Consider the following 144,179-nt stretch of genomic DNA (forward strand, 5'->3'; position numbering starts at 1 on the left):
ATTGTCCTTTTGGAGCATCAAAACATGCTTACCCACTACCTTCAAAATAAAACAAAAGATAATCGAAAAATATTAAGAAAAAAATAGGATACTTAAAAGTTGCTTTCCTTGCATATATAAAAAAAAAGCCATAGGAAATATACTAATTTTAGAGAGTTCAATTTATTAGTCAAATATAATATCAGCATTTTATTCTGCCGCTGAACCCTCTCGCTCCTGTAAAGATGCACGTGCAGGCGCAAAAAACGCCCCTAGCAACAAATCCTTACATCCTAGCAACCACAAACGCCTACAGAGCAGTACAATGCAAAACGGTAAAATTAGCCCAACAACAAAAATATTTAGTCCATCTTAAACTGCCAACAACTAACAGAACAACATGCAACTTTGAAATAATAACTTAACTATGAAAAATGTATGCTAAAGCACATTGAGAACTGTAAGAAACGTCAACATGGCAGCTTACTTACATGGAAAAACACCGTCCTCTCAAACGGTGAGTGAAGGCTCGACTGAGCGTGAAGTGAAACGTTTTCCATGAGGTTTAACAACAGAGACGAGTCCTGCAGAGAGCCGTGACAACAGCCAGATGGAAGTGAGAGGAGATGAGAAAGCTTTCTGCTCTCCGCTAACATCTCCTGATCCTTCTCGCCTTTACGTCTGACGTCACTCAGAACGCCGGGCTCCATAGCAGTATTCTGTTAATTTACTAATTTTGTTGCGTGCGGTTAAAACACTAATTTTTTTTTTTTACTTGTTAGCACTGTAATGAAGCCTGCACCACAGTCTGGCAAAATATAAATAAATAAACTTAAATAAATTAAATTGATGCGTTTTCTTTCTCCTTTTTCCCTTACGAACGCCACTTGCCGTTATGAGTGTCAAGAAGAAGAAAAAAGTCATCATTAGTTCATCACAATTCATGTAGAGTACACAGCAAGCAAAGAGCAAAGGTGTGAATGAGTCAGATGAGCTAAAGCGAATCATGTGGTGGCAGCATCATGTTGTGGGGACATAAACCAAGGACAGGGAAGCTAGTGTTGTTCTGAGGTTGGATGGGGTTAAACACATGGAAGTGAATACAAATAGTTGCCAATATGTTTACAATTTTTAATTTGTAAAATTAAAAATTATATAAACCTAACCTGGCTAAAATAATTGAGTAATTTATTTGTATTAGTCTGAGAGTAGAAAAGACCATCATTAATCCAAAATAACCAAATAGACCAGTGCATCAAAAGTAATGCTTTGGCTAGTGTTTCAGTGTCATTTTAATTTAAGCTGATGAATGTCAGTGGATGTGGAGCTGCGAATCAAAAAGAGAGCAGAAAGAATAAAATGCCAAAAATAACCATACTGAAGTATTTTCAGCTTTCTTCATATTTGAAATCATTTAACACCTAAAATTTAAAAAAAGCTATTGTATGGTTTTACAATGGAATAGTTGGATGCACTGTTTGCCTTGCAGCAAGAAGGTCTTTGGTTTGAATCATGGTTCATTCTGCATGGAGTTTGCATGTTCTCCTCACGCATAAAACATTTGGTCAATTAAACTTTTACTTCATTTATTCAGTTTTTTTTTTCCCTTTTCCTCATGTATGTGTGTGATCAAGATTCACTGGTAAAGCTTTACGTTTAATTCATTTTACATTAATCTGTGCTGCTTTATGCAGTAGACTCTGAAGAACGGATTCTGTTGGTGTCAGCCGTCTCACCGGACATTTATCACACTGAAGATATGTTAGTAGATCATGTACCATATAGTTTAAGCAAATTAAGCCCTGATATTATTATCTCTGTGGCTACAAGGCTTGAGCATTTCACTGTAAAATGAAAACATTTGCATGACCTTTGATGATACAGTGGTATATAACTGCTTTGCCTTGCAGAAATCTCTCATGTAGTACTACTACTGATAATATAACAGGACGGTGGTTAGAAGATTTGCAAACAGTATGTTGAATTCAATGCATCAGTGTAGAGCTGTGTCTTTGTGTTGCATGTAAAGATAAAATGATAAAAGTACAATTCACAGTAGCTTTGAATCAAGTGCATGTTATTAACATTTTGTCTGACGTACGAGTTTGCTAATGATCAACGACATATTATCTTCAAACAATGCATACCTATGTCTGATTCACACTGAGGCTAATGTTTCTTTGATGTACTTGTATATAAAAAAAAAAGCATAATTCATGTTTTAGTCATGAGAGATTTATGACTCAAGTCAAGAACTGGAGTTGACAAATGCTGATGTTGGATAAAGGTGAGACCACTAGACTATTGTCAACTAGAACACAAATAGAGACAAAATGTAAAATATCCTGAACTTAGATGTTCATTACCTCACATAAAAATAATATGCACTGAGATGTGTTCCCATTTGAGTCAGAGAGTAGTGTGCCCTGGAATTTGTTTCACTTCTTCAATGAGTATATCATTCATCATCACGGAAACATGTTCATGCACCTGTGATGCCTGTTGGGCAGACATCTCATTCCTAACATACTGCAAAGCTCAGAGTGACTCTTCAGTACCTCGTAGGCATTGTAACTGTTTGCAGCTGTTGGGTGGAAAGAGATTCCTCCTGGACAGATGAATTCCCTCTGACATCCTGTTTTTGTTGTCACAGCCTTCTCACAGAGGGTCTTGTTAGCTACAGTTCATGTATGTGTGTGTTTGAGATAGGCATACAAAAAAATAACTCAACAAGTAAAGATCACAGAAGGCCAGAAAAGCATCCCACTCTTTTCCTGCCATTGTTTCATCCCACTGACCCTCAAGAGGTTCCTTTTTTGCTACGCCTCCTGAAAATCTATATGGCAGGCCAGTGTAGCATATAATCACACAACTATGGCATCCCTGATTACCATTTTAGATAGCAAAAATGAAGTTGTTCCCAAAATATATTAGTTATTTCCAGTCAGAATTCCAGGCACTCCTGCTTCATTGTTTTAAGTTAAATTCAAAACAATTTCAGATACCCTGAATACTATTTCCTGTACTCAACATCAATATTTCAGGCACCTAACATGTTATTATTCTTGGTACAAATGACGTCTAGTGGCATAGTAGGCTTTCACTTCAGAAAACAAGAATCAATGTTGCTTGACTTTAAATGCCAATGGAAACATCTGAAAAATATGTTCATTTTGAATATCTAACTTATGATTTGTAGACATACAAAATTGAAATTTCTTCTGGTAAATTTGACAAATCTGGTGTTGATAGATTAAAAATATCCTTGATATCTGAAGCAAGAAGCTCAGTTTACAAGAATGAGAAGAAAATCCTCACTTGTAGTAAGACTTACATTCGGGATATCTGAACCAAAACATGCTAATGCACTTTCATGTTCTCCAGAAAACTAAATGGTTCATTCAGAACAGAAAGAACTGAGTGATATATTTATGTTGCCCCTTCACCAAACTTGTGAAGGGGCATGACCACTCATCCCAACCTCCATTTATTTCATCTCACTAAAGGAACTATTTATCTCACATGCACTTGTGACAGCTACATTTCAGTTTATTTCTCTTATGAAATATTATAAAAATACTCAAATTTCACACATAATGCAATTTAGTTGGGCATTATTTCTTTGCTCAGACAAGCCTTTTTTTAATGTTTTTTTACTAATATATTATAACTTAGCTTGCCATGGCTCTCAGCTTGCATTCCCTCCTACGATAACTGTGTGTTGCCATGGAAGTGGAGAACATGCCTGCAGATGATCTCATCCCCTGCAGGGAGACACTTCTGTAAGATGTAATAGATGGCACAATGTGGGATTGAAACCATTAAGAAAACAACAAGGAGAGATTAAGTGTGTCTCTTGGTTAACCACTTGGTTGGTAATATGTAGCTTTATTGTTGCAGCTCACTGGTTTACATCTGTGTATGCGCTGGAATGTTCTGACATGTGTCATCATAAAACAAAGATGGCAGCTGACTGAAAACCTACCACAAATATTCCATTCAACCTGTGCTCATAGTCAGGCTCTTTAACAGCCAAGTTTTAAAACTCAATAAATCACTGATATGTCACTATCAGGAAAATAGTGGGTCATTTGCGGTGCTGCGAAATTGCTAATGTTCAATTACGTGTGCTTTAAGTTGGATTTTTAAATTCCATAAAGTCCTCAGTTTTACACCAGTCAATCCAGGAAATGGTCCAGACATCTGTCATCTTGCTCACTCTGTCTCATGTGATTATAGCACGTGAATCCTTGTTTTCTTATTTGCTCAGGGACCACAAAAGGGCTCCTGCTGCTTTGTGGTAAAGTTTAGTTGAATTAGGTACAGTTCATAAAAACTCATTAAGTTATCCTTGAGTTTGCATCAGATCATTTATTTGAGGTAATTCTTGCAAATGTTTATGGTTGGGAAATATTTTTTTGAACGCTGTAACAACCTGACAACAGGTAATAAAAGCTACTTTTTGTTCAGAAACATGAATTATTCATCACTGCCTCACTGTAAATTGCAGGGCAGAAATAAATGCATCCAGGCAAAAATCTCTAACAGCTTTCACTTTGGATTCTTTTGAAGCTGAAAGTTTACAAGCAAGAGGTTTACCAGGAGAAGGGTGCTTACATAAATATGCACACAATGGATGCTATTCAAGTTGCGCAAACAATCCTTGCTATATTTAACTAAATCTTTTTTTTTTTTCATTCAGAGTAATATCCTGCAATGGGATTAAACCCTGATTTGAACAGGGCACAAAGTGCACTGGTGGCATGTGAACTCAGCAGCTCGGGGTGTGTTGACATTTGAAAGGGGAATTATATGATTTCACAGTGATGTAGAAAAGAATACATCAGTGTCCAATAGAATTTAGAATGTTTCTATGAACTCATGAAGTCTCATTAGTACACAGAGTTCCTTTCTAAAGCCTTATTTTCTTTTTATTTTAATGTGAAATCTTTAAGATAATACATACGAGGGGGAGAACACCTAAAACCATGTATTTTAAGACATGGTAAGGTTAAACAGAAAATGTTTTTGAAAGATGATTTATTGGCATTTTTTTGAAAATAGAAAATACACCAACTCTTCTCCTTCATTTAGCTGCTCCTAAAATTACGAAGATTTGAATTTGATAAACAGTTTTTATGCTCTAATGTTTTCAACTCCCCAGCTGTGAATGCAATTCATATTAAACATGGCTCATGCTAAAGTAAAGGCTAAATGTAAAAGTTTTTAGCATTTAGCTACAGTCTGCTGTATATTCTAATTTCTAGGTTCTTTCTTTTGTCCAGCAGGTTACTCAAGCTACTGCTCAGTTGTTGTTAGGCAAAAACTGGGAGACACACTTTAATAATCAGTACAACTTTACAATTTTTGGTACTGTGTTGTAACGTCACACTTGCGCCCTCTTCTGTCTCAGTGTGTATCGTGCAGTTGATGTCTAAACCTTGGTTTGTAGTTTTTATGAAAAAAAGAATAAAGACAGGGCTTCAAATGTTAGAATCGACAGATCAGACAGAAAAAACACAATAGCATTATCTGCATCGTACATTTAAATGACATGAACAGACGACCTGGGTCGAGTTCAACAAAGCAAACAAACAAAATGTAAAATTTTCTGTGTGTAATTTCACCATAACTCCAGCAGAGAGAGTCATGCCCTCACTTTGTGCTGGTTACACTGCATAGAAAGATGGGTTAAAACACACACGCACACACACATATACATAATATACATATATGTATATATACATATACGTATATACGTGTACATGTATGTATACATAAAAAATTATACATATACATGTATATACACACACACACACATATATATATATAAAATCCAGTTGGATGAACTCATAGAGATCATTTTCCACTTTATGAAGACAACTTTTTTCTGTAAAATAATTTCTCCCGCTCAGCAGCGGGGGAGGTTCTCAAAGCTTTATTGAAGAAGTTGCACTGGAACAACCCAAACTCCATCTAAAGTTTGATATTATTCCCAAAGATAATTCAGTGCACAAACTTTTGAAAGTGTATTGCTACGTTTTTGAACACTGACGTAAAAAGGCGAGAATCGTAGTAGTCTGCAAATACTTTTGATATTAATGATCAAAATCTGTTCATAGTGATATATTTTAAGTCGCTGTATTATCTGCACAGGAAGCACAGCAAAAATGGAAGGCTGGTTTTAGGAAGAAAAAAAAAAATCACAGCATAATATGGTTTACAGTAAAACATTTCGAAGGAGAATAAAAACTAAAATATTCTCCAGAGATGCAATGTTGTTCCTCGCAGCGTGACTCGCGGTACATGGATAATCACTGCCTCTGTGACACGATGAAGAGGCACTGAAACGCTCTTTAAGTGGCAGAATCTGAATGAGGCACACACTGAATACATACAGCCTGCAGGTAGTGAAGAAGAGCAATTCTCCAGCTCTGCTGCTCATTTGAAGTTTAAGCTTTTATACTGTTACACAGTCTTATGTCTACCTGCATGTCTATCTTTGTATGCCAGCAAAATACTGACATTTCTACAGAAAATACTCACAGTATAGTGTCATACTGAGATCTCTGTGCTCAGGAAAATATACAGAATGTCTTTAATAAAATTATTTTTGACAGCTAAATGAGTCGAGGTATTAAAGTCACTTACTGTGCAGCCTTATAGGAAATAAATTCATTAAGTTTTTTGACATTAATTGATAAATTGCTAAAGTTTTAATTCAGAGATGTGCAGTTCATAGAGTAAATTGCATGTATATGTAAATAATTATAAAATCAAGTCCAAAACAGCAGCAGCATAAAGCAAATGCTTGTTTAATCCTGTACACTTTCATTAACATTTGCTCACAACCACATAGAAATACAGATATATGTATTTAAGCCAATTTGTGTACCAATATACACAATGCATAAACCTCTCTATTCAGATATTTAAATACTTAAACTCATTGTAGATGTAAACTCGAGAGGACAGTTAATTGAAGTTTATCCACCTGCCTGTAAAGTCAATATTGTGTTTTTGTCATGCAGTTTGAACTGGGTCATATTTGAGCATGGCTTTATTTGTAGGCTCAATATTATTATTTTATTTCATAAACAGAAATGTTTCAAGTTTATATGGAGAGAAGGGTTTTTAGAAGGTATCTCTCCCTGGAGAAGTTTCAAATTTCCATCTCTATGAACAAATAATATTTGAACATTTACAGGGAGGATATTTTTTGTTACTTTGATGATTATGATTATTGCTGCAGATTATTCTGTGAATTTTACTGGATAATTTGAATCTCAGTTTATTCTTTTGTCATTCAGGCTATTTTTGTTTTTTGCTGGGGAAGGGGGCATTTTTGTACTTTATTTGTTGCAGGTTTCTTTTTAATTTATTACTGTTTAGGTCTCTTTTAAAAAATAATATTTTGATTTTGATGAAACTTTTGCCTGGATAAATGATAAATATAACCACAAGAGAAATCAACTATTCTCCAGGCACACTCAGTTTGGCACATTCACAGTTAAGTGTTGAAGCCTCTCTACTAAAAATAAAACAAAAAAACTCTTCTGCCTGCAGAAAATAGTCCCCCCATTGGAGCTAAATGACAAAGTGTGCCATTTGCAGCTGTCAAATTTGCATCTTTACTGCTCAGACACTAATGTGCTCTTAAAGTATATAAAGCAGAAAAGTGCTTTCTCACATAAAACAGAAGCTGTTATGTTTATTATGATTAAATTAGTTGTTTATTTTGATTGTTGTGAAGAACTGGGCTCAAAAATCTTGTTGGTACAACCTGCATTTTTGGTTGTAATGAATTATGATGTGCAACATTTTAGCTATATTTTCAAATTAAAATCTGTTTTTTTTTATGTTTGGTTACATAATCTGGCTGACTGATGAGAAAACATATACATGTTTGTATATCATGTTTGTACATGCTTTTATATTCGACACAAACCCATAAGAATAAGGTTGGTAAAACATGGAGGTGATTGCTGGTCATCAGTTACACCTGATCCAATCAAGCTCACACAGCCCATATCTGAGGAGGTTGCCTAGTTTGTGTTTTTCATTATGAAAATGAATTTTGTTATTTGTCTTTTCTTTTCTTGTCTTTTCCTCTTTTTTTCCTTTTCTAGCTTTATAAATAAGTTCAAAATACAAAGTCACGGTTTCCAGCCGTATGACTTCCTTTTGGTGGATGGTGCAGAAAAACAGCAAAGGTATAGTGCCAACATTTTCATAATGCATAATCAAATGTAAATATACACATATATGCATTCAGAATTTCTGCACATAATAAAATAAAAATATCATTCATAGCTTTTTGAATGAAGCTATGAATGATATTATAATATAGCCTGAATTTAAAAAAAAGTAAAATTTTTGCCTTGAGGGTCAAATACACTGTTAAAAATTGCAACAAAAAAAACAACAACAACAACAAAAACACCCTGAAAACAAACAAACAAACAAACAAACAAACAAAAACTTAGGTTTCTCCCAGGCTGTGTAGTTTTGGTTCCTCAGCCTCTTATCAGTGAAGATCAAGCAGCTCTTCCCATGTAGTGGGGGATCAACCTCAATCTTTCCTTGCTGTCGTAAAGTCTTAGTTACAAATCCCATAAGAAATGCAGATTGGATCCAGCTAAACTACAGCATCCTTTTGTCTTTGACATTTGCAGCAGTAGACTAGACAGTGATGGATGAGGATGGGATGGACTCAATGATGGCTGCTGAAAAGTGCACAATAATTTAATTTTTCAGGTTGAATTTTCAGCAGTTTCAGAAAATACATTCCCTGCTGTTTTTTTTTAATTATTATTATTATTATTTTGGCAAAGTTACTGAAGTCCAAAGATGAAGTCCTGAATGATCCCAGTATTCAGCAGTCTCCATTGAGGAGTTTCTGACAAAGGTAGAACCATAAGGATCTGAGTTCTTCTTAAAATTATTAGTTCCTTTCACTTGTTGACCACATAAAGCTCCAGATTGTGCCATCTTACATGTGTAGACAGATTTATTCCCACCTGACAAGAGCTTTAGGTGAAACATCAGTGAAATTCAGGCATTTAAATAACTTGAAGTGCAGGTGCTAGTACACAGAAAGGGTCTCAAAGTCCAGTCCCCAGGAGCTGGCGTCTTGCAGCTACTGAACGTGTCTGTGCCGCAACATAACTGAATCGAGTAATTAAAGCACCTGCAGGAAACCATTGAACTGGGCTGAAGAGGAAGTGATTTAGTCATCTGATTCTGGTGTGTTGGACCAGGATCACATTTAAAAGTTACAGGACACAGACCCTTGGGGTCTGGATTTTGAGACCTGGCTTAAGTGTTAAGTAACCAAGATTGAGAAAAATGAGTGAGTGGTTTTAAATTACATTTATGTTGAATCTAACATAAATATTCTCTCAGAAAAACTTTGTGACTCCATGCACAGAGTGGGAATTAGATGGGGCTCTATCTATAAATAGAGAAAGATGTGAAGAATGGGGAGCTGAAAAAACAGAATCTGAACAAAAATAAACACACAGAACGCAGAAAAGAAGAGACCCCCTAAGTAGAATGTAACTTAACAAAACAATGACTTAAACTATTAAATCTACACAAACGGCAAAGAAACTCAAAAACAATTTTGATTCTCGACCTAATGCTAATAAAATACTTCAATACAGTTGTCTATAAAACTGCATGTGGGAAGACAGACTGAATATTTATTCCTAGATCAAAATATTTATTAAAGAAGAAAAGAAGTTGAGGTCTCTCAACAAAGGGAGCTTTTAGTGCTGCGCAGTGAAAACAGAAAAGCGGCCATTTGTTCACTGGGTATGTAAGACATGCCGTATGATGACGCCTTAACATTTTAAATCACCAACATATTTCACTAAACCAGGGCCAATGCCCATTTGGGAAAAAGGGAAATTATTAATGCATGTCAGTACTGTAGTTTATGGCCCATCCATCCATCACGCTGCTCACTAATAAAAAAACCTATAAAAATTGTTGGCATCAGAATGTTTAGCAGTGCAATGCATAAATACCATTGCTTAGTCAAATTAATTTATATTATAGCATTAAAAATAAAACATTAGGTTGAGGAAAGTGTTTTACAGTTGAGTCAAATGAAAGGTGATGTAAACACTGCCTAATACTAGATAGATAGTTTAAACAAGTTTACCTCCCAACCATTTACTACTGCAAAAATTGACTTCAAACATACATGTGCTGAGATGAAACTACTCCACTGGAACTGCAGTCAATCTATAATAAATGTCTGTGTACGTTTACATACACAGATGTGTATCATAGGATTAAAGTTAAAGTTATCACAGAATTAAAGTTCATTAATTAAAGTTAATCTCTTCTAAAAAGCACCTGAAACAGAAGTTCTGCAGCATTGTGGAAACTTTTTATCTCAAGTGTCGAATATGTTCCCGATCATTTAATAACTTTGTGGTGATTTTGACCAAGCACATGAGCAGGAGCAGAATCAACCATCCTTAAGATTTAGGGAGATATTATTATTTCTTAAAAATAGTTACTTTCTTTCTGGGAAGATAGAAACGAGTCGGATCATTGGAGTGAAATGATCAGTTAATCACAGGATATTGATAAAAAATAATGGGGAGAAACAACACTAGGAAGGTAACTAGTTTGAAAAATGAGCACATTATGTTATTTATACCCATTATTCCCACTTTTCTCCAATTATCCTGTGGTGTTTGAGCAAAACAAAGCAAAGCTATATGACTTCTGTTTAGGATTTAATAAATAAAAAAAATCTCAAATAAATATCTTCTACTTCAAATTTTTATGCTGACATAAACTAAATATTTCCTGCTTCTGGACAGAAGTGGGCCAAGTGCAAACCCATGAAATATGTAGGAAATAAAGTCTTGAATCTGCAGACCACTTCCAACTGCTCTGGGACCTTGGGAATTGGGTTTAGGAGGAAATGGTGAACACATATGAACAATCATGTTACTCCATCAATGGTTACAGCTGACCTACCTACACCTTAACTCACACAGTGAGGGATGGGAGAACTTTGTTGTTAATTTTTTGTTTGCTGAATAAAATGCTCATTTTTAATTTTCTGAGCCTGAGATTCATAAATATCTGACATTGTGCAGTTGTCCTTCAAAGTCTTTTCAGGACCTTCATTTAGTCCTCAGACAGACACTTATAACATATTCGCCTCAACGGAGCTGCATGAAGTCACTAAATGATTAATAATCAGGAGAGAAAGGAAGGAAGAGGCCAGTTATGCCGCCTCACAGAGTATAAAAATTTTATTCTTTGTAGATCAAAGATCATTCTTTCCAATGAAAACTTCATCTTAGCAGAAGGCATGTCTGGACTGTTAAGCCTTGGAGTATTACCAGATGGACTTACTGTAAGAAATTTACAGCCAAAATTAAAGTAAATTAAACTACGCCATCTGAAGTTTTAGCAGCATATCTGTGATTTTCTCTGCTTACTTTGTAAGGTATCAATGAAATAAGTACATTTACTATCCCCCCAAAAAACATTATCTTTAAATAAAAAACACAGCTGAGCCATATATGATTTTATACGTGATCTATAGACTGATGAGTGTTTGATGTGTTACCATTAATACAATGTAAATGGTGGAAATTCTGTTTAAAATAAAATACTTATAAAGAAAAATGGATATATAAGTAAAAGGACAGCTCTAAAAGTGGGAGAACATTTCCCAGTACTACAAATTGCCCTATTTTCCTTTACAACAACCAGTTTGATGCATTTAATTGCTGTAATTGGTTTCATGGTAAACCGTCTTTAAGAAAAATAAAATGAAATCAACAACAGAATTGCAAACTTTATACTGGCACATCAAACTGACAGCAGTTTGATTTCCCAACAATCACAACAGCTGCATCCTGCTATCTGTGGCATGCCAGGGAGGAGTTAACCAGAGGGTTCTCCAGCCAGTAGTTACTTATTAAAATGTTTTGCAACACTCTTGGCTTCAAGCTAACGTTGTTTTCTTCTCATATCTTCCATTTCAACTTAAAGTCAGAACATATCAATTAATAGTTGGAAAAACACCTTGAACACCCCAATGAGGCCATTCCAACATCCTCCAGTCCCCAAATTTATCTTTATTAAACTATATGATGCTACTCTGCTTCCTATCTTGATAGATATACAACTGTTCTTAATAGCACACGGTTTGAGTAGCTATATTTGATGAAATTCCATAATCCACACATTTCTAACTGTCTGAGGTTCTGTAATGTGTCTGTTTTCTGTTTTTTTTTTTGTTTTTTTGTTTTTTTTTGTTGTAAAATTGCTGTCAAATTTAGCATTAAAACAGATCATCATCATTTCAGGTTTTTTAAACTTTACATGCAGTCTGATCACTTTAAGTGCAAAAGAGATGAAATCACCCATGTATTTTTTTACAGTCATCTGTGGTGAGAGATAGAGTATCTCCTGCAGTCAAAGTAATATTTTATGGTTTTCTATGGTGCATTTTACAAGGCACAAATAAAAAAAAAAAACCCTCAAATTCAAGATTTGTAAGAAAGAAGGCACAGTCACATTTTTCAGGCTTTGCTTATTAAATATCTGTGAATTTCACAAACTCCCCCTGACTTTGACTTTCAGAGTAAACACACACACACACCTCTCTCCAGACACTGCTGTGAAAGCAGTGGTCAGTCAGCTACATTCAATTTGTAGTAGGAACTTGGGAAATTTGACTTCTGACTCAAACAAGTCAACTGGAACACCTTCCCTGTAGTCAAACTACTCACTTGGAAAGTCTGAGAATTTTCCAAACGCCAACTTTAAGACCTAGTGTGTCTGCTCTTCACATCAACAACAGAACGCTGTGGTGGAAAGCTGTTTATTTCACGACACACACTTGTAAGAGTGCGTCTAAAATCAGTGCTACATGTTTAGAGCGCCTGCAGCTCTAAACTGTATGATTGAAAAGTGGTGTTTGCATGTAGAAGTAGCTTAAAAATGGTGCTTGTAAGAAGGTAAGACGAACAATGGGCAAATTAGATGTCACCATGTTGGAATCCCGACTTCTCTGCCTAAGTTAACTGGAATGTTGCTCTGGGATTCAACTTCTGAGATAAATGGGATGCAGCATTAAACACATCAATAGTTTTGTTTCCAATCCCAAAACTCAGAAAAAACACGATGAAAATGTAATCACTCTGACGGTAACTATTTTTTAAAAATTTCATCCTGTCAGTATAAATGGGTTTTTGTAATTATCATTGTTTTAATTTCAAACCTAAACACATAGAAGTAATTAGAAAAATAAAACGACTGTGTGAGTTTTTTTTTTTTCCTTTCTGGGTCTCCCGGAGGGGTGTGTGGCCCCGCTAGGTGCGCTCCTGCCTGTCTCTGGAGCTGCAGCCGCTCCTCAGTCTCCTCCTCCCTCTCAACCCCGCCCCCTAGGAGTGACTTGAAACGAGGAGAGGCAGCGACCCTGCAGACACGCACACACACACACACACACACTCTCTGAGCTTCTTTTTTTTTTTTTTTTTTTTTTTTTTTTGCCAGCAATGCCGTGTCTTCTCTAACGGGACAAGTTTAACCCTGTTGGATACCGCCGTCCTTTCGGCCCGTCCAATGTGAACATCTTCACCCGGACTGAGGTGAGTGCAGAAATTCAAACATGCTGCCAGTTTTGTTTTTTTGTTTTTTTTGTTTTTTTTCAAGGGGGTGAGCTCCGGACCGGTTATAACTGAGGGAAGAAGCTGTGGGTTTTTCCCCCCTTTCTCTCTAGAGGAAGGTAGGTTGGAAGAGGGAGGCATGTCCGGCTTGTTGGAAACAGTTTCGGACAGCTCACTTTGTCGCCCTTCGTGGGTAAACAAACGGTTTATCAACCTGTAGTTAAGCCGGAGAAAAGCGCCGCTTCCGCTGCCTGTTACATTCAGCGGCACGGTCTGAGATTAGCAGAGCGGCTCTTACATCTCCTCCTTCATACGGCCACTACGCCACTGTACTGTTACACATGGCTCTGTCTGCAACAACTACAGTATTTCCCTGATGCTGTGGGGCTCTGGATTGCTGGGACGGGTAAACGCTGTTTGAAATGTTCGGAGCTGCGCAGATAGTTCACTTTTTAAGATGCTGGCCGCTCATCAACTGGATGTTTGTTTTGTTTGGTTTTAAACTTCAACTCTTCCGCGGAGGAGCAGTCGGGACAAACGCTTGTAGTTGAATGTAATTGCTAGTGTTATCTTTTTACTACTTTAAGCTATGTTATTTATTTTTTTTGTTTCAAACTTTATTATGTGGAATAAAAAGCTGGCCGTTAAAAGCTACTGTAAATTCAAAATAGTATGAGAAGCACCAATCATATCGAGCAATCCTCCCTTTGGCCGACTCTGATTGGTGATCAGCTGGTCAAATGCTAAAATAATAGTAGTAAAAATGTCCAAATTCTTACTCTTTATATTCTGTGTATAAATAAGCCAGCGTCTTGCAATCTCATACTTTTTTCAAGTTTAATACACAGCTGAGAAAGATTATTTAGGGCTGCAGGGTGTTTAATGTGACGATGAAATTGGTTGCATTTAGCCCACATTTCCCTCATTTTGCTCTTTTGTTTCTATCATCACTGTATTGCCACTAAGCATCAAGATCTTGGTTTGTTAGAATCTGGATTTGTTGTTGTTTTAATCGTTGCTTTTGAAAGTCGGAGAGCTTTCAAACTGCTGAAACATATTTAAGGCACGCAAACTAAGGATGAACCGATTTGAAAATGCTAACTATGTGTACATGGCACATCCAAACTCTCCTTTGTGATTGTGATATTGATATTTGATAATCTATACAGTTCTACTTCAATGCTTAAATGGAAGTAATCCTGTAATCTTCTTATTTTCTGATGGACTCAAACTACATTTTCTAAGTAGCTGCTGTACAATTTGCTTATTGTTTTGCATTCAGTTTTTTTTTTCTTAAACAGAATAATTAGAGCCAAGCATTTACTGAATCACAGCTATCATTGCAGTGTGAGTGTGTGGAATATCACAATGGACACAGACAACTAGTTTGATCCATGTTTTTGGTACTCTATTATATCTCATGTGCTGTGCATTGAACCACTGCTTTGCCAATAACATATTTGGCCATCTGGATGGATAGTTCTTGTCTTTTGTGTCTATCCTAATCTACATCTTAGTGACTGAAATGCTTCAGCTACGGCTACAAATACTGACATAAATTGAGTGAAGAGTTTAAGTCTGTCAATATCTATCAACATGACCTTCAGTGTCTTTTTACCTTATTTCTAATGGTTAGTTGTGTCTAACGTTTCTGCTCTTGCGACACATGGTTGAACATCGTAGGGTTTAGCGTTTTGATTTCCTTGAAATAAAGATTCAGCAGAAACGTTTCCGAAGAAAACAGCATCTACGTACACATCAAATAAAAAAGGCACTCACACTGTGCATCATCACAAAGAGCTAACTTCCTCTGTAGAAGATAAGTGTCTACATCTGACTGGTTTGTGTGACAGACCCTTTTTGGCTGCGTTTTATCGCTGCATGTCTTTAAATGAAAGACATTTGCATCAGGTTGTTTCTAAAAACAAGACGTTAGACAAACAAGCTTGAAAACCAACGTGTAAAGAACGGAAAGTGTTCTTTTTTACGGTGTGATGGTGTACCCTCAGGACTCTGGTAAGTAGTTTTACCACTCTACAAAGCAGCAACCCTAAGCATGCCTCTTAACGGTCCAACCTGACAGAGCTATGACATGCAGGTTATGTCATGAAAACCTCAGACATCCAACTTCAGTGCTGTAGGAGCTATTTAAACTTAATGTAGGCTCAATAAAAAACGGTTTAAATGCAGTGAGAAACTACAGGCAGCCATTTCAGCAAAATCACTATAGGACTGATTTCAGATTTAGGAGCAGTGGTTAAAGCTAAATGAATGGATGATTTAATGTCTGTAACATTGCCCTTTTTATTTCACATTTTAGTTGACCATAAAGCCGAACAATGCCCTATAAAATGTTCCTACTTCCATTTGTTGCTATGCAAAGTCATTTTTTCTGTTACTTAAAGGACAGCCATTAAAAAAGGGAGCATTTAATCTAGAAATTTATTTTGACCTCTTTCAAAAATCTTTATTTTTAAGTTGAACTTTCTGTGTGATCTCAATATAGGAAGACATTCTTTAGTTTTTTTTAGCGATTGCATCCAATCTGTGGAGGTTTTCACTGATCAAAACATTTTTTTTTTCTTTTAGAAATTATACATATAAATGTTAGACTTTTTTTATTTATTTGCCTTAAATCAAAGATACTTGCAGCAGTGCTGGAATGGTTGCTTTTGAAGTTTATTTGATGTTGTTGCATGCAAACTTAAATCCAGTTGGTCTTTGAATAACAGAAGTTGTGCAACTGTGGGTGGGAAGTAGATTGCTCTACTTATCCTGTCATCGTGAAAACATTGCTGTAGAACAGCATTTCTAGGGCTAAGTGAAATTTCCTTATCCAGCTTACCCCCTTACCAGTTGGAAAACTGAATCAAAGCAGGAAATTTGTTTGAAATAATTAATCTGATATTTAATTGTTTATACCTTTTAAATCATTGGTTGCCTGTTCCTGCTGAATGAAAATTGTTAAGATTTTCAGAACTTGCAACATAATTCTTTGAGTACTGCAAGTTCTTCTGATTGTCTTTTAAGTAGTGAACTTCTGTATCTTGCTCTGTTCTCTGTTCACTCTCCAGCATCCATGGAACATCCTGAGCTTACTGTTCCCCTTGATGTAGATTTAGTTAAGACAGGTGGCAGGCCTTCCTGGCTTTGGTGGCCTTTTAAATCTTTGATGCATTAAGCCGTTCTCATTGCTCCCCCTGTAATTTCTCTTAGCATCTGCACCAGCTGTTGGTTCTTGTTGGAGAAAGAGGCGTGCAGTCTGCCAGCATATTTGCTGAGCGAGTGTGTTGCACCAATGATTGGCATTGATGCATGCAAACATACCTGAAATGTCCCACAGACTCGCATCACAATGCATGAAGACTTATGGTTTACGGCTGCATTAATCTTTTTCTGCTGTCAGAAATGTGCTTCGTGTTTTCACGCTCAAGGGTTTCAGTTTATTTGCTGTATGGTCTGTTTTCAGTGCACCTATGACTTTGATATATGAGGGTCTAATTGCAAAGGCAACAAAATAAACCATTTGTCATTTTAGCTTGAACACTGCATATGTCTGAAATGCAAGCTAATGTTGAAGCAGATCTTGTCCTGCGTAAAAATAAAGTTGGGAAATTGGTTTAAATTTTATTGTATTCATTAATTAATTAATCATAAGAATGAAATTTTATCTAACCATTACTAATTATTAGAAACTGTGTTTTCTATAATTAAACTTTAATTATTCAAACAATTCCTTTAAAACTATCAGTTCTCCTGCTGGTCCACACAGAAGCTGTTTCATCCTTTCACCCAAACAACATAATATGTCTTCGGCAAATAGGGACACTTAGAGCAGTAGGTACTCTACATGAATCTCTTATGCAAAAAATAAAAAGTTTTGGGGCCAGAACAAAACCTTGTGGGACACCACAGGAAACCTTTAGTAGATCAATCACCTTTATTTTTCTAAACATGTTCATATCTGTTATTAAAGTAATTGTTTGTGAATAATGTGAAAATGTTTGTTAAATCATTTTGTTTTTTATAAATTTGCATGCCTATTCAGGTATTTTTGTATTAAAAGAAAAATCAACAGATAATTATTTTGACCACTATGCAGGCCCTGACTTTAAGCTAAAATAGAGCAGCATAATTCCTCAGGCATTTAGATTTGGTAAGAGTGCATACGGTTTTTAACTCGGGGACCGTTTTTAAAGATCCTCCTGTGGTTTTGAGGGGTTGTGGCAACATTCACAAAATGAATGCATGCTTGTGCATGAAAACTGAAATTGATATTGTGCTGGTGGTGACTTTCTTTCTCCAAGTCATTTAATCCCTGATTCAGTCTTTCCGAAATGGATTCAAACTAGCTATCTATTATTTTTCACACTTTTTCAAAACTTAACATTAAAATAGAATCTTAATATCTTTTTGTAGCACCGTTTAGACCGAGTCTCTCCTCCAGACTGCTGTGATATTTAAAGCTGTAAATCATTAGTCTTTCTAAACTATTTTGTAATGACAGAATTAGATTCCTCTGAGTGTCTGAGTGAGCAGCCTCTGATCTCTGAGGAGCCCCACTGCTCTCCTTCACTACTCCCTCTTCACTGATAAGCTGCCTTCGTAATATATTCTCTGTAGTTTTGTAGCCGTAGTGATGTTAAATTATTCCAACATGGTGATTTGGCTGTACTTATAAAATATTGAAACAGAAGTATCCCTGGAGACACAGCAAAAGACATTGGCCTGTCTTTGAACACTTTGAATGCGACTGGATGTTTAACAGGCTGGTTAAAGAAGTGAAAATAAGTGCACAAACATTTGTTTGTTCCTTTGTAGGAATTGCAAAATCTTTTCCTTGACCTCCTGCTGCTAAATAAGTCTTTTGTAAGCAGGGCCTGCAACCAATATGTTTGCTCGCCATTGAAAAGAGATTATAGTAGATCAGCAATCTGATTAGAGACAGCGATGAGGCACAGACTTGCTAATCTGGGGTGTTAGTACAGAGACAGGAAAATCTCAGGACAGTTACTAAGGCCTAAGAGGATCCAAAAATGCACATCTTGGTAATTTCTGATATGGTTAATTTGTCTTTAACTTTGATGGTTTATTCAAACCATCAAAGTTATTGTTTGATTTCTTTAATTTGTGTATGTCTGCAATGTTTTCATGTAGCAGTCTTTGTGCTTGCCAGATCTTTAATCAGTAATATTTCTAACTTTTCATTGCAAAACATCTTAATCTGCCAAAATTGGAGGACATTTCATACTGACTGTCTTTTTCAGCAGACCTGAAAGATTCTCTGCTGGATTTACTTCTAGAGTCAGACTAAGCCTTCATCAAACTATAATTTTCTTCTGTAGAAGCTATTTCATTGTTGATTTGGATTTATGCTTCGTCTCACTGGGCTGCTGAGAAAATAAAATCCCTCCACCTGAAGAGTTTTTGGTGGGAAATTGGCAGGAAGTCATTGCTTCTCTGTGGATTTGGGATTGTTATGATGATGGAGTGTTGTACAAACAGACACACCTTTTAGAGTTGTTCAAGTTCAGTTGCATCTCACAATTCTCCCTAAAGCTTTTGGGAGAATCTCTAATTCTGATTTAAAAGAATATATATATGTTTGTTGTCACATGCATGGCTTAATCTGAATTTAGGATCTTTTCCAGCTTCTTCAGTGCTGCTGTTGGCTTCTTGGGAGTCTGTCTGACAACTTTCTGTTTTGTTTTTTAACCAAATCTGAGAAATTACTAATTTTACCAAGTAATCCCTTCTTATCTGAAAACCGGATATTTACATACTTCATATAAAAAGGGACATTTTTGTTTTTACTTTTGACTAACCTCCTTGTATTTTAAGTCAGTTGTTTTTACCAAACAATGATGGCGGATCGGTGATCCCAAGCAGATTGATGCTCAAAAGGTGAAGAACTTGTTCTAGACCTTCTGTCTTGCTCTTCTCGACTTCACCAAGCACCTTGGATGGTGCAATCTATGGATATTCACCTTACATCTAGGTTCACAGGGTAGTAAAGTTGCCTCTATCAAACAGCATCAAATATAACAGTAATAGAGCTGTTAGCTTTCCTACAGCAAAGTTACCCATACAGTGAGTCTCTAAAAACGGCCCTAAATTTGCCTCGAGTGATTTTTGATGCTCTGCTGCTCTCCCTGAGCTGCTCAGCTGAGAAAAGTGTCTGACACTTGTCTCTAATTGGTGGTTCACTTGGATTTCCAGCTTCACATCCCTGTCCAGGGTAGATTGAATTATATTCAGTCTCTTGTCACCATCTGCCTAATATTCTATAAAGCAAAGGTTCACTTCATGAGCCCATTGCTTACTGTTGCTTTTTCTTTTCTAAATATGCAGACTTGGAAAGTCTTAAGAGTTGCAGCTTAGAGTGCAGGAAATCTGTAAAATCCCAACCTCAGCATACTTAACATGAAACTGTTTTTCTTACAAGAGTATGCATCAGCTCTATGTCAACCTCCATTTTTGCATACTCACATCCGTGCAAAACTTGGTGGGTCTCCAATTATGGCAAAAATGAAACTTTGATTCATGCATAATCATTGTCCTCAGTGCATCAAAGGGTTTCATGCTGACCTGGCGCTGTGTGTACAGCTCACTGTGTGTGTCTGCTGCAGAGAGTGGGCCACCAGTGGGAGTCAGCGAAGCGAGGTAGTGAAGAGGAAGTGACTTCATGGAGATTGTGGCTTGCAGTCTTTGTTCAGGAAGGTGTTTGACCGTGGGGGGATTGAAAAAAGTTTTTTCCTCACATTGTGTAGAGGACAGACAGTCTGGCTTAGCTTGGTGTTACTACATTTATTATAAATACAGAAGAAAACTTTCTCAAGCATTGTATTCAAGCTGCTTTTAGTATAATTTCTGTTTAAATCCATGTGCATTAAGGCTCTCTTCTCCTGATGAGCAGACTGCCTCTTATCTAGATGAACACAGCTGTTGAGCTTCAAAGGCAAAATTCATCCAGGACTGAGTGTGTTGTGTGTCTCTGTGTGCGCTTTTTGATAGAGATGGGCCCTTTAATGTTAGCTTTTCTCTGTCTTGCCTCACTGTCTGCACCATGCACGCATTGGTATAACACTGACCGCATGCTTCATTGCCTGGTTGTGCCTGGCTGTGCCGAGGCCGCTGTTGCAATGTGTGTGTGTCTGTAAGGTTTTTTTTTGTGGTTTGTGCTCTTGTGATGCTGCTTTTTTGTACACCGTGTACTCCATGTTTGAGCTAAGAAGCTCCTGCGTGTTTGCCATTTGCCCCATTTTTAAGCTTCACTCAATGCTTGCTTTCCCCTTGCACACACCCCTCACAGATGCACACTGTTAACCATGAAAGCTCTGTTGTGCTGCTGAGTCCTGGTCTTTGACAGCTTCCCAAATCTTGTTTTAGGTCTAGGAACCTTTCAAATTTTTATGATTGGGAACACATTCGTGTGTACGTTTCCTGTTGAAAGCAATCATGTTTTATAGGGTATCAGTGTTTACATCTATACACACTCTTCCTGCATCCGTGGAGGTTTTTGCTTTGATCTGAAAAAAAGAAAAAAAAAATGTGCAGGCAGACCATAAATACGGTTATTTTTTCAGTACTTTGGTTTAGTCCCACACAAATTTGGTCCACTTTATTTTTGTCCTGTTTAAAGGACCTCTGTAAAATGCATGTCAACATTTTTAAACAAGATTGACGGCATTGGACTCCTTAAAGGAAACCATTCTTGACATTGTAGCCCCTCTTAAGAAACAATATAAAGCTAGCTTATCGAGGTGTTTTAAACAAAATGTGCCTGACCATAATTTTTATTTTAATACAGATACGCTTTTACAGTCATGCCGGATAACATCACCTCTCCTCCTCATACATCACTAATAACTTCTAATAGTAGGATCATGACTGTTTATTATATTGCAGTTCATAAAGGGAAAGGAAAGGAAACTGCTAAAGTTGGTATCAGCAGGTCAAAGCTTTACAAGACTAGAAATCTGCTGCAGATTTCTAGTTTTGTTGATTGTTTCTACTTTTACTCAGTTTTAATCAGATTGTTGCATCCTTTGACTGGATGCAACTATCTGAATACTGAACCTTTTTCAGTATTCAGATTTTTTTTTCTGTGGAACGTAACTCCAAGTTATTCATAAAGAAAATTGCAAATTTGCTGACTGTTTTGTAGACAATATCTAAAGTTTTATTTTTTTAACTGCAGGCTAAATGAACACTATTAATTTCCGTTGGTGCTCATTGGCTGTACCCTGAAGAGCAGACTGTAGGTGTTACCTGCTGTGGTAGTGCTAACATTTTAAGGTATATTTGGTGTTTGAACTAATAAAATAGATAGTTCTAAATGTTTTTAGAGGAGGTCAGAAGTACTTGTAGATTTTTCAGTTGTAAAGGAAATGTTTTCTTGGCTGCATTAGAGGAACAGAAAATGCATCACAAATAGATCAAGCTGGAAATTGTTTGCTGACTTTTAATGATGGGTAACTTCAGGCGGGTAACGTTTCTAACTTTCAAAAGTTAGAAATTTATTCGTGGCAGGAGAGCAATTTTACTTAAATGTTTTCGCTGGATTCTTTATGTCGTCAGTCATTTTTGCACTTCCTGTTGGGAGATTACCACCTATGCAGATTATACATCAACATACTTGAGGCTTTCTCCTTCTTTAATGTGGCTTTACTCCTCTTTGCACCATCATTTTTCTTTGGACAGACTTTTATAAATGAGAGGTTAACCATGGGAAATTAAGTTTTATTTCCTAAAAAAAAACATTCTGCAAGTGAAATCACTTGGTGTTCAGATCCAAAATGGGGCTTTTGTTTCAGACCAAACATGCTACTTGTGGTTGCTGCAGTCTCGGATGGCAGCAGCCTCCTACAACACACACTGCAAACAATGCTCAATGGTGGGCCGAGGCAACACAAAGAGCCAAAATACGTTGACCCTGACTTCCAAGCTCCACCAATCCTAATCTGATACACAAATATCTGATCTCCCATCCCAGAGGAGTTCAATAGCCTGCTGTCAACATCATCATCATGGTAGCACCCCTCGTGACTGCTACTTTCCTTCTTTCTCTACGATGGATTGTAGAATTATAAAGTCGATCAGATATTATTTCAGCAAAAGCATCCATACTGAGTAGAGCAAAATTGCAATATCAAGATCGTAACTCTTTGAACTCAGTCAGATTATGCTCATTCAGGAGAATCATGCTGCTCAGATGGGAATAACAGACTGCAAATCCACAGTATAATCTCATGCATTGCTTCGACCTTTGCCTCTTTGAAAGTAACAAATGCATCTTTGTTTTTCTGAGAACTGAAATGAGAAATTGGCACGCTCAGCTCCTACTCTTGCTCTGTTCATGCCTGCAGACACCGGGATGGTGGAGGAATGAGTGTGCAGACTTCTTGGTTTCGCAGTGGATTAGAAGTGACACTTACTGCAGGCTGGCTGTGTTTAAGCCTCGTTTATTCTGACTGGGTCTTAGCTGAGGACTCAAACCATCATTAGGCAGTGAAATGACTCAACGTTGGGAGAGCTCTCCAAATACGTCGAGTAGTGCAATGGCTACAAAAAGATGAGCAGTAACCATTCAGAGGAAAATAGGAAACATGGAAGGAGATAAAACCTTTTGTTTTCCTCAAGTGACTCAATTGGCTGATTCTGAGGGAGAGCGTGGACCCTCTGGGCCAAGGCGTGTTGTGGTCAAACCCTTTGAAAAAATAAACAGATACGTCTAACATAAACATGACTCTGGTTGGTCTGAAGCAGATTGACAAATGGCTCCACCCAGGACAGGAACAGCGCAGCAGGCCTTGCCACATGCTCTTCTGCCGCTGTCCAGAGACGCCACACTGGTCCAGTTTTTTCCTGCTCACACGTTAAACTGTCCAATTAAAGGGACAGAAGATCAGTGGGATGTCTTCCTGAGAAAGGTTCAACTGTGGAAGCGCTGGATGTCATTTTAAAGGCTTTAAACCTTTGTCTTTTCCTTTGTAAACCCCCTCAGAAATGCATGCTGTTCTACTGATGCAACAGAAAGCAATAGACATGTGGGGGCAGATGAAATAAAAAGTGTACATTTTTTTTTTTTTTTAAAGTAGCACAAGAATAAAAGGAACGACAGCAAAGCAAAGAAGAAAGACGACGATAAGCAAATGGAGCCCACATATACCAAAGTAGCATGAGACGAATAATTAACCGGTTTTTGGTCAACGCCAAGCCATGAATCTTTGTCAAAACATGACGGCTGCAGAGAGGAAGTAAATTATATTTCCTTAGAGTTAGCCTAATGGACTCTAAAGCAGGAATGCAGAGAGCTGGATTCAGATCTGAAGACTTAAGCTGCTAATTCAGTGTGTCATTTGTGTTTGAGCACAGCTGTTTACATAGAGCATGAGACACAGCTGACAGACGCACTGATCAGGCTTTTCTTGGCTTATATCGATTTTGACTGATTCAGTTCTTTAAGGATTATGACACATAAATATGAAAGAAATGTGTGCTCAAGATGGATGAGTTGCATAGTTATCTCCATTTATGAAACAAAGCAAGGGCCTCAGCCTGATTTTATTAAACTGAAAAAAAAAAAAAAAAGTACATGGTGCTGTTTATCAGACAAATGTTTTGACGTTATTGATTTTGATTAATTTAATGGAAAAAAAAAATCAATGTTCTTCATAATATGTTTGTGGAATATATTATATTAAAAGATGTACAATTCAGAAAGTTTATAAAGTTCCTATTTGATTACTGGACATCTTTAAAGTTTTTTAAGCGAATAATAATGAAGGCTTGTTTTAGAGGGGCATATCTGTTAGTTGCTGGTGAAGGAAGTCAAAGGAAAACACAGCTGATCAAATGACTGGTGTTATCACACTTCTTTATAAGAAGGAAATAAAATAATTTTACTCACTATGTAGTGATAAAGGGCAGTGATAAGACAATAAAACGGGATACTATTTTATAGCTACTTGTGCTGTCAAAAGAGTTTAGAAAGAGGCTAACTTTTGTCAGCAGACCATGTTCACACTTTATTTCTTACCGTTTATGCATTTTTTTCTTGTTTGCGTTGTGTTAACTTGCTGTTTTTAGTTGCAAATCCTACTTGATTAATTACAGGTTGAATAAAATGAAAATGAAAGTATTTTTTTTATTGGACATGAGTTCAGAGATGAAAACAACTCTAATACTTTTAAGACTGAGCATGGGTGCATTATGTGTAGGAGCAATAAATGGTTATTAGCTAGGAATAACTGCATTTGAAGTTTATTTTCGTTGACATGTAGAATTAGAATTCCTGTTATTGTCATTGTGTATAAATAAAGTGCAACAAAATTTAAAAAATAGCAACTCTCGAGGAAACAGAACAAGTGGGATGTTATAGATAGATAGATAGATAGATAAAGACCATGTCTTAGATTAATTTAATGTGTTCAGTGCAACAAACATAGCGTTTCTTTTGGGTAGAAATGCTACATGTTTAAAAAAGAAAAAAACTGATTTAAATATCACATTTCTGTTCTTCAGAGAGAATATTGGTGTTTTGAACTCACTGCAAGTCTTAAAAACTTAAGTTTTAAAAACGTTCCCTGATATTTTCTTAGTCCCCTGGGTTTGAATATTCAAAGTGGTGCACATTTTCAGGGGAAAACCACATTACATTCCTATCTCAGATGAAGAAAATATATATATGTTTTTATTTCATGACTTATTTAAGCCATGAAATAAGTAATGGCTTATTTCATGACCATGAGAAGGCCATGAAATAAACCTTTCTGTGGCTTCTTTGAAAAGGCTTATTTTCAAATAAGCCATGAATTGAAAGCAAATTAATATTTGCTGCTAAAGTCCAGCAAATGTTACATTTAAAAGTAAAAAGTCTTTTTTTGCTCTGTGTCTGCTATAAACTGCATTTGTTAACCACAATTATTACACTTCATTTCAGAAAGATATGAGTTATGAAAACTCTTGTAGTACTGGCCTTGTCCGTTGTCATTGTAGTTTTGACATATTTCATTTGTCACCGAGAACTTCTTCAATTCATTAGGAAAAAGGTTAAGGAATGTGAATTAAAACAGTGGGTTAATTTAATATTGGCCACTAAAAGCCCTAAAACGTATGCAGAAAAAAATAGACTATTAGTGGTCTGCTGACTGGCACCAGTTAGCTGTTGCATTACGCATTCCTAGTTGTGGTTTGCACTAATCTAATGACATTACTTTCAAAACTGCAACAATATTGTTCCTTCAGGATGATTCATTATTGCTCAAAGTACAGAAAAGGGAACAATGATAGTTAAAAATAGTCAAATAATTGCTTGTTGGTTTAATGGTCTGCATTAGCATATTGTCATCTTACAGGAATATTTCTACATTATGTTCATTCACATTTCAAAATGACGAATTTCCACCACAATTATGGATGTTTGCAGAATTTAAATTATATTCAAAAGTCATAATCAGATTACCTTTACTGTTTGACAGCAGAAATACCGCGTGCTTTCCATTGAGTTTATGCTCGCCTCTCATTTCTACAGCGGAAACTAAACAACTCCACTACCCCACACTGGTAAACAGAAATGTTTGTATTTCCTCAGATACATTAATCAAATGCATTTATGCTTCTGCATGCATTGTTGGCAAACTGTATGTGGCTTCTGGCCATTTCTTTTGTTTGGAAAAGACTTCAAGCAGAGTAGAAAAAAAAAAAAGCTGGATAATGCCGTGTTCAAAAGGATATTTGCAGATGGGTTATCAAAGCTTGTTAGAGCTTGTTTAAATTCTGCCTAAGACTAATCCTGGTATTACTTCCTATTTTAAATCACATCTTTGTTTTGTTTGACACATTATTCAAAAAGAAAATGTTTGTAGTTCTGGATGAGAATAGACTCTACAAGTCACTGAACTTCCTATCATTCTCTTGGTTTTTGCTAGAAATATGTTTCTTTGGAGCAACATTTCTACCACTTGATAAACAAATTTTGCAAATATGTAAACCAGAATTCAGAGGAAAAACGAAACATTTCAGATAAAAAGTGAACCGTTTCTACATCAATCTGATCTCAGCATCATAAATTCAGTTTGAGGTTACGGGAGACTGTAAAGCTCAAAGATCATCGATAAATGACACACAAGCTGAGCGACAATGTGACCAGCGGGATTTGAACACTCCATTGACCTGCTATATATTGATTAAGCCATTAAAACCTGATCAACCAGCTTGCATGTATACTATTATTGAACATAATTATACAACTTGGATGTAATCATATTTGTAATGGGTATGCGTAAGATTTTCAAAGGATCCTTTCCCTTTTGTAATTTTAGCCTGATAACCTTATCATTATAATCTCTTATAAACTATATTTGTACATACATGTGGGAAAAACAAATCTAAATTTTATATTCTGTTCTTTGATACAAAATGCTCAAAAATGAATTGATATGCCAGGAAAAAAAAGTCCAATGACTTTTAATTTTAACCCTTTCATGCATAGTGGTTACTACAGCAGACAGCTATCTAAAAGCCATTTTCTTGTGCTTCTTGTGAATTTTTATGTTATAAATGCATAAAAAATTGGACACTAATTCATCATAAAATACACAATCAACTACTGGCCATCAGTTGCAAATGGAAGACATTAGTTCTGTTAAATCCAATATGACCGACAGACAAAAAAGCATTCCGACTGACCCGGTCCCTCCTTCTACTGTAGACTACTCTTGCAGGTTAAAAAAATATTGTGACATCAGATAACCCTTAAGAACAATACTACTGATGTATTTTTCAAATAACAATTTTGTATTTGGAGAAAATTACAATTTATCACCTAAAAAAATACCTTCTTTTTATGCCTTAAGAAAATAATAAAAAATAAATAAATGGAAAAAAATTCTGACACAAAAGATCATAATTCATGCATGAAAGGGTTGAAGATTACCTTGTTACACTCTTTAAAACAAGATTACAATAAAAATCTGTTTGAGGAAAAACTAATGACACCTTAATTCTTTAAAAGCTTGTTTTATCCCCATTTGGGTGAAATAAATTCACTGAGGTGCCGACATCCGTCAAAGGAATTTTGCCCTCCTCAAAACCTTCAGCTGTGAGATGTTTAAAGTGTTTCTTGCATGTTTTACTTGCTTTAAGTCGCCCCACAGCAGCTTAATGAGATCAAGATCTGGGCTTTGACTCTGCCCTGGAGTTTCCATTTCTGAATTATCAGCCAGTCTGTGGTGGATTTACTGGTGTGTTTTGGGTCATGTAATGTTTTTACTGATTTTGCCACATTTTCCTCACACACCCACTGATACTCAGCAAAATCAGTGATGGGGATGTATCCAATCACTAGTAATTTGAATTTACATTGCAAAAGAAAAAAAAATTATGTTGTTGATTTTGATTGCTGCAACTTTACATTTGTTGTTGTAACGCACACACTTCAGTTAGATTACCCTCTTCCAAATGCTTTCAATGCATTTATTTGCTTGAAGCCATCTTATTTCCAGCTTGACTAGATGGATGTGGCAGATCAAATCAGTTTGATGGAAGAATTTAGAAATGTAGCACTCTAGTGCTTTATTAACGCCCAACAGCAGACTGAGAGCAGTTTCTTGCGCATCGCCCACTGCAGTGGCAGCCACCTGACATTATGGGGCGTTCAGAGTTTAGCAGATTTTATTGGCCGCTTTTATCATTCAGCCACCTAAACATTTATGTTCCTCCATCATGCAGCAGATGGGCCATTACTGGAGGCATATGATAATTTGAGCTGTTATTTCAGTGCCTCTTTAGAGCGTTTCTGGAGGCCTGTTTGAGTTAATGGCTGGTGACACCTGTGCTTGTCCTGAAGAGAGAGCTGTTAAACCCTCACAGGCACAAAATGCAGAGCTGTCTTGGTTTGTTTGGTATTTTCTCAATAGGTTGGAATCTACGTTGCTTTTATATTTAGTTACAAACAAACCAAGCTAAATATGGATGGATTCTTTAAGGTGCTGTCAATCTTGCCATGATTCTGAATGGAAAAAGTTGTGTCACATGTGTCTAAATGTGAAGACTATTTGGATCACAAAGTCCTTTTATATATTTAAAGCATGTGTTCTGCTTGCGATGTGCCTCCATATCGTAAAGCATGCATATCTATTGAGAAGAAAATTCGCAGTGTCCCACTGAGCCACGGCAGGGTGCGTTACTACTGCCATGATGTTGCATATCAATTTATATTTTCTCACATTTAAAGGACATATTTCAGAACTTTTGCAACTTTTATTTGCAGTTGTGCTATCCAAAACAATTAGAAAGTAGCAAACACCTGCAAATGTACAGAGCTCATCATACTAACTACTTTTCATTCCAATGATCATAAAAATGGTTGTAAAAGGCTTAATAGAGAAATGTTGCGACGACATGCTGATGGCAAAGGAAGAGCAGGAGCTTCTTATAGAAACAGAGGCCCAATTTCAAGCCGTCTAGCCAAAGTAAAATTTCAAAGCTATATTTGACCATGACAGCATTTTTATAACAGCGGAAAGCAACATAACTACTTGATTGTTCTATAAAATGGCACTGTGTGACTGGAAAATCCATTACAATGCCACCTTAAAAGCATGAATTTCAAAGCCACGTAGAATAATGTCAAAGACTGATGATGTGTTTTAAATACCGAACTCGGGCAACAAAGCACTTTATCCAACAACGGCAGTGATAGTAAAGACTTGACCTCAAACTTGAGTTCATGAAGTGAGGATTTATGCTGTTTGTGTTTGCAAACATGGAGAAATCCCCTCTGCATTAGTGTAAGTTTGGATCTGCAAGGTTTAAAATTTAGCTTACTTATGTTGGTCAGTAGGCCTTGTCGGATGAGTCCTGGTAGAGAACGACACATTCGAGATTACAGCCTTAGTAACTTCAAGCATGTGGTAAACAGCTTATGTCAGCTTGTGTACTTTTTAAGTTAATATGACAGAGTTGAGCTTCTTCCCTCATATTTTTAAAGCTGAAATACTTATGGGCTTTAACGCGTAATCATTTGATCGCTTTAGCTCTCCTTGGCAGCTGGTCAGTAATGGCATCCCATTGGTGACAGAGCACCTTGCTTTTCTCGATACGCAGCGTGCAGGCAGCCTACGCCCTGAATCGCTACAACAAGGGAGATGATGACCCAGAATCAAGTTGACCTGAGCGCTTTAAATCAAGACTCCACCAGAGGAAATAAATTCTCGCCCCACCAGGACGCCCAGCGCCAAGTAGGACAAGTAATCCAGACAGAATAAAAACGTCCTCTTAGAGGACGCTTACAGAGAGAGGGATAAAGAAGTTAAAGCAAAGAAAGGATGAACGAAAGGAGGCTTGGCAGCTCCAGGAGTACTTTTGATATTCTGATGTGTTTTTAAATTTCGCAGGATTGCGGTCAGTATGAGGGAAGGCACAACAATTCAAATTGTGCTGATAAAGATTTTTATTTAGTATGTTTAGGACAAAAATGACATTTCTGTCATAATTTAAACATGACAAAAATGTCAAAAAATTAGACTAAACTGGGGGCTTTTGCACACACAAACACACAACCACGAACTTATTTTAAATTGAGTATTGTATTTCTGATCACAAGTTTATTTATTTATATTTCTTTTTTCTCAGTATTACTATTATTATTATTACTTTGTATACTTTAAGAGTTTACTTGAGTTAGAGTTGAGTTTAGTATTTTCTGCTTGTTTGGTCTTCCTGTGGGCGGAGCCTGTGGCTTTAAAACCAGGACTCTGCGCCACAGGGAGTCGGTGTGTGATTGGACTCCTGAGAAGTCACCCTGAAGGTGTTGGACTCTTGCACTGACGGTTCTGCTGTTTGTTTTTAACCTGTTGTCTTGGATGTCATTTGTATATATTCTGCACCTCTCCTCTTTGTTCACCTGAAGAAAAGCATAATAAATTTCACTGAAGTGATCTCCGGCCTTGGCCAGGCATTTTTGTTTGTTCAAGTCATAATAGAACCTCGACACAGAAACCTGCAACTAATCAACTCTCTCTTTTGCCCGCTGTGTTGTGAATTTACACGGTTCTTAACTTCTGCTACCAATAGCAGCACTTTATTTATTTATTTATTTTTTTAAGTATCAAACTATTTTCTTGAAGAAAACAAAAAAACAAAATCAGATTCATCAACTCACCCAACTTTAGGCAGTACCTAAAACATCATGCATATACTAAGACAAAGATTTTGAAACGGTTACTATGACTACCATCACATCCTAATTATACAGATCAAATCAAACTTCAACTTTTGGGCACAACAGCAAAAGATGCAGTATGTTTTTCTGAAACCAATACTAAAACATGGAGGTGGTTGCATCATAATGTGTGACCACTGTTCTCTAGATGCTGAGGTCAAATTTTGAGCAGTTCAGATTATTAGTCTTTTTTGACTCTGATGGATTTAAGATTAAGAGGGAATCAGTTTTCTGATATTTGTGAGTTCAATCATTCATCCAAACCAATCATACCGACTGAAATCTAAACGGACCTTTTGACGTTTAACCACCAGCTTCATGCAGCCGGCTTGTTAGGGGGATGCAGTGCAATGCAGCGTCGCTTGTTTGAGCATTTTCTGTAAGAGTTTGTGGCTGAATCAGCTCTGCTTAGCTTTTCTGCCACGTGTTCACACAGCAGCTACATTGTCCCGATTCTCTCCTTTGCGACTGGTTGAGATGATTTTAATCGGTATTTTGTTTTTGTGAAAGAGGAAAAATCTGTTGCTGCTGTTGCTTGGGAAAGGATTTTGTGTATGGTGTGCATGGAATACATATCGACTAATGACAAACCCACTCGGTGACACTGTTTTGTAAACCACAAACACAGGACCAGTGATGCAGAAATGGTACCTACCTTTGTGCTGAAGGTGTGATTTTTGTGCAGCTGTTTTGCTCTCTGAACACAGACTTGCTTTGTGTCAGCTTGACTTCAGAGGCTTCAGCTTGACACGTCTGGGGGTCGTGTTTCGGCTAATGAACGCAGCGGTCAGAAAGGTCAAAATCTGAGTCTTAACAGCTAGAACCAAGTCCTTCCTGTTCTAATGACCACGCGTTGCGTCTCCAGATATTTGTGCAAGCTTTTTCAGCACCAGCTGGAAGATTCAAGATAATTGGTTGTATGTGATAATGAGGCAGCAGGGTGCAACTTAAGTTATTAAAAAGATAAGGTCACGAAAGTTTAAAGGATGGTGACGCACTTTAATAATAAAAAGTTACACTTATTGTCCATTATTTTAACAATGTACTTACCAGCTTAAATGGAAGATTATGAGAAGGTCATAATATGTCAACCTGTGGCAGCTTTTAATCAAGCGGCTTTGTTTTTATGATTTTGTTGAGGAAAGAGCATGCTCTTCAGAGTTCTTTATTTAATATCCAAAACTTCATGTAACACCGCATTTTAACTTCATAACATTTTACAACTTTACAGTCATTCTTTCAATACATTACATCAGGAACTTTTTTGCGATGGATTCAAAAAAAGGTGTGCATAATTGCGAATTGGAAGAAAAGCAATACCTAATGTGATGCATTGAAAATGTGAAAAAAGTGCTATGCATTCAGCCCCTTGTAATCCAATGCCACTAATTGCCTTCAGAAATCACCTAGTAGAAAACAGAGTCTACCTGTGTGAAATTTGATCTCCATATAACAGTGTGGCACAACTGCAAACCAATGAACGCTTCTTTCCACCTACATATACAGGCCAAGCAAAGTTAGCATTAATTAGAGAAGCAGAGGAGTTGCAGAGATCAACAGCACAGTTGGGAGGATCTGTACATAGAAAAAACGTTGGGAATATAAAACCAAAATGATCTCCATCTCCACACTCATTTATGGTATTGATGGCATCATGATGATTTCAAGGGGAGCATGGACCTTTGTTTTTCTGTGACATTTTAAAATGTTTATGGGTAAGAATAATTGAATAAGTCTAAATACAAGCAGACCAAATTATGTCTTATGTCTGCATAGTTCAACTTATAAAAAAAAAAAAAGAAATCATCAGGCAGTTGACTGAATTACTCAGTCAGAACTAATAACAATTTACTGCTACTGATAAAGCATATTCTGTGTACTTTGGACAAATTAGTTTGTGTGGAAATGTCATGATGTTATGAAATGACTGCACAGTTATATAAAAAAGCTTTAACTATCTTAAAGCTTTAGAGAAAATTTTAAATAAACAACACTGCACCCTCTTTTATTGTGAGATCCTACAGCTTTCCTCTCTCAGCATTTTAGGTGTGAGATGATAAACAAAGAGGATGGATACTTAAATTCTGCAAAGGCCCAGTCTGCAGACTGCATTATTCTTTCGATTAATACGGATTACTTCCCTGTAAAAGGTTAGCCCTTTTGTGTTGATTGCAAATTCTCAATTTCCACGAGCCGTTAGGAAAATGCTGCATGTCTGTGATTGTATGGTGCTGGATTTATCAGCAAAATACTGTTATCTGCCGCAGAAATGACTGCACAGTCTCGATTTCTGCATATTTTGTTATGTTTGGTGCATGTTGCTGTGTTTTAGGGCTCATGAATGAAAGCAGACATAGCTTTCTGAAAGTATTTGTGGTCCAACTAGGTTCAGCCAAGCTATGTGATTTTTTTTCTGAGAGTCTATCCTGCTCATTCTTAAAATGAAATTGGATAGTGCTCTTTCCATGCTAATGGCTTCATGAAATAACCTCATTGTTTTTTCCCCCAGAGCTGCTGTAAAGAGTTGATATAACGCCTCAATTTCACATTGAGTCCTTACACCAATCCAATTTTGCATTTCTTATTTTTTAGTGTGACTGAGAGGAAAATTGTCTTCCATAATACAGTCCAGACAAAAGTCCATGCGTTTGTTTTAAGAGAGCCAGCAGGAAGTTGCATATCTGTAGAGTGAAGGATTGTGTGCATCATTTGTGTGACAGCTGTAACTCTCTCAGTGAGTGGTCTTGGTGGGATTTACAATCAGCTTGTGGCATTAGTGCAGTGAATAAATGAACTAATACGACCTGTAGCCATTAGTGCTGACCTGGAACAAGGGGCCCAGAGATTCAGGGGGCACACGCATCATGAGAAGACGTCAGTTTGTCTCTGCTTCCTGTAATTTTGCTGAGTCTGCAAACAGACACACTGCAGTTACATTTTGTAATGACATACAAGAGTTTGTACAACTATCATGAATAGACAGGCATGTAGATAAAACAGACAGAAACATGCTCTGTTGGACACACAAAGCCGTTGTCTGCAACAGTGGAGGCTTCTGTTTCTGCACACGGAGCGTCCTGACACAGCACACGCCTCTTCACCGCTAAATGTCACACATTGTTACTAACATTAATATTGATGCAGAGAGCAGCTGGTGTTTGTGTGTGTGTGTGTGTTTTTAAAAAAAAAAAAAAACATTATTTTGTTGTTTTTTATATTTTGTTGTGTAAACTTTACAGAACTTGACAGCCATTTCTGTGCTTTTTTTTAAAATTCAAAATGGAATCCTTTAAGATATTTTCAAATTTTCTCATCATGGAAATTATTGATATTGGATTATTAAAAAACATATCTTTGTTTTTTTGCAGTTTACTCTTTCTGTTTAATCAGAGTTTATTCAAGCTGCTCAGAGAGTCAAATAAACAAAGATATCAGAGTTCATGTGTAGAACACAGGCTATCCAAAGTTTAAATAGTATTTTAAAAAATAAGATAAAACAGTAAATTCTCAAAAAAAAAGTAAGGTATTTAAAAACGACAATGGTTTGGGGCAAAGCTGATATCAGCGCTTGGCAGCCTCATGGAAATAATTTCACCATGTTTGGTTTTAAATCTGAACATGTGGACTGGTCTCTGTAGACCTGAGAGGGCAAAAATACCTCTGATATTTTAGACTTGGTTAATTCAGACAAAAAGAAAAAACAACTATATTTGAACTAAAAACAAATAAAGTAAACGAGTAAGAATTTGAGTGATGTGTGGTATTTTTATTTTTTTTTTATAGTCATGCATCACTTTGACCGAGATGTGAATTTCCAGTCCACCATGCAAGAAATAAAAACATTGCAGAGCTTTTTTGATTAGTCAGTTTTTTCCACTTTGCTTTATAGATGCCTTTGCAATAACAGCTTTGGGCATGAATATTCTGCCCTATGAACCTCAGAAAACGCATTATTAAGACTGTAAAATTGCTTACAATATCTTCATTCTATTTTCACTCATAAAAACATGCTGGATGAATGCTTGGTTCTCTCTGGGTTCAGCCTGCAGACTAATTTATCCGTGACCTCACTTAATAAAGAGCAAGTATCAAATTTGGTTGTAAATACAACATAAAATGATTACTGCTATGGCTATTACTACTACTGATCATAACAGTGATTTTGATAATTACATTTACAGTTTGCTTGTCTGTTAGTGAACCAACTTACCTATGTTTTGCATATTTATTATTTATTATTTTATTTACACATTTTCATAAAACCTTGATCACCAATTGTCAATACTGTTACATATCTAGTAGCAAGCCTGCAGTTGGCTGCTTTATGGTAAGTTATGAAACAACACTTAATTATGATGCTCCCTCAGTTTCCAGGTCACGATGGTGATTTTATGGAAATATTTCTAAACAACTCAGTTTGTGTCTCTTTTAACTTAGTGAAAAGTGTACTATCCTTCTTTCAGCCAGCTGATCAGCAGTGCACAATAACAAGCAGGGGGAGAGGCAATGCTAGAGAAATATAGCATTTATCTGGCATTCGAAAACTTTAAACGGTAAGAACTGTATGATGGAAAATACTGCTATATCTTTTTAAAACCTTTCATTGAAGTCAGAAACCAACGTGACACTGTAGTAGTCATCCTAATCTCAGTTTCAGTTGTAATCTGTCAAGCTAATCCTCCATGTTATTGCTTGAGAAATGCCATATTTATCCATTTGACTGTCTTTTTTTCCCCTAACCTACTACAGACAGAGTAACATTAGCTCATCTGCTTGTACAACCACAAGATGTAGAGCAGAACATCCTGAGAACATAACACAGACACATGCTGCCTTCTGTTCTCAGCTTTCTTCATGAGCAGCTGCTGATTGACGGGGTCACAGCCTCCATGAGGGGAGTCGTTTTAGTTTGGCAGCAGCATGTTTCTGCAGTTTGCATTAACCAAAAGGTCAGCTTTTCCACTCCATGGCTCTTTATCACAGTCAGAAGAAAGTTCAGTAAGAAAACATTATAAAATGATGTCATACATTCTTAATGGGATAGAAGTGACTGAATGGAGAGTCTGTAAAGATATGGGTTCCATTTGAAGTAATTTGAAAGTTATTTTGAAAAGATATGTTCTTATAATTTGATAAATATGCGGTAAGATGACCTTTTACCTTTTACTCTGTTGCTCTCTCCATTGTTCTCTAACGCTGATGGTGTTTTTGGAGTCAGGAAGCAATTTCCCCTTTCAGAGAAATGTCTTTAGAAAGCGTTTCTTTTTTCAGATGTTAAGGAGGATGTTTATGTGAAAATTAATATACTTTTTGACCACAGCTCACACAGAACATCTTGAAAAGTGTTTCTGAATGCAGCTGCCTTCAGAAACACTTCAGAAACACTAAAAGTACATGATGCTGCATTCAAGATGCATCTGATGCATTCAAGATGCATCCGATTTGAAATGTCTTGCTTATTTGTGTTTTCCCGGTTAGACATTTTAATCCAAACCCCTACAATTGTGGTGCTTTTCAACATGTTATTACCATTGTCTCTTCATGAACTGACAAGATTACTCAGGCATTTTTCTAAAGAAAATGCCAACTTGGAAAAAATGTATTTCAACGATTATGCCTAACATGCCCAAATATTCTCATACAACAATAATATTTTGTTTTTGTTAATTTTTATGTTTTACTATAATTTTCTTTTAGCTCACAGTCCATGGTAGAGTCAGTCATAGTTGTTGTGGCTTCAGGTTCATCCTGAGAAACAAAGTTTGACCCCAAAGGTTTTATCATAAAGATGCACACCTGAAACCAAAATAAAAGATGAGAAACTGAAAAGCATCCATTTTCAGTCATTATTTCAGCACTGCCTACTTGTATTGGTACCCCAAAGTAGGAGATTCATTGAACACTTCAAAAATGTAGAAAAATCCAACAGTTGATCAATTAAATGCTAATTGTTTTATAAGAAATAACTAGTTGCCACACTTACTGGCATGTACCAATTTCCATAAATGAAAGAAAGCTGAAGTTTTCTAATTTATATTTTACTTATTAGAGATCCTTGGATCTTTTAGCTATTAATTACCTTCTGTCTCCTCTGTTATACGCATGACATTGCTCTCAGGGCCGTTTCTCTTTAGGAAATTGTAGTAAATGTGGAATTTGCTGATCTTCACAGGATGACTACAAGAAAATTGCTACTTGCTTTAAATTGCACACATGTACGGTGAAAGCAATAATTAAAGAGCTAAAAACAACTGTAACTGTAACGATTAACACTGGATGAAGACACATTTATCTTTCCAACACACAGACAGCGTTGCAGTTTTTCATGCTTGCTGTTAGAGAAACGCAGTAAATAGTAACTTGCTGGGGTCACCAAATCTCTAAGGAGTATTTCATTTGTGTGCTATGGACTTACTATCCTTGATTCCTGCTCCCAAACTAAAATTGCACCGTGATATGTTTTCTTTTTTTGTGCATCCCCAGCCAATACTAATGAAACTTGATCAGTATTAACTATAAACATACCGAGCACTTTTAAAAGCAGCTTCTGCAGATTATAAATCAAAAGGTTTTATTAAAACAAGATTTAGAACAAGCTCTTTTCAATCCTGGATACTTTGAATAGATTTAATGACCTCATCGGGTTTATTTTTCTGTTCTCAAGACTAATAGGATCACTAAAACAGCACAGAGTGGACCGAATTTTAGCCGGGCAGTTAGTGTTCGTAAGAGGTTTACAGGAAATCCTGTGGTGCTTTAATGCTCATCAGTGTTTTGACACACTCAAGGCCATTATCTATGTTTCTATAGTTTATTACCGTCCGTGTGAAATCATATTTATGTAGATGGAAAGTCTGGATCAATTTGACTTTAGCTGATGTGTGAAAATATAAAATATGTAAAAGTAAAGACGCCCTCATGCACTTACTGTTTTAAGTTTCAATATCATAGTCTTAGTCTAACGGACAAGCAATGGCTGGCCGTCATTTAAGTGAAAACTCATTCTGTATAATTGTCAGTGAGATAAAAATGGATCATAATGCTTCATGAGCCTCTGTAATCTGCTGTGTTTTCTTCAGTTTCATCAATCAGCAAATTTAGCTACAATAAAAAGCTCTATAAGTGGAAGAAAACACCGGCTTGGAAATGTTGCATTCACTGTGTGTTTAGGGGCCTGTCTCTGTTTCACAATAGACTTTCTTTTACAGTTTTAATCTTGGAGAAACAGGCAGACTTAAACGGCAGGTCAATTATAGCTGAGACAAAAATATACAGCAACCTCCACAATTAGTGGTCCCCTGGTGAAAGGTCTTCAAAGAAATTCATCTTTTACTGCAAGAGCATGATTTCTCCCTGAAAACTTCTGGAAAAAAAACCAAAAACACCCCCAAAAAAACTTTAATTTGAGTAAATTAATTCAGTGGGAAAGAAAAAAAAACAAAAGAAAAAAAAAACTTTCTATTTATAGAATAACCGGTGCCACAATTGTTGGTGCTGTTAATACATTTGCAAATAAGACAGTGCTCAGTCTTATTATTTTATTTTATAAGGTTAAGGCATATGGAGGAAGGCATGTTTGATCATTCCTCTTTCCACAGTCTCTTAATTGTCCAGCATCCTGCTTCCTCTCACATGCTCTCTTCTTCTCAGATCACCTCTCATGTGAGGATATAGATGAGGAGACGGAGACGGCCATGAAAGATGGCTGATTTTATCTATGATGAATCACATTTGTGTTGTTCTTCACTATCCTCTTGAAAGACTTGATGGTGACAGAACACACCAGATTTTGATTTTTAAATATCCAGGGATTTTCTCCACATTTCCATATGTTCATATTTTGCTTTATGCTGGACTCCAGTCTTCAAGAGCATGCAGTGCTTGTTTAAGACGCTTCAGCACAGCTGCAGTAACGCTTGATTACCTACTCAGTGTGTTATCATGCTACCATGCTGGTAATGAGCCATTTCTTTGATTGTGTTGCAGAGTATTCACTCAAACACTCAGCCTTACACCTGTCCTGAAGTACCTACTGTATGCTGTTCCAGTTAATGTAGAAAACTTGACATGCTTATGGAGATGGAAGGACAGAATAGGCTGCTAAACAACAGGTTGGCACGTTGATGGAGTCTAATGGTTGCTATGGAGAACTTGTGACGCCAAGACACTGTATTTCTCCAAAGGTGAGCTTTGGATAAGACTTTGTCTTCCTGCCTACACTCTCCCATAAGCTAACTTGTACCCTGACATGAATGGCATGTTCTCCTGGCTTTCCCATTTTGAGCAGTGTCTAACAAAAATAGGCCTTTGTGTCATATTTATACACCAGGAACCCAGGAAGTGAAAAACACACTCTGTGAGTGTTCTCTGATCTACTAAGATGCATATTAAAAAATTTCAGTGATTTTATGGTACTTTGTTAAAAAAGTATATCCTATTGTGTAATTTATTTTCTTCATTGAGCTTAAATTATAGGTAGGAGTTTTCTTACTTTTACTTTTGGGATATTATGCCACTTAAATAGACGCTACTTTTATGGGTGCCAATAAATGTCAATGACACAATAAATGGGAAAGAAAATGGGAAAAGATGTAGAGGAGCTTTTCACTTTTACTATGTTAACATTCATTATTGTCCGTAGCGATGTTTGCATTCTGGTTGACCTTGTGATCACAGCAAAGCTTTGTGTCCTGCAGCTGCCAATTTATGAAGCCAGATTAAACAAAACAGCCATTAAAAATGCCCAGCAACTGTTTTTCTGAGGTTTCTTTGAGCAGGAACTGTTTACTGATAGCAGCAGCTTTGTGCCCATGGTCTGGCCTGCTTTTTTTTGGAGGATAATCAGCATTGCATTTAGGTTTGGGCTTTTACGTAATAATATGAAACGCAAAGTGAGTGCATGGGAACGTTCATGGCTGCAGCCAGGGAGCTGATTGAGGTCAATCTGTGATTTGCTGCCTTTGCCGCGGGTAACGGCTGTGCTGTCGCTGCAGGGCTTACAGTTACCTACAGCTCCCCTGTTTTACATAACATCAAAAAGCTCGTCTTTGCCTCTTGCCATGACATCATGTCAGGTTTTTCATTGTCTCGCGTCTTTTTTGAAGCACTTTTAAAGAGCCAGTGGCGAGATAAACTGCTTCTGAATTTACAAATTATTTCCTGAATTCTTGTTTTACCTGCAGGGGAAACAAAGCTGCGCTGTCTAAATTTAACTCCTCACCTGGTTTTAATCTAACGGAAACAAAGCAGCATATCAGCATGTGGGCCCATCAGTCGAGTCATCAAATGGAAATTTCTTTTTACTCCCCATGGCGCAGCATGCGATCACACTGCTGTTTACTTCAGCTCTTTGTCTGCCGCTGTGTGGTTACACAATGTTTAGTTTGCCAGATGGAAGGAGGTTAATGTTGAAAAAAAAAAAGAAATCTGTTGTTCTTGGAAAACTTTGTTAGTCGTCCTACACTCTTAGGTTTCAAATGTGTGGGTAGTCTTCAGATAGTTCATCAGGTTTTTAAAGCTTGGAAGCAACGGTAGCAAATAAACCTGGAACACAAAATTGGGTCCGGTTTAATATTGCAAAAGTATATTAGATATTTTTTAGGTAGAAGGTGTTGGTTCACTGCTTTCCTATTTTTTTTTGCTTACCATCAGACTTTATTACATTTAATCATCGTTTTGGAATTGTAGTGTTGTGCATATTGATAGTTCAATAATGATTAATTTGAATTTTACTTTACTTTAATTTTAAATCTGTTCTACAACGTTCGTTGGCTTGAATTCTTATTTTTTTTTATTGACTGAAGTTGTATTAAAACCATGATTAGGTGACGGTAGGTGTTTGACATATTGATCATCCTTGATCTACTGAGTAGTTCTGCTATTTTGTTCTGTTTATGTAGAAATTAAAAAGGAACCAAACATTTGTTGTGATATCAGCAAATGATATTTGTTATTTAGTCCTCACAACAATCCAGTGCGGTGAAATATTGGATATATACTGTATTTTCCGGACTATAAGCCGCTACTTTTTTCCTACGCTTTGAACCATGCGGCTTATACTCCAGTGCGGCTTATATGTGGATTTTTCTTCAACCACCAGGGGGCTCTTTAGCAGGAAGTAAATCATTGGAAGTCAAGAAATAAAAGAAGAAATTGCCCATTAAAACGGAATTAGGTTTTAATAGGGAATTGAAATTTGAAAATATTGTTGATCAGTTAAATAGCATTGAGGGGAAAAAGAAGATTTTTTTGTTTTTTAAATAATTCTGGTATCTTTATGAGAATTTGAGGTATAGATATTAGGATCCAATAGATGGCAGTAGTGCAACAATAATGGAAATAATGGATGCAAGCTGCCGTTGAAATCTAAAGAAGCAGAAGAAGAAGAAGGAGAAGAAGAAAACACCCATTTTCATTTAGCACATGCTAGTAGCAGACAGTAAGGAGATTTTTATCTTCAAACTCATACGCCCTCATAATCAGTTCAGCTAAATCTAAACTTGGCAGCTTTTTCTTTTTCAACCGTAATAAATGTGATATTCAATTCACCTGTTATGACTCAAATTTTGGGTGTCCGCCCCCCTCTGCTGCTGCTGCATCGTTGTGGAAAACCTGGCGCGGCAGAGATATCTGCGGCTTATAGCCAGGTGCGGCTTATAGTCCCGAAAATACGTATATTATGATATGAAATAAAAAGAAAAGAAAAAAAGTGAATAATTCTTTGGCAAAGTGAAGCAATATCACAAAAACAGAAACAGCAAAATGTAACATTCAAGGAACCTTTGTCTTTCCTGCTAAACACCTTTATCATGTTGCCAACCACATAAACCAGACAAAGGAGCAGGCAGATCGTTTCTTCAGTGTTTCCTCTACTTAGCATAAAGTTCAGCACAGAAATGCTAACTAAGAGCATCTTCTTGAATTTGGTCTGAACACTTTGATCTCTTGAAATTTTAGCACATGATTTTTTATTTAAGCATTTCCTTCATTAAAGTCAACTTCTTTGAATAAATGATGACCGCATGTCAATTTTCATTCCTGTAGGAAGTTGATACTTGTTTGTTAGCTACCAATGATGGGGAAAAAAAACAAAAAAAACATTTTGATTCCAACGATGACAACTGATTTTGAATATCAGCATCGGATTATTGCCCAAGCTATTCGTCTGTGTGGGTCTGTTTGTGTCTTTCATTCTTTTTTTTTGTGGCTCTGGCTTCACTTTCACTTGTGTGTTTGTGTGTGAGTAACATCATTACCTCTGCTCTGATTCCCTCTGATTCGATCAGCAGTCGCTCCTGGTTTTTGAATTCCCAGCATTGATGGTTTTGACCATCAAAGACAGTTATAGCAAACACTGACCGCCTCCTTGTTCGTCACTCATCCTGCCTGAAGTTAACTCACTTTGTCTGCAGCGGTGAAAATTTTAACCTCTTCAAATAAAATAAAATAAATCATCTTATGTGACGTATTTTTATCGACGTCAGCAGGTTTGAGTCACAGAAATTTATTTGTCTGCATTTTCTGCATTATTCATAAATCACAATAATGCATTGGCACTCACTCAGAGACTTTTCTTTTTACTGTTAGGCAAGCTCATTTAAAGTCAGTGGGGTTTTAAAATGCTCCCAGCATAGACCATTGAAGAATATCTGTCTTTTTGAGCCCTACATTTTCTAATTTACATCAAAGATTTAGAACTTCACCTCAAAGCAATTTGTTCTTTGTTCTTGAACAATATAAGAGAAACATTTTCTCTGCTGTGTGCTTCTCATTAAGCATGGAATATGCTCCAGGTGAATTCAGGTGCAGAGCATGTATGTGACCTTTTCTCGGCACCAAACATCATCTTCCAAACAGTCTATTTCACTCAGCATGGTGCTTTTCCTCTTTAGCGCTAATGGAGCATTAAGATAGGCTCAAGAGTCTGTTTTTATGCTGCAGAATGGATGAGGGCACAAAAAGGAAAATAACTATTTATGAATTCAGGTAATGTCTTGAAAGAGTGTGCAATGCTCTCAAAATCAGTGCAGGGTCTTCATAGGATTTAATAATACTAGAGCGAGAAGATGATGTTAAAGGGAAGAACAATGCAGAGAAGTAAATAAAAGCATTTTAGGATGTCGTTGCTTGACTTTTGGCAGTTTTTATTCTTTCATCTCCTTTAATTAATTTCCCAATTTCTTTTTTTAAAAGTTTATAGAGATTTCAAGTGGTTTTTTTTCATTTACACATACATTTTCATATTGTTTATGCAAGATAAAGTGCTAAAGTCACAGGCTCTTTCACAAAAAAATCCATTCTCACATCTGTTCCTGCACATTGCTAAGCAGCTGACTGAAAGAAGGCTCCTACACTTTCCTAACTTACAAGAATGTTGGCTTGTTTTCCAGCTGCAGAAAACAAAGATCTTTGAAAAAAAAAGAACACAAGATCTCAGTTTTATTAAACTAATACTGTTTTACTATGGCAAAACAACAGCGTAATATCAATGCCCTCAAAATACTGGCTAATATGTAATTTTTTTTTTTTTCATTGCCAAACACGTTCAAATTGAAGTTCCTTTAATTTGATTAAAATATTCTCTACAAGTGATTTAAACATAACCAGTAAGTTGAAATGACTGTTAGTTGCACAAGTCCAGTCAGAATCCAAGCTATTTAAACAGTAAGTTTATTTTTTTTATCAGCTTTTGCATCTCATGCATAACAAACAACAAAGTAGTTCAATTAACCAGGAAAAAAATACTGTAACTACTTAAACCAGATGTAATTATTTTTTTTTATTTCTTGTAGAAATAAAAATTGTCCAGATGGTTGTTTATCTGCATTTGCAGTTTGTGTACTCGATGGTATTTCTGCTCAAAGCTTACGTTTCAAATTGAAGCAGAAATAATTTGAGACCCTGCTGCTAATCCTCATGTGTTTGGCCTTCAAGTTGTGACCCAGGTCCTTATGAATCATTTGCAATGTCAAATACATTTGTTGCATAAAAGCTTTTGTGTCTCTCTGAGTTATTTGAACATTAAGCTATGTTAGAAAAAATCAAGGACATTCTCACATCTTGACCCTGAAAACAACTTTAAGTTTTAGTTTAATTTGTGGAAGTTTTGAGTGTTTTTACCGTAGATTCAGTTTAGAAAAGAAACCTGACATAGACTTTGTGCGCCGTTACCCCCACAACTGAAAATTATGCTGTAGGAAGTGATTGTTCAGCGTGTTTCCTGTCCATGTTTTTAGCAGTTAGGTATGAGGTCTAGAGGAAACATGAGTCTGACGGCAGACTGGAGGCAGTTATTGGTGGCTTTGTGAAACATTTTGTCTCTGAATACTGGAGAACTGGGTGGTTTTCATTACTGAGTGGCTGCAGACTTGAGGAAATGTTCATCAGCTTTTCTACAATAGTGATTTCGGCATTTGTGATCGGTAAGGGGCGTTTTGTTTAGTCTTATGGCTTCATATTTCAGATGTTTACTTTCCTCCATGTAGTTTGATTGAGCTCTCTCCAGCCTCCCTTGAAACTCTCACTTGCCAGAAACACTTTAGTGGACTTACTGTCAAAGAGGATGGAAAACTATTATTCTGAATTAGAAAAATAAACAATCTCCTCTGTGGCTCTTCTGCTCCTCGGCGTAGCACTCTAACCCCCCCGGTTATAATTTTTTCTCTGTGTTGTGCTTTCAGCTCTAGGGAAGCGGTTAACCATGATGAAGAATAGCTGACAGATCCGTAAAAGCTCGCAAAGTGAACAAAAATTTGTAGTAGCCATCAGTGATCAGTTTAGTAATAAAGATGAAGAATTTTTCTTTTTTGTTGTGAAAGGGATATTTTTTCCCCCCTGAAACCATATTTCTTTCTTTTTCATCTATAGTTTTGCAGGTAGACTTTCAATAAGTGAGAAAACAATTTAACATTTATTTACAATTAACAATCTGAAAAGTGTGGTGTACATTTGTATATAGCATCAGTCCAACACCCCTTATCACAACCAGTGCGACCAGTCGCTTTCATGCCAAGACGTTGGGACAATCTGTTAAAATTTCACAGCCGTGAGTCTTGGGCTCCACATATCTAAGTTCAAAGGAAATTACCTCATTGAAAGAAAATAAAGATGTGATTTTCCTCATCATATAACACATGACTAACAGAAAACTGACTGGACAAATCCTTGAACACGCCCTGCCTGTGGTGAAATAGAGCAGGTCCAAATTTCAGCAAGAAAATCAAAAAAAGGCATAGAGCCAGAGATACAATGATTTAGATAGATATGTATTCATGGCCCAGTTAAAATATGTTGCATTTCCTGAAAATGTATGCACACAGACCCACTCCGTCTGAACTTGAGGGTCTAGAAATGCAAAGCTACTGGGGGCATACCGTGGAGGACCTCCTGCTGAAATTTAAGTGAAAGAGGTTAAACTCAAAGGGGCTGAAAAGCTAATGCATGCCACACTTTCCAGACTATTACTGGGGGAAAAAAAATAAAACCATCTGTTGCTTTTGTTTTGGTTTGTAATTCTGTATTATTTTGAGTTGGCCTATCACTTGAAACTCCTGTAAAATCCAACGAAGTTTGTGGTTGTGACATGACAAACTTTGAAAAAGTTCAAGCAGCTTGAATACTCTTACAAGATGGCGTATCTCAGTTATTTATGAACATTCTCTGGGTGACATCTAACAACATTTTTTCTCTCTCTGTCTGCTCTCTCAGGTCGTTTACTGGTGATGAAAGGAGGATGATGAGGATAAAGGGAGGAGGCCATAGCCGAAGGTGTAGACCTCGCTAGAATCCTACCTTCCCAGCAACTCCCCCCCCTCTACCATCACTATCCTCATCATCCGCTGCTGCCGCTGCTATCCATCCCACCCGGCGGCATGGCCAACCACCTGGAGCTGATCCAGGAGCTGCAGCAGCTGGACAAGGTGCCCAGTCTGGAGAGGCTGCGGGCGGCTCAGAAGCGCCGTACCCAGCAGCTGAAGAGGTGGGCCGTGTACGAGAAGGAGATGCAGAACAAGAAGAGGAAGGCTGACAAGAAGAGTCGTAATTTGAACAGCCTTCAGCAGTCAGAGTCCAAGAGACGGGTGTCCTTCGCTGCTAGCGTGGCTCTTCTGGAGGCTTCAGCCAGGAACGATCCCGATGAAGGTAACTGATGTTGTAAATTACAGAAATTAATAGACATTATAATGCATTTTTTTTAATGAAGAACTATAGCTTACATCATTTATAATTTTTTATTCTTCTACTGTAAGTGGGTCTTTAATCATTTATATTATATGAGAGTTTTAAACTGTGTGAGTTTTAAAATATCATCTGGTTTAGTCATCAGACAAATCACTGGAACTTCTATTTTTTTTATTTTTACAAACAGAATAAAAATACGGAAATGTGCAAAATTCAGGCCAGTCTTCACCAATGTAATGCTCATGGATATTAAAGAAGAGCTGATTTAACTAATTAGAAATTACAATTAAATTATAATTAGAGAAATATATTGATGAAGCAGTTCCCTTTACTACACTGCAGGATCTGAAGAGAATCTGAGAATTTTGTCTGCTCATTATTTACAGAATATAAAGGTGTTGTAGCATGTCTGCAGTACATGCTATAACATTTAAATATCTTCATTTTTAAACCTCTCACTGTTGCTCAAAATAATTAACTTTAGGATTTTCTTCTTTCTGCAATGACAGCCAAAGATTTAAGAGTGTTAGTTCTTATGGAAATGTTCTTGTATGATTCATTCACTGATTGGAAAATAAAAAAAAAAAATCACGTTTTTGTTACCTGGTTATCGATCTGAAAATCACCCAGTTCCAGTCAACAGCAGGTCTGTCAGTGCCTCTTGTGTTAAAATGCCCCGTCATGTTTTGTTCCTGAACTGAGCACCTTGTTCATCTCAGAGGTATCAAAATGTCAGGAAAACAATTAGCTCAGCTTGCACGCTGAAAACGCTTCTGGAAATTTGTTCTGCCACAAGTCCGCTTTATCATTGTGAGAATAATGGAGTTGTCACACTGAGATGAAACTCTGCCAGTCTTTTAATTAAAAAATCCCCCTCTGTTTGGAGATAATAATTGTTTTCCTCCAGTAGAGACTGTCCCACGATGCCTTGGCAGCCAGTCTGTGATGCCTAAATGATAACATGCTGCTATCTTTCATATATGACATCTAATTTAATGTCATTTTAACCTGAAAGTGGTTTGATCTCTTTTAATCACAACAAAACCAGCCTGCAGTGGCACTATTATCCTTTCTGTTTGCAAACTGTCTCAACAGATTTAAAAGCCACCGCGAGGCTCCGTTATTTACGTAATAATTATAATAACAGGACAGACGGCATTTACTTGTAGAAACACGCACATCAGCCTAGGAATGTGAAATGCTGTTTGTGGTAGAGACCCTGTTGTTGTTTGTTACTGGAGTTGTGGTGTCGGATTGATTTTTGGAAATGGTTTAGGGAACATTTAAAGAGTGTTGTCGGGCTGCTCTGCTGGGTGCAATTCACACAAAGTCACTTTAGGGCTTTTAGCCTATCAGCTCCAACTTTCCTCTGAGTCTTCAGTTTGGCCTGGAAAAAGCACAGAAGGGTCATTAATAATCTATGTCCACTTCCAAGTAGGGAAACATTTAGATGTAGGCGCAGCTTTTTAGGGATTATCGCCACATGGAAAACCAAAGGAAGATGATTTCAAAGCATTTAGCTCATCAGAGAGCTTTAAAAGGCACTCTTTCATGACAGGACAGACTAACACGCCCTTTAAAGTTGCTACATTATTTTTTACAAATTTTTTAAAAAGACATAGGAAGGTCATATTTTATCATAGTTTAACTTTGGTCCAACATACAGCACTGGCCAAATGAATAGAAATAGTTTTGTGTTGAGAAACGTGTTGTGGTAGCCGTTGCAGCTAAATGAACATAAATAAACACACATTGTGTGTTTTGAATCATTTTGTGTTCATCGGTCACTGAGTTTTACTTGTTTTACAGTCGATGTAAACAGATTACTGAGAAAATCTTTTGCAGACTTATAACCTTATGGAAGTGAAAATGCTGCTGGGAGAAAGCTTTTCTCTAAAAACAATTTAGAGAGAAGCATAATTTAGGTTTTGTGAAGTCGAGCCTGAATAGATGAGGTGCTAAGATAAAAACCAAACACCTCGTACTGTCGAGCACAGGGAGGAGGGAGGGAATGAAAGTTGCACATGAAATAGAACAATGGTCACACTCAGCAGTAAATCTACAACCAAATGTCAAAAAAACTAAACAAATCAAAGTGTTGCAATGGCCTAGTCAAAGTCCAGACTATAACCTGATGAAATGCTGTGCTCGGAACCTTAAGAGCTGTGCAAAACAGCCCTAGGGTGAACTTTCTTTTTAGCACTGTTTCATAATAGCTTTTAAGGGTTTTCATGTGAATTTGGGCAGGGCATCTATCCAAATCCTGTACAGGGATCTTATTATTTTTCACTTTGTGTAATATTTTTCTCAGTCTTAAAGCTTTGCTCACTATTCTTACTTCTAAGCTTTGTTGCCATTTTTCATGAACTGCAGTTTCATCTGCCTCAAACAACTTCGAGTTAACCTCTTTATTAGTGGTTTCAAACTTCTCATGAAACCTTAAACTGGAAGTGAATATTGTACAAGCAGTATATCCTGCATATTTAAACAAAGCTACTCTTCGACGTCGTGCACGTGACTCTTCATTTTCACACTCGACACACATCGAGAGTAGATGTCTTGGCTCTGTTTTTTGCACGTTTGACACACAGAAGCTTTTGTCAGTTCTCCTTCCTGCTGGCAGTGCCTGGGCACAAAAACGTCTGCTACCGCTGCTGTTTAATGAGGGTGACCATGAAAGAGGCATGGAGATAAAAAGCAGAAGGGAGACAGGCAGGATGTAGTGTTGCCCACACAGCTCCAGTGGCAGCTGGCTGGTTCGGGAGCCTGATAATCTTCCCTCTCATTCCCTCTGGTCCCCAAATGCTCGATCAGGCGTCGTGTCTCCACACGCTGTGCTGCTCCCGCAGTCTGTGCATGGCGGGCCGACCAGTTTAACAGAAATGCTTCACAACAGAAACGACGTTTCATTTGTTCATGATTTCAGTTAGGGTTATGTAAAGAAAGGAAAACAAAATAGTAGTTAAAGGGATTACTGTGGGAATGTGTTCAGACATTTTTTTTTTTAAGTAAAAAAAAAGCCATTGTGTGTTGGTGGTGTAGAAGGTGGAGCATGTGCCCCATATATAGGTACTACAGTCCTTGACTCAGCTGCCCTCTGTTTCTCTCTCTCTCTTCAAAATGTCAATAGCTCCAAAAGGCCACTGGTGCCAAAAAAAACATCTTTAAAGTGCTTTTTTTCATGTTATAATGTTATTCCCTCATACCTGGAGTGTTGCTTTGATTCTTTTGTGGATGTTTGCAAAATCCTTGAATCTCCATGGCAACCATTCAGGGGTGCTTATCCAAAGTTTCTCCTCAGAGCTGCAGTTTCCAAGCTAAGCTTCTGCCTCACAGATCATCCCTGCCCTTCGCCCTCTGCTCTCAGCTCCTCCAGACTAGCAGCAGCAGCAGCAATTAACAAACACCTGGTTGATCTGCGTTTCTGCTGAGTTTATCATACAAACTTCCTCTCAGTTCAGCGCTCCTAAGAATGGTTGTAAACAGCATAATGGAGGAGCAGTGTTGTGATGAAGCGCTGAATGTGGAGTGTCAGAAAGAGCTGGAGCTTCTTAAAGAGACAGAAGCTCAATTTCAAGGCCTTCAATTGCAAGGTCAAGTTTCTTTAAGGCTATGTTTGATATAAACAGCATTTTTAAAACAACTTAAGGTAACTTGATTATGCTGTGTCATTGTGTGTTTGGAAATTATATAACACTCACCCATTTAAAAGAAAATCAAACTTTTTGGAAAGTTTGTGTTCAAAGAGTGACTTATAAGCAGAGAAAAGATACTTATGAAGGATGGAAATCAAAAAGACACAATTCCAGTTTTTGTAAAGAGATCAAGAAGTAAAAGAAAAAGAAAAAAGCAAGAAAGAAGCTAATAAATATTTAAACATTCATTTCTGCACGGTTAAAATGTCATTAAAAGTACAACACGTCTCCAAATAAAAAGTTTTAAAAGCCCACGTGCTGCAGCAGATGGCATCTTCAGGGTGTTTTAGTCAAATGTAAACAAAACAGAGAGGTTGAGACACCGACCTGGGGCTGACTGTACTGAGGCTATAATGAGATGAGACGCAGAAGGAGACTCACATTTAATCTGTGATTTGGAGGAGTAGACGGGTTGCTTCCTGTAATTCTCCACTTCCTGCCTTTGCTCTTAGTGTTGACATAATGCTGGTTTTTGGTATGCATTCTTCATAATTGAATCACTTGCTGTTTGTTGTGAACTTCTGAGTTGCACAGCATTAAAACAGCTAAAAGTGTTAAAAACTGAATCTGTGTAGTGGTGCGTATTTAATGGATGTGTGTGTTTCTCTCTGTGTGTGTGTGTGTGTGTGTGTGTGTGTTTGTTTTTCCTGTCATTAGTACTTCCGCTCTGGGAGCTCTGGGAGTAAACTCTCCAGCCAGAGAGGAGACATATATTTCAAACAATATGTACACAAACTCAAGTTCGTGTGTTTGTTTGCAACCGGACCATAAAACAAAGCAATAACTACATCATGCATATTCCTTATTTCAGGCTCAAAGTACCACTACCAGGTGTTTGTGTTATTCTTCAAATTCCTGTTTTCGGCAACATTTTTATCCGCCTTTCAGAGACATTTGGATGAGTTAGGAGAAGAACCATAGTGTCTGTGTGATATTTTCCATTCAGGTGAGATTGGAGAGTAAATCAGGTGAGACACCACATGCCACTGCTGTCCGTGTTTTCTTGACAGCAGGTCTTATGAATTGATATTACCGCGCCAAGCGCACTGAGATTCTGTAAGATTAGGTCAGCAGAGGGTGGAAGGAGCTCAAAGTAATCATTCTCAACATGTTTAATCCTATTGAATAGAAGGTTTTTGAATTTATTTTGCTGGAATCGTACTTGATCGGGACTAATTACAATGACAGAATCAGCTGAGTTGCTTTGGCCTCAGAAAATGTGTGTTATTAATTTCCCTGAACATATTCTTTCTAAATTACATTAAAACCATGCTCTGCTCTGTCCAAAAAAACAAAAAACAAAACAAAACATATCTGTAGGTACGTGATTTTAAAGTGGTCAGGCCAATACTGTGACTGTGAGCTTTATGTTCAGTTTGCTTAAACGGTGCAAACTGAATTTAATAACCCAATCTCACAGATTTCTTTAAATAGCTGATGAGACGACAGATTTGGCTACTGCTGCTCTGCAACGTGTTGGTTTAGGCTGAGTCCTTGTTGAAAGAGCTGCATGTTGTCCAAACTACTCAGGTTTCCATCAGAAAATGCTCCGAGGGGTTCATATGTTCATTTCTTTTAGATTGCGTCTCCAGCTCAGGCAAAAATATAGACTACTTTCTGAGGAGTAGGTGTCAGATATTTTTCTTTATTCTATGGCTAAACTTTCAGACTTTTTTAGACTTGCCTCACACTATGAAGTAGCATTCATATTTATTGGTGGGACTGCACTATATCAGAAAATTGGTTGATGGCGTCTATCTTTCCTAAACTCTGTGACCTTGTTGTATTTTGGCCAATGCCATTTGTGTCCAATGTGAGCATCTTCTGCTGTGAGAAATGCAAGTTTGCAACGCTTGGAATATATTAGCCAACCATTATTGCACTCTAGAGAGTTCTTTGTGCGTTTATTACTGCACACTCATAATGTGACATCCTGAGAAACAAATTAATCAACAAACCTGCCTCAAGCTGGTGACATAACAAAATGTCATTATCCCCTAGATTTCCTTTAAAGTTTTGGTCGCCATCTTCCCTGCTTCTTTAACAGAAACGCTGTAGAAATATATGCAAATATAGTCTAGTGCAGATATTTGTTTTAGAAATGCAAATTAAAGGTTGATATCACATTTTTCCCTTAATTTGCTCTGAGCTATGTTAACTATATTATTTATCTTTTACTAAAGATAGATTTTTCAGTTGTTAGATGTAATAAGTTAGTGTATTATCTGTGCTACAAGACATTTTGCTACAAAGTAAAATAACCGACTATCTTGATGAGTAGTTCCATATTTTCCCCAGGGAATGTCATACCACAATTATTCAAATAAATTTCATTTGACCCAGAATTTTGTTTCTGGTGGAAGATTGAACAGATGTCTCTCAGTAGAGTGTAAAAAGATTTTACAAACATTTTACAACAACCTTTATTAGCATTGGAGCTATCTAACCCTATTTATGGCCAGTTTTTTTCGTCTACAGGTAATTTGATCATTTATCTTTGGTGATTAACTCCAAGTTGAGGGAGAAAGCCTCCTTGCCGTCGCCCTAATCCCAACATGTCAATATTATTTGCAGTCAGGAGAAAAAAGTTGGTGAAATTATAAGAGGAATCTAGACATAAATCCGTCAGAGATGTAAATATTTTTGGTCTGTTGTTGCTAGTTAAGAGTAACACAGCAGAGAAGAGGAAGAAAATAGCTTGATGGAGGTGCAGCAGGGATGTCAGAGACCATTTCTCTGTCCCCCGGCCTCCTCAACCCTGCGCCCCCTCACAGCGTCGAGGGCTGATGGCTGTGAAATTACTGTGAATCACCCCGGCCTCTCTCTGTGTGGCTGTCAGGCCATTGAGTCTGATGGGATTTCTCCGCCGTCCCACTGAAGAGCAGCGGGGTCAGGGTGGACAGTCAGCAACAAAGACGCAGTATCGACTGAGCTAATGCCCTCGCTTTAAAAGCAGGTTGCTATTTCAGCAGCTTGTGTGATGAAGTTCACATGGTCACTACGCCTTTAAGAAGAAAACAAACATTTATTCAGCTGCCGTTCATCATCATCAGGTTTGGATGCAGCTGACTCTTTGTGGTGATTAGCGGAGGTTTAGTGGGTGGTGAAAGTAGAGATGGTGAACAGCACTTTCACTTCCTGCTTCCCAAAGTGTCCATTAGCAGAGCAGGGTCTTACAATGCTTCTGTAATTTCTGTGAATCTTCATGGCTGATTATTGCAAAGAACTAAACATTTATGACTTGTTTTCCTGTAGACCAACCATCACAAACATTTGTGTGAGGCAGGAAAAATATGGAGATAATGTTTGCTCAGAAGAAACATTTCTAATCTTTATAATCCTTCGTGGGCGACAGCTTTAAGTGAGCATTAATTCTGCTACTGTAAAGCTGCAAAGAACTCTTGGACACACCTTCTTCTATTCAAATGAGGACAGCAAAGCTTTAATTTAGTCCTTCTGTTGTGGTTTAATCCCTGAGATGAAAACTGAAGACCAAACGCGTTAAATTCTTAAATGACAAAACAGAAAAATTCCAGATAAAATATATCTAAATGTCTAAAAAACAATAATTTTAACATTTTCACATTTTGTCATATGACGACTACAAACTTTAATGTATTGTTTTTCTGATTTCAGGCAACATCCACCTTTGTGTGTTTCAATGTCGGTATAAATAAAGCTGTTCTCCGAAGGCCTCAGAGCTTTGCTGCAGAACGTCAGAAAACAAACAGAATCATGAAGATTAATGAACGAAGCAGGTCTGCCAGGGATAAAGTTGTGGAGAAGACTGAAGCAGGATGAGGTTAGAAAACAATAACCCAGGTGTTGAACATCACAGAGTCCCATCTTCCCGGCTGAGGATAGATTATGGCACAGCTGTGTACTTACCCAGACATCGGCATCCATCTAAACTAGCAGACCAGGAAAGTAGAGTTTTAATTGACGAATCAACCCAAACTCTGGAGGAGCTCAGGAGATCTACAGCTCTGGAGAGAGAATGTGTTGTCACATCGATTATTCGTCATTCTTTCCACAAATCTGTGCTTAACGGAAGAACTAGAAGATGATTGTTGAAAGAAAGCCGAAGAAAGTCGTGTTTAACATTTCCAACAAGCCTTGCAGAAATCTGCAGAGATGCTGAAATAGATTAAATTAGGTGAAAGTTGAATGTTTCTACATGCAAAGTTGACCTCTGAACGCACCGTCCCAACTGTGAAACATGGTGGTGGTCGTATCATGATGCAGGGAAGACAGCATAGCAGTAAACAAGAATGCAGAGCTCCAGATGAAAGGTTTAGATCATAGCTTAATTTGTGTGTAAGAATGGCCTAGTCCAAGTACAGATCAATGTCCCGTTTAGAATCTGTGAAAATATTTTAAAAATGATCTTCATGCTTTCCCTTCAGTCTCACAAAGATTCTCAGAAAGAATAATATTCTGTGAAGAATATTATAAGGCAGTATAGATGTCCAAAACTGTGAAGCATAAATGACACTTGCAGCTGTATTTACAAGTTTATCTGCAGTGTTTGTAGCTGCAATGCTATGAATAAGCAAGGCAAGCAGAATTAGTAGACCAGTGAAGAACCTTTTTAAGGAGTGACTGTTTGGACATTTGAAGTATCCTCATTGTTATGTGACTCCACACATCTTCCAGACGTGCCTCTCGTTGAACTCTTTGTTTTGCAGCTCTGTCCTCTTCCCACCCTTCTCTCCATTTAACCACCCACTCTCAAGGACAACACCCTGCAGTCTAATTACCACTTATGCCCCCCACTGAAACTTCATAACTTCTAACTTTGCAGCCCGAGAAGCCGCCCTTAAAATCCACATTCCAGTTTTAGACGTGTGGCTTTTCACTTTTGGTTTTTCTCTGTATTTTTTTTTCCTGCCATATCATCACCATAAAAATACAACCGTAGATACGAAAAAAAAAATAAAAAAAAAAAATGAAAAAATACTCCACAAGTGTGTATCACCTCCCACAGGGAAAGTACTCGTGTGGTTCACTCTAATTTTTTTTTCTTATTTGCGTGCAAATTAGGTCTCAGAGGAGCTTTTGTCTTCTTCTTCTGTCTTATTAGAGTGGTCAGGGCTTCTCCTCAGAGGCCTAAAATAGGCTTAGCTGCTCCCAGGCATATGGCAGCAGCAGAATGGCATCAAAAAGTCTTGCAAAAGTGAAAGACGAGAAGGAGTGCACAGAGCACGGGGGAAATTCATCACCAAAACACAGACCATCTCGTCTTATGTTTATACTCCTCTGCTGATTTTAACGTCAGCTTTCAGATTCATGTTAAAACATGTCGCACAGTGGTTTATCTTCGCTTCTCATTTCAAATACCAGTGGAAAAATGTCACAAACATCCTTCACCGAGGCAGTAACAAAACGGAATGAAAATCTGAGAAATTTAATTGGATCTTTTTCATAAACTCTGCACAGTTGGTGACCTTTTCTGTGTGAGAGAGAAGTGTGGTTTAAAAACTCCTGTCCGTACTGCTCAGATGAAAACTCCCTTATTCTTTGGAATCCCATTGAAATCCTCATAAATATTACCCTTCTTTTCCGATTCGTACCCTATTTCTGTATCCGTGGTTTGAAAGTTGGTCTCAGCGTCTTTATGTAATGTTTGGGTATCATATTTAAAGATATAACATAACATTAACCCTGATTTAATACCAGGTGGTGGCATTGAGGTTATGTATCATGCTGTAAATCGCATATCTAGTTTTATTTTTTATTGGTGTATGCGGTACATCTCATCTTTTTGTCCATTATTTGCTTTTATATGAAGCACTGATGCGAAATGCTTAGTTGTCACTTTGGGGAAAAATTGTTTTAGACCATCCTAGTAGTTGACTTAAAAAAAAAATAAAAAATAAAAAAATAAAAGTTGCATAAGTCTTTTTTTTTTAAAAAAAAGAGGCATATCTCACCAGTTAGATAAACTTCACAATTCCTATGTTAAATGATTGCTAGAGCTTTTACAGAAAACTGTTCATCCTTTTTGAAATGCATTTTTATTACGACTTGCTCTGCTGCTACCTGCTGCCAGAACGCAGCTCTTCAGGCTGATAAAGGACACGCAAGCAGAAGCTTTTGTTCCTTTCGAAGAACACCTTGCTCAGAAATGTCCTGAAAGGAGAAGTTCATTTGCATCAGCTTGGCTTTAACTTGTGCAGAAACATCCCATACATTATAATAGAGTTTATAACACCCTGATAAAAATGGATTATATGCCTCACTGACGCTGTTCAGTTTCAAAACAACTTATTTTGGCTTAGACTTGTTGCATATATTGATTTTAAAATGCAACTACGCAACACCGAATAGCAAAGATACATTTTTTTGTTTCTGTTGCCAGATAGATGCATTTGCAGCTTCCTGTCACTTCCAGTTCTCATTTCAAAGGTAGATTCAGACTCCTCTTCTATTCTTCTGCTCTTGTTAGTGGATTTATTAAGTAAATGATCTGTAAAAGTAATGAGACGAATCACAGAGAAGTATCCCGTGTTGTCTACCTGTAATAAAGTCTCTTAGTGTGTTGCTGGAACGATGTCTTTATTGTGTCACGATGAAAGAGAAATGAGCTCCAAAACATGAAACGGAGCTGCTCACAGGTCTGGCATTGAAAGATAAACGGGTCTCTGCCATGATGATGTAGGTCGCTGTGTTGCAACATCAATGTGTCTGATCTGTTTGATTATAGTGATAATGATGGAGTGAGTCAAAAAAGGAGAAGTTAAGTTCAGATACGTCACTCACGGATATAAAAGGATAAACTTTTGAATCACATTTATCAGCCTATAAAGATGCTCAGATTCTGTCATCCATCCCCTCCTTTTCAGTGCCTTTAAACCCTGTAAACTCTGGATCTGATGTAAAGCTCTCTGATCCGGTTGGTAATACACAGGCTCATTTTACACATCTATAAATCTACAGCATTGTCTAGAAGTCTGGAGATACGCCTCACTTATTACATTCTTTTTATTGTCTTCCTGGGATGAACAGGAATTGGAAAGGATGGTAAAATACATAATGTTGGTCTTTTCAAGTTGCAAAACTGTTTAAATCAGGCATATTCTACACTCTTTGCTTGCAGAATCATTTTTAACGTAAATTACATAATTGATTAATATAATCATTTACTTCTCGCTGTTGTGAAGGAGTTTTGACTTCCTCTCATTTACAACATTGCTTCTATGTGTCGAGGTTTGCAGGCATCTGTCGTAAGTTCTCAGCTAAACATTTATTTATGCTTTGCAAATCGAAGTTTGCCTTGAAGTTTAATTTAAAAGTTTTTACTTGTAGAGTTTGCTGTTAGTTCAGGCCACACTGGTTAATCCTTGAGGGTTTATTTTTCTTCTATTCTTGAGTAATTCATAGGTCAAAGATAAGTCTGTTAACAATCTAAAAGCCTTTTTACTCAAAACAATGCTCAGGTGCAAGGACTCAACTGAAAAGCAGCGAACAAGGAGGAAGCCTCGACATAAAACATAACACAACTAGATTTGAACAAATGGCTGAAAAGAATCATCTCAATCAGCCTCCATGGAAGAATAATTTCATCACGGATCTGAGTTTTTTCAATGTACTTTAACTTACCTGGATCAGTAAACTTAAATTTGACTTGTTTGTTGAAGCACAAACACATCAGACTTTATTTGACCCATCTTGGATAGCAGCGACTTTCTAAACCCTGTGGAGTGAGATTTTCCTTTAGTATGAATTAACTGCTGATCCACAGCATGAGGTTGTTTGCTCACATGTCTAACTAAGCTGGCCCTTACAGCCGCTGTGTAAGCTGGGTCATGTGTTGTAAGACAAATGACAACAAGGCTGAGCAGTGATCTGTGGGGATCTGAGCTGCAAATGCTCCTTAGCTTTGTTAGAAATGCACTGATCAGGCTCTTTCCTGCCAATGCTGATTTCCAGGTTTCTTTTGAGTTCTGGAGCTGCTGATTTCTGCTTCGACCAATTGCATGTTTTAAGCAATACAACGTGTGAATGTGAAAACAAAAGTGCTACAGGTTTTTGCATGAATGTACAAGTCATTTTCCTTAATTTGGCACTTACTAAACTTCAGAATCAACTATCAGAGTGATGGCTGTTGGCTGATGGACTTAAAGACATAATTCTCACTGTTCTTAGTGTTTTAAGCCTTTTATGAAGAAGGAAAAATAAATTCTGATAGTTCAGAGGAAATTCACTGATTCTTTATTAACAATTAACTTTTCTGTTACCTGATAATTGCTATTAATTAGTTTGAGGAAAGTATAAAATGCTCTTTACCCTGGTATAGATTTCTTAATTTGTTTTTCTTGTCAGACTTCAAAGTTTCAGATGATCAAATACATTTTATCAAACATAATCTGAATTTAAACTAAAAGTAGCTTTATTAACTTAGCTCTGGGTGAACAGTAACTACCCTTTAAACCTAATTATTTCATAACTTACTAGAGCTAGTGCATAGCTCCTTTTTGTGGCCAAGCACTCCTGAGAAGGCTCTCCACTGTTCCATGTTTTCTCAATTTGTGTATAATGACTTCCATTATCCACAAATAACGGCAGCCATCTTAGAGACGGCTTTGTGGCCCTTTTAAGATTGATTGATGCTAGTTGTGTTTTTCTTGTTGGTACTTTATTTTTTGTATGTCTGGCGATGACGTGTTGCTTTTTGAGATCATTTAGCAAACTTCATGTTGTTTCTGTTTAAGTGATTTCTATTCTGTGGAGTCGGTCATTGTTGTGGAATTGGTATAAAATAGTTGGTTAATCACCATTAAGTCAGGATTTAATAAAGCACTTGCTTTTTTTCTGTTTTTAAATAATTTAAAAACTGCTTTTTATGTTTACTCGGGTTATTATTGTTTGACATAAAAATGTATTTTGATTAGTCAAAGCATTTAATTGAAACCTGTAAAGAGTCTTTATTTAATCATGGCACTATAAGTTGTAAGATGGTTGCAGGTTGAGCTGAACCTGCTGGTGAACACACTGACCAAACCGATGTCGGTTTAACTCACAAATGATTTAATTTGGATGAGCTCTTGTGGGTTTTTTTTTTTTCCACACATAATTATTCACATAAAGCCAAATGAAGACTCCTTCTCCGATGCTTTTACACCCTTTCTTCCCTCTTTATCATCGTCCTTATCATCACTATTGATTTGATGTTACATTCCTGGAGCTTGATTACTTAAGTGGGATTTTGCATTTCATGCTCTCGAGTAGGGCTGCAACAATGACAGATAACCTTGTGTGGGTTGTCAAATTCTCCCTTGATTAGGGGGTTTGATCGTTCCCTCCTGTCATGAGTAGTGTTATAAAGCTGCTGCTTCTCTCCTCCTTTTTCGACCTGTCCTTTCCTTCCTCCCAATCCTGTGTGATTAAGAGAGCTTTCTTGTCAGCCTTTGGCTCAGCAGAACTCAACTTTTTCTCGTTTTGCTGTTCTCCTTTGCCCCTCAGCCTCAGAGATTTCTGTTCACTCTCATGAGACCCAGCCCCTCCAGGGTTAATCGCTTCACCCGGCACAGCCCGGCACTGCTGTCTCCTCCCAGCCGATGCTTTTTCTTCAGAGAAATGACTCATTATAGTTGTAATTTGGACTCGACAGTCCTGTGGAAAAGTAAAAACGTAACAGTGGAAGCAGCATGATTGATTGCTGGGTAGTATGTCCAGTGCTGCTAGGAGGTTAGATGTTTGGGAGATGGCGTCAGTGGCTGGCTGAGTCAATTAGCAGAACCGGATGCGCTAGAGCGAAGAATTATCAGAATGTTGGCTTATTTAGTTTCATATCTGAACACGTGTTCTCATTATATCAAAGCAACAAAGAGTTATTTGTTTAGCGTGAGCATGCCACTGACGGTTCCTTCTCCACTGGGCCTTTGCCTTCACTGCAATTTAATTTGCATGTCTTATTTTCATCCAATCCTTCTTTTCAATCTGCTCACTTCAGCGTCTTTTTTTATCGTTGGCATAATTATTACTCCATTGTTTACTTGCTACTTCGGTGAGCCATTTCCTCACAAGTGGTGCCTTGCACAGGGGCTTTCTGAGTTCTCCATCACCTTGTCTCTTTCACATCGGTTATCTCTCCTGGGAAAACCCTGACTCTTGAGTTAACTCCTATTTCCATGGTAACTGAGGCAGACACGGAGAGGTCTCGGTGGCTCCGAGCAACTCAGCTGTCACAAACTGTGCAACATGACTTCTTATTTAGTTCAGTAAAAGGTCCGACAGAACCACGGTTAATTTTTTTTTTTTCCTGAAAAACCCCACTTTCATAAATTAAAATCAGAAACGCCTGAGAAACTCTCCATCACTTTTAAAGATTTATTTAAACCTAAACTTCATGGCTGCCATGAGTCATTTTACAGTGTGTGAAAAAACCCCTAAATAAACATATCTTACTATCTTATCACATTTTGACTGAGGTCAGGTCAGTTTTAACATACTTAATGTAACAGAAGATAAAGAGATTCTTGTTTTAATGCCACTCAACTTCCAAAGAATCCTGATTTATTGATAATGAGTAGGAAGAAGAAACATTAGAAGAGGAAAACATTAGTTGAAATGGGGCCACATTAAGCAAGTGGTGGATAAATCTACCAGCAGGGCTCCATCTTATCAGTGACTGTGATTGAAGCCCTCCTGCCTGGTGCTGGCCTGCCGACGGCATGTCGGCGTGCGTCGTGGATTGATCCCCTGCTGCCAATCTCCCAAATGCTTGTTCAGCACCCTGCTGCTCTCCCCCTGTTTTTAAAGCACCCGTAACATCTTCCAAAGTCTGTCCACCTGCTCTTAGTGATTGAACAGCCCTTAGCTATAAATCCCGCCGAACCATTCAGGATTATCCAATAAGGATTAGACTGTGACAGACTAGAAAGGGACTGCTGCAAATTTCAAAATGATAAAACTCTAAAAAGTTAGTTTTTTTTCTTTAAGTATTAAAACCTTAGCAGCTTTTGCAAGGATGTTATTCACTAAGGCCCTGAAACAAAATGTAAAACTATGAACCACAGAGTAAGAGAGTATATTAGGTAAGAAACTCAGATGCTGAAACACACACACACACACACACTCACACACACACACTTCCTGCCACCTTTACTTGGTAATTCAAACCCACAAATCTAAGCAGTGCAAAGACAACAGTGGCTAAGTTGTGATGAACAGCTGGTTACACCCCGAGGAGCCGTCAATCAATGCAAACAACAATCCCCAAAAATAAACGGCCTCCCAAAAGCCCCTAACCCTTCAGTGGCACGTTTGCCCCTACAAGTGTTTAAGTGCATTTGTCATTTCAAAAGCGGCTAATCTCTTCAAGTGGCCAAACGCTGCCCGAAATATAATTCTTGATTAAGAAGGCATCAAAAATTAAGATCTTGTACCTCCTCATTTTAGAGTGAACTAAATGAGACGTTACCACAAACCAGTCATGGTTGTTGGCACTGCGTGTTGTGATATGATGACCACAGGTGTTACCCCTTCACTCAAGTTCAGCAAGGTGATGTCAGGATTATGCAACACTGGTGTGCAACACGTGAAAATAATTGAGCAGAAAGTAAATATTTCTTGTTTAAGGACACAAAGTTAATATTTTAAAGTGAGCATCGCAAATCCAGCTAGACCATCTCAAAAGTTGCCCTTATAAAAAAAATAGCATACAATAAAACAACCCTGCAAAATGAAATCACTTAATAAAGCAAACTCATGGCACAACTGCAAACTACTGCTCATATGCAACATGCTTTTTCTCGTAATACTTTCTTGCATATAGAAAATAGAAATTTTGGAATCTTCACTGACCTAAGCAGGAAACATTTAAACTGATTTAATGACAAAATAAAGGTAATGTGTCTTTTTATGCAGTGTATGCAAATACTGGCTTTCAACCATATGCCAGCCTAAATACCTTAAGTTGTAAGAAACAATACACTCTTACCTTTATGAGTAAATGTCATTTTCTGCATTACAAAGTTAAAATTTGCTCAAAGTTTATCAGTTTACATCTGTCCTTCCCTCCTTCGTAGATCTCCATTTAATGATGCCGGGGAAGCTGTGCTCAGTTCCAGTTCATGTAAAAGACACAGTTGTTAAGTTTAAAGTTCTTTAATACATTAATTCCACTCATCCGAGGCACTACTTTCTGATCATCACCTCCCAGATGCAGATTTTGTCCATTGATTAAAAAAACAAACAAGAAAAATAAGTTGACAGATTAAGTAGAACCAAAAATATTACAAACAAATGTAATTATTAGTACAAATAATTACAACTAAGATTGTAGTAATTTAGGTTTATCTGTGGATGTACGGTGTTATTGGAGCGTCAAATTATTTCACGTTTGTGTTTTTCCAGAGATAATTTGCACACAGTAACCTAATAAAATCCTACTGTATTGCATTGCTGCTTCTTAAATTATTTAGTTTCTCTTTCCCATGCATCCATCCAACTACATATGTTAGGACTACAATTAAAGCCTCCTGATGGCTTATCATGTGGGTGATAATTATAACGCCTGCTAATTATACCAACTATCTTCCTCTGCTTTCGTCCTACTAAAACCAATGTCATTTAGCTCCAACTCGGTGCATGTACGTGCAGCGCGGCCTACTTTCTGCACAGCTGATGGGAATGCAGAGAGGGCCACCTTGCCTGAAGAGAAGCTACGCTGCACGGACATTGTTTAGGGCTATTTGTTTGTTCCAAGAATAACATGTCTCTTTTGTGGGAACTGATCATTGTGTGCAGTGGATCAGCCTTTTCCTGTTTGCAGTAAATTGCAGTAAAATTGTTTGAACCGGTTTATTATGCTGCCAAAAGCACATTAGGCGAGCTTCTTGGCTAAAAAAAAAACTACCAGGAATAAAAAGAAAAAATACATTTAAAATGTGAACGGCATAATTGGGGCAATTTTTTTTTCTTTGATGTGTTTTTCAAATGTAAATGAGTCTGAAAATAAGCCAAAGGAGCACCAAGTTGTCTTAGAAAGGCTATTTTAACTTGAAAGCAGACATCCAGCTGAAAATGGCAACTTTTTAATAGACTGAACGATACAATAGGAAAAAAAGTTTCAAACTGTGGAAGCTCCAGCTACAGAGTCTCGCTTCTTAAAGTAAATAAACCCGGACATCAGATTCCTGCAGAAGATGAAGAGCTGCTGCAGCTCCTTTCATGCAGGTGGAAGGCTCTGACCCTCGAGAACAAAATGTTGGACTCTGAAGCTGAAGCAGGAAAAGCACAATTTTTAACCACCTGGTTAGGACCAAAGAGAAAGAGAGAGAGTGTAAAATAAACCTGCAGGACATCAGCTCCGCATCAGTTCAGGGTCACAGTGGGAGAAAAATTCTTCTTATATTTTTATATTAGGAGAAATTAATGAATACAGCAATTTATCTGTTGTGTCATCAAGAAGGAAAACAATGTTTTTGATAATTAATTATCACTGCCCCAGGCTTGAATACTGAAGGAAATTTTAAAACCTTTAAGAAATAAATTAAAAATCTCAGATTTACCAACACTGTAGGATGGACTAATAAAAAATGTTTCATAATCAAACAAATGTCAAATTTTATAAAAAGATAACTTTAGTAAATTGGAAATTTTCAGATAGAAAGAAAAAAAGCTCTCCAAACCAACATTTTTTTCCAAAATCTCTTGCTCTTTTTTTTTTCTTGTTTTTTTTTTTTACACAAATATTCAGATAAATTGTAAACATAGAGTTAGGAATTTAGAATTAAATTAATTAAATGATAGATGAAAGTGGAATGATGCAAAATAGCTAAAATTATGCCACCTGTTAACAACACTGTCTCTTAGCAACATGTGCGCACAATCTCTGGTGGCTTTCTTCATTATTTGGTCCGTTACCGTCTCCTTGTGGTAACAGCTACCTATTTCAAACCTTGGAGAAATCGTTTTTTTCACCAAGCTATCCCAAGTTTAGCATCTAAAGTTACAAAACACAATAAGAGTTAATGGAAATGGCCAAAATAATCCATTTATTAACACTTCTAAAACTCTTATGACCAGTGGTGCTGATTGTTTCCTAAGATATTACCAGTCAACAGTTTGTGTTTTAACTTAGATTGTGAGGAGAAATACTGTACAGCATATTATCTGTTTTTGCTGCTGATAGCAACTAGCCACCAGAACAATTAGCAATTCGTATTTCAACTTCCAAATTGAAGGCAGCGTTAATGCATTTACTGCCTCCCATTGTGGTTGCTGGCGATGCATTACAGGCAGCTCCAAAACAGGATGGTCGAGTTGAATTAGTGGAATGAATTTCTCATGAAAACCATGTGAAGACTTAGAGATAATTGCCTGTTTTAGATATTATGTAATGGATTTATAGAGGCCAGGAAAACAAAAGTGAAATCAAATTATTTCATTAGGAAATCCAAAGTAGAAGATCATGCCTTCTTTTGGGATACACTGTTCCTGTACCTTCAATACTCTGTTACCAGGGATCAGTGAGTGTAAAGCTTTCAAGAGAATCTATTTCAGTCAGGGTTCTTAGCCAAATACAGGAGATACGATCCCTGCTATTATCTTCACTGAACACTCAAATCTTTTACTGTAGAGTAGAGAAAAGATTCAGCTTCAGTTAATCTAGAAAAAAAAAAATCTTTTTGAGACCACTCTCCAGTTATCTGCCAAACCTTACACTTACAGATGTGATTGACTGGTGACCCATCCATTTATTGAAGAATGTTTCCAGACTTTTTTTCATTTCTTTTTGGTTTTCTTCACAATATCTTCTGTCTTCCTCTGTTGCTCAGAATCATCTCACTGATTTTCCTTTTTTTTTTTTTTACATCCTGTTTTCTCTTGGCATTCATACTTAGTTGAATTTTATACATTTACTGATTTAAAAAAAATATTTTTATCAATTTATTATTTGCAAACCTTCATGACCGTTGCTTGATCTCAGAGCCTACAGGACAGTTTGTTAATAAGGTCTTATCAGTAATCAGCACTCTGAGAAGTTATGACCCGATTAATGCGAGGGTTCATCTCCAGCACACAGCTGAACGCGCAAACAGATGTCGCTGTAGAAGCTCAGTAAGATAACAGGAAGGAAAGGGAGGGCTTCTTTTCCTGCGTCATTATTTGTTGATGTACCTTTTATCTTTTGGGAAGCATCTCATCCAGATCCACCTCCTCCCCTGATAAGAGCATACAGGACCTGCCCAGGAAGGCGTGCACAACATTTCTGCAGTGTTGTGCTTCTGGATTGTAGGGTGGAAGATAGTCGCCATGGTGAACCATGGTCGCTATGGATTGCATTTTGATGATTTCTTTTTTATTTATTCTTGGTTTTTTTTTTTTTGTTGTTCCATCCCTCTGGGTGTTGGATCAGATAGGAATCATGTTCCTGCTGCATGCTGCCAACTCGGTTTTTCTCTTCCAGTACATCAGAATCCATCAGAGAAGCAAAGTTATATGAAAAGTTTAACTTTTTGCATTCGTGCTACAGAGCTTGTTTAAAGTCTGGAATTTAATTCCATCATGTTCCAGGACCGGAAAACAAGGAGAAATGAAAATAAGAGCATGGAAAGCATGTTCTATTTTTAGACTTTATTCCCTGTGTTATTGTCTAAGTATTGCACCTTTCCTTTCATTCTTCCTTTGTTGCATCATTTCATTTTTTGCCCTTCCCTCCTTCATAGTTTCTTCATTTGTGCCCTTCCTGTCCTTCCTTAATTTTTTCCTTCCTTTTTCCTTTCTTCCCTGTTGATTTCCATGCCCTTCCTCTCTTCTTTGCTTTCTTCCTGTCTCACTCTTCCTTATCCCTTTACTTTTATTCATCTTTGAGTGTTTTCCTCCTTTTTTGACCTCATATTCTGCTGTCCTACCTTGATTCCTTGTTTGTGTATTTCCACCCCTCTTTTTTCCACCTCTCTTACCTTGTGTTCTTATTTCTTTACATTTTTGTGTCTCCATAATGTCTTTTCTTCCTTAAGTTCTTTTTACTTCACTTTCTCCATTCTTTCTGTCCTTTCTTCTTGTCGTACCTCTCATCCATCTATTCATTCTTCTTTCTGTGTGTGTCCTTACATCCTTTTCTGGTTTTTTCTGACACACCCTGACCTCTACAGCCAAACCTGAAATAGGTTTATTGTGAAAGAGTGTAAAGGACCATCTTATCTGGAAAAGTAGAACATTTTCTTACTGTGTTTCATGTTAGCTTGAAAAGGTAACATGAAACCTTTCAAGCTAACATGAAAGGTTAGCTTGAGAGCTACTTGAAAATAATCCAATGTCAGATGTTTTTCTTTTCTCAGTAGTAGGAGAACATAATATAGCAAAAAAACAAAAAAAAAACCCAATGTTATTTAAAAAGATTTAAACATAATTTTCAATTATGGAAGTCTTGTCTACAAAGCAGCCAATACTTGGAGCACCAAGCATCTCACTCCAGCTGACGTCTCAGTCATTTTAGCTCACAACTGTCACTGTTGCTCTGCAGAGTATTTCAGTGGATTGGCGACATGCTGGAGTAAGAGAAAAAAGGTGTTTGAAATGTAAACTTATATTAGCCAACTGTCTGACTTCAGCAGTGTGGTTCTGCTGGTGTAAACTGTTTCCGTTCACACATTTATAGGACGTCGATGACGGCGCTGTACAAGGTTTTCCCCATGGACTGGGTTACTTGCTTTATGTTGCTACTCTGCTGCAGTTCAGTAAAACTTCTAATTGTAATTGTAGAGATTTGGTTTGTGCAGCCAACCTGCTGCAGAAACTAATTAAAGATTTTGTTTGTTGTTGCTTACATGTCGATGTTTCAGTGGTCGATCAGTTAGGGATTGTGTTGGAGGAGTTTTATGCATGTGTATAACATCCACCTCTCAGAGGTCATCTGTCTAGATATTATCAACTAATTTTAATGTCATTGTGAAGTTCAGTCATCTCTGTCGCATCTAATCTGATTATAGGTGAAGGAAAAACATTGATCAACGCATTATAATTCAATGTTCTGCTGTGTAACCTTGAGTTCTGGCTTTTATGATTGCAATTTTGATGTTGTTTTCAGCTACACATTGCTGCAGACTAAACATCCATTTCTCAGTATTATTATATTTGTTCTTAAATAGCAAAAAATAATACAATAATTGCTCATCCTCATTTCTGTAAAATACCAAATGTTTGACATCATCTTAATAAACCAAGTTAGAGCTAAAAATATCTTCAGTAATATAGCACAACTCTTAAAGTGGATTATATATTGTTCCTTTATTTAATAAGCTCATTAGAAGGGTTTTTACAGAAATCATTTTTGTTTGTCAGGAGGGTAAAAGGATGCATTGGCAGACAAGCTAAAAATAAATTTAATCATATGTTTGCTTTGCCTCACAGCTAAAAAAATGAGGCCCAACATAAAATATTCATTAAAGGACAGAAACCAGGAAAAATCATGAATATTAAGAGAAAAGAGAACAATAAGAAAATATATTTGTAAAACTCAGTATTTTTCCTGAGGCTGTTTTGCTCATCACTGCGGTGGTCTCCTCCTCACATCGTCTCCCCTCTGCTACCCGCCTCTCCCCTCACAACCAGCACCAAAAGATGCTTATTACGACACAACTCAGGCACATTTCATCTTAGCTGCTGCACCAATGGTCATACTTTCACTGACAATGCAATTCAGCAGTATTGCATTTATTTCAGTATTGGCACAAAGAAACCAATCATGTTCACTGTGAAGACACCGCTTTTATCTTGCAGAAAAAAAATATTACGCCGCCAGTTTAAATCACTGGGTTGAAGTTTACCACTCACTTCTCTGGCCATAGGTGCGTAAAATCCAGGCCCTGGAGATTTTAGACTGCTTCTGCTAACATTTGCTCTCAGGAGCTCAGTGAATCTCAGCATGGTACTGTAATAGGACTCCATTTTTGAAAAAGGTCCAGTTAGACAATGCAATTAAACGATGCATAGTAAACTGTTGGTGAGATTATAACCAAGTGGAAGCATTTTGGAAAGACAGCAACTCAACAACATAAATTAACATGTAAAATAAGTGAGATCTGTTCAAAGTGTGTAGAAGTTTGCAACTTTCCATAGCTGCAGGTGTCCAAATTTAGTGTTGCCTTCAGATTAGCTCAGGAAAATGCCTACCGTACTTTGTCAAGTACAATGCAAATAATCATGTGCAGTGGTGAAAAGCACTCTGCCAGTAGACTTAAGGACCATGTAGACATGTTCTCTGTCTGGTGACCCGGTGGAGGAGTTTGGGTTTTGCAGCTGCAAGGAAAAGAACATTTGTCTGGGTACATTTTGTAAAGTGTAAAGCTCAATGCATCAGGAGTTGGTTTCACTCCAGTTTAAGTGAAAGGAACACTTACTGTTACTGCATACCAACGTATGTATGTGAAATAGGCCATTTCTTCCAACATCAGTGTCTGACCTCACAAATGATCTTTAGATAGAACGGTCAATAATGGTCATAAACACACTCCGACACGTAGTAGAGCAGAAGCTAAAACCCTATGAAGAAAAAGTGGGAAATTCCTACGAGTGAAAGCATGCAAGCAAAATCATTTAGGAATAAAGTATAATATATTGTAAAATGTACATGTTGAAGGCACAGACATAGAATACTGAATACTGACATATTAAAACACAAACTTATTCAAAATGAGAAGAAACACAAGTGATACACTGTGATAATCACATGCTGTGACAAATCTGCATATAGACATACATTTCCATTTCTGTGCAATTTTTTTATATCCACAAAAAGCACAACTTTACAGCTGAATTAAAATTAGAAAAAAATTTTTTAGTTTTTTGGCCGTTTTGTTTTTTTTTTTTCCATAAAATTGTTGTTGTCTTCTTTATTTGTAATATCACAGTTTCTCAACTCTGCTTCCCCACTCTGTTGTGGGGAAGCAGAGTCTATTTTGTTATGCATTGCTAAACATAAAAAACCCCCCTGAAATTCTGTAAAAAATATTTATAACATACATGTCACTGCAGTGTGGGAGAAAACGGGATGCAGAACGAAAACACGCAAATTCCACACACCAGCTGGGATTTAAGCCTTCTTCTTCCTGCAACATTGACTTCTCAATGTGCAAAACATTAAGCAATGAAGAATCTGGTATTAGTCGGAAAATTGGCTCTGAATTAATTTGTGTACTGGTAATGTTAAACTGGAAGATTTACTTCTTTGTAGAGCAAGTCTCCACCTTAATCCAGTCTCTGATCAGCTAAACTGTGTATGAACATGAAATGCTTCAAGAGAGGAACAAAGAAACTTTTGATGTGCTCCTGAAATCCTCCTGTGACGGTTTTGGATTCGATACACAGACTGTAACTCATGAGCACAGTAAATAATAAATTTGTACAGACACAGTTTCCTTTTGCCTCGGTAAATTGCCAAAACAAACAACTTTTAATGGAAGATGCTGCCTCGCAGAGTGCTCAGCATCCATCAGAAGTTAAGGATTTTGCTCAAGGGCATGTCAGCATGTGGATAGCAGGAGAACTGCATTGAACTGTGATATTTGCCAAAAAAAAAAAAGTAACAAGGATTTATGCTAAAGTAAATACATGATCAGCTTGTTAACAATATAGAAAAAGAGAGTTTATTATTTATTATGGTTTCTCCAGCTGTGCTGGTAAATTAGAATCATCAATACATTTCTAACACTACGTTTCTTTTGCATTTTTGCCTCAGGGTTTTTTCAGCATCTAAAAGAAGTGTTGTCTTTGTGTTTCATCTCAACTTTTTATCTCGTCAGTAGTTTCATAAATAAAACTACGTGTGGCCAACGTGCATCTCTTTACGTAACAACATGTGGTATTATCTACACAAATTTTTATGCAAGCATTAACAAATTAAATCTCATTTAATCTCTCATTAGCAGCGGTCCGTAGGTGAGAGCATGGCCAGATGTTTGACCAGTCTCCCATTCAACACAAGTGCAAATATTTAATAACCACACATGCACACACTCACAATAAGTAATTTCAACAAGCAAGATAACCTCACATGCATCTCACCCATTTTGTCATGTGTGTCGAAGAGGCTTCACATGCATGTTAGGTTAGCCTAAAATAAATTTAAATGCAGTCTTATTCTCTCTGAGGGGAGGTAATCAAGGCCTTTAAGGAAAACAAACTTGATGGCAATAGATCTCTGGGGATGTGGAGATGTCAGCCGCAGAGGCGATGTTGGCAGCTCCCCTGAGATTTGTACTTACAAAAACAGCACTGCAGAGATGATGTGTGACACTTACCCGATGCTGCCAGACCGATCGCTCACTCCAGAACCTTGAGCCCATTTCTGTAATAGTTCGCTGTCTCCTCCTTGACGCTCAAGAGAGTGCATGTAGCCACCAATAGCCGCTGCAGCAGCAGCTCATTTTGTTTGGTTCGGCCTCATATTTTAAAGACGGCTGATTGCTGCTGAGCTGCTGTGCGAGTCATAGTGGAAATATACTGGAGATGTTCTAACAAAATGGAGGAAAAAAATGCAGTAAGAGAGCTTTAACAGTAAAGTGTGAAAAAAGCCTAATCAAGGTCTAGCAGACGCAGGATTCAGCCTCTGAAAGCCTCTGGTTGATAACAGCTGCTCATTTTGTCCTTCAGCTTTACTGCATGAGAATCAAGTCCTCAGTCATATTTAACAGTGTGTAGTTTTTTGTCCATACTATTATTAATTTAAACCTATTAAAGAGACTTAATATGGGCTTTTTCAAAGTTAATCTTAATGAAAGGTCCTTGGAGAGGACCTGAAGGAGAGGAAAAGGAAGATTGTTTCTATTGTGAGCTTAAATAACACATTTTCAAACTTATGGAGTTTTTTTTTCTTCATTGTTACTGATTATAGAAAGCCTAATTCATGTTTTTTTTTATTTCCCCTTTATTTGTCTGTAAGTTGATTGAAAATCGATTGAAATCTGCCAAAAGACTACATGCATCTCATACCGTATCATAGCACAAAAGAGCAATGATATAAAAGGAAAACAGTTTTACACCATACAACTCAAAAGCCAAATTTCACAGTCAATATAGCAATGCATTAACCATAAGTGGCTTAAAGCAAGTGCAATGTTCCTGGGTTATTGTTTGTATTCTGAAATAATTTTTGAAACGACAAGAGTAATGAAAGAGCTGAGCTCGCTTACAGCCGAATATTGAAGAGAAGAGGAACCAAGGAATCATCAGAAATCAGGGAATCTATGAAAGTGTTGGAAAATAAACCTCAACTAATTTTACGGAGTACTGAGTATTGACGGTATGAAAAATGCTCCCTGTGAGAATTTTTCAAGTGAAAAGAACCCAGTGAATTTGTCAAATTTACAATAACAAGAAAGAGAAAGTGAGTCCTAGTTTTTCTGTATAAATCATCTGGTCTCATCAGGGTGTTTTAAAGTGTTTTGAAGTGTTTAATTGTCATCTAGTCTTCCATTATCCAACACGATGGTGCCTATCGCCAGCAGCAACGAGCAAGAGGCAGAGTCCGTGGACAGGTCGACAATCCATCGCAGGGCAATACGATGGTTTTGTTTAATTTACAAAAACAAGAAAAGGAGAAAATATCCAAGTAAAAACATACAAGTATGGAATATTGCTCGTATTGTGAAAATAAAGAAATATCATTGATTCTATTCTTGTAATAATAAACTTAAAACTTAACACCTGTATGCAGTGTTGGTTTTTAAGGAAGCTGGTTTATTTGCACAGAACTTTTTTGCCAACATGATCTTGTTAATCAGGCTTTCTGTGCTGGTTATCAGCCAGAAATCCAAGTAAAATTTGAAAACAGTGTTATGCTTAGGGGGGCATTCACACCAGGAAAGTCCTTCAATCCGCTTGCTTGGTCCGGAGTGAAACGAGACCAACTCAAAAGTGGGTCTTGGTTCCTTCATTAGGGGTCAAAAAATGTATATTCGTATTATGATTACTTTTCTAAGAACTTAATTTGCTATTATTGTGGGGATTTTTGCCAGAATGAATGTCAGAGCTCAAATTAATTTGTTGTTTTACGTGTTTCTGTGCTTTTTGATCTTTTAATCTCTGCAAAAAGTGTTCTACATAAATACAGAGAAGGAAGTTGGAAATTTTACTGTCATCTGTTGGTTTCACTGATTAACCTTCATCCAGCAACTATAAACTCTCCAATCAGTACTGTTTTCTCTACCCAGGGTTTCTCCTCTGAGTCATTTCAGATTGAATCAGTGGTTTTCTGCAGGAAACACAAATCAGTCCCGTCTTCATACGTTAATCTGACATGAAAATATATTTCAGTTCAACTCGAAAGGCAACCAAAACGACAATGTGCTTATGGTGACCGTGAAAATAACACCATCTTGAGTATTTTTGTTGTTTCCTGTGTTACTTTGCTCATATCCTTTATGTGACTTGGTTCAAACAGTTTTTATATGTGTTTTTATTTGAGTGTGTGCGTAATGGAAACAGATGAGACTCTTTATCCATCATGTGTGCAGATTGACACGCTGTGTATTTTTTTTAATTAGGACCCAGTTTGACGATTTTATCTGTCGGATTGGGAGCCCAACAGACACTCTGATCCTTTGCATCATCGGACTACCTCACCAGTCCTCCCCTTTTCCTCAACCTTTCATTTATACTTCTGAGCTTAGATTGGAAACATCTTGACAGGGGGTATAACTTAGGTGATGCACAATAATAGATGATACAGATTTATTGACAATGCTACAGGTAATAATAGGTTAAGTGGAGGCCTGTCACAAGCTTTCTGAGTATTTATTTCTGTTTCTTTGTCTTTTTTTTTTCCATCAGTTCGCTACCTACTGAGGAACAATGTGAGTCCAGATCTCTGTAACGAAGACGGTCTCACTGCTCTGCATCAGGTAAGATCAGCTGTGTCCATCTGTTCCACCCCTTTTTTCTCCTTTTGAAACTGATTTTGGAGTCTTGATGCGTATAAAAAAACACATAAAACACAGCATAGGCACAGATTTATATTTGTAGTTACTTAAAATGTTTTGTTGGTGCTCCTCTTTCGCCCTAAAGAGCCCTGAATTCACACTGTTTAAACCAGTGGTTCCCAAACTTTTTCTCCTGGGCCCCCCCAGTGGTTTCCAAACATTTTCTGGGACCCCCCAAACTAACTTGACATTAAAGTAAAAGGGAAGGTTTCATGTAGAAAGAAGTGTTCAGGGTTTCTGTTCCTGAAAAGTAATTTTTAATTCTGAAGAAATGATTTCATTATTGGGAAAATTTGTTCATTTTGATGTAGAAAATTGATCAATGACATCATGCCTATTTTTCAGGCTAACTAAAATCATTAATGGTATTATAACCAGAGCTTCCTTCTCTTCCGAATTAATGCTTCAGTCAGGAAACAAACATTTATGTTTCCATCTGAAAACTGAAAAATGGCGCCTGTCTGGGAGAAGCTATTACACAGTATCCGACCCAATTCCTCAAAATCCAGCAGCCGGAAACAAAACACTTTATTTCCTGTGAAGCTGCTGGATGTGCATGAAGATGCTTCTATTACCGTTCTGGGGAACCGTTCTGTTTGTTCCACTTAGGCTAAAATGTCAAATACCGGCGAGGCTTGAAGCATAAGATCTAAATGCTAGATGGATTTAGCTTAATTTTTAATAGAGTGTCTGACTTTCACAGGAATGGTTCTTTATCTTAAAGATCTCTGAAGGAGAAATGTTGATTGCTTTCTATCCCGTCTCCATCCCTCCCTTCTCATTTGGTTCCATCCTTTTCGCTCTGCCTGAGCTGGCACAGTCATATCTCTTTTCCCCTCTGGCTGTGCAAAGCCTAATATTCACACTCCAGCCGGGAGTGAACAGCAGAAGAGAAAATTGAAGTCCATCAGTCACCACTGGTGAGGCTGCTGTTTTAAACGCGGCCAAGAGATCGGACTGACCTTTCAGCTTCCAATGTTCCTGATTATACGCTGTTTGGATGGGCTTGACTCCACACCGGGTTCAAGATTTGACCCTTTTAAAACGTAAATTTCACAGTCACTGCCACACATATATTGTCCAGAGAGCACCAAATGCAAAGGACATTTGGATTCACTTCCTGAAGTTTCAGGACATATCCATAAAGAAAACCTTTCACACTCTGCTTGTGTGAACAGTTTTGGGTCCCCAGAACATGAGGAATAATGTGATCACCAAAAGGTGACATAAATGACGAAAGGTGCAGGATATGTTTCTTTAGATGGTTTGTCATATCTATCCAGGCCTTCTCTCACCTCTCTGATATGAGACATTAATAAAAAACATGGCTTCCAGGGTCACAGCATGTGCCACAACACACACACAGTATACAATTCAAGCAATCAGAAATAAAAACTCCTCAGCATTTTTCCAAAGCCACATGAATGCCTCTCTAGTCAAAATAATGTGATGGATTATTTGTGTCGTGGTTATTTTAAAGGCCACCAGCAAAGCAGGATTAATGCTGCTGGAAATCATCCACGATGCACATTCGAGACTAAGCCCCAAAATTAGTATTCATGTCCCGGTTTACTGTTCCTTTTTACCCTAACTCCATGTTTAAAAAGGGTCTATTGTGTGATTTGAGTTTAAAAAGTCAACAACGGTTTGAAATTTCAATGCCGCACAAAATTACCACGAGAAATAACAAAATGCAGTTTTAAAATGTTGATTTAATTTGTAACAGAAGGAAACAATCCAAATCCACCTGGTTCTTTGTGAAAGAGTAATAGACCGTTAAACTTAATAGGCCAAACTGAGAAGCAGCAACACCTGCAAAGTCTTTGAGATAATTTGTTCTTTTCCGTTTTGGCCCACATGTTCTTTGCAGAATTATTTTAACTAATTGCAGGTTTCATCCATGCTGGAGTGTTTTGTGCATGACATGTCTGTTTAGGGTCATGCAAAAGCATCTCATGTCCAGACTTAAATAAATCGCTGATTTGCTTTTATTTTTCAAAATATAACTGTCTGTGGGCTTTTGACAAAGATATGAAACAAGTTCAGTGAAACAGTTTGGTTATAAGAAAACGGTCCAACTAAGTTGAGTTTAATGCAGTTCTGTTCAGTGCTGGATTCATTTGTGACGTTCCACTTTTTAAATCAGAAGGATAATCTGAGTAAACATGAACATTTAATCCAGTAGCAGTTTTCTTTTGTCAGTTCCTGCTCCTAAATTCACCTGCCTCATGTTGTCCTATATTTTAGCGACCCAGCTGTTATGCGGCTGTAATCTCTTGTATTTTGCTGCGTGCGTGCGTGTGTGCGTGCGTGTGTGTGTGTGTGACCCCGGTGTGGCTGCGTGTGCACGGTGACCCAGAACATCACTGTTGGAGCCATGCTTGAAAGCATTCATTTCTGCAATTTTAGTGCTGAAATATTCATGCAGACATGACAGACTCCACAGGCCGTAATGGATCATCTGCAGAGTTTGATCATGTTGAGCTGTGAAGTTTTCCCTCTGTTTTCCTGTGTGGTTTTGGTCTTTTCATCGGTAATTCTGCTCTGTGTTACTCCGGCGTTTGAGGACTCAGACCCACAAGCTTTGCAGCGTCATCTTCTGAAGTCTTGACTTGCGATCCCTCTCATATAAAATGGTAGAGCAAATTATTGCATGACTGTAATGAATAGGAAATTATGGGTTTCATCTTTATTTTACAATTGAAAATATGAAGTGTAACAAGCACTTTCATATTTAAGTACATAACTGTGATCTTGAAGGCAGCCTTGAGTTTGACACATGTAATGTAAAAGGGGATCAGAGTTTAGGCTGCTGAAGAGCAATGCACTTCACACTTTTCAGACTTTATTTTCTTTAAACTTTTAAAACCTTCTACCTATTTTTTCCATTTACTTTTGCACTTTTGCACCACATTGTATTGGTGTGTAGCATAAAATCCCACAAAATACGGCAAAATTTATGTTCATATTTAAATTGTTCACATAGAAAGAGTGTGAATCACTAAAGACGCCGTAAATCTGTGCCTTCATTCTTCAGAGAGGCGTTTTTTTTCTTACAGACAGACAAACAACATTGCAGGGTTGGCTCAAATTGCCCTCGAGTTCAGGTAAACTCTTCCTCTGGTGTTTCAGCTGCTTGTCACTGTTCAATTTAACAATCTGGCCTTCTTATGTCTTCTCTGCCAGCAGCCGAACCTTAGATTCCCATCACTCTTAGTGATTTGTACTCGCTTATTAAGCTCTGGTAAAATTTAAAGTCCATTTAAGCTCATTTCAGTCTGGGCTGTAAGCTTTCTCACCTGGCCCTGTGCCTCTTAAAGCATCACTATTTCAGCTTTAGTGCGGTCTTTGTTGCTTTCAGCCATCTCGGCGTTGGCCTCAAACCAATTTTAGTCATTTAAAACTCCAAATGTCAGCCTTGTTTCCTCGTCAGCCTGCTCCTCGCCGTCCTCTCTGCCCACTGATGACACCCGCCACGACTGCTGCTGCTGTTTTCCAGCCACACTGGGATAATCTGAGCTTTTGTTTGGACCACTCTTCCATCCCTTTGTCAGTACTTTACATGAATTGCAGATTATTTCCTTCCCTTTTTCTTGCAAGTTTGTAGATTGGAGTCCTTTTTTATTCTTGAAGAAAAACTAAGCAATAATCCTAGCATTTAGCAAGCAGGTGGGCCGGGGTTTTCGGGTTTTTTCAGAAAGAGATTAACCTAGATTTTTAACTGGCGAGTGGGTTGCAAATTTCTAGGTTGTTTTTGATAATATCTTTCATGCAAAAGCTGTAGGCTGGACTCTGAGGGTGTTGAAATCCTTCGGTTTTTTTTTTGCGGTTCTTGTTGAAAGTCTTGTTCTTCTCTTTTTGTGATGCTTTCCAGGTTGTATTATGTTTTAGCGTTGAGAATACTACATGACCACAGTGTGATTGTGTTTGCTTGTTATGAATTTGCGAAATTGCCAGTTAAACAGCATCAGACGACCACACTAAAATGCTGAAATAAGGAAATGCGTGACTCATTCTCTTCTGCTTTGAACCTGGTTTTTCTTTCCGCCGTGAGCGCAGGAAGCAGTCGACATATTTAAACCGCCAGTTCTGCTTCTGAATGCACACAAATGTGGTCTTCCTGCTCTTTTTTTTTATTTTTATCATGCCAATCTCAGAATATTCAGTAAATAATGTCATGTAGCTCTGAGTAGAAGTCTGGATTTCCATTGCTGATAAAAGTTGAGTGACAAAGCTCAGCATTTCAAAATGGCATGAAATTACAACATTTGCTGTAGAAGAATGATGAGCTGTTTTTTTTTCAGTTTTCCAGTTGTTTTTGTTTTTTTCTTACATGAAGATTTAAAAAAAAAAAAAGCTAACAAAAAAAAACCACTGCAGAGGAAACTAATTTCAGACATTTGTATCTATGATTTTCTTTTTTCGATCTATAACCAGAGATCACTATGAGGTTAAGAATGTGGAGATCTTGCATGTAAAGTTTATGTTGAAATTTGCATTCTCAACACAGACTTCAAATGAAGCTGTGTCATGGTTCCTCTCAGACAGTTTAGCGCCTCAGACTTTTGTTTTGATATGACTTTTTTGCAGTTTCAGGGGTTAAAATAGAAACTCTTAAGTTGTTATTTACATCGACACCCGAGGAAATGTGTTGCTTAGAGGAAACATGTCAGTCAGTCGTTTGTCATGTCTCTTTTCTCTCAGTCACTTCATTCCTTTGCTTGTGTTGGACGTGTTCGTCACCCACCACATCTTCAAATTATAAATGTTCTGTGCGAGTAGCTTTGAACGAGCATGGCACCGTTTCTGCTGAGTGTTGTTTCAGGTGGACACAGTTTCATATGAGCGTAGGACAGCAGAGGTCACAGGTGCAGCAAAAGTTGCCCTGAAAAGAGGTGATTTTTTTTTGTTTTAGAGCAGAAGGAAATGGTCTGAGCCAAACATTCCTCTTGAATCTTTTACATCTGACTCATAATACAAGCTTGTTCTATGCATTCCCCCTGGCGATGTTCATGTGTCTATCCGTGTCTGCAATTTTTAAAATATTTTTGTTCCTCTTTTGTGTTTTATTTTTCTTTTTTCTACTGTTACCACTTCTCAGACATGACAAGCCTCTGGAGATTGCACCACAGCTCATCTTCTGTGTAAAAACCTTGTAAAACGAAGCATCCACTCTCTGCACCAAAGGAGTTTTATGATGAGCATATGAAATGCTGCTGCTGTTCATTCCAGAGGCTGCAGAACAACTGAGGGCAATGCACATGTTAAATAGATTAATGATCATATTAGTTTTACTGTCTGCTCCTTTCAACACCTGTCTTTAAGGGAAGAAAAAACAAACTATTACACTTCTTCATCTTGATAAAATTATGAATTCGTCTTTAGTTTATAGCCAGGACTTAAATTCAAATTCAAAAATAGTTTATTAATCCCAAAGAGAAATTAAATGTTGTAACTCATTAATATAGATATTTTCTATCTCTGAAAATCTTCACACTAAAATTCAATGTATTTTGTTGTGATTTTATGTGATAGGACATCACAACTTAAACAACATGAAGGGTTATTCTTTGCTGTTTTATAAGAGAAAAGATGAGTCAGTTCTTTGTAGATCTACCTTTTGCTGCTACCTGCAACTCAAAACAAGGCCTTCTTCACCTATTAGATTAAAAAAGAAAGTTATGCATTTATTAAATAAAATGTCTCTGCCACATTTTACGCAACGTTCATAGATGTAAAAAACCAAAATAATCAAAAAGAAAGTAGTCTGTCACCATTTACTTTAATGCAGCTACGTTTTCCCATTCATGGATATGTTTGTATTATGAGGAGTTGTCAGTATTTTGTTTTTACCCACTAACATTTTTTCTCTTTTTTTTTTTCCATTCTCAGTTCCATCTCAATCTTCACTGACATCTTTCATGGTTTATATCAGGATTGTCAGCCGTTTCTCTTAGCATTTTGTTGTGACGAATGTCTTACTTCATCTTAGCACAGAGCGTAGGGAGATCACATCAGTCGCGTCGACTGAAGATGTTACGATGATGACAACAGAGACCTCTAGAAAGCTTTTTATTTTGAACCTTTGAGTGTTCATATCATGCCTGGCTCTGGCCCTTCTGTGACACAGTAATCTCATCCTTCACTGCTGCTTTTTGCAGCCTCTTATTTTCTTGTTTTCCTGCCTCAGTCTTTGCTCGGTGGCTTGACTGGGCCACACTCGCATCAACTGGCTCCGATGTAGAAGAAAACAACAGTTTGCCTGGCAGTTTTCATGGAAACATCTCCTCCCAGCCTCTCACTCACACCCAGCTTAACAAGGCTTCCTCCCCCTCCATGCCTTTGTCTGTCTGTTTCTGTGGATGGGTGTGAGTTCTGGGTGCTTTTCCAGTTTTGTCTGGGATCCAGGAAGCAGCCCACACAATGGCTGATGTGTAGGAATAGTGTCTCCAGCTTGGCTTAATGTGTTCCCAGTTTTCCACCCAGCAATATGCCACTAAAGGTCTTGTGAAGAAACGCTGCCTGACTGTTGTTTTAGTCGGTCTTCGTCTGTGCCACACAGATGTGAAAGTTTTTCTCAGATAAGCACAGCAGTTTTCACGTCAAGTTAAGACGTGACTCAATAAAAACAGCAGCTTCAAACATATTTTCTCCTTCCCGCTGTTCTTCAGCCTCTCAATATTGATATAAAATATCCAAGAGGAAATAATGTGATGATAAATGTTGAAAAATAATGCAACTTTCCATTACCCTAAATTTTATTCTGACATGCTAAATCCTTAAATAACTGTTCTTGCATTAATCAGCGATCTGACAGGAATATCTACTCCTCCTTTTTCCCCACACAGTGTTGCATAGACAACTATGAAGAGATGGTGAAGCTACTGTTGGACCGTGGAGCAAACGTCAACGCTCAGGACAACGAACTGTGGACGCCGCTGCACGCTGCTGCGACCTGTGGCCACGCAGGACTTGTCAAAATACTCATCGCACAGTGAGTCATGTAGAAACCTCAGTTCAATGGATGTTATGTCAGAGGGAAAAAAAAAGCACAACTCCGCTGATGTCCAGAAATGTTTCCTCCAGATCCTTTAAGTTGGACCCTTACTGTTGTAGTTTGAATTAATTGTGTTGAAAAAGCTGAATAAGTGGAAATGCATTTAAGTTTGAACAGCTTACACAAACTCTCTGATGACATGAAAACCCCAATCTGTGGTTGAGCTAGATATGGTTGCAAACGTAAATTGTCATAAAGAAGTAAATGTAGGACTTAAGGCCTTAACTAATAATTAGAGAAACCAGCCAAAGATCAAAACGGGCCAATTTTCCCTTGATTGGCTATGACCATTATTTGGCAGATCAGTAGCTTAAAAAAAAAAAAAATATATATATATATATATATTCCAAATTCATTAAATGTATCAAAATAAAAAGTCCACAATTTTCAGTCCATAAACATCAGCACAATCATAAATTGTAATGAGCAGGGAAAAGCCTAATCGCTGCATCTCAATCTTGTGGGTGATTAAGATGATCAGATGTTAGAAAATTTCAAATGTTTTTCCAATACACAGCTAATAATTTTAAGAGTATATAAAGGAAAACAACTTGTTCAGTTAAAGGGTCTAAAAATAACGTTTTGCAATTTTTTTGACGTGAATAAAATGTCCTCTACTCCAGATATTGAGTCTTTAATAATATGTAATGTGAATATTACTTGAAATGAGTTAAAGCATCAACACCTTTAAACAAATATTATAAATGTTTAATAACTCCTATGGTTGAAGATGATCATCATACTTAAAGGGTTAAAGAAAATCTTTTCCTTACATGCATTGAGCTCAGCTGTTTTCATGCATGAGTGCCAGATATATCTTGCTGAATGTGCAAAGTGATTTAACTGGGCTATCTCTGCAGTCGGAGGGCTTCTCCAGCACAGCCTACAAAGGGTACATACTGGAGAAGCCCCTCAACCACCAGTAAAATACAGGGAAGGTGCCTGATTTGAGCTCAAATGCAGAAGAAAAATCGCACAACAACGATGCTTTTGGAATCTATGTAGGAATCCTGACTTTCGAATGAGCCAGGTGTGTGAGCCACAATAGCAACAAGGAACTAAGATACACATGACGGAGCAGCAACAAGATATTGAGGTATACGGAGGTGAATACTTACTAGATATAGTGATAAAATAATGTAGGTAGCTTCAGGGATTTACACATTAGGTTTCTGCTCGGGATGCGCAGTTATTGCATCAGTTATAATTGCTTTGAAATAAAAAAATTGTTGTAATAAGAATGAATCATCTTCTGATTCTAACAAAAAAACTCAATAACCTCCAAAACTGACCGTAGGAATCGGATTATTATTATTTTTCTGTATTGGTTTAATGTAGCTGTAAGTAATTGCTGTTTGGCAGTTGAGCTACATTACTGTTTGATAATAGGTGAGTTTTATTTTAGATCAGATTTTGTGAAGCTTTTTTTTTTTTTTTTAAATCATTACTTTTATTGTGTTTGCAATAAATTCAATAACAACATCTTGGGTTAGTGTCACCTATTACTAGTTTTATGTCTTCAAGTGGAAGAGAAAATCCAAAGAGATTTTTAATCAGTTTGAATCTGAACTTGCAGAAGCAATAATTGCTGTAAAGGAAGTGCTGGGATTCACAAGGCCCACGAAGAAAATATCAGCACTGGTACATTTTTAGGCTTGTGTGTTTTTAGGTTTATATGCAGCTGTGGGTAACAAAAAAGCAATTTTTTGGAGCCTGAATTGATTTCCCGTGACTTCCTTGTAGGAAAAAGGACAATTTTCTGTCTAAAAAAATTACACTGGCTTCACTGTGGAGCCAGTGTATGGTAGATGCATTACCAACATGGATGGTAATGCATCTAGCAGTGGAGGAAATTGCAATCCCACTTTAATAACGTGATGAAAAATAGGATATTCATGAAAAAGGAGACCAACACACAAAATAAAAGGATCAATTTGTGGCAGAAGTGTGTGATTTGTATTTAAAAAAAACAAAACAAAAGAGGACACACTTGCCATATATATCGATGAGTTCTGTCCTGTCCTTGGACATGATGTCATAGAAGAACAGTCACTGATTGACTTGCCGTCCATCTTTATTATGAAAATGCTTTTAATAATCCAGTAGCGCTGACACAAGCTCCTGTCTTCGTCAGCTAAATTAACCGTGAATGGCTGGGATAGTGTGACTCACACGTTGACATTTTTAATCAGGACTTAATGAGATGGCTTTTATTAGGCTTTAATTACAGCTTAATGAAGATATAACATCAAGATATGCACAGGCACAAAAAGTAACATCAGAGAAATGAGAGTAAACTAATCACACCCACATTGTTTCTGTTTATGAAGACGGAAAGCTGTAATAAAGCTTATATATGACTACTGAGCAAATATCTGTTTTATCATTGTATGTATGTATGTATGTATTTATATTATTGATGTTATTTAATATAATTTTTGTCATCAAATTATTTCTTTTCTTACTTTTTAGGTCAGTGTGACGATGAGCTTTCAGCATTTTTTAACTCACCTGTGGAGAACATTTATCACAGCTGAAGCTTTCATTAATATATTAAACCGTTTTTAGTGTTTAATCCACACAGTATCTTTTGCAAATGAATATTATATATTGGTTTAAATATTCATCTGCTCATTTCCTACAGTGGTGCAGATCTTCTGGCAGTCAACTCAGACGGAAACATGCCCTATGACCTGTGTGAGGACGACCCGACGCTGGACATCATAGAGACGGCCATGGCCAACAGAGGTAGGGCGTGGAAATGAAAAAAAAAAGATGGAGAATCTGAAACAGAGACTCATTTTTGAGTCTGGCTAGAATTAGTGGTTTGAATAGACTGCACAGGATTATGTAATCGAGTAAAATACTATAATTTTAATGTTTAGGATGATCTTACTAATTATTTTTTTTTAACTGCAATAATTCATCAACTAATCCTCTTATTGCTGAAGTAATATTAAATACTGAGATGATGTCTTCTATTTTCTTTGGTTTGTGTAATTTCTACTCTAAGCAGTTTTAAGTTCAAAGAAAATAGAAAGACAGAAGGAAAGAAAATGACATTAAAATTATGAAAAAGATTAAAAAAATTAAATAGCTTTGCTGTAAGGTCATTCCAACAGAAGGAAGGAATAAGCTTAAAAATACTGGATAAAAAGTCTCTCATACCATCACTGCAGATTTTTAATTAAGTATAGTTATTTGTCTTTGGGGAATAGGATTAAAAACCTAGATTTTTTACTAAATAACTTAAACCTTAGTACTAAACAACTTCAAGGCTTTTTATAAGAAGAATAATAATTCATAGTCTTGTTATCCCTGAAACAATGGCTGGAAACAAATTAACTAATATTGAGTAATTTGCAGAAACACATAAATAGAAATGGAGAGATACAAGAATTAAAGAACAGTCAAAAGATATAGGGATTAAATTAAGAAAGGACAAAACGAATTTGAAAACGTTGCATATTAAAAATTCTAAAATACTGGTAAAGCTAAATTATTGATGTCCTTTCACATTCACAGCATGTGAGTGGATCATGCTTCTAAATAAAGTGTCAAGTATCTCATTATGCAATGGATCAACTTTTATTGATGTAAAAATGTGAAAACATCTGCATGAAGATCAAATCCCCAAAACTGTTTCTCTTCATAGTGGCTCTATTTAAAGCGTTCACACCGTCCGTGTATCAATATGAGTTGATTCATTTTAATATCCCCTGTGTGTAATTACCATATGCCTCCAATAGTGTGCCATGAAGAAAGTGTGTGTGCTTGTATTTATCACAGAGCTACAATCTGAAGGGAGCCGTTAATCCCAAAGATGGAGTCTGCAGAAAACACCCAGTAGGAGATGTTGAAATAGCCTTAATGATTTTAAACAAGTTTAAATATCTCTGATGGAAAATATTTTTCTGTAACTTTCAGAAGACTTCAAAACAGTACTCAAATGGAAAATGTTTAGACTGTTGATGTTATCTCCAACATCCGCCTTGTTTTTATTATACTTTGAAGTTTAATTACTTCCTTTAATTTTGTTTTTCCTTTTTTCCCATCAGTTACTTACCCTTTATTCATGTTTGTATATGTTTATATATATATATATATATATATATATATATAGATATAGATGTATCCAATTTATACAGGACGCAGTCAGCATGTGTTGCAGCTTGAAGTAATTTTTACACTCCTCCTGCTCTGGGCTGCACAGGTACATATTGCAGAGAAAACCAGCAGCAGAGTTGAGACCACACTCAGTTTTTAAGAGTCTCGCTCAGATTTAGGACCAGCTCTCTGGGTAAACTCCTAATATATTCACTGCTCACGTGTTCTGTCTCTCTCTCTCTCTCTCTCGATGGGATGCAGATTAGGAGGCTGTATATTCATGCTGCGGCACAGTAAACAGCTGCAGCCGGCGCAGTTTGTCTGTGATATTAGTGAGAGAGAGCTCTAGGAGAGCAGTGCTGACAAAACAGACTGCAGATCAGCAAGAATGAAGGAGTGGGGGCGTGTGATGTGTTTCAAATATGTGCTTTGGCGAGATATGGCTGTATTTAGCTTGGAGTAAAATCCACATAAGGGCTTGTCAATGTTTTAGTTTATTCTTGGGTAAATAGTGACATTTACAGACTGCCATGTGTGACTACAGCTGGTAAAGGAAGAAAATCTTGTTGGCAGTGATTTTTTTTTTTTGCATTTAAGACTGGATGCATGTTATTTGGCTGCTGAAATATAATCCACTGGAAGAGCAGATTAGCATTTTTGTAGATATATTAGCAATCTGGCTGAGTTTCGCAAGTTTAATGAGCAAAAATAAGCCCATTGGGTTGCTTGCTGGACTTGACCAGAACGAGGAGCATCTGCTGGAGGAACGGAGATTGCAGGAAGTTCCTGCCACCCGCCAGGAAATAGTTGGCCTTTAAAGTCCAGTAAACACTGAATTATTTTTTTTTCCAATACTTGCAAATGTGGAGTTTGTGTAAACAGGATATGGCGTTGTGTTGTATTTACTGCAGTAATAGGGCGTGAGGGAAAAGTGTTTCCTCTTCCAAAGAGGATCTCTGAATGTCTTTGTCTTTCTCCACAAACTGACTTGAAGATATTTGGATATTTGACCTTTACAAGCATTGTTGTAACAGAGGAATCTTAGTGCTTGAAGGGCAATACATTTTGAGATTGTCTGTCAGGAATTCTTATTTTTCTATTGCTGAAATGCAATTGAAACTAAATATTTACGTAAACTACATCTAAAGACACATAACCTTTTTCTTACCAACATTAAATCAGATTAAGCATTTCCTGTTTTGCATTAGCTAGGATTATATTAATTCCCACGATACCACAATGTCTGGTGGTTAATAAATGAAGCAGGTTGTCAGAAATGCAGGAGCGTCACAGGGGACTGTACTCTCATCATTCCTTTTCACGCTGTATATGTCAGACGTCCGGTACAAAACAGATTCCTGTGATCTGTAGAAATACTCAGATGACTCTGCATTCATCAGGTCTGTCAGAAATTATCAAGAAGCTGACTACAGAGAGTTGGTGGAGCGCTCTGTGGCATGGTGTGGGAACAATCACCTTATTTTAAATGTGAACAAAACAAAGGAGATGACTGTAGATTTCAGGAACATGAGTATGTCGAGCTCCATTTCCATCATGGAAAGTTGGTGGAGGAGTATAAATACTTTGGTGTTCACTTGGAAAACGGACCGGAGTGGATATGCAACAAGTTGTCTTAGAGATGGAGCAGACTTTACTTCTTGGTAAGCTTAGATCTTTCCATGTCTGCAGCCAGATGCTGCATGTCTTCTATAAGTCTGTTGTGGAGAGTGTAATATCTTCTGCTATCATCTGTTAGAGCAGCAGCAGTAGAACCAGGGACTTAAAAATGCTCAGCAGCTTGGTAAAGAAGGCTGGTTCTGTTCTGGGGACGACTGAGGAACCTTTGGAGGTGGTGATGTAAAGAAAGAATATCCTTTATATATGACTTGGGCGAGATGTTTTGGATATTGTGTTTCTTTTCTGGAATTTTGTCCTGTTCCTCCAGAGAGAACTGGTCTGACTGAGTTTTACTGACTGTTTTGCTGCCATCCCTGCAGCAAAATGCTCACACATTATAATGTTCTTGGGTTGTAAGAATCTCCCTCTTCCCTCCAAATGTGATGATGGTTATTATAGCTAAACACTTCAATTTTACTTTCATCAAGCCAGGTGAACTTGTAGCCAAACCTGCGAGGTCCTTCTCCCTAAGTGCATTTGAATACTATAATCTGGCTTTCATACTGTACTTGCATAAAGCACATATGTATAGCAGTAATTAAAAAAATTAAATCAACTTAGACTGCCACAAACAGAGACCCAAATTTATTTATTCACACACACAATGATTAGAACTGTAAGAAATGTGGCAGGAATCACATCTCCAAAGCGGACTGCTAAAATCTGAAGGGAAATATGTTGGTTTGCTCTGAAAAGAGGTGGAAAGGACCATCTTAGTTGACATTGCAAAGTGATGAAAGCTTAACGTTTTATGTGCTTCTACACTGAAATTTAAATGAAATCAATGAAGGCCACCAAGGACATAAACTTTGAGACTGAATGTCAGTTACTTCTACGGATGAAAAGCAAGCTACCTTGAACTTCTTTATACTGTATACTGCCTCCAGGAAATGAGATTTTCATGTAATCCTCAAGCTTTTTAAAGATTTTTCAGTTTTTCTTTGAACCTCGGCTCCTTTTTTTGCTCATTTTCTAACACCAGTGTCTTTTATGTGATATACAGTCATACTAAAAAGAGATGTCATCCCTCTGTCAGTTCTGTGCTTTTAATGTATAAATTATCGGATCTTCTCTAGGCTTTGATATTATTAAAATCCAAAACCAAGTGTGCAGAACTGCACATCTCAGACTTCACCAAAACATAATTAAAAATTTTTGGGGAAAACCCCTGGATACACTCAAAATAAATAGAGTGTACTTTCTTTTTTACCATGACTGCGTATGTGTAGGTTTGTGGGAAGTTGTTTAGCTTGTTTGCATGCTTGTAAAGGATGCAAAGGTGCCCTTCAGCATTCAAGTAAATGAATCACTGGGCTGGTTGGTGGTAAACATCACTGTGTGGAGGCAGGAGGATGCTGGAGCATCATAAATCTTCTTCATATTCCCTCAGATAATTAAAGGTCAAGAAAAACTCTGTTATGATAAGCTCTGTCTTGCAAACAAGAGCAAGGTTAATAGCTTTGGTTTTCTGTTAACCGTATAAATGGGGCACATGATGCCACCTTGTGTTGGCTAGATCCTGGTTTGGAGCCAGTGATGGAAGCACAAACAAACTGGGGGTCTGAAGAGGGTGAACACACACTCGAAAATGAGCTTCTCAGCGTACAAAAGGATCAGTGGAGCTGCAGAATGCAGATAGCGGTACAGTAGGTGAGAAGAATGATTATTACACTGATCAAAGGGAGTCCAGCTCTGCTAATTGCTCTTGTAATGTTCTCTGCACAGCGGTGGGGAATAAGACTTCTATCTCCAGAGACACTGCGGGGACAGGCAAACACACACAGCCTGTCCCCAACACACAGAGCGCTTAATATGCAGCATCGACTGATCCGACTCTGCCTTGATCCTCCCCCTGTAGAGAAGAGATGATCTGCAATGAGTCGCAGTGATAATGAGGCAATCTCTCTACCTGTTTGCGAGGAAGACATAGTCCTTTTGACCGGCCACAACACAAACAACTTGAGTGGTTTGGTTCTTCCTCAATTAAATTTTATCTGGCATCAACAAGTCAAATTTTTATCAAATATACAAAAAATGTGTAGCTGTAAAGACATGTATCTTATGTTTGAGACACAATATGGGCTGACAATAGTTACTGGATCTCTTACGGGGTTTTCCACCAAAGTGCTTGACCACATAACTGTCCACCCAACTGTCTATATCGTTTATCCTTGCAGGGTTGCGGGTTGTGCCTACGTCCAACAGTCATTGGGCGAGAGGCATTCAGGATAGGTCACCAGTCCATCACAGAGCAATAAAGAGCCACAACCATGCACACACACACTGATCCCCAAGTGTGTCAACTTAGAGAGACCAGTTGCTCTAATAGTCATGTTTTTTGGACTGTGGGAGGAAGCCAGAGTACAAGGACAGAACCCATGCATGCACATGGAGAACATGCAGACTCTATGCAAAACGATCCCAGTCCAAGATTAAAACCCAGGACCTTCTGGCTGCAAGGTAGCAGTGCTATCAGATCGTATTTTTCAAGTGTTGTGAGTCTCATAGCAGTAATTTTTCACTCCTGGCACTGGTCTGCTTGCACATATGTATACATTATATTTAATGTACTGTCACACTGTTTTCTTATCTTACCCTGTAAGGTTGTGTTACTTTTATCTAAGCTCGAAGATATGGATCAAATTCAGCCAAATCAAATCTATGTAATGTGTGCATGATTTAAAGTTGGCCGTCATTTTGCATAGTCCATCTTTGTCTCAGTGAAGGATTTAACATTTACATTGTGCTACAGCACAAGGATAGAGAGAGTTACTTATTGTCTGACACCTTTTTTTTTTTTTGTTTGTTTGTTTTTTTGTCCAAATGTATTGATTGCTTCACCATCTGGTGTATAAGAACCCTGCTGAATTAATTAGAAAACGGTCGGACTGCTGACAGTTAAAGCACTCAGCATGATGAGGTGAGCGAATCTTCTTCGGTGCCAACAGAGTATTGATATATTGGTATATAAGTTTAGGTGATTCCACTGTGATATTTGTGCATCATTTAGGTAAACTGGGAAGAAGTGGTACCAATGTGAATGAAATATACATATATTGAATCTTTAACAAGATAATTAACCAAAATATTATAATTTTTCAATAAAAAGCCTGATTGTATACAACTATAGTCAGATTGTCAGTGCAGAGTTTTTGTTTTTTGCAGACTGTGTATGTAGTGAAAACTGTTGGACCAAAATCAAAGGCAAAATCCAAATATTTTCTCCCATCATGTAGATGTATTTACAACAATCTCATTCCATGAGGAACAAAAAACCAGATTTCTTTTATAAGCCGCTGTGTTTTCATTATTCGTCCTTGAATTTAGTTTCCTCTTTTATTACTTGAGTGAAAAGATTTCTCTTTTCTTCAAGCTGTGGCTCATAAAGGCCAAATCACTCAACAGGTATGCAGAATTTGTGACATTACTAAAGAGAAAGATTTCAATTCAAGTACAAGTGAAAATACAAAAGAAGAAAAATGTGAGGGAACATGAAACCAACAAAAAGCACTGATTTATATGCTTCTCTCGCTGAGACTCCGATTGTGAATTCAGTCAAGCTTTCCTCACAATCACTCACTGAGTCTTATGCGGGTTCCTGCTGCAGCCAAGAGTGTGAAATAAACTGGAGGGTTATCTTTAAATCCGTTCGGTAGGAAGTTGGATCCTCAGATGAGTGGATGGGCTTCTGCAAGTCCGTGTCATGGAAAAGGTCATAGAGCTGAGACCTTGACAGTAAACTATGCATGGTCAGGTGACACCTGTTGGCTTCTGCTTTTTATTTCTGGAGCGAATGCTATTTTTGGCAGGTTTGTCTTCCATACACTTCCCCAATGAAAGGCAATAATGCACCCATGTCTTAAAGTAAAATCTTGTTTGAATATTCAAACTAAAAGCCTTTTTTTTTCATATTATCCTCTCTTTGTAAACAGTTTACTCATTTATGCCATCATCCCTGCACCACATTAAAAAGTAGAGCGTGTTGCTGTCTCTTTAAATCAGTTTAATTTGGCCTGGAGCAATTTCTTATGCTTGCAGGAACAATCCTGTGTTAATTTAAAAACATGTTACTGCCAATCATAGCTGCTGTGCTTGGAGGGTAACATTTTCCTGGTTTTATTAAGCATGCTTCTGTTTGCAATTTGCACAGGCATCACTCAGGAGATGATCAATGAGACACGGGCGTCCACAGAGAGGAAGATGATGGGAGACATCCAGGAGATGATGAGAGTAGGAGACGAGGTCAACCAACAGGACTCTCAGGGAGCCACGCTGGTAAGAAGTTGCTCCAAGGCATAACTAGTTGGCTGTGAGGGTTTCTCTTTGAAATGGATCTTTCTAGGAAAAGAAGAGTGAGATGGGATAATAGTAACTGACATCATCAACCCATAAATATGTTTCCTAATATTGTGCAGCTATACCTCTGTTAAAGCAGACATTTTGTCCTAAGCTTTTGTTCAGACTATTTTTTCTTTACATTTACTTTGTACTTTAATGCTTTTGCTGTTAGATCAGTTAATTTGTGTGAAACCAAATATGCTGTTACACATCCAAGTTCCCTAACACTGATAGTCCAATAAGCACCAAGCAAAAAACTAAAATAAGCAAAGCAAAGACTGTCTGAAGTGCAACCAAAACAGATCTGTAAATCTGTTGTTTTGAAGAAACTGTGAATCATTTGGTTGCGGACGCAAATTGAGTTCTCCACACAGGACTTCAACAGAGAGACGATTAGAAAAATACGTATAAATATTCTGTGAATTTCTTCTTTACGTGTTAACCTTTTCAAGATTATATTCTCAACAGCGTTGCCTCAGGAGGCTGTAAAACCTTCCGAGCTAATCAGGCATTAGAGGCTCATTAAAACCTTCTTAAGGCGAATCAGCTGAGATTTGAAATCCTCTACAGATACACTGGTTATCTGGTGGTGAACATCAGCAATATAAAGAAGCTTGAAGCAATAATTGGTGCATTAAAAAGCTATGCATGTCAATAATCAATGTAAGACCATTTCAATTCAGCATAAAACAAATTAATGTTAATGTAATATAAAACTGGTCATTTTTGCTCACATTCTTGTTATGTGCATTAATAACTTACAGATTCTTTGGAACAGAGTTTGACAGTACTCGTTCTGCTAGCTCAGCCATTTACAGAAAGTGTGCTCTGACATAAAGACTGAAAAAGCTTTATTTACTCATTAAATCAGTTTTTCAGTATTAAGAGGTGCACTGAATTAACTGCTTCCCCAACATAGCAGATCAGTGCAGTGATGCACTGAAAAGGGCATGAAAAGAATCATCTACGTTTAATTTCCTAAGAGGGATGTAATGTCAGGGACCTAAATAAAGTCTTCATTACGTATCAGGGATTTAGCTGCGATGTGGAAACATGGTGACGGATCACTGGGTGGAAATAGCGAAGTAAGGTAGTATCCCGAAATAACCTTGTTAAGCTTTTTATACTTACTACAGATTGTCTGTTGGACCTCCTCATCCCTTTGCCTTGCATCCTATTAATCTTTTTTGAGCATGATGAAGCAAAATGGAGCATACCTTATTAAAATCACTGGCAGGAAAGACGGGGGGAAAAAACGGAAAGTGGTTACGATGTTATGTAACGGTAATCTTTTGCTCTTCAGTGAAATACATTTTGTGTTGATTGTTTTTAAGCAGTAGTGATGTTCATGTCTTGTGGTCTGACATGGCTAAAACAAGGATGAACTTCCACAAAGACATGGATGTTCCGGTGTGGCGCGGAGGACTTTGACTGGTCCGCCCAGAGTCCTAATCTCAACTCGACAGAGGACCTTTTGGATGAATTAGTGCAGAGACTGCAAGTCATACCTTCTCATCCAACATCAGTGTCTGACTTCACAAATGCTCTTAAAGAAAATTGTCCAAAAATTCCTATATAGACACTCAAAACCTTTTGGAAAGATTAGAATAGCTGCAGAGGAACATTTGGTGGCAACCCGAGGGCGACATTTCTGTTTTGTTTGGAGTCCACCATATGAGCAGTATTAATCTGAATCTTGTTTTCTTTAGGCAGAAAAACTACTGCGTTTTACAATTCAAAGGATACTGAAAAAAGCTTACACTTGTAAGACCTTTTGATGCTAATTAGAGCACTTTCGTATCCACCCATGCCAGCATAACAAACATGTTATCTTGTTGATTATTAGATTTGAGGCAATTCCACATTCTTGGCAACTCCTTAAACACTAAACAGCTTGAGATATTTAAAGATTTTTCAGGGCTCCTTGTGGAGCCACAAAGACTTTATTAAGTTATTTTATGTAACCATTAATGATCACTGGGACCTGCTAACTGGCTTTCATGTGCAGAATCACTCTGCACTCAATAGATTTGTGAATAAATGATGCTGATTAAGTGTAAAATAGAGATCCATGAATGTATTTCCACTTCTATAAACCATTTTCTGATTACGAATCAAAATTACAGGGTTAGATCACTACTTTACAAACATGAATCAAGGTAACCCTTAATCTTTGGGTAAGTGCTACACACCCAGCAGAAATTATGGATTGTGGATATTCAGCAAGTTTTAACTTTTCTGTGCAAGAAGTAAAATTAAGCAGGAGAAAAGAAAATGGCAGACTGCATTTGCTATTTTTCAGAGCATATTTTAAAATATTAACTTCTTTTTTCCACTAAAAGCATAATTTACACCAATCATTTATGAAAAGCTAATTCACACTAAAGGTCATCTGAAAGCACTTTACCAGACAAGTTCAACTCAAATCAGTCCAAATAATTGCAGAACAACTGAGTCATTTAATCAGATCACGTTACATTTTATGCAACAAATCCTTGTATTGCCTGTTGGTAAAGCAAACCAAAGGAAGCCCAGCTAATTTCTTTGAACCTTTCACTTTGTAATCCTTCAGCCTGAGCAAGCATGTGGTGACAGTGGAGAGGAACCACCTCCTTTAAACAGGAAGAATGAATGAATGAGATGAGAATAATGACTACCACACATAATCTAATCTGCTCTTCTCTTGTGAGCCTGAAATCTCTGTTTCCTGTGCAGTTCATAACAGATCACCTGTGTTTTTTCATTCCGATTATAATAAACTCTAAGCCTCCTTGAAACAGAAGGTCTCAGTCGCTCGCTGCATCGGCCAATATTCCTAAAAGCAGACAGAGATCAGCTCTCCATGAACTGGATGACCCCAACATTCCTCACATGCTTCTGTTTGCCCTTTTCAACTACATGGTATTTCTCAATACCACCAGGTGCTGCTTTAGGATACTTAGGATAACTCCAGTGCAGGTTTGAAATGAGCTAAGCCTGAGTTGATACTCGGGACAAAAATACAATAAAAAGTCTAAAGAAAAAGCTTGCTTTTAAAGTTTCTATTTTACATGCACGTTGGCAAGTAGTGACTAAATTACATTGTGTGTTCTTGATATTGTGTCTTATTACAGGTTTAGCATATCCATGTACAGACATTGCAAATCCAAAAGCAGGATCTGTAAGGTCAAATTAGACTTTGCCCCTCTGGTGTATAGAAAAGGGCTCTAAAGTGCAGCTTTGCTTATCCCTTGAAGATGTTAAGTACTTTTATCTGTGAGTCTGTATGTCAGAGATATGACATCTATACACACACAAAAACAAACCAACAGAGATTTTATGTCTCTGTCAGCTTTACATGTTGTTCCCATAGTACCAGCTGATCCTGCATAGGTGACATAGGTGAGGCCACCTGCAGAGGACAACAAACTCTGAGTAGAAAAACCGAAAAAAATAATGTTTTAATTGTGTTATCTTAAATAAACCAATTCTGAATTCAGTTCTCTTAAAAACCCAAACGGTTTAGTTTAATATTCTTCCATGTTTTTTTGGTGTTTTGAAATGAATAAACAGATTTGGGTCAGCCTCTTGGCGCATCAAAGAAAATACGCATGTTATTTGTATTAAAAGCACTGGAAACCTTCTGGAGATTATATGCCAACTTCCTACTATTCTCTTCTTTGCAGGCATGACTTTCAACCGTTCAATTTTTGAACAAATTTTACAAGTCCATGTGAACAAACTTTGGATATTAAATGAAGCAAACAACAGACTTACTGTACCTATTTTCAGCTGAAATCTAATCTTCACATCGTTTCCGAACATTTTTGCACGCCTATAAAATGTTGTTTTTTTAATGTCTGATGAGAAGAGTTTTGAATTCAATGGATCTTTTAGTGATCCCTGATAGCAACCAGCAAAACAGGAAACATAACGACCACAGATAAGCTCCTAACAGTAAATGATTTAACTTTTTTTGCTTTACTCAACACCGATTGTAGAGCCTTTTGATATCTTTTTGGGTGGTCCATTGAAAACTCTGTTGCAGCGATTAGTTTGCAACAATCTTTGTGCATGGGATCTTAAGCCACAATGTATAAACACCAGAGCAAATCAGCTGCATATCCAAGTCACTTGACAGAAATTTCACAATCATCCATAATCCGTCTTTGCAGCTCCACATCGCAGCAGCAAACGGCTACGTTCAGGCTGCAGAGCTGCTGCTGCTGGAGGCGGGGGCTCGAGTGGACCTGAGGGACTCTGATGGATGGCAGCCTCTTCATGCGGCAGCCTGCTGGGGTCAGGTAAAGCAAACACAGCAAGAAGCATGAAGACGATGAGTGTTCACATTGAGCCGTCAGTAGCATTTACTCCTGTGGTGGTTGTTTCAGATGCATGTGGCAGAGCTGCTGGTGTCACAAGGAGCAAGTCTCAGTGCTAAGACCTTCCTAGAGGAGACACCCATCGGTATGTTAAAGAAGACAAATCATCCCTGCAGGGACTTCCTTATGCTTAAGATAAAGGATCTATTCACACTAGGAACTGGTTTAAAAGTTTTAAGGAACGCTAACACTTTTCCTTGTTGTTTGTTGCATTAATCTTAACTAATCTCATGCAGCTGACATACAGTGTGCTTCATCCTTGCTTCTTAAGATCTGTGTGAGGATGAGGAGTTCAGAGCCATCCTGCTGGACCTGAAACACAAGCATGACACCATCATGAAGTCTCAGCTCAAACACAAGACCTCACTGTGCAGGAGAACCTCCAGCGCAGGCAGTCGTGGGTGAGTACTGCCCTCTGCTGGTTCTAAAGCCTGCTACTGCATGGTTTGGGTTTGATTTTAGATGGAAGATAAGCATGACTTTCTGTTTTTTCTTTTTAATTTTATTTATTGTAACTTCGTCTGTGTTTACAGAAAAGTGGTGCGGCGAGCTAGTTTGTCAGACAGACACAACTTGTGTCGCAAGGAGTACGAAACTGAGGCCATTGTGTGGAGGGGAGGAAGAGAGGAGGAGAAGGAGAAAGAGTCTGATCAGGAGAATAATCAGGTGGGAAGTTGTTCCACTAAGAAGCTAATTATTGTGTTGCATTTTTCCCTCATGCTAAAATTAGTGATTTTAAAACGCCAAAAAGGATAAACATCTGTCATAAATGTCAGGTTGACTGTTGGTATGTCAAGAGATAAAGACTTCCTCCAACAGCCACACAGGAGGAAACCCACAATGGAAAAACAAAACATGCTAAAAATACTCAGTCATGAACCGAAGGGGAATTTTCTGCAAGGTGCGCAAAAATGTTATGTTAATAAACATGAACCATGGTCACTTAAAATATTTGTATTTTATGTCTCTTTTTAAAACGTTTTATGAATAGCTACATTTTCTACAAAATAAGTACCTTGTATAAATAAATAAACGCATAATAAAATGGATTTCTAGTATTTTTAGTTGACTTCCTCTGGACAAGATCAAGTGCATAATTGTGTCCAAAGAAAAATTGTTGATTTTTGAAACATGAAAATCTGAAAAATGTGGTGGGCACTTGCGTTTATCTCCCTTTGTTCTGATACAGCTAAATAAAATCTGGTGCAACCATTCAGAAGTAACCTAATTAGGAAATTATGTTCATCTGTGTTTGATTTGGAGATTTTCATATGGAGAGGAGGTTGACTTTTAGCAGGACAGCAACCATAGATAGACTCAGAGCTACAAAGGAATGGCTTAATGGCTTAGATTAAAGCAAGTCCAGAACAAAATAGCATTTTTTTTTCAACTTTGGTTTTACAAAATGTGGAAAACCATATCTCTGTCTTTCCACCTCATCATTATGTTGGTCTATCAGGCAAAGTCCTGATAAAATACACTACAGTTTATGGCTGCAACGAAATGAAATATGAAAAAGCTCAAGGGGTGTGAATAGACTAAATGGCACTAAACTGCAGAGGGATCACAGTAACCATTATCGACATTCTGCAGGTAAAGCCTGTTGTAGCTGTGGAGCTGCCAGACAAGCCCAAGACACCCGCCATCCTCAAAGATGGCAGTGGCAAACAGAATGGCCTCATCACAACCACAACGTCCACGCCACCTCAACCGCCCTCCAACGGCAGCACACCGACGCCCAGTCAGGGCACGGCCGTCACTTCCCAGCCTTCGCAGGAGGACGTTGCGCCGAAGGAGCGCCCTCAGACGTTGTCTGAGTTAAAGAAGCAGAGGGCAGCAGCCAAACTGTTGAATCACCCTTTGTTCAACGGCCACCTTGGCAACGGCTCCACAGACTCCTTCTCTGATGCCAAATTTTACTCTGAGGACCCTCGGATGCCACTGGTCTCTTCCAACGGCAACGCAGTTTACTACACGCCAGCCAGCGGCGATCCTCCCCTCCTCAAATTCAAACAGCCCTTGGAGGAGGAGGAGCAGCCGAAGGCGCGGACCTGCTGCTGCGTGTCGTAGCCTCTTGATCATGTGACTGTTGACAAAACAGAAAACGTAAAGAGGAAAGGAGGAGAGGAAGGAAGAAAACAAAGGGTAATCCTGTTTTTGACATCCTGTTCTCTGTCCACTTTAAACTCGGTCCAGAAAAGTCGCACTTCCATTCTGTGCAAGTTCTCCTGCTGTCAGAGAGATCCTGCTCAAAGCAGGAAAAGAGCAAAGTTGAGTTGTTTGGATGAAGTTCAGAGGTACAGGAGAAACTGGTTCAATGGGCCTGAGTACTTTGGTAGATTCACCGAGGTTGGGCTTTTTTTTTTTAATCATGTCAAAAATCTTGATGCAGTGGAGTAGAGAAATTCCCCAACATGATGCATGTTCCGCCCTCAAACTGAGCTGGAAACGGCTCCTTTTGTTATTTATTTTTATCTTTTTTCAGTAAACTGATTGCTATCAGGTCAATAAACATTTTCATGCAGGACAAATTCACAGTTCAGCTGCATCACTCTGATGTTTTCACTAGTTTTTGTCATTTCTGAATGTGCAGGAAGGAATCTGCTGGAGGGTTAAAGGAAGGTTGTTGAGGAACAGCGAAACGTAGCATGACGTCTTTAAGTCTCGTTTGCATTTAAACTGTTAAAGGGAATAAATACCAGAAAACAGTGTTGACTAATGGAAAAAGTGTATTTCACAGTGGATAACAAACGTAAATCACCTGCACTGTTTAAAAATGTCAGAATAACATGGTGGCTACTCTTCACCGTCCTCTTATATGACCCCTCAACTGACAGATCATGCTGTGTATTTTCTATAATCCACTTTGTGCTCACCCCCATAGATCATTTAAACAAACTTGGTTGCTGTACATTTCCTTATTTATGAGATTAATGTGTAAAAACATTATGGCTCTTTAAAGTTGAGTGTATTTATTATTTGGATATGTGGAGAGTGTGAATGCAGTATGAGATGAGCACCTTTTGACACGGAAAGAAAAAAAAAATCAATCAGATGATGAAGAGACATAAGTTGGTGCCCGACGTCTGTACATGTTGTTAAATACAAACTTGTCTCGTTAGGGTGGGGTTCTGTTTGTGTCTCAACGAATAACAGTGTTATTTGTTTTTATCGTTTTTTTTCTGGTAGCCATTGTGTGGCTCCTCTGTCTGCCAGTTATTGTATTTTTGTTATTAGAGATTGTTGTAAATTACTGTAAGAGTTTTCAAAAGCCAATGCTGTCATTAGAACTCCCTATAGTGGCTCAAATTCAAAATGCCAACTTTCTAGTTAAAATAAGACGTGAAAGTAAAGGAATAGTGCAGCATTTTTGGAAATACAGTCCTTGCCCTTCTCCACATAACAAGCATGTATCCATCTATCAGATGGTACATGAATATATGCTACCACTGGAAGACCAAACAGTGTTTGTTTTTTTTAAATTTCCATAAATAATGCCAAATTTCTTTTGCGTGATTTATTTGTATACGGTTCAATAACTGTCAACATGGTGGCGATGTCACTAGATGCTGGTCATTTCGCCTCTTTTCCATTTTTCACCTTTATAGAGTTGATTGTTTTGTACCTGACTTTTCAGATACAAAATAAAGCAGATGTCTATCATTTTTGTTCTATAATGTTTTTTTGGAAATAAAAAGTATTTTCAGCTTATTTTTTATAATTCATGAAACTGCTAAAAAGAAACATGAACTAATATGTATTGGTTTAAGTATGTGGGTTTCATGAACACACATCGGTGTGTGTTGCCAACACAATGATGAAAAGCTGTTGAAAGGTCATATTCACAGTAAGCTTAAAAATAGTACCACCCTTCTGACTTACTTCTCAGAAACTGTATTTCCAAACATGCTTGACAAATCCTTTTGATTTCCTACAACCTCTCTGTTTCGATTGTGCCAAAGACTCTTTGATGAGTTGAAAACAAAATGCATTAAGGTTTGGAGAATTAAGGATTAGTTTGTCTGTCATGGCCACCCCTTTTTATTACGTTTACCCATGATGCTCTTTTGTTTTCTCCATTATAATTACCTGTACAGAGTTCTATAAGTGTACAGATGAGTGCTTAAATATGTTTGTGTCAGTGTTCCTGGAACTGTTTTCATGGTTTGCCTTTACATGTCTGTGTTGTTGCTGTTGGGGAACTGATACAGTCACCTGTCTTAATAAACAATGTCTGCACATTCATGGTTGGAATGCAGAAAACATTCCAGCTCCCTTTTTTAAGTCATCCAGTAGTTATAAATCTGTTGCATGCACCTAGTTGGCCCTCAAACCTGAGATCGATTTCTTTGGATTATCTAAAACGTTAAATTTTTTAGGCATGTTTGTTTTTTAAAAGAAATCAGTCAATCTGAATCATTTTTTTGATTCAACAAAGCTTCTTCTTTTCTTTTTTTTTAAAATTGGATTGTTCTAAAAGTAATTTTGTTTTTAGTGACTGTAGATTGAATATCATTGCCTAAAATGTATGTCACCTGAGATGCAATGACGCTTGAGCTTCTCAAAACTGTTAAACTGAGTACACGTATTATTTTTTTTAAACTCACTCTGAGTTTTGACTTTATAAAGCGATATTATAAGAAGAAAGGGGTCAGAATCTGTTAAACTGTCCATGAATTAATGCTTGTTCTTTCCTGCAATCCCTGTTGTCTTTAAGGATGAAATGGTGAACAAAAACTACTGATTTTGTAATTACTGGAATATATTGATGGCTGCATTAACATATTTTGAATAAATTGTATATTTTGAGAACTTTAAATGGTGTCTGAAATGGTAAAAAAAAAGTCAATTAGGTTTTCTTCTAGCATTAGGTTAAAATAGTATTTGTTTTCTTCTAGCATTAGGTTAAAATAGTATTTGTTTTCTTCTAGCATTAGGTTAAAATAGTATTTGTTTTCTTCTAGCATTAGGTTAAAATAGTATTTGTTTTCTTCTAGCATTAGGTTAAAATAGTATTTGTTTTCTTCTAGCATTAGGTTAAAATAGTATTTATAAATAGTACTTTTTATAAACATATCTGTAGTTTTCACCCTTAGATGCCAGCATTATCCACTCTACAACGGTCTTCTGTTGTGCAACAAGCAGTGATTGTGTCTCTTTTCTTTACACACAGCTGTTGGGGTCTTCGCCAAACGTTGGCCGCTCATTTAATGATTTCTCTTTTCATCTTTTTTCTGAACATCTTCTATTCCAATTTAATTCAGTTCATCTATCAATCTACCTATTGCCAATTCCCAGCAAATATTTTCTCAAGACACTTTATAGAGGAAAAGAAAAATCCAAAATGATCCTCCCAATCAGTTTTACTACAACATGAGTACAGAAATAATAGCTCAGAATCGTGATGGTTTGACTGCAGAGGGAAATGATATGGATGGTTGAAAACAACACGTGTAAACATTTCTGTTTTTGTTTTCAGTCTTTGTGCTTCTGCCACTAGTTGTAAATGAGTGTGACAGTATACGCTCATTAAACAGAGGCCTTTCAGGCAGCTCAAGGATTTGAATAAAGGAAGCAATGGGAGAAAAAAAAACCTCATTTGTCAAACATCTATATCAGCTTACAGTCTGTGATGTTGTTAGAGCAAATGAACAGAGAAATCCCCTTTCATCTGTAGCCCTCTCAGTGGACAGTAAGTGTACGCACAACATAAAGACTGAGTGGAGAACAATGGTGCTGAAACCTCGGGTTCTGGACTGCATTAACCTCCCTCATGTTGCCTGTCTTTGCTAATGTGCCTAAGCAATACTGAATCCAGGCCAGCTGGCTCTGATCCCGGTTCTTCTGTCCGCTTCATTGAAAAGCAAGGATTGAATCCAGAAGCAGCGTTACAAAAGCATACCAACCATTCATTGGGGTTTTATAAAGGGAGGGATGCTGAAAGAAGACAGAGAAACGCTCACAGATGTGTTGCAGCGAAGCCTACAACTAAGCAATGGTAGAAACCAGACACCGTTGAACATTTTCAGATCCAGACCCAAAATCAGAGGTGCCAGAGCTCTTTGGGTGGTTCCTACATATCTGTGAAATTGACTACGTTTGTCAGTTTGACCAACTCAGTTCAATTAATTAATTGAACTGAGTTTTAATTGTTCAATTAAAATCCCTCCATTTCCCCTCACTGTTAATTCTAGTTGAGAAAGACATCCTGACATTTCTCTGCACTAGTTTATCAATTTTGGTTATTTTTTGCAAATTTTAATATTATTATTTTTCTGTAAATTTTTTAGCTGTTTTTTTTTCTATTCTAATAATTTTTGGTAATCCTGACTTTATTTTTTTTTTCCTTTGAACTATTTGAATTTAATGTTAGCAGAGCTGCTGTCTACATTTCTATAAAATATGACAATCTGGCACTAGAGTATCAGAGATAGGGTTGAATGTGTGTTTTGCTGCACCAAAAAGTCATACTTATATTGCATAATTCTATTAACTATAAAAGAAAATGACAAAATAATTGTATCTTGTATATATACATATGATGTATGAGAAATATACTGCACCACAATTTTTAGTTTTGAAGGCGTTGGTTGAAAATTTGATTGAAGTTGAATCAATTACAGTTTTTATGTAACTTGGATTTACTGCTGTTGTATTTCTTGCATGTTGTCTAGGCACAACTACAAAAATAACAGGCAAAAATGAAAGTAGACATGTTTGTAGTTCTGTGTTGAAACAGAAAATCAAGATCAAGAAGGATACAAAGGAAAAAGAACTCCTGATATTATCAGTGTTTTAGTAGAGTAGAAGAATGTCCCATAGGAACGGTGTCCAGCAGTTTATTTTTCTGTAAATTAGCCAAAACGTCTGGTAAATGAAATCTGGTCAAAACTTGAACCTAACACATCTTCCCCCTTGATTTAAAAAAAAAAAAAAAAAAAAATATATATATATCATTTTACTGGGAATTTTAGCTGCCCAACAATTCTGGTATTATTGCCAAAATCAAACCAAGGAGTTCATTAGTACAGTAAACAGTACAGCACAGACATCATGTGTAAACTTGTCTGTTTCAAGACGTCATGAGGTTGCTGGTGTTTAGAAATTGCATGCCAAAGAAAACAGAGGAGCAACCACAATGACCTACCATCCTGTGTCAGCATGGTATGACCACAATCATCTTTAAATCTGGCGCATTTAGGCCAACAGCTAAATGCATTATTCATAGGCTGGAATCATCATAAATAGTTATGAACTTATTTCCCTTTTGTTTGCAGTAAATAGTTATGAAATGAATCACTGGCAGTAAAAAGAATAAATAAATAAACATTTTCAGCAGTTTGGTGTTTATAAATTATTCAAACAATGTGGTTTTTTTGAAAGATTTTGTTTTCTTTTCCTTATCACATTTGTATCTTAAACATTATTACTCTGTAAAATTGAAAAAAACAAACAAACAAAAAAACTACAAAAAACAGAAGGTTGGATGAGTATGAATGTTACTCTGAAAGAGTTATGAAACCTGCCAGGCAGAGGATTAACAAGACTGCGACCACATAACACAGTTCAGTGGGAAATAAAGAGGAACTTATAAAACCTTGAGGGTAAAATTGGAGAACAGTGGACATCATAAATTATCCTTGAGAAAAACCTAAATATAATGCAGTTATAGTTAAAATAACTATGACTAAGATAGCTGTGACATGATTCTCACAATGTTTTTAACATCAGCCTTCGCTATGCGTGAGGAGATTTATTAAAGTTGAACTTTATAGTTAGAAGTGTAATTTTTAGGTCTGGATTTTACCAAATGAGCTTCCCACCGTTAACAGTCTTACCAAGCAGAGGATGCTGTGTGGATCAGCTGGTACAGAATGTGCAGAGGTTATAGTCCTCAATGTGGTTGTCTAAGGTTCAATTCCTGATCTGCGGCCATTTCCTGCATGCCTGCCTCTTCTCTCCAAAATATTTACTTTCAATTTACTGTTAGTCTCTTTTCATTTGACGACAACTCAGTGTGTGCAAGCTGTGGTCACTTTTGTCTATATAATTTTCAAAACATGATTGCAGTACATGGTAAAATTGAGACATTTACAATTATTTAACTGGCCATTTCCAATGTACTAAAGCCCTTTCTCTATTGGCGTAGCGTTAATCAGTTCTTACACAACTGACTCCCTACTAGTCATATATGGATGCTTGGTCAGGTTCCCTCTAAGTCACATGTTGACGCATCAGCTACTCACTTCTCTTCAGTATTCGACTTGCAGGTTGCTTTCATTGAATGTTATAAAGGTCCCTAAGGGAGCTCCCTTGCAACACCGTAGTCAGTGACCATGTATGACTGGGGTGTCAGTCATGGTTACTGCGCATTATTTTCCGACACTGCACAGTACTTCCCTGTTTTTTGAAATGCAAATGATTTGATCGCATTTATTGATAAACCCATGGATTTTCCGCCAACAACATCTCAATCACCATTTACAATCCATGATAAGACTGTAGTAGTAGGCAAGGTGGCAAGCTGCAAATTGATATACCCAGGTACTGTCTTGAAGACAAGGTTCTTAAGGTTCTGACTTATAAACTGAGAAAAAAAAATAAACAAAAATACTATCCCAAAACATGAACTGGCCCTCCTCCCCAACCTGAATGTGCCATTATGCAGGCCCTGTGTAGTTGTGCTTCAGAAGTGCTCTTCACAGGTCGGGAGCCAAAACTGGGGAGTATTGTCTTCAATACTTTGTCTTAAAGACAAAGTATTGTATGTATGAACAATACCTTGTTCATACATACCTGTATTCAGACAATGCCTTGTCTTGTTCAATAGTGAAAGAAGAGTGTCAACTGGATCGGGCAGCAAACAAATATGCCAAGAGATTTTGAGAAAACTGTACAAAATGACATCATTGGGGCATTGACCACAGCTCACGGGCTGCTCATATTCCCACATTCTCCCCCATGTTCTTCTCCATAAACATTTTGCCTGTGGATACACACCCAACTTGGCTAGAATTGGACGAGACATTATTGGGCCAGAGTGAAACTTGACAATGGAGAACACGCTACATGTAGCCCTGTTTCCTTCCAAACCTAATCTCAAACTTATTTTCAACTCTCCTTCAAAACATCCATCCAAAACGAATTATAAACCTCCTTTCAACCCCAATTCTAATCCTCATTCCAGCGTTTCAGTTATATATAAAATAACATTGTTTGCTCTGAGACAATTAATTTTTTTAACATTTCATCCACCTGAAATAGTTAAAACTAGTAGCAGTTTTGAACCCTCTCACAAGCTGATTTTGTGGCTTTGCTGAAGTAACGTTAAGGGCTCCACTGCTTTGGCACGTTTTTGATAGCTTCTGGCCAACAACCCACCCTTTTTTATCTCACCTCCTACTCACTATCACTTTTCATTCTGACTTTCACATCATTCACATGCAGATGCGCATAATTTACCAAATGTTTCAAATGTCAGAGAAACCAACCAGACTCATCACATGACTAACTGTCGTATTTATGCATGCATCGGCATGCTTTGATAACATAAAAACAATAACGGAAGTGAACTGTGATAGATTGTGGAGCTGAAATTATCTGGTCCATCCCACCACTTCCTTGAAAGGAAACCTTCTTGTCAGTTTTGCACAATTAGGAGAACATAAAGGGATGTTTGTTTTCTCTAAAGTCTTCCTCAGAATGTGATTTGTGTGATCTGTACATTCAGTTAAATTTCTTATCCTGTGTGTAGATTCCCTTGCAGTTTTATCTAATTGAGACACTGCATCTCAAAGCTTAGATAACTGCAGACAATGAGGCTGCATAAAAGAGATGAGTCATGTAAGTCATAAGTCATGTTGTTATCCCTGTGTGCAGGTATAACAACCATCCACTTTGTGATCTCCCACCTACTTTTTCCCCCCGTGACACAACCTCTATCAACATAATCATTTATAGTAAATACATGCGAATGTTTTGGTCTGCTTGGACAATGATTATTTCAAAAAACTGCTTTTTTATGTTTTTATTTTTCATTTTCAAAGTAGTAATCTCTACCAGAGAACTGAAACCAGGTGGTTTTGTGAATTCTACAGAAAGATACATAACATTTTTTTCCTCACTGTCTCTCATTAAAAAAAGAGAAACACTTTGTTTGTGTTTGTTTTACGCCAATAGCATATTTATTGCAATTTGGTAAATGCTAAATCCTGTTGCTAAATAATAATCAAAAGAAATATATTAGCGATTTTTTGTAAAACTTCTTCAAGTTTAAATGCATTTCCTTTGACAAAGCTGCCTTTTAAACGTATGACTTGGGTCAAACGTTTTGGGGTTTCTTCCACAAGCTTCTAAATGTTTCCTGGAAATTTGGGCCATCCTTCCTGACATCCCTGGTGTAACTGACCCAGGTTTGTAGGCTGCTTGGCTCATATTTCACCTCTGCCTTTAAGTTTTTTTTTTATATATAGGGTTGTGATCAATGGTTATTGTGGCCTTTCCAAAACATTGACTTTGTTGTACTTCACACCAGTTTTCATTATTTTAGCAGAATGATTAGGAATGATCTATTTGGAAGACACTTTGTTGTTTTGATATTTTCTCACAATGTTCTTTTCTCATAATTCCGTGTTTTTATGAAGCCTACCAGTCCCTCCAGCTGCAAAACACACAAAATGTTGCTGCCACTCTCCTACTTCACACCTGGAAGAAAACTATTAGTTTACTTCCATCACATCACAGGACATGTGTCCAAAAATTAAGACTAAGTGTTTCCTCCTTAGCTCAGGTAAAGCACTTTTTACATGGAGTGCGTCATCACAAGGAGTGCTACAGTTAGGCTCAGCGATCGTCTCAGGAGTCCGTTACTATGGAGACGGAGCTAAAGCCTGCAATTTGTCACGTATGAGACAGCGATCATTTCCATTTAAAAATATTCTTATTTTTAGACACTAGAATTAAAACAACAACAAAAAACATTTTTACATTCAGTAGACATATATAAAATTTAGATACACAAAAAAACAACGGCTAGAGTAATAAATAAAAAAAAATATATTATTATATTGATTATAATTTTTCTATTTTTATTTTTTTGTAGAACTTCGTTTAAGAACTGATTTCCTAAAATGATTTGTAATCTCTGATGGAACACAGCTGCCAATAAATACAATAATTTAAACTTAAATTGCAAATGTTATATTGCTAAACCTGCCATATTATTCTTTTGGTTATAAGTTCTTTCGCCTGGTAATAATATTTTCACCGCTTTTAGACTTATGAGAAAATGAATTGTCATACTTCCATAATGGACAGATCTGGCCCAGGTGTGGCATGCCTCATGTGAACTGTGCCATCATTGTCAGATCTGATCCGAGTCTGGTTGACATCCATTTTGCCGTGCCAGAGGTTTGCCAGATGTGCCAGCAGAATGCCAGATCCGGACCAGGTCGGATGTGGGATCATTTAAATGCAGAACCTTTCCTCTGGATCACTCTGACAGATGACTGCTACGATGCGAATAAATGATGACTCATGGGCTCCTTATATATTTACTTAGCCGTTTGCTTGCTTTTCTTGTTTGCATGGTGCTTTATGGCTTTATGTAAATACAACTATGCTTCCCGACTGTACTAAAGTTCTTTCAAATTAGTAAATGGCCATGGTGGACACCTGGAGCTAATTTAAATGTGTTTGCATTACGTAAAAGTAGCATAAACTGCTTTCATTTTGATGTTCAGATCATGATGTAACTCTATTAGATAAATATGGTTATGCCTTTAAATACCCCCTCCCTTCTCTCAGGTTTTTACTGTCTGCGGTTGCGCGTCAGTCCGGATTGGCTGTCGGAATTAATCGGACAACAAGAAGACCTCAAGGGGGACACCAGAGGGCACAGGGCAGCATGTTTACCGCCACCCACTTTCATAATTAGTTGTTCGGATTGATTAACTCGCTTTATTTAATTTTCTAGAAACTCTATACTCGTCTGAGGAGGCGCACCGACAATGTTTTTGTGCCGTACGGAGAGACTGGCAGCAGCGGCTCTGGACCAGGTTTTCAAACGTCCGGGCTCGTTTCTGGTCAAAGCAACCGGACGGGGGGACTTCTCGCTGACAGGCGGGACAGGCCACACGTTTCAGCGGCTCCGCTTCCTCAGCGCGTCCGCCGGCGGGCTCCAGGCAAAGCGGGCACACCAAAAACCTGAGCCCGTCCAGAACTGGGACACGTCCGCTTGTATGATAATAACAGAGTGGGGTCTTTTGGACCGGGTTGCAGCCGTGGCTGTGAATTTATCCAGAAGCGCGCACCGAGTGGGCGGTGAATTCTCAAACACAAGGCTCGGAGGATACACGAAGGGCGCCGCTTTGTTTACAGGTAACACGGGCAGCAGAAGCATGCAGACCAGAGCTGCCTCCTCCGCTGCGGCCGCGAAGAGGAGCGAGGAGCAGACTGACAGCAGCAAAGCGGTAATTAATAGTGTTTGTTTAACTCAAGTGGGACCAAACGGGTTCACATGCAGCCTGGTTTCTCTGTCCCTCTGCTGAGAGGATTCATAACTTTACCATAAAATATTCAGAAAGCAGGAAGGCTGTGGCGCCCTCAGCTCCCCGGAGGCAGCCCTCATGTAACCGAGCAGGCTTGTTATACAACTCTCTCTATTGTGCATATGTTATTAATGTGCCTGCACTACAAGAAAAACACATGCTCGGTGCTACACAAGTGCCTGACCGATTCAGACAGAGAAAACCCCACTCTGACAGCTCTGATGGGGTTTTAAGAGTGAGTCATCATGGTTAAAACCAACCTACTGCTAAGTAAAACACTTTGCTCCTCGACACGTGGCTTTTATTGGTGAGTCAACAAACGGGGCAATAAAAATACACTTTCAATGTGTTCATAGGATACAATAAATATTACCACACTGGTCTGAGGTAATGCCTTAGATCAGAGCTATACAAGTGAAGTATCCCTCATTTCTTTAAATATCAAGACTTNGTTTTCTTCTAGCATTAGGTTAAAATAGTATTTGTTTTCTTCTAGCATTAGGTTAAAATAGTATTTGTTTTCTTCTAGCATTAGGTTAAAATAGTATTTATAAATAGTACTTTTTATAAACATATCTGTAGTTTTCACCCTTAGATGCCAGCATTATCCACTCTACAACGGTCTTCTGTTGTGCAACAAGCAGTGATTGTGTCTCTTTTCTTTACACACAGCTGTTGGGGTCTTCGCCAAACGTTGGCCGCTCATTTAATGATTTCTCTTTTCATGAACATCCTCTATTCCAATTTAATTCAGTTCATCTATCAATCTACCTATTGCCAATTCCCAGCTATTTTTTTCTCAAGACACTTTATAGAGAAAAAAAAATCCAAAATGATCCTCCCAATCAGTTTTACTACAACATGAGTACAGAAATAATAGCTCAGAATCGTGATGGTTTGACTGCAGAGGGAAATGATATGGATGGTTGAAAACAACACATGTAAACATTTCTGTTTTTGTTTTCAGTCTTTGTGCTTCTGCTACTAGTTGTAAATGAGTGTGACAGTATACGCTCATTAAACAGAGGCCTTTCAGGCAGCTCAAGGATTTGAATAAAGGAAGCAATGGGAGAAAAAAAAACCTCATTTGTCAAACATCTATATCAGCTTACAGTCTGTGATGTTGTTAGAGCAAATGAACAGAGAAATCCCCTTTCATCTGTAGCCCTCTCAGTGGACAGTAAGTGTACGCACAACATAAAGACTGAGTGGAGAACAATGGTGCTGAAACCTCGGGTTCTGGACTGCATTAACCTCCCTCATGTTGCCTGTCTTTGCTAATGTGCCTAAGCAATACTGAATCCAGGCCAGCTGGCTCTGATCCCGGTTCTTCTGTCCGCTTCATTGAAAAGCAAGGATTGAATCCAGAAGCAGCGTTACAAAAGCATACCAACCATTCATTGGGGTTTTATAAAGGGAGGGATGCTGAAAGAAGACAGAGAAACGCTCACAGATGTGTTGCAGTGAAGCCTATAACTAAGCAACGGTAGAAACCAGACACCGTTGAACATTTTCAGATCCAGACCCAAAATCAGAGGTGCCAGAGCTCTTTGGGTGGTTCCTACATATCTGTGAAATTGACTACGTTTGTCAGTTTGACCAACTCAGTTCAATTAATTAATTGAACTGAGTTTTAATTGTTCAATTAAAATCCCTCCATTTCCCCTCACTGTTAATTCTAGTTGAGAAAGACATCCTGACATTTCTCTGCACTAGTTTATCAATTTTTTTTATTTTTTGCAAATTTTAATATTATTATTTTTCTGTAAATTTTTTAGCTGTTTTTTTTTCTATTCTAATAATTTTTGGTAATCCTGACTTTATTTTTTTTTTCCTTTGAACTATTTGAATTTAATGTTAGCAGAGCTGCTGTCTACATTTCTATAAAATATGACAATCTGGCACTAGAGTATCAGAGATAGGGTTGAATGTGTGTTTGCTGCACCAAAATGTCATACTTATATTGCATGATTCCATTAACGTATAAATATAAAAGAAAATGACAAAATAATTGTATCTTGTATATATACATATGATGTATGAGAAATATACTGCACCACAATTTTTAGTTTTGAAGGCGTTGGTTGAAAATTTGATTGAAGTTGAATCAATTACAGTTTTTATGTAACTTGGATTTACTGCTGTTGTATTTCTTGCATGTTGTCTAGGCACAACTACAAAAATAACAGGCAAAAATGAAAGTAGACATGTTTGTAGTTCTGTGTTGAAACAGAAAATCAAGATCAAGAAGGATACAAAGGAAAAAGAACTCCTGATATTATCAGTGTTTTAGTAGAGTAGAAGAATGTCCCATAGGAACGGTGTCCAGCAGTTTATTTTTCTGTAAATTAGCCAAAACGTCTGGTAAATGAAATCTGGTCAAAACTTGAACCTAACACATCTTCCCCCTTGATTTAAAAAAAAAAAAAAAAAAAAATATATATATATCATTTTACTGGGAATTTTAGCTGCCCAACAATTCTGGTATTATTGCCAAAATCAAACCAAGGAGTTCATTAGTACAGTAAACAGTACAGCACAGACATCATGTGTAAACTTGTCTGTTTCAAGACGTCATGAGGTTGCTGGTGTTTAGAAATTGCATGCCAAAGAAAACAGAGGAGCAACCACAATGACCTACCATCCTGTGTCAGCATGGTATGACCACAATCATCTTTAAATCTGGCGCATTTAGGCCAACAGCTAAATGCATTATTCATAGGCTGGAATCATCATAAATAGTTATGAACTTATTTCCCTTTTGTTTGCAGTAAATAGTTATGAAATGAATCACTGGCAGTAAAAAGAATAAATAAATAAACATTTTCAGCAGTTTGGTGTTTATAAATTATTCAAACAATGTGGTTTTTTTGAAAGATTTTGTTTTCTTTTCCTTATCACATTTGTATCTTAAACATTATTACTCTGTAAAATTGAAAAAAACAAACAAACAAAAAAACTACAAAAAACAGAAGGTTGGATGAGTATGAATGTTACTCTGAAAGAGTTATGAAACCTGCCAGGCAGAGGATTAACAAGACTGCGACCACATAACACAGTTCAGTGGGAAATAAAGAGGAACTTATAAAACCTTGAGGGTAAAATTGGAGAACAGTGGACATCATAAATTATCCTTGAGAAAAACCTAAATATAATGCAGTTATAGTTAAAATAACTATGACTAAGATAGCTGTGACATGATTCTCACAATGTTTTTAACATCAGCCTTCGCTATGCGTGAGGAGATTTATTAAAGTTGAACTTTATAGTTAGAAGTGTAATTTTTAGGTCTGGATTTTACCAAATGAGCTTCCCACCGTTAACAGTCTTACCAAGCAGAGGATGCTGTGTGGATCAGCTGGTACAGAATGTGCAGAGGTTATAGTCCTCAATGTGGTTGTCTAAGGTTCAATTCCTGATCTGCGGCCATTTCCTGCATGCCTGCCTCTTCTCTCCAAAATATTTACTTTCAATTTACTGTTAGTCTCTTTTCATTTGACGACAACTCAGTGTGTGCAAGCTGTGGTCACTTTTGTCTATATAATTTTCAAAACATGATTGCAGTACATGGTAAAATTGAGACATTTACAATTATTTAACTGGCCATTTCCAATGTACTAAAGCCCTTTCTCTATTGGCGTAGCGTTAATCAGTTCTTACACAACTGACTCCCTACTAGTCATATATGGATGCTTGGTCAGGTTCCCTCTAAGTCACATGTTGACGCATCAGCTACTCACTTCTCTTCAGTATTCGACTTGCAGGTTGCTTTCATTGAATGTTATAAAGGTCCCTAAGGGAGCTCCCTTGCAACACCGTAGTCAGTGACCATGTATGACTGGGGTGTCAGTCATGGTTACTGCGCATTATTTTCCGACACTGCACAGTACTTCCCTGTTTTTTGAAATGCAAATGATTTGATCGCATTTATTGATAAACCCATGGATTTTCCGCCAACAACATCTCAATCACCATTTACAATCCATGATAAGACTGTAGTAGTAGGCAAGGTGGCAAGCTGCAAATTGATATACCCAGGTACTGTCTTGAAGACAAGGTTCTTAAGGTTCTGACTTATAAACTGAGAAAAAAAAATAAACAAAAATACTATCCCAAAACATGAACTGGCCCTCCTCCCCAACCTGAATGTGCCATTATGCAGGCCCTGTGTAGTTGTGCTTCAGAAGTGCTCTTCACAGGTCGGGAGCCAAAACTGGGGAGTATTGTCTTCAATACTTTGTCTTAAAGACAAAGTATTGTATGTATGAACAATACCTTGTTCATACATACCTGTATTCAGACAATGCCTTGTCTTGTTCAATAGTGAAAGAAGAGTGTCAACTGGATCGGGCAGCAAACAAATATGCCAAGAGATTTTGAGAAAACTGTACAAAATGACATCATTGGGGCATTGACCACAGCTCACGGGCTGCTCATATTCCCACATTCTCCCCCATGTTCTTCTCCATAAACATTTTGCCTGTGGATACACACCCAACTTGGCTAGAATTGGACGAGACATTATTGGGCCAGAGTGAAACTTGACAATGGAGAACACGCTACATGTAGCCCTGTTTCCTTCCAAACCTAATCTCAAACTTATTTTCAACTCTCCTTCAAAACATCCATCCAAAACGAATTATAAACCTCCTTTCAACCCCAATTCTAATCCTCATTCCAGCGTTTCAGTTATATATAAAATAACATTGTTTGCTCTGAGACAATTAATTTTTTTAACATTTCATCCACCTGAAATAGTTAAAACTAGTAGCAGTTTTGAACCCTCTCACAAGCTGATTTTGTGGCTTTGCTGAAGTAACGTTAAGGGCTCCACTGCTTTGGCACGTTTTTGATAGCTTCTGGCCAACAACCCACCCTTTTTTATCTCACCTCCTACTCACTATCACTTTTCATTCTGACTTTCACATCATTCACATGCAGATGCGCATAATTTACCAAATGTTTCAAATGTCAGAGAAACCAACCAGACTCATCACATGACTAACTGTCGTATTTATGCATGCATCGGCATGCTTTGATAACATAAAAACAATAACGGAAGTGAACTGTGATAGATTGTGGAGCTGAAATTATCTGGTCCATCCCACCACTTCCTTGAAAGGAAACCTTCTTGTCAGTTTTGCACAATTAGGAGAACATAAAGGGATGTTTGTTTTCTCTAAAGTCTTCCTCAGAATGTGATTTGTGTGATCTGTACATTCAGTTAAATTTCTTATCCTGTGTGTAGATTCCCTTGCAGTTTTATCTAATTGAGACACTGCATCTCAAAGCTTAGATAACTGCAGACAATGAGGCTGCATAAAAGAGATGAGTCATGTAAGTCATAAGTCATGTTGTTATCCCTGTGTGCAGGTATAACAACCATCCACTTTGTGATCTCCCACCTACTTTTTCCCCCCGTGACACAACCTCTATCAACATAATCATTTATAGTAAATACATGCGAATGTTTTGGTCTGCTTGGACAATGATTATTTCAAAAAACTGCTTTTTTATGTTTTTATTTTTCATTTTCAAAGTAGTAATCTCTACCAGAGAACTGAAACCAGGTGGTTTTGTGAATTCTACAGAAAGATACATAACATTTTTTTCCTCACTGTCTCTCATTAAAAAAAGAGAAACACTTTGTTTGTGTTTGTTTTACGCCAATAGCATATTTATTGCAATTTGGTAAATGCTAAATCCTGTTGCTAAATAATAATCAAAAGAAATATATTAGCGATTTTTTGTAAAACTTCTTCAAGTTTAAATGCATTTCCTTTGACAAAGCTGCCTTTTAAACGTATGACTTGGGTCAAACGTTTTGGGGTTTCTTCCACAAGCTTCTAAATGTTTCCTGGAAATTTGGGCCATCCTTCCTGACATCCCTGGTGTAACTGACCCAGGTTTGTAGGCTGCTTGGCTCATATTTCACCTCTGCCTTTAAGTTTTTTTTTTATATATAGGGTTGTGATCAATGGTTATTGTGGCCTTTCCAAAACATTGACTTTGTTGTACTTCACACCAGTTTTCATTATTTTAGCAGAATGATTAGGAATGATCTATTTGGAAGACACTTTGTTGTTTTGATATTTTCTCACAATGTTCTTTTCTCATAATTCCGTGTTTTTATGAAGCCTACCAGTCCCTCCAGCTGCAAAACACACAAAATGTTGCTGCCACTCTCCTACTTCACACCTGGAAGAAAACTATTAGTTTACTTCCATCACATCACAGGACATGTGTCCAAAAATTAAGACTAAGTGTTTCCTCCTTAGCTCAGGTAAAGCACTTTTTACATGGAGTGCGTCATCACAAGGAGTGCTACAGTTAGGCTCAGCGATCGTCTCAGGAGTCCGTTACTATGGAGACGGAGCTAAAGCCTGCAATTTGTCACGTATGAGACAGCGATCATTTCCATTTAAAAATATTCTTATTTTTAGACACTAGAATTAAAACAACAACAAAAAACATTTTTACATTCAGTAGACATATATAAAATTTAGATACACAAAAAAACAACGGCTAGAGTAATAAATAAAAAAAAATATATTATTATATTGATTATAATTTTTCTATTTTTATTTTTTTGTAGAACTTCGTTTAAGAACTGATTTCCTAAAATGATTTGTAATCTCTGATGGAACACAGCTGCCAATAAATACAATAATTTAAACTTAAATTGCAAATGTTATATTGCTAAACCAAACATTTCTTAATATTTTCACCGCTTTTAGACTTATGAGAAAATGAATTGTCATACTTCCATAATGGACAGATCTGGCCCAGGTGTGGCATGCCTCATGTGAACTGTGCCATCATTGTCAGATCTGATCCGAGTCTGGTTGACATCCATTTTGCCGTGCCAGAGGTTTGCCAGATGTGCCAGCAGAATGCCAGATCCGGACCAGGTCGGATGTGGGATCATTTAAATGCAGAACCTTTCCTCTGGATCACTCTGACAGATGACTGCTACGATGCGAATAAATGATGACTCATGGGCTCCTTATATATTTACTTAGCCGTTTGCTTGCTTTTCTTGTTTGCATGGTGCTTTATGGCTTTATGTAAATACAACTATGCTTCCCGACTGTACTAAAGTTCTTTCAAATTAGTAAATGGCCATGGTGGACACCTGGAGCTAATTTAAATGTGTTTGCATTACGTAAAAGTAGCATAAACTGCTCTCATTTTGATGTTCAGATCATGATGTAACTCTATTAGATAAATATGGTTATGCCTTTAAATACCCCCTCCCTTCTCTCAGGTTTTTACTGTCTGCGGTTGCGCGTCAGTCCGGATTGGCTGTCGGCATTAATCGGACAACAAGAAGACCTCAAGGGGGACACCAGAGGGCACAGGGCAGCATGTTTACCGCCACCCACTTTCATAATTAGTTGTTCGGATTGATTAACTCGCTTTATTTAATTTTCTAGAAACTCTATACTCGTCTGAGGAGGCGCACCGACAATGTTTTTGTGCCGTACGGAGAGACTGGCAGCAGCGGCTCTGGACCAGGTTTTCAAACGTCCGGGCTCGTTTCTGGTCAAAGCAACCGGACGGGGGGACTTCTCGCTGACAGGCGGGACAGGCCACACGTTTCAGCGGCTCCGCTTCCTCAGCGCGTCCGCCGGCGGGCTCCAGGCAAAGCGGGCACACCGAAAACCTGAGCCCGTCCAGAACTGGGACACGTCCGCTTGTATGATAATAACAGAGTGGGGTCTTTTGGACCGGGTTGCAGCCGTGGCTGTGAATTTATCCAGAAGCGCGCACCGAGTGGGCGGTGAATTCTCAAACACAAGGCTCGGAGGATACACGAAGGGCGCCGCTTTGTTTACAGGTAACACGGGCAGCAGAAGCATGCAGACCAGAGCTGCCTCCTCCGGTGCGGCCGCGAAGAGGAGCGAGGAGCAGACTGACAGCAGCAAAGCGGTAATTAATAGTGTTTGTTTAACTCAAGTGGGACCAAACGGGTTCACATGCAGCCTGGTTTCTCTGTCCCTCTGCTGAGAGGATTCATAACTTTACCATAAAATATTCAGAAAGCAGGAAGGCTGTGGCGCCCTCAGCTCCCCGGAGGCAGCCCTCATGTAACCGAGCAGGCTTGTTATACAACTCTCTCTATTGTGCATATGTTATTAATGTGCCTGCACTACAAGGAAAACACATGCTCGGTGCTACACAAGTGCCTGACCGATTCAGACAGAGAAAACCCCACTCTGACAGCTCTGATGGGGTTTTAAGAGTGAGTCATCATGGTTAAAACCAACCTACTGCTAAGTAAAACACTTTGCTCCTCGACACGTGGCTTTTATTGGTGAGTCAACAAACGGGGCAATAAAAATACACTTTCAATGTGTTCATAGGATGCAATAAATATTACCACACTGGTCTGAGGTAATGCCTTAGATCAGAGCTATACAAGTGAAGTATCCCTCATTTCTTTAAATATCAAGACTTTCTTGCTGTCTTTTAACCATTTTAAGCCTGTTACACAAAATTGTCAGAAATTGTGATATTAAGAATGGATATTTCTAACAAATACTTTTTAATATCCTTTTCATATTCAATACATTAAAGCATTTCAGTTTATTGACATGAATAAGAAGATGCCATTTAATGATAAAAAAAAACACTTGGGACACTCAACAGGATTAATTACTTTTACCATTTTTAAAAATGTTTGGAAAAAATAATTTATAGTAAATGAGTAATTGCTCGTTTACTATTCATTAACAAATACCAGCTTTGTTAATGAATTAGAAGCTTTTAAATAATTGTGTCATAAATGACATGCCTGGCTTTATGTGGCTCTTGGTCTAGAGCCATTTCAAGGTTTTATACATTTAATCTGATTAGCCAGTTGCAATTAATACAGTAGTAGCAGAGTTGCGGAGGAGGGGCAGAAATTTAAGTTTTCCTCACAAGCATCTACAGAGTGAAACGCAGACTAACCTGATGACCTTGTTAAAAGACTAAGTGTGCATAAAATGTGACCACAGCCCAAACAGAAGCTGCAGAAATCACTTATTTTGATCCTCAAGTATTACAATGAAAGAAAAAAAAACAACAAAAAAAAAACATCCATACAATGGATCTTATTTGATTTTTCAGGAATTTTGTTGTAGAAACATTTAGTTGTCAAAAGGTTATAGAGTCTAAGAGCTGAACTAGTGTTGTGAACATGTATGCTCTATTTCTTTCGGCTTTTGTTCACCGCATCTTGTCACAGGTTCATTACTTTAGTCAAATCTTAAAAAATAACAAAGTCTAAACTGGTTAATCTAGCATCGTACATATTAAATTTAAGAAGAATACATCAGCTCTTTTTGGGATAATCAACTAAGTAGTTTTTTCTAAGACTGTCATTTTCTCCTCCCCTTTTTATTATTCTGTTTAATTATGTCACCTACTAGTATAACTGAATTTGAATTTGATTTTTGACTCACAATTAAAACAATGTCATTAACAAAGACCATATCTTAATAATATCAGTATTGAAATTAGCTGGCTATATTTACATTTTTGTTTGTTGTTTTGTAAAATAAAATAAAAATAGGAGTGGTCGAGTAATCCTCTCAAATAGTTATTTTAATAGTCCGACGAAAATAATTCTCCAGGTAACTTTAATCATAATTAAGTAGATCCACTGTTGCATGACATTCTGTAAAGGAAAACAGGGCCACCTCAATGCATGAAGAAATTGAAGTTGGTTGAAATTTTGCACAGTACTGAATATTGTGTAACAACTTGAATTTGGCAGATGAAGCAATCTAATTGTCTTAGCTTAGATTTTGAGCAATTTCCAAGTTTATTTACAACTTTTCAATATCCAACAAAACCAAAATAAACACCAGGAAACAAATCAACATTAGGAAACAGGACACCTGATTTATATTAAAAAAGTTTAAATCCTAAAAAAAATATATACATATATGTTGGTAGAGGTGCTTCTGGACATGAACAGGGCTTGGACTTTGGAGCAACATTTTACTATCTCAACTTACTGACGAACCACAGCACTAAAATGTCAAAGGTTCAATAGAGATAAGGCTCAAATAGGAGTGGTTGAAATCATCCAGTTCACTCCCAACAAGTAAAAGTCTTGCAGTTAATGGACATTTAAGTAAAATCATAAGGTTAGCCATTGTACATGAAGATAGAATATAATTAAAGTTATAACAAAATGTTATTGTATGGGTAGTTTTAGGTTTTAAACTGAAAGTCGTTAATTTTCTGCAACAAAAGGTGAGCCTAAAAGTATCAACTGGATACATATGCACATCACAGTTTTCAAATTTATATTTGTAAAAAAAAGTTTCCTTTTCCTTTCACTTCACTGTTATGTGCTGATTTGTGTTGGTCTGTCAAATAAAATCTAAATTAATTAGCTTAAAGTTTGTGCACTTTGCATGACTAAATGCCAAGAGATAAGAGACTTAAGCAGGAAAATGAAAAAGAAGCTTATGTTTAACTAGAATCTGAAAAGTAAACTGAGTTTTCAATTGGTCAATAATTTCCCGAATTAAGAAGTATAAAGTTTTATTGAATTAAAATGGACAGTGGACTGAATTTCACAGTCTGCAGCATTTCAACAATGACTCTGTTATAGTCAAGAGAAAGATGAGCTGCCCAGAACTGACCTGCACTTGAAAAATCTATAAAGTTCACTGTAAGGTAAATCAGAGTTTTCAGTTTCTGGAGACTCAGAAGCCCGACTGGGAGAATCAGCACTTCCCTCCCACTCTGTGTGTGTTTATTCAGAGCTTGAGTGTGTCTTTGTCCCTGTTTGCATGCCACTGTGACTTTGCATGTGTTTTCATGGCAGTGAAAAGCTGTTATCAGACACAGCAGTCCCACTGTTCTTGTCCTATACAACCTTCCTGGCACAGCTCCCGTTAGCTGCTCGCTCACATGACCCTCCCCACGGTGGTGCCTGCCTTGACTTTTAGCTCGGCCTGTCTAAGTGCTGAACAGCAAGAAAAAGGGCCCTGATCCCTCACCCCCTCTGGATTCCTCCATTGTCTATTGATGAAAATGTGGCCAAGGCTCTAGCTTCATCCAGAATCTTGGGCCAAAATTTAACAAGACAAATAGTAGCCAAAATAAAAGATCAGCTGGTTTCTTTGTTATTGCTCTGCTCTTCCTGAATTAGATAAATTGCTTGATTGAGTCTAAACAAACAAGAAAAAATGGTCAGCAATAAGAAAAAAGAGTTTGAAAAGTTTGAACTTGAAGACTCAGTTTACAGGGAATGTCTTGGGTTGTTCACTCAGCCCTGGACAGCCCATCCAAACTCCTCCCACAATGTTTCTGTGGGATTAAAATAAGGACATTAGACCTTTTCGTTCTCTCCACTCCCACATTGTGGAGCCAGTCTGAACCTCGCTGTGAGGATGAGAGTTATCGTAAAGGAAACCGTTGGAAGATAGTTGTCATTTCCATTGCAGCTGCTGACAGCATCTCACCTCGATGCCTCTGTGCTTTAAGATTGCCTCAACTGATGACGAGCCTTGAGAAACCTACTTTACCACAGTCATAATCCTCTGACCCCCATTTCTCTGTCTAATCTGCCCTCCTTTGATCACCTTTGAACCAGACTAATCCAGCAATTTGCCCATGGAAATGCAGTTTGGAAGAGCTGCTTACAAATTCACACCACATGATCAGAGTGTTGATCATTTACGTGTTACGTTTGATCTGTCTCAGCGTCTTGAGCTCACTGCCATTATTTCAGTGTTTTATGAGCTTTTAAAAGACTGCAGCTACTACAGTTCAGTGAGAGCTTTTTCAGGTTCAAAAGCACACAGTCCACTATTGGCCTGAAAATAGAGCAGAGGCATTTCCTGTTTTCACTCAGAGTCATGTTTCATCTTTACACAGGAGAACTTTTATAGCATGCCTTAAAAATGAAACCCCAAGATAAGATGTATTCTTGCCAAGCTGCCTTATTTCAGCTACACTTATGTCCTGATAGGTCAAACGAAAGTTAGTAGATGAATTAAAGGTAAAACAAAAACTTGAAGAAGGAGCATGACTCATTTTATCTGAAACTGTTTTATTGCAACAACACGAGCAAAAGCGTGTGTGGCTTTCTCACACTTAGTCAGACTGGCTTTATTCATAGTTTGTCCCTTTCTGAACATATGTCACTTTTATATAATGCAAGCAGTTTGAAGCTTTATTATTGCAGAATAAAGTTGGAAGACAACTTTCTTCACCCTAGTTTAATTTCATATTTGCCATTTCCTGTAAACAAAGCATGTTATCCAGACCTATTAATCCTATCAATCAAACCTACTTAACATGCTATGTTTATTTTTCCAAAGAGACCTAATGTTTACTTTGTTACTGATATCTTTATTCCAAATCAAATCCAAAAATAAAAGTTTAAATTCAATGCTCAATGAGATTTGCTTCGATTTGTCTGGGTTCAACTCTTTCGTGGCATTTCCTCAACTCCTTGAATCTTGTTGCACTGGTTCTCTTACTTTATGACTGCAGTTGTAAAACGCAGCTCATGTGACTTTTGTCCGACAGATGACGATGTCTGGCAACTGACAGGCTTTCTCGGTGCTTTGAAGCAGGCTGTCGCTTGTTGAGGCCCTTTTCTGTGATGTTGGTTCACTAATCTGCCCCACACTCGCTCCGCGGTAACCCGCCTCGCTCCGCAGCGACCCGTCATGTTCCGGCGATGTGTCAGACGTCTGCAGATGGTGTGGCGCTGGTGTCGGGAGGTCACCACCAGAGTCATCAGCGTGCTTTTGTGCTGATGAGAGGCTTTTTGTGTGTGTGGGAGACACGTTTAATGAGTGTGACAGGGTGTGTGGTGATGTGAATTAGCTAAAGCACACAGCAGCAGCAGAATGTGTTTAATCAGCTGACTCTTCTGCTCCATTAACAGGGAAGCTCATTAAAGCCCAGGCTTTGTACACACACATTCACACAGCACAGAAAAACACCAGTTTAACAAATTTCTTTAAAATTTATGTGTACCATGACTAACTATGAAATTTTACTTTTTACTTCCTTTTTTAACGCCACATGTTTTTTTTCCCCTTTTGTTCAGGATCTCCAGGAGGCTTCCTCTACCTCAAGCACAGAAAAAGACCACGGAAGCACACCGGATCCAGAGGAAGAAAAACCCAACAAAACCCAGCAGCTAAAAAAAGTCTTTAAAGAATATGGAGCAGTGGGAGTTTCCTTTCATATTGGAATATCTCTCATGTCTCTGGGAATGTTCTATCTCCTTATATCCAGGTAACATGACTGACTTCCAGAAATCTAATGCAGCTCAAGTAACGCTTAGAGAAATTCACCTTAAAAGCTTTCAAGAGCTACTTTACAGTGCCATCACAAAAGTTAATTAAAATGCTGTTTTCAAATTTTAAATTCTGTAAAAATAGTAAAAAAAAAAAAAAATCTCTCCAAACCGACCTGGTCCTGTGTGAAACCTAAAAAAGTCTTTGACATTGTCGTAGGAATGAGGATTTTTAGCCAACTCTTTTTTCTGGAGTTGTTTTTGTGGTTTTTGAGCATGATTGGCCAGTTTAATGTCACATCAAAGCATTTCAAGTGGACCAGAAGCAATATGCATACCAACAGAAAAACTTTCTGTGTGATTTCTTTTTCGGAAATTACCAGAAGTATCAAACACACATTTTTCATGAAGTGTGAGTTCTCCTTTGACCTTCTGTATGAGTTGTTAGTGCTCTCTTGGAGTAATCTTGTTTTGTAAATTTGTCATTAATGACTCTCACAGTGATCTGGTAGAGTCCTAAAACCTTAGATACATATGTGATCAGTATCAATAGATAATACATCTCATAGAGTATTCAATATTCAATATCACCTTCCTAAATTATGGCCTAGGTTTTATCCTTACTTAAATTATCTTTTGCCAATCAAGAGATGGTCATTTTTACATTTTTTATTTTTTATTTTATTTATTTTTTTGCAAAAATCACTTTTAACAAAAAATGTTTTAGGCCATTATTAACCGTAGAAAACTGTGAAGGAGAAATATGTCAGTTTAAGGTTTGAAATATTTCTTTAACTTAAGTGAAAAGTGTGCAAGTTCAGCGTTACAAGAACTAGTTCTTCATCACAACTAAACAAATTCATGTTTCTATATTAGTTCACCACCTAACATGAACTGTGTCATCCTGGATAATTTGCATTCTGGCCTTTCCCATCTTATTTACATCTCTTTAGTTCTCTTTTTGTACCTTTGTTCACATCTATTGTATTTTAATTTGGTGGGCTTCTCAGTAGAGCTGCCCCGATTCACATATTTTCCAGCTGTAATTATGAAAAAGTAAAATTTGTCAGCAATTTTAATCCATTAAGTTTGGGGGCTCCACCTACCCAGAGAATGCAAATACAATTGCCATAATGTAGACAATGTGGCCTTCCCTTTGCGTTGCACATTTCAGCAGTATGGCAATTCAAAGTGCTTTACATGATGAAAACACAAAACAACAAACAAGCAAAAAACACATGAATTGCAGTGGCAAAATTAAGGAAAATGATGAAAAGTTGAAAACATGATCTTGCAGTTGTTTTTAGAAGGCAATAAATAAATAAATAGCCTTTTAGTCTTTATGTAAAGCATTTTTGCCGTTTTCTGGATGTTTGTTCCAGATTAGAGGAACATAAAAACTGAATTCTGCTTCCCCATATTTGGTTGTGACTCTGAAGATGCAGAGGAGATTTGAAGCAGATGATCTAGTGGTCTGGAAGGCTTGTACAAGAACAACATATTTTCAATGGTTTATAAACTAACAAAAGTATGAAATTCTCTGAACTAGTTTGCCAGTGTAAAGACTAGAACCAGGGAGAGGTATTCTATTTTCCTAGTTTTAGTGGGAATCTAAAAATAGCTTTTATGACAAACATTACTGGCCTCATTCTTTTTAAAATTCTACCACTGCCTTAATCAAATGAGGAACCTATGGTAATTTTTGCAGTGTTTTTGCTGTGTAGGGTGTGCGAGGCTTAACATTGAGTATCCCTTGAGCTTCGCTGCCATCTGTTGCTCAATGGAAAACCATACTAACCTAACACACCTCCTTTTGGCACGAGTTCAAGTCTAAATAGTTTGAGCTTCACTTGTCTGTGTGATCGCATAACAGAGGGATTGGGAAAACATAGTGTGACAAGCTGGAGAGATTTCCTCCTGTAAGTGGTGATTATCATTGTAATTTACAGTGACTTTAAGCATTACCACTGTGAGCCTTGGCATGTGGCAGGGGGAACAGTTGCCACGGTGTAAAATGGATCCACATCTTGAGCAGAGTTCAGTGTGCTGCTGAGATTAGCTGCGCTGTTGAAGCATGAGAAAGACTGCATTGACAGAGAAAGCTTGAAGCCACATTCCTTACATAGTTATTTCTTCAAACTGCTCACACATAAAGGCCACAACTGTTTTATGAAGTCGGAGAGATGCAGAACTAGTTAAAGTCCATAAATTAGGTGAATGTCAAAAGCTAACGTTAACTGTGTGATCAGGACTGTGAGACACATAAACCACACAACTACTGCGGCTCAAAAATAAGATTAATGCCTTTGAGAACAGCATTTGTAGTATTGCTATACTCTGCATCTTGAATCTTTAAGCTGAAAGTTTACTGCATATTGAAAACACTCAGCCTACATACTGTATATTTTCTTATTTATTTTTAGGTTGCTCAGGAGGAAACATGCTAAAGTATTTGTCTCATTGGCAAATCAGCGCTGTTTAAAAAATGTGACAATGCAATTTTTTTCATGTTTCATCAAATTTTTTGTTTATTGTCAGCAACACTTTATACTGCTGGTGTTTTATAAGCGACACCAGCAGTTCTCCTAATCTAGTGTCATAGTCATCATCAGTAAGTGCATTGTCGCCATCTTGTGGTAGTATTAACACCACATCGATGGTTTTCATCTATTTACCGCTTCATGCGCTGTGTAGTGGCTGCTTAAAAAGACAAGTGTTTTGCTGTTGCCTTCCTATTAAGAAACCGTTTGATGCGTCTTTGGTGGTTGTACAGGAAGTTCCACTTCTTCTGTTTTTGGGTCTGACTCAGGTTTCAAAGACGTACGGTTGTACAACTGCACATCTGTTTGTATTCTCATTTGCATAATATGCGAGCGTAAACACTTGACATTGGGGGCGTGGCCTGCAGCAGCTTATTTAGATTTAAAGTGACAAGAATCCCTAACAGCTCATTCTGTAAGGAGCTCAAAATAGGCAGAACTGAGGTGAAATCTCATCATCTGAACACGTTTTTATAGTTCATAGCCTTAAGCTAACCTGTTTAAAAATAAGCATAATAGGTCCAATTTAAATATGTGCTTTCTAACTGATTTTGTGTGTTTTGGCCCTGCAGTGGCATCGACATGACAGCATTGCTGTGCAAACTGGGCTTCAGTGAGGAGCTGGTTCAATCTAAAATGGCAGCAGGAACCAGCACATTTGTCCTTGCCTACGCTGTCCACAAGCTCTTTGCTCCAGTTCGCATCAGCATCACAGTGGTGTCAGTACCTCTCATCGTTCGCTACTTAAGAAAGACCGGACTCTTTAAACCACCCACACCTGCACCCTGATGACTCTTCTCTTCTCTTCTCTCCCTCATGAAACAACAGACATCCTGAATGGTCATAAAATCAAAGCTTTTGTGTTTATTATTTTTTCCGTCACTTCTCTTTTGTTCAGTACAGCATAACCTCTTTTTGCATTTGTGAAACCAGGTAAATATTTTTTGCATTGCTGCAACAGAATGTGTTTGGTTGTGCAAAGAAAGTCCAATGTTATGTCTTAATATTTATTCGTTCTTGAAATAAAAGGAGGGAAAATAATGTGTTTGGTTTTTTTTTCCGTCATGGATTTTACTTTTTCAGCTCTGGCAGATTTCTCTCTTGACCTTTTCTGAACTGAGACACTTTCTGGTTGGGTTTTAATGGGTTAATGTTAGAAAGTTTCTAGTGGGAATATAAACAGAAAAAAGCTGATCTCTTTTCCACTCTCCTCTAATAGCTGACTCTGCTATATTCTGGTGTTTTTGGAGTCAGCAGAATACTTCAGGTTTCCTCTGTTTAAACTTTTCGCCCCTTTTCTTCTTTACAATTTCTCCCTGGTATTGTCATCTTTTTTGCTTCCTCTTTTACCCTGTTTTTTTAAAAATAAGGTACCCTAAACTAAGGAGTGACTCAACACTGATCCCTGAGTGAATCCTATTAAATTAAATATCTTATGTTTTTGGCATAATTGCATTGAACTTTATTTATTTATAATATAAAAACTGTATGTGGGAAACAAAATCCTTATTATTGATTTCTTCTTTAGCCCACACAATGCAATAAGCATCTTAGCCTAGTTTTGCCCATTAGAGTTTTTCATCTTGTTTAAATTTTATGACTGATTAAGCTAAGTGTTAAAGTTGCTACATATACTTGATTTAAATTACATAAGCTCTTTACTTTTGGTGAGCAACAGAAACAAAAATGTAAATAAAAGTGTCTAATAATTGGCCAAGCCTTTAAAAATCCAAATAACTGTTTAAAGATGCATTTCAGGAAACATCGAATTGTTTTTAGTCAACTTTTTCTATGTTGGTCAAAAAACCCCACAGAAAAGAAATTAGAGGCAGATGTAAAATAACATCTGTAATAATCTTATGAAGAAAACAAGGCCACAGCAGACACAACTTAACATGCTGTAACCTGTAACAATAAAAACAAACAAACAAAAAAAACAAACCCTGCATTACCACACAGGAACGTGCCTAAAGTTATTAGGATTGTTAACACTGTGTATGAATCATGTTTTTTGTGGGTTTAGTTTTAAGTTCATGGTTGGTTACGGGTCAATTTGGTACTTTCCGCAGTTCTAAGTTTAAGATAAATAATTATAAATGGTTGACTCTTACAAAATGCCTCCTATCTGACCCCTTTCTAAATTAAATTATCTGTGAGTGACAGTCAAAAACTTTCAATGTATGAAAAGATCAAGAGGGTGAAATTACCAATATAGTGTAAACTTAAAATGCAATCACATAAAAAACCCAGAAACAAAAACATTGTGTTACCCTGGTTTAAGGTATCGGTCATGGTTGTGTATGTACTTTGATTTTGTTGTCTTGATTCTGAACAAGACAAAACAATGAGAAAAATGCCAAGTTATATATTCGTAAAAGTAGGATTTGTATTCTCATTTCAATACCAAACCAAAATAAAATAATTTTTAAAAGAAGTTTTGTTTCTATTTATTTGGCCTTAAAGCTTATAGTACAGAACCAAGTGAAATTTTTCGGACCCATTTTCTAAAATTAGACAAATCACATTTGATTCTCACCTGCTGTGACATTGTTTGATCACCAGGTGGCGCATTAGATGTCCATGTTTTTTTTCTGCATTCTGGTCATTCAAACAAAAGAAACATGATCACAAACCAATGTTTTGATGCTCAATCTATGTGTATCACTGAATTATAAACCATCAGCTGTGTTTATTCCTGCAACATAAACGACTATAATAATTAACCTTTAACTTTCCAAGTTGGAAATTAGACTTAAAGAATAAATCCAGTTAAGTGTTATGACTTGGATCTTGTAAATTCTGACTTCCAAGCACAAATGAAGGACATTATTATAGACCATTTGGTATTCAAAGCAACAACCAGAAGAATTTTGACCCTTTTGACTTTCCACATATTCTTCAGTACTGTCCACTCCTGCTGTCGACTATTAGATACTCATAAGATTCCAACAATGCAAATTTTATGAGTTCCTTTGTGTCTAATTACTAGAGATTGTTGCAGTTCTTTGGATGTGGTTTGCTTTAGAAATTGTCTTCACCTTCTTGTTTTTGTTTGTTTTACATTTTTAGTAACAATCATAATATAATTCTGGAAAATGAATGCCAGGAGTCAGTTTCATCTTATGGAGAAAAAAAACAGCTGACATCAAAGACAGCATCAAAACATAAGAATGCAGGTTACTAAAATAGAATTTGTTTTTATAATTGTTTCTTTATCTACCTCTGCATTTCTTTTGCATTTTAAAGAAAGATCCAAAGTAATTCTTGATTTAACCAAAAGTAAGAAAAACACTGCGCTTCCGACTTTTGAACACACAGGGGAGCTCCTGTCCTACAGATAAAGCTGTGTTTATTTCAAGGCTTCAACACATAGAATAGAATAGAATAGGATAGAATAGAATAGAATATCCTTTATTGTCCCTCTATGAGGAAATTCAGGTGTACCAACAGCAACGTGCAAGTCAAATGGAAGCATGCAGACTTGCATAAAATGTAAATTTATCAAAAATGAAAAAAAAAAAAAAATAAGAATAAGATAAAATATGGCAACATGTCACATTGCAGCATAATATACTATCATGAAATTAGAAAGTTCTGTGCAAAACAGACAAGTGAATAACACTTAGAAACAAGTTAAAGGTCGGCTGATTGTTACTGAAAGGTTCAGATCATAATACACTGTGCAGGTTTTCTTTCGGCTAACACAGCAGGCGCCTCCCTGTTTCCTTTGTCTTGATTTCTTAAGCATTTACTGTATGATTCAACCTAGAAAGTCTCAGCTGGTGTGATGTTCCTGAATTGTGTATTGAATCGTACCTGCCTTGAACAAGACCTGTTCCCTCCTTTCCACTGTGTGTATGCGCGCGTGTGTGTGTGTGTGTGTGTCTTGATCAGGTGAATTATTCAGAAAGAAGACTTGTATATAAGAGTACACGCTGGTCTGAGTCAGATACCAGCCACAATTTTTCAGAAAGAGGAGCTTTGGCAGCACTCTGACACAAACTTCTACAAACTGCTGTCACACACACACACACACACACACACACACGTACACGCACACACACAGAGGAAGTAGGAGAAGCCGAGGCCTCATTAGCCATGATGAGGACAGGGAGCTGCCACTGCCTCTCCATCCCCTGCATGTCCCCCATGGCTAGGAACAAATTGGTGACAGTGCTCCGAGCCACTCTGTCGGGCTACCTGCAAAGCGCCAGGCTCCATCAGACTCCTCTCCCTGCTCACCGATACACATTTGCGTCTTAGGAATGTCCCCCCCCAAAAAAGCAGGAGATACAAGAGAATAGAAGTCTGTAAGATCTACTCCTCGGTTACACTCAATGTCAAATTTAGCTCGACCAGAGTCACATTGTGTCAAAACGTGAACACTTGATCTGTGCTCGGCCTTTGCTTTGATGAAGGGCTCAAACCCCTGCCTCGGCGCCGGGGTGTGTACCTTTTATTGAAGGGAGAGACACACAGAGAGCATAACCGCTGTCACGTTAAAGCTGTGTACTCGTACCCTGCCCGATTTCTCTCTTTTTTTTTTTGGACAAGAGTTGGAAGGCATGTAGCTGTAAAGTGCTGAAACAGGCAGTAGAATATAAACATATGGCAAATACCTATCCTCAGCCACACACACATACTTTGCACACACTAAAACTCGCTCCTTGACAAACCACCTTCGTTCCCTCCTCCTTTATTTAATTTTTTATCATTCCTACTTCTCCTTCCCATCCCCTCTCCATCATTTCCTGCACGTGCCCATTATCTCCCCCTTTTTCTCTTTCATGCTCTTCTTCTCCATCTCCTGACCTGCTCAGTAAACTTGTTAGCCCTTCAGAGTGTCAGTGTCTAGACGAAGGGGCACCCGCAGCCTCGCACCTTCAAAGCAATCCTGTGAATTTCTTTACACAGAGCTCGGGCGTAAAGTTTCAAGGAGCACACACTGCACACACGTATGCCTCCTTTTTTATCTTTACACCCTTCCCCCTCTTTGTTTTTCTCTCTGGCCACTCTTCTCTCTTCTCTCCCTCTTCTCCCCCCTAACTCCCACTCTCTCCTCCCTTCTTCCTTTGCTGTTTCCCCCCCTTCTTCTACGTCTTCCTGTCTCGGAGTTAAGTTTAGCAGATGCACCTGATGGCAGCAGCATCCTGGAGCACCTGTCAGCTGTCTGCCTTCATCACGGTTCCTCTGCTGCCATCGAGGCCACAGGGAAGTAAACCTGGAGACAGTCGCTACGATCAACAGCTGCATCTTATTATTTTAAACACCACTGCCAGTCAGTTTCTCACCAGACATGCGTGTGTTTAAATATTTATTTATTTATTTATTTTTGTGTGTGTGCATTTGAGCGTTTGTGCACTGCCTCCATATATTCTCAGTGAAGCTGGATTTGGAATATCCGCTGCTAAATGTTGGTAATTAGAACCGAGCTGAGGGAGAGAATGGGAGTTTATCTAGTCTGCAGCGACAGACTGGAGGCAGCAGGTGTGAGTTGTTAAAGTGGTTTTTGGCAGGTGTGGATTATGTTTGCAAGTTTAACCCAGCAGTCTGACACTTGTCAAACAGTCCGAGCTTCGTGAATGACTCACTTCAGATCTGCAGATAAAGAATATAAACACATATAGAGATAATTTGATTTTTCACTTTTTCTCTGATCCATTCAATTTCATTTTTATTTATTTATTTTAATTGCTGGATTTGCAGTTTTTATTTTTTTTAAATCAGCACACAGATGTTGCATATGAAGGTTGTGATTTGGCTAAGAGGGCCAAATACTCCAAAAGAGCCACAACGTCTTCAAGCAGGATAGATTATCCTGAGGTTCCTAAACCACAGGTTCTCATCTATCTGGTTCCTAAACCACACACCCTACTTGGGGGTCAGGTTTAGGAAGCTCAGGTGGTTTAGCACCCTCATTTCACAGCAAGGAACTCTATAACCTTTGCAGGGGTTTTAAAGCAGACTGGATTCACTGCAACAAATGACCAGCAGGTGTTTTCTGGATCTAAGTCCACCAACTACAGAACTAAGGCAAAAAAAAAAAAAAAAAAAAAAAAAAAAAAAACCCAAGACATTTAATTTCAAGGTTTATGCCTGAAATTCTATTTTAAATTATAACGTGTATGTTTCAGTGTGTTTCTTGTGACGTTTGGGCCAAAACAAAAGCAATTAAGTACATGTTGTAAAATGTATATATTCAATAAACATAAACCTGCCAATAGGACTAGAGTAGTATCTCATGTATTTACATGTCAATGTAATGTCAATTACATATTAATTCATTAATATGAATTAATGAATTAATTCATTAATTCATTAATGAATTAATGAATTAATTCATTAATTAATTTATTAATTTATTTTAAAAAAAAGAACTTTAACTTAAAGGTCATTAGTGAACGTTGTGTGTTTTTTATTATTATTTTCTGTCTGGGGATCATGTGAGAACTGCATTTTAAGCAGGTAGAGAGTCACACAGCCTGCATAATAATGAGCCAATAGTGGCAAATTCACTGTCCTCTTATGAGTATTATTTCATTTATTATATTATTATAGTATTATAAGCAGTTTAAGGGGTGGACGGTTACAGACCAGCATAATAATGAGCCGGAGTGACCAGTTGTGGCAAATTTAGTGTCCTACCATAAATATTATTTACTTGGCTATAGATCCAGCCAATCCCAGTTTTATTTCCATGTTAAGGTGTGACTCCCCCATCAAATCGCACTAAGAACCGAAACTGTTTGCTAAGAAATGTAAACAGTTTTTAACTGCAGATAATAGTGGATGTTCACACACCTGGAAATATGGTTTTTCATTCTGCGTCAACAACTACACCTTCAGGTTCTGTCCAGAAAGACCAAAAACAGCTTTGGAGTCAAGACGTAGCTATGGAGGAGACCAACACTAAAAAGAAACAAGCCTGACTTTGAGCTGAGAACTTGTATCAGAAAGCCTGAAAAAGCATTCCCCAGCACCCCCTCCACAATGCCTCGGGAGACGGTCTCAAGTCTTGTGTAAACTGAATAATATTTTGCAGACCCAAACAATTTCCCTCCAAAAACTTAGACCCAATGATACGTTGAGAAATTAACAACAACTTCCAGGAAGACCAGCTATGTAAGGGAATGTCCTGGTTCACTGTGTAACAGATAATCATTCCTAATCACTGTTTGAGCTCTGGGAGAAAACCGAACAAAGGACACAACAAGTACAGACACTCAGTGCTAAACAATCACTGAACTGCCATTGTCAATTTTATTCTGTTTGTCTCACACTTTATGATGAACAAATCTCATAAATCCTTTCTAAACAATTCCTCCTTGAATCATTCCCTCTGCTCAGACTGTCTGCTGAGTGGAGGGTGAGCATGGATCAAACCATTAACATGAAACCGGGCTGGGGTGATGAGCAGAGGGCAATAAGCTCGGGCCCCATATCATCAACCAGGCCTGACTCACTACATGCTGTAAACCTAATGGAAGGCAAGCAGACAGACAATTTCTTTCAATTAGCTCAAACTAGCCAGCCCAATAAATTTTAGTTTGTTCTTTAAGACATAAGGGCCCTGTTGCATGTCCTGCTGAAAATGAAGACTAATGGGGTATTGTGGAGCTGCTGAGTGCCTGATTTCTTGCCACGCGCTGCTCCACCACACAACCCCTTCCCCTCCGTTCTTCGGCTAAGGGGAATAAGTGCTGACCAGACTGTAGGCAAATGCTTAACACGTTTATTCAAAACCTGGATTCATTTTCTGTTTTAAACATTGTTCCTGAGTAGTTAGGCAGACCCATTCATCTCAGTTTGACAACAGCTGTGAACAAGATTTGCAGTTCTTGATGACTCCTATTTCTAACCTCAGTGAAAACGTTTTTTGTTTTTTTTCTGAGTCAGATCGTCATGTAAAGTCTTTCTTGCTTATCTCAACAACTATTAAAAAAAAATGGAAACTATCCACCCACACAATAATAAAAAAGAAGCTTAACCAATTAAAAATGACTTGTTTTTACTTGACTACAAATTAAGCAGCAGTCTAGTTATTTTTGTGTGAGTGAGGTTATTTATCGGTCGGATTTTTAGTCAGCTGATCAAGGACTTGAATTCATTTATCGCCAGTAGAACATTTCTGAATAGGTTTGTGAAACTTAATGGAATAAATAAATCTGTTTTCAGGTCACGCTTCCGTTTTAGGGTCACAGTTTTGTCAAAACCTATTCAAAAAGGAAGGACCATCAAAAATTTGAGTTAACTCCGACCTCGGTCGATCAAAAAGACAATATTTAAGCTATGACAATGTGATGTTTGTGAAACACAAGGTATTAAATGTTGAACAAATAACACCACAAAACTGATTTTCCACCAGATAGGGCACAAATATCCTTCATTTGTGACATCTTGAGTATCCATACCTGCTTTGCTCTCGACCATAATTTACTCAAAATACAAAATATCATCAAAGTGCCAAATAAAAACAAACAGTTTGACACTACTTTGCTCTTGAATAAACAAAAGCAGGCAGCTTTTGTTTATTCATAAAAGTAGAACTTCAATAAAAAAATGGCTAAAATTATTCAGAAAAGTTGAACTTCAATAAAAGCTTCTTTTTTATTATCCATAAAAGTAGAACTTCAATAAAAAATGGCTAAAATTGCATTTAATGTAAATGTAATTAAAACAAGACTGAGGATGTAGTATGATGGGGAAAGAAGACTATAAAAAAAACCCGAGTCCACCTGTCACGCACTGACATGAAAGTTTGTTTTTCTGTCATTTAATTTAATTTTGTTTGCTAAGATGCTCATACATGGATTATGGATTTTTCTATTCATAAGTAATGCCATCATTGTATTTTTTTTAAAATCTCTTGCACATAATTTCATTACAAGTTGTTTCTTTCAAATTGAATCCTTGTAATCAATAATTAGGTTGCCTTTTGTTTTTCTGATGTTTACGGTGAGATTAAGCTGCATGTCACTTGGCGACTGCTGCTTTATTATGCTTTAATCAGAGTGTAAAATATTAAATGGCAGCTGGCAAGAGGAACGGCGGCTGCAGACTTAATGATGTTAATAATGTGATGCCTCATGATGGACGGGACCCTGCTGTGACCATTCTTTATTTGACCATGTGCTGACTTGTCATGCTGCTGACTGACTTCCTGATAGGCCATTCTGAGAAACGTAAGGGTTGACAGTCTGATACAGCTGCAAACAGATGTGCGTCACGCTCTCAGTTTGTGCTTTTACCAGACAAAAAAAACACACTTCCAGAACAAATCCTGTTGTCTGTAAAAAAACAAAGATGGGAATGCAGGTATATTGGTGTTAACTGTGGGCTGTCAGTTAAGGTCAGCTCGTGGTTTTTTGATTGCTCAGTTCAAATAACAGTAATGAAACAATCATGACAATAAAGCAGAGTCCACATTTGTCTCAGTCAATCTTCGGAGCAACACAAGTTGAATTGTAAAATCAATGCCTGCTTGCCCCTTTTCTCACTCCTGGTTGAGCAAATACAACATCAGTGTTGTATTTGAGATACAACACTGATGTATGTCAAATAGTCGTGCTTTAAAAGTTACTTACTTCAAATATCTTGACCATATACAAGGATGTTTGGGTGTTCGGCAAAGTTTCTTGGCTTAACGCAGCAGCACAAGCACTATGAGTTCCTGAAAAACGACACACCGGGGGCTACTGATGAACTCACAAAACTGGCACAGCCACTTTTAGTCTGAATTCTGAAGAAGTTTGTCTTTCTACCTTAATTTCCAGTGAATAAAGTCTTGATTTAACCTTTAGACAAGAATCTGGGTCATCATTTGATTAACTCATTCTGTGGTTGTGGATGTACATGGTTATGACAATGGTGTTATCATACAATTTAATTAATATTACATTTATTTCAGTCATACTACAGTATCTACATTGCCCAATGTTTTCAACCATTTATTTCTGTTAACAATTTTGTTGACGATTCTTCAATAACAGCTAATGAAAATATGACATTTAACATTAGAATAATTACATCCGACTAATAAAAAAACATATCTAATACAGAAATGAGAGCTTAATAAAAAAGTATGTTAAATACCTGTCTAAAAGTTATTTCAATGGGTCCCTTTGAACATAGCCTTTCAAAACCAATATTCTGTACATCAAAGACACAGCATGTCTTTGAGAAATGAGTTATATGTTTTTCAAAATGGGAGCAAATACAGGAAACAGCACTTAAACAGAGCTGTATAATAACCACCAACTCTGTGTCTTTCCAAGCCGTGTCAGAGGGGCTACCCTGCTGTTCTGGCTCATTTGAAAGCATCTCAGGCCCAGTCTATACGTATTTAATGAAAAGGGCTGAAGAAAGTCATGCTGAAGTGTAACTGTCTATGCTGGCCTTCAGGAAGAAGGAATGCAACACAACATTCTTCTTGTGTTCAACAATGAAATGCAACAATCAATTTTTCCTTTGGGATTAATAAAAGACAAGTTTATTACGTTTAACAGCAGCAGACCCAAATAAAGATAGATTCCCCATCAAACACTGATGTATGTCAATCTTCGGGGCAACACAAGTCGAGGGGAGAAACAAAGTTGCTTTGTCATATAAAGAAATATCAACCAGGAGTGAGCAAAGGGGCAAGCAGGCATTGATTTTACAATCCAAGATTCAATCCAAAAGAATTATGAACGACGATTCTGCAGTGATGTGGCTGTGCTGCTCATTAAACTTAACATCCATAGTGTACGCCACTGTCCCCGCGGCAAAGTAGGAAAAGGATTTACAGAGGAGGTTAAATACAGTTCAATACTGAGAGGGATGGAGTAAGATGGCTGTTAATAAAAAGTAGATGAGCTTGAAGAGGTAGATAGAGAAAAATTGGAAGGAAATTCATGAAGAAGGTCACTGAGAGGAAGTCAGACAGAGAGAGGGATGGACACAAGAGGAAAAGAAACTCCATTGTCCTAAAAAGATAAATTATGCATCAAAGACAAACGTTCAGTAGAAAAAAAAAGTGTTTTTTGAAAAAATGATAATTAGAAAATTAGAGCCCCGTGTTCAAACATCAATACAGCAGGAGCCAATACAATTTTTTTCCTTCCCTTCTTCTTCCCCTCCCCCCAAAATTCCCAATCAGATCTTATGACTCCCTGCAGGCTTTTATGCCACAAATTGTGCAGCCGCAAGCCTGACAAACATGCAATCAGTCAGAGTGGAGTGTGAAAAAAAAAAAAAACAGCCTCTCACACTCTGCCTCCAATCACAAAGGCTCTTTTAATAAGACCATGAAAAAGAGCAAGTAATCCTTTGTAATGATTTCATTAAATGCCCTCCTCACACCTGGAGATAATTCCATTATGATTGTGGCAATAAAATTAGGTTTTCATCAAGACCTGCAGACAGAAGGAGGAAAGGCTATTATTCCTCACATTCAGATATGACGTCGCCTATAATATTATGATATTAGGCTATTTGGTAGAATTTATGACACTCCAGTCAATCTGTAATGCAGCTGGAAAAGTTTTCCTCTTATAAAAAAAAAAAAAAAAATACAGATAATCTTATGCAGAATCTGCTGTAGAATATGTTTGCGTTGGTTCAATAGTCATGTGCTCAGAAATAAAAACACTGCTGTTTGTTGGTAACTGACAACTTTCCGGTAAAGTCAAGTTGTCAAAGAGGATGATGAAAATGAGAAGAAAACTACTTATAAATGATTTAGCTGACTGTCTCTCGCCTTTTAATGTGTTTTTGCTTCGCTTTAGCACATGCAGCGCATGTGTTAAACACATGGAGCTGAAATTACAAACAAATTCAAAAGGTATGAACGTCTCTTCTCTGAAAGTATGATTGGATTAACAATTTTGTGTTATTTTTTTATAAGTGGCAATGTCATTCCATATTTAATCTTGTACATTTATCAGAACTAAGCTGCTTGCAAAGTTATTGCAAACATATTAAGTAGTCGCAAGGAATAAGTATTAGTTAAGTTGTGTAAATATTTACACACACCGAGATGTTTTTGAATAAATCAATTGCTGCTATTATGTTTTACATTCTAAATATGTTTTCACGGGACACATGTACAATTTTATGTAATTTAAAGAAATGTAATGATGAAAGAAAAAAACATTAAACGATATTGTGTCCAAATGCCTCCAGCAACTTCACTGTGAAAAGACATAAGATGACTCATCTTTTATTTTGTTCTGTGACGAGATGAGACATCGTGCTTCAGAGAAACAGTACAGTTTCCATTAATTCATAAGTGTTTTTCTTATAGCTATCTATAAAAACATGTGGGGGTTTATTTTTCTTTGCAACTGTAAACATGGTTTCTCTCATGTTCAAACTGCCTTTCTTTCTCATGCTGAACCTTTGCACTGTGGTCAGCTTGGAAAGGTGTTGGTTTGGAATGTGAAAATTATTGGCTAAACTGTTGAAACTCTCCATCGCTCTTTTTACATTTAAGAATATTTAGCATACAGCTATAGCTTTAGTGAACTGTTTAAGTTTGTATTTTCAACTTTTCCCACCTGCCCAGGGGCTACAGGTGGCTAAAATATGATGCAAATTTCAATATTACATAAAGCGAAGGCTTTTATTCCACACTGACCTGATACATATCCATGAAAACCTATGCTGCTGTTGTTAATTATAATAATTAGACAAATAAAGGCCAATCCCTTGCGAGACGTTTTCGTTTTTATACTCTTTCAGTAGTTCTTGTTATTTAATTTATTTAACCTATTAGGATGCAACATCATAATATGAAAACATATTATGCTAGTTATATTATGGTCATTGATTTCTATTAAATCAATTTAAATTCCATGAACTTTGTATATCTGAATAAGCCTTGCGGTAAAACAGCTTTATTTATTTAAATAGCAAAACAATAAATGGAAGGAAATAGCGTGGCACAATAAATCACTTACTGCGGTAATTATCTACTCAATTAAGCTGTAGGGAAATGTTTTTAATGTAAAAACAGCCAACAAAAAGATTTCTGTCACCTGATGGATTTACACTCAAGTTTTCAATTTGGTCATTTTCTTCAGCAGTATCCACTCAAGTATCAGTATCCCACAGAACTTAAAATAAAATTGCTCCAAGAATTCAGACCCAGTCGAGAAAGATAAATGACAAAAGACAAATGATGAAGATACTGTGTGTCGTGTCTGGAGGAACGGGAGGCAATGTCTTTTTTATTTTTTTTTGGCATTCATGTCACAGTCCTTTTGAAATATGCATCAAAGCAATTTCAGAACTCACGGGACCCGGTTTTGGGCACACAAAGTTGTGACCATCATCCAAACCTCTGTGGTGTGAAATGCATCGGCTGCTTACTGTGTCGGGATTTAAAATGCACTACTTCCCTACTTAAAAAAAAAAAAAAAAAAAAAAAAAAAAAAAAACATCCTGCATGTTATTAAAACACTAGTTTTGGTTAACTCTGTGCGTGTGCCAGTTGAGATGTAAAACGTGTGCATCTGTGCACATGTTTGAAACAATTTGTCACTACCGGTGGCTGGTGTTTATTTATTTTTTTTAACAGCTTGGGATGTTTTTCATGCTCACAGGCACACATGGTTATTAGCTGAAATGCATCTGCTTTAAAAACAACTTTCTCCTCCACCTTCTGCTCAGAGAAATTACAAATGACGATGGTCACAGTCTAACTATGACTTTCTACATTTTCACTGACTTTAACAAACTAAAACCAGATCATTTGCAGATGGATAATTCCCCACAGATGTTGTACACTCCTCTCAACTTCTACTTTGTATAATTCTTGTCCAGGATTTGTATAAAATAAAGTAAAATTAAAAAAAAAAATCGGTGGTGTTTAAAAATCAGATCTCATGCTGTTGCTGCTGCAAACATTTCATCTACTGATTAGTCAAACTGTACAGCACACAGTTTCTGTGGTGTCTACTTCAAAACAATTCAAATTTATCAAAGGACTGTGTAAAAAGGGCACTGAAGGTCCAAATAACACCCTTCAATTTAATTCAAAACTTGATATTTTTTCATTATGTTTTTTATCAGTCATGCTGTCTTAAGATTCAAAGACTCCAGCGTTTACTAACTTGTAAAGGCTGCTACACTACTTCCTACCTACATGGAGACCCATATCATCACACTCCCTTCTGCTTCTGAACTCCTGGCCTGCTTTAAACCAAACGAGATGGAAACCCATCAGTTGATCAATCCATTTTCTATACCCACTTATAGCCTTAGGTTGTCTTAAGGGAGTTGGAGGTTGTGCTTATCTCCAGCAGTCATTGTGTGAGAGGCAGACTACATCCTGTATAGGTCACCAGATCATCATAGGGCAACATGGAAACACACAGAACAAACAACCATGCACACACTCACTATGTATGTAGGAAGACTAATTAACCAAACAATCATGTTTTTGCACTGTGGATGAAATCTTTAGTACCCAGAGAAAACCCATGCATGTGTAGGGAGAACGTGTAAACTACATGCAGAGAGTCTCCTGGTCGAAATTTAAACCCAAGGCCTTCTTGTTGCAAGGCAACAGTGCCAGTTGTGCAACCATGCCAAAAAGGATGGAAATTATCTGAGAGAAATATATGTGCTTTTTGTCAAAAATATGATGTTAGAATATATTGTACTGTAATGACAAAAATTTTTCTATCTGAAATAATGGAAATTTGACCAAAATTTGACATCCTCACTACAGGTTACATGTACAAATCACCGTGGGTGGACTTGAAGAGTGGTGCAAAATCTGGATGCTTTCACAATAATCAAAATCACAAAACCGACAGAAAATCAATGTGATTTTTAAGCCTGAAATTACTGGGCCTAAACTTTAAAAGTATGTATGTGTGACAGGAAAATTGTCGTAATTCTTACATGTAAGAAGTAAAAACCAAAGAGTTTTTCCTCACAAAAACAGTCATATGTTAGCTGGAGGATATCCGGGTGGGTTCACATGTTTGGGTCACTCTTTGTTTGTCCAAGGTGACAGACCTGGTTTGAAAAAGCCTCCCGTATTCCTCAGATGTGTCTAAAGACATGTGGCTCCAATTACTCTCTGGTTTCTTTGAACAACAGAAAAGCTTGTTGAAAATTTATAGAAACTCTAATGATGTGTGTGACGGGTCAGAAGGCGAACTTCAGGAATATTACGCAACAGATGTGTGTTTAACCATGTGTGCAAGTTGGAAGAAAGGTCCAAGAAATAGAGCAAAAGAAATATGTATTTTTAAATATTTTCAATTGTCTGCTAAAAAAATGTGACAAACTTTTTAATGATTAGTAATTTGAACTTGGAAACATTAAAACATTAAATTTTTACGCGAGTAACTTTAAGGTGTTAATTTTTCATTGCACAGGTTAAAATTTTGAATGCGATTAATTTTTTGCTATACAGAAATCCCAAGTCAAAACTTTTGTATTGACTATTGTTGTGTGCAAGTTGTGCAAAAGAAGTTGGTCTGTCACCAAAGCTATTCAAGCCTTAAATACTAAACCAGTGCAAAACATGTTTTTCCATTGCTAATGTCAGTATCCACATTTCTAAAAAAGTATTTTTTTTTAAAGAAGCTATGTGAATCATCCAGGGCTCCTGAAACACATTCAATGTCACATGCTGTTTTTATTTTGTTTTTTTAATTATGTTATTCACCTTGAAACGCCTTGCTGCTGAAATGTGCTATACAAATAAAATTTGATTGATTGATTGATTGTTTTAAAACTGAATAAGTATAACACATTGCACAAATTGAAAAACCTAAATAACAGATTAAAGACAATAAATATATTTGTTGTTGAGCTCATGTGTCTATTCATTCAATAATTCAGCATCAAAAAGACTCTCTGGACTGAAAATATTGTCTATTTTGTGGATATAAATAGGTAATATTTATATATTGATAATAAAAATGTGTTTAGCTAATTACAGATTCTGCAAGTAAGTCATACCACCAGAAATTTTACTCGTACAGTTTAATGGATTGTAATATGATATACAGAAAGTCAAAGCAGACAAATAACCAAAAATATGTAAGAGAAATGAAAAATATATAAACAGATAATTCAAATAATTACGAGGAAACACAAGTTTGCATGGAGGAAACACAGAAACAAATATATCCATCCTGATCTGGCAGAAAGGTTGGATTTAAAACCATAAGAATATACATACTGCACCATAAAATCAATTCCAAAATGCATATGCAGCCAATGCTGAGGCTTCAAATATCGGTGTGATGTAGACTCACTTTCTGGGCATTGTCAGCATTTCTGTGGATGAATTTTCAAAATGATTGATATTATATACTCATCTTATGTCATTACATAATCAAAAAAAGTTTTAAAATACCAACACCTATACAATGCTGATATTTTTTTTTATACTGTCTAGTCATAACATAACAAATTAATGCATAAAGTGTTGACCTGACCCAAAGTCACACACATCACTTGTCTTCTGAACAGAATAGCCCCGAGCCGTCAGCAGCAGCAGCAGCAGCAGCAACAACAGGAGTTATGATAATAGCATCCATTTTAGTCATTGTGGTAAAATTGTTTACATGATACTAAATAAAATGAATCGAGCTTTGGAACAGGACTTCTACTGAAATTTTTGTTTGTTAATGTGAGCTCTTTGAATTGATGTTCGTCAAGTACATCCCACAGATGGCCAGTTTTAGAGATATTTGGGTCAAATCTGTTTTTTTAAGATCACCAACTTTCGCAAACCATTTTTAACCTTTTAAAAATAATATGTGAAGGTATATCAGCGCTATCACAGAATGCAATTTCCAGCCATAATTTTAATTTGCCCACCACAAAGTTTGGGCCTCTGGTAGGTATAAAACTATCATCAATATTACCCAACGTATCAATTTGTATCCAGCAGCTGTTCACAACCTTTTTACATTAAACTATACGAACGAACCAGTGTCTCTATGTAAATTTTAGGCCATGTTATGCCTTACAGAAAACTAAATGCGTGAGCCACAGAGCAGTCTTAAAGTAACCTATAGAGACTGAAGAGCAGTAAAAACAATTTACTAAAAGGTGAATCCCGGGTTCTTTAATGAAGGTTATGGGAAACCGCAAACAGGGTGGGGTCAGGACTCTAGACAGTTTCCATGTGCTGAATCAATTCATAAGAAGAAAATCTCATTAAAGCCACCCTTCCTCTTAGCATTATCACCAATAGGAAACGCATTTAAATACTACATTTTGTCTCTTTGAAACACTCGGTTTGCAATCTGCTCAGGAGAACAATAAGAGAGAGTGATGAGTGAATGGGAGAGCGCATATCGACATTTTCTCTCACCTCTCTCGTCTTAATGCATCTCATTTTCCTTCAAACCTCTTTTGTTGAGCACCTTTCCTTCCCCATCAGCCTTCATCAATCTCCCTATCCTTGCTGGGTGAAAAATTACACCCATTACCTTTGACATGTAGTACACAGAAATAGCATTCTTTCTACCAAAAAGCATCGGGTGAAACAACTTACGGGGACTCATAAGATAGCTGTATGAAGGCAGCGCAGCATAAATCACTCCCAAACATCTATGCGACTTTAATACAGCAGGCACAAGTTAAAAGTGGGTAAAATGGGGGTATCTCAAGTGATGCAGATAGAGTAAACTCAACAATGGCATGTGTATATTGTTTATCATGTCCCTACCTCCTGTGGACATACAGAAAAATACAATTTTGGTCACCATTCTTTGGAAAAAATACGTTAATCCAAACAAACTCAGGCAGATTGAATGGAGAGCACCTTCACAGAAGTTCTTGCCTCAGATTCTCTAATGAATGTTGGTTTGTTTTTATATTCAGAATCTCGTGTGTGGTTTGGGTGAGGCTTTTCTTTGTTTTCTGTTGGCCCTGGGCCTCCTGCAGCTGTTGGTGGGCACCACTATGTCCCCTCTGATCATCACAGCATAAAGCTGTGAGGGGTGCTAGTAATGGTGACTAATTGGCAATGTGGGGACTGTCTGAGCTCACGACGAAGGTTATGTCACAGTCCAATGGTGGCAAAGAGAAAGTTGTTATGTAGCTCCTTCTTTTTGGTGAACCCTTGATTTAGTTTGCCAGTTTTCTCTTATATTCCAATCCTCAAATGGTCCTTTCTTGTCTTTCATATACACTGGTCAAAAAAATAAAGGGAACACTCAAATAACACATCCTAGATCTGAATGAATGAAATATTCTCATTGAATACTATATTCTGTACAAAGTTGAATGTGCTGACAACAAAATCACACAAAAATCATCAATGGAAATCAAATTTATTAACCAATGGGGGCCTGGATTTGGAGCCACACACAAAATTAAAGTGAAATGTTCCCTTTATTTTTTTTGAGCAGTATATATATATTTTTTTATTTTATAAATGTAAGCCTTTTCATGCATTTTTTGTTTCTGGCTTTTCAATTCCTGGGCTTTGTTTATTGTTTTGCCCTCTTATTCCTACTGTCAAATGCAGAGAATATAACACTTGGCCATTCAAGCACATAAATGCACTCTGTTTACAGTCACTGTCAATGACTCAATGCAACCTGCCTGGGGTTGATTATATAATGCCCTGTTTGATAACCAGGATTTATTAGGATCTATGTATGATAGAATTCAAATGAACTGTTTGCATAGTACCTCAGGACAACATTTGTTGCAAATTGCTGGCATGTAAATCACCAATTGTATAGCAATTTAAATACCAGTTCAACTGAATTGAGCTGTCCTGCTAGAAGGTGAAGGTAAAGCATTCTGCATCCTCTAACAGGATTTCTTGCAGAGTTGCTCTATATTTAGCTCCACCCATAATCTCATCATCTGACCACCTACCCTGTCTCCTCCAAAAGCATTTACATCACCACCGTGTTTCACATTGGAGATTGTTTGGTATTCACACTGAAGTGGAGTTATGGTTTTCTTCCACATATTTTTATGCAGCCCAAACAGTTTGATTCCCCGTTTGGCTCGTGGCAAACTACAAAGATTTATTGTGGGGTTTTTTTAAATACTCGCGATCTTAAATACTTGCTGTCAGAGGGACCAGAATTACCATGAACTTCTTGACGAACATCTTTCATCAAGAAACTACTTTGTGTTGGTCTGTCATATATAATATAATTTTTATGTGACAGACCAGCTATCTCATTACAACCAAAACTTTTATGCAAGTAAAGATTTTAGTTGTAAATTAACATAAATTCATGACGATGTGAGACAAATAAAGTACAGTGACTCTGCACTCTTCACATAAGCATGATAAATGATGTGAACACAGCAGTTACCTTAAGCAAAGAACAGCAGTAGGTTGTGCAATTTACCCTGCATAGCATTAAGGTATTAATTACATTAGGTTCATTAGGTTGCAGGGGGTTGTTAGGGAACCTTTAAAATCTGCATGTGCAGCACCATTGACTAATCAATTGCCATTACCATGTTCACAACAAAGGTTTGGACCCTAGGGACATGCTGGCTGTTGGTATAACTCCTCCTTAGAGATGACATGATGCACTGCAAAAAAAACAAAAAAAAAAAAACTTTCTTGCATCTCCAGAGGGATGATTTGAAAGTTTTAAGCAGGACCAATACATACAAACAGTGACTGGTTAACAATAACAAACTGTTCTGCACTCTTGTTTCATTACCAAATTGCAAAAAAACAGAAAAAGTTTAGGACACAGAGCACTCGAAACATACAGCTGCAGTAGAAACATACAGTGACTCGAACAGATGTGATTATGAGGATTAGGACTTACGTCTCTGCCTCTGTCTCCCTGTCGCCTCTGACCCTCTCTCTTATACGAGAGGGAGGCAGGACGGCTGGGAGACTGGCAACAGGTCTCACTGCTCTGGGGGACAAACTGTACGTCAGCCAACAAAAAACTATTTCAATAAATCCGCACAGAGACATTATCTCACATGGATACGGTCATCAGTTAGTGACTAACAGCTGGTTCCTCGTTTTATGTGGTTTGGCTTTTATTAAGGAGGACACATTTTCAGAGGAATAATAAAGATGATTAAGGACATGATTCAGCACGCGAAGAAACATCCAGGGGTAGGTTGGATTACACGTTATTTGTTGAACCTTAATTTTTTCTGAGACATGAGACTAGACAGAATTGTAAGGATTTTTCCATTTTGAAAACTGTAGGATAAATACAAGCAGTATAGACAAGTAGTATGGACTGGATGCATAATTTTTATGCACAAAACAGTTTCTTTTATTTACTTGGAAACATTTTTTTTTTTAAATATGCAACAAAGGTATTAATGCTTCACATATAATGTTTGAAATATATTACAATATAATGCAAACATGACAAAGAAAAGTACAAACAGTATGAGCTAGTGGTGTTGCCAAAGAGAAACTTTTTTTTTTTTGCCATGACAACACCTATTAATGAGATTTTTTTTTTTTTTTTACCAATTACAACAAACCCAACACAGAAAAGGGGTGAACTCTTCAGCTGAAAGCTCCAGATGCTCTGGAAACTTAAAAGACCTTTGAGTGTGAGTTCCTAAATAACATTAAAATGTTTGAAACCAGCACTGTGACAGCACATAATTTCCCTGGCTTCTTAATTTGCTTTACTATCTTAATAAATAAAAAGAAGAAAGGAAGACACAAGCTGTGTGTGCTTGTTTTTTTTTTTTTTTTTTCCCCTCTGTTGCCTCAGAGCTATACTGAGGGTGACCCAAATTCATGGACTGACAGGGCTGGCTTGGCAGTGCACCAGAAAAGTAATAAGGGCAGCAACAGTATCGAACCCCTGCGAGTATAAAACACTTCCTATATTGGTCAGGCTGGATGGTGAAAGGTGAACCTCTCAGTTTGTGGCTCAGTGTGAAGGTATCAGAACCATGCAGTAGATGACTTCCTACACACGAGCATGTCTTCATTATTTGCTCCCTGTTTGTGTGTATGTGTCAGATCAAAGGTGACCTGCTTCTCTGTGTGTATGTGTGTGTGTGTGTTTGCTGCTTGTGTTTACTCTGGCGATGACAGAGCTGATGCTTCTGCACTCAGCACACTGTGTGTGTGTGTGTGTGTGTGTGTGTGTGTGTGTGTGTGTGCGTGTGTGTGTGTGTGTGTGTGTGCTCTATGAACCAATTTCCAAGGTCATAGAGTCTGTAGAGATGCTTTGCACTAAAAGTAGGGTTTTAATGTTAAAATAAAACACTTTTGTAAGTGGTAGTTTCAGATTTATCATCTTAAACTCTGTAATATGATAATAAGAAATTGTCTTTTAATTTTCTGCAGATAGTTTCAGTGAGAGCAGTGTTTAAACATGGAATCTTGAATAGCTTGAACTGTGAGGAGATGAATGGCTTATGGACAGACAAATGGATTACAGATGATAAATCAGTGGACAAACTGATGGATGGATGACATGTGGACGGGCAAAAGGGCAGATGGGCAGACAGAGAATGTGCGATCAAGACAATCTATAAAGCAAACGGCAGCAAAAGGCAGCAGCACATGTATGCAGGAGAGCAAATACAAGCCAGTTGACTGATGTTGCAAAGTAGTAATAAGTGTTGCGTATGAAAGGTAAACGCTCAACTTAACAACAAGTGTGCTGCAGGAGTCATAATGGTGATGAATGAATTTA

The 144,179-nt window shown here is 37.4% G+C and overlaps 4 protein-coding genes across 8 annotated transcripts in view; 3 read left to right on the forward strand and 1 right to left on the reverse strand.

Moving 5' to 3' along the window:
- The window catches only part of arhgap40 (Rho GTPase activating protein 40), a 25,357-nt gene extending 24,691 nt beyond the window's left edge, over positions 1-666 (reverse strand). For all 3 annotated transcript variants that reach the window (XM_007548451.2, XM_016669942.1, XM_016669939.1), the window contains exon 1: positions 471-666. The gene's annotated coding sequence lies outside the window, so the exon portion shown is untranslated. The remainder of the gene's footprint in view (positions 1-470) is intronic.
- Positions 667-13,462: 12,796 nt separating this feature from the next.
- ppp1r16b (protein phosphatase 1, regulatory subunit 16B) lies at positions 13,463-98,927 on the forward strand. 2 transcript variants are annotated; one of them, XM_016669969.1, is made up of 11 exons: positions 13,463-13,613; positions 45,565-45,996; positions 72,513-72,583; positions 79,510-79,655; positions 82,363-82,466; positions 89,653-89,777; positions 93,995-94,123; positions 94,211-94,286; positions 94,473-94,602; positions 94,735-94,867; positions 95,795-98,927. In XM_016669969.1, the coding sequence occupies exons 2-11, from the start codon at positions 45,729-45,731 to the stop codon at positions 96,269-96,271; spliced, it is 1,659 nt and encodes a 552-aa protein (XP_016525455.1). In that variant the 5' UTR covers positions 13,463-13,613; positions 45,565-45,728; the 3' UTR covers positions 96,272-98,927. The 2 variants fall into 2 exon arrangements, with proteins under 2 accessions (XP_016525455.1, XP_016525458.1); XM_016669972.1 differs by lacking the exon at positions 13,463-13,613 and adding an exon at positions 13,695-14,037.
- Positions 98,928-114,039: 15,112 nt separating this feature from the next.
- Positions 114,040-123,591, forward strand: fam210b (family with sequence similarity 210 member B). The gene is made up of 3 exons (XM_007548472.2): positions 114,040-114,681; positions 119,819-120,009; positions 123,123-123,591. The coding sequence occupies exons 1-3, from the start codon at positions 114,220-114,222 to the stop codon at positions 123,337-123,339; spliced, it is 870 nt and encodes a 289-aa protein (XP_007548534.1). The 5' UTR covers positions 114,040-114,219; the 3' UTR covers positions 123,340-123,591.
- Positions 123,592-142,363: 18,772 nt separating this feature from the next.
- The window catches only part of LOC103135652 (NDUFA4 mitochondrial complex associated like 2), an 8,627-nt gene continuing 6,811 nt past the window's right edge, over positions 142,364-144,179 (forward strand). For both annotated transcript variants that reach the window (XM_007548492.2, XM_016669992.1), the window contains exon 1: positions 142,364-142,621. In XM_007548492.2, the coding sequence (XP_007548554.1) occupies positions 142,580-142,621 (42 nt within the window). In that variant the 5' untranslated portion in view covers positions 142,364-142,579. The remainder of the gene's footprint in view (positions 142,622-144,179) is intronic.

Source organism: Poecilia formosa, unplaced genomic scaffold (assembly GCF_000485575.1).
Source record: "Poecilia formosa unplaced genomic scaffold, Poecilia_formosa-5.1.2 Scaffold2, whole genome shotgun sequence".
In the NCBI taxonomy this organism is placed as follows: Eukaryota; Metazoa; Chordata; class Actinopteri; order Cyprinodontiformes; family Poeciliidae; genus Poecilia; species Poecilia formosa.

Coding starts and splice junctions, on each gene's coding strand:
- ppp1r16b (XM_016669969.1), top strand. CDS start 45,729: ATGGCCAACCACCTGGAGCTGATCCAGGAGCTGCAGCAGCTGGACAAG. Junction 45,997..72,512: donor CAGGAACGATCCCGATGAAG/GTAACTGATGTT, acceptor TTTTTCCATCAG/TTCGCTACCTACTGAGGAAC. Junction 94,603..94,734: donor TCCAGCGCAGGCAGTCGTGG/GTGAGTACTGCC, acceptor CTGTGTTTACAG/AAAAGTGGTGCGGCGAGCTA.
- fam210b (XM_007548472.2), top strand. CDS start 114,220: ATGTTTTTGTGCCGTACGGAGAGACTGGCAGCAGCGGCTCTGGACCAG. Junction 114,682..119,818: donor AGACTGACAGCAGCAAAGCG/GTAATTAATAGT, acceptor CCTTTTGTTCAG/GATCTCCAGGAGGCTTCCTC. Junction 120,010..123,122: donor TTCTATCTCCTTATATCCAG/GTAACATGACTG, acceptor TTGGCCCTGCAG/TGGCATCGACATGACAGCAT.